The sequence below is a fragment of the Lepus europaeus genome, chromosome 8 (assembly GCF_033115175.1).
Source record: "Lepus europaeus isolate LE1 chromosome 8, mLepTim1.pri, whole genome shotgun sequence".
In the NCBI taxonomy this organism is placed as follows: domain Eukaryota; kingdom Metazoa; phylum Chordata; class Mammalia; order Lagomorpha; family Leporidae; genus Lepus; species Lepus europaeus.
The window spans coordinates 67,321,006-67,458,740 of NC_084834.1; the positions used below are offsets into that span (position 1 = coordinate 67,321,006).

The 137,735-nt window shown below is 40.9% G+C and overlaps 1 protein-coding gene across 1 annotated transcript; it reads right to left on the minus strand.

The window, feature by feature from the left end:
• Positions 1-9,573: 9,573 nt before the first annotated feature.
• On the minus strand, positions 9,574-75,866 carry EGF (epidermal growth factor). The gene is made up of 19 exons (XM_062199742.1): positions 75,399-75,866; positions 74,799-74,921; positions 74,315-74,437; positions 72,021-72,146; positions 70,821-70,957; positions 67,925-68,073; positions 62,146-62,250; positions 59,721-59,944; positions 47,686-47,853; positions 46,792-46,941; positions 43,727-43,849; positions 32,840-32,956; positions 31,728-31,853; positions 28,495-28,617; positions 26,443-26,587; positions 21,767-21,934; positions 18,452-18,569; positions 14,927-15,029; positions 9,574-10,973 (listed from the first exon to the last, which is right to left on the minus strand). The coding sequence occupies exons 1-19, from the start codon at positions 75,514-75,516 to the stop codon at positions 10,768-10,770; spliced, it is 2,652 nt and encodes an 883-aa protein (XP_062055726.1). The 5' UTR covers positions 75,517-75,866; the 3' UTR covers positions 9,574-10,767.
• Positions 75,867-137,735: the final 61,869 nt, after the last annotated feature.

Here is a 137,735-nt window from a genome sequence, read left to right on the forward strand (position 1 = left end):
CCAGTACCAGGCTGTTTTGAATATAACTGTCCTGTAGTATGTCTTGACATCTGATATTGTGATGCCTCCAGCTTTGTTTCTGTTGTATAAGATTATTTTAGCTATTCAGAGTATCCTGTGTTTCCATATGCATTTCAGCATAATTTTTTTTCTATATGAGAAAAATGTTCTTGTTACCATTTTTGACTGGTATTGCATTGAATCTGTAAATTGCTTTCAGAAGAATGGACATTTTGATGATATTGATTCTTCCAATCCATGAACATGGAATATTTTTCCTTTGGTTTTTATTCTTCTATTTCTTTCTTTAGTGTTTCATAATTCTTGTTGTAGCGATCTTTGAGATCCTTTGGTTAAATTTATTGCAAGGTATTTGATTTTTTTTTTGTAGCTGTTGTGAATGGGATTGATCTTAGAAGTTCTTTTTAGCCATGGCATTGTTTGCATATACAAAGGCTGTTGATTTTTGTGTGTTGATTTTATATCCTGCCACTTTACCAAAGTCTTCTATGAGTTCCAACAGTCTATTAGTGGAGTTCTATATATAGAATCACGTCATCTGCAAATAGGAATAGTTTAACTTCCTTCTTTTCTTGCCTAATGGCTCTGGCTAAAACTTCCAGTGCTATACTGAATAGCAATGGTGAGAGTGGGCATCCTTGTCTGGTTCTGGATCTTCTAACTTTTCCCCATTCAATAGGATGCTGGCTGTGGGTTTGTCATAAATTGCCTGGTGTTGAGGAATGTTCCTTCTATATCCAATTTGCTTAGTTTTCATTATGAAGGGATGTTATATTTTATTAAATGCTTTCTCTGCATCTGTTCAGATAATAATATGTTTTTTATTCTTCAATGTGTTAATGTGATGTTTCACATTGATTGATTTGAAAATGTTGAGGCCGGCGCCGTGGCTTAACAGGCTAATCCTCCGCCTTGTGGCACCGGCACAACGGGTTCTATTCCCAATTGGGGTGCCAGATTCTATCCCGGTTGCCCCTCTTCCAGGTCAGCTCTCTGCTATGGCCCGGGAAGGCAGTGGAGGATGGCCCAAGTCCTTGGGCTCTGCGCCTGCATGGGAGACCAGGAGAAGCACCTGGCTCCTGGCTTCGGATCAGTGTGATGCGCCGTCCGCAAATGCGCCAGCCGCAGTGGCCATTGGAGGGTGAACCAACGGCAAAAAGGAAGACCTTTCTCTCTGTCTCTCTCACTATCCACTCTGCCTGTCAAAAAAGAAATAAGAAAGAAAGAAAGAAAGAAAGAAAGAAAGAAAGAAAGAAAGAAAGAAAGAAAGAAAGAAAGGAAGAAAGAAAGAAAGAAAGAAAATGTTGAACCATCCCTGCATAACAGGGATAAATTCCAATTGGTCTGGGTGAATGATCTTTCTGATGTGTTGTTGAATTCGATTGGCTAGAGTTTTGTTGAGGATTTTTCTGCCTATGGTCATCACAGAAATTGGTCAGTAGTTATCTTTCTTTGTTGTATCTCTGCTGTATCTTTTTCAGGAATTAAGATGATGCTGGCTTCATAAAAGGAGTTTGGGAGAATTCCCTCCCCTTCAATGGTTTTGAATAGATTGAGAAGCATTGGAGTTAGTTCTTCTTTAAATGTCTGGTAGAATTCAGCAGTGAAGCCATCTGGTTCTGGACTTTTCCTTGTTGGGTGGGTCAATAAAGATCAATTTGAATAAAGATTCAATTTCTGTGTTGGTTATTGGTCTGTTTAGGTTTTCTGTGTCTTCATGGCTTAACTTAGGTAGATTGTACATGTCAAGGAATCTCCCCATTTCTTCTAGGTTTCCCAATTTTTGGCATACAGTTCTTTCTAGTAATTTCTGATGATTCTTTTTATTTCTGTGGTGTCTGTTGTTACATTTCTTTTTTATCTCTAATTTTATTGATTTGGGTCTTCTCTCTCCTTTTTTGGTTAGTTCAGTCAATGGTGTATCAATTCTGTTTTATTGTTTCAAAAAACCAGCCTTTTATTTTGATAATCTTTTGTACTTTTTATTTCAATTTTGCTTATTTCTTCTCTAATTTCAATTATTTGTTTTCTCCTACTAGTTTTGGATTTGGCTTACTACTGTTTTTCTAGGTCCTTGAGATTCATTTCTAATTTCTTGATGTAGGTGCCAATTGTTATCAACTTTCTTCTTAATACCGCTTTTCCTGTATCCCATAAGTTTTGATATGTTATATGTTATCTTCATTTGTTTCCAAAAATTTTTTTATTTCAATTTTGATTTACTCCATGACCCACTGTTCATTCAGGAGCATGTTGTTCAGTCTCCATGTGTTTGCATATGTTCTAGAGATTCCTGGGTTGTTGACTTCCAGCTTCATTTTGTTGTGGTCAGAGAAGATGCATGGTATGATTTTGGATTGTTTGAATTTGCTGAGACTTGCTTTATGGCTTAGCATGTGATCAATCCTTTCACTGGTGAGAAGAATGTGTATCCTGCAAATGTAGGATAGAAAGTTCTATAGATATCTGTTAGGTCCATTTGGTCTATAGTGTTGATTAACTCTGCTGTGTCCTTGCTGAATTTCTGTCTGGTTGATCTGTTTATTGCTGAAAGTGGGGTACTGAAATCCCCCATTACTATTATATTTTAGCCTATGTCCCCCTATAGACCCATTAACACTTATTTTAAATAGCCAGGTGCCCTGTAATTAGGTGCATATACATTTATAATAGTCATATCTTTCTGTTTAATTGATCCCTTACTCTCTACATAGTGCCCTTCTTTGCCTCTCTTAACAGTTTTTGTGCTGCAGTCTATTTTGTCTGATATTAGGGTGGGTACACCAGCTCTTTTTTGGTTTCTGCCAGCATGGAATATCTTCTTCCATCCTTTCACTTTCAGTCTGCATGTATCTTTGTTAGTGAGATGTGCTTCTTATAGCCAGCAAATAGATGGGTTTTGTTTTTTAATCCATTCAGCCAGTCTGTCTCTTTTAACTGGGGAATTGAGATCATTCCCATCAAGGTGACTATTGATAAGTAATGACTTTGCCCTGCTATTTTTCCATAAATATTTCTATTGTTTACTTTGGATTTCCTCTCTACTTTTACTGGGAGATTTTCTGCCTTCACCTTCTTTCATAGTGATGAGCATGTTTTTGTTTTTCTGTATGTAGCACATTCTTAAGCATTTTTGTAAGGCTGGATGGTTGGTGACAAATTCTTTCAATTTCTATTTGTTATGGAAGGTCTTTATTTTACCTTCATTCATCAATGCATGCTCTGCAGGGTACAGTATTCCAGGTTGACAGCTTGTTTCTCTTAAGACTTGAGCTATGTATCTCCATTCTCTCCTAGCCTGTAGGGTTTCTACTGAGAAGTCAGCTGTGAGCCTAATTAGAGATCCTCTGAAAGAAATCTGGCATTTCTCTTGTGCACATTTTAGAATCCTTTCATCATGAAGAGTTTGACTACAGTGTGTCATGGTGAAGATCTTTTCTGGTGATGTCTGTTAGGAGTCTTATGTGCTTCCTCTACTTGGATGTACCTTTCTTTCTCCAAATTAGAGAAATTTTCTGTAATTATTTCACTAAAAAGGCCTTCTAATCCATTCTCTCTTTCCACACCTTCAGGAACTCCTAAGACCTGTATGTTGGATGGTTTGATAGTATCCCTTACATCTCCAACTCTGTTTTTTAGTTTTCTAATTTTTTTTTTTTTTTGGTCTGACTATAAAATTTCCAGCAATTTGTCTTCTAACGTGGGTATTCTTTCTCCTGCTTCACTGAGTCTGTTGTTAAGGCTTCTCACCCTATTTTTTATTTGTTCTATTTAATTATTCATTTCCAAGATTTCATTTTGATTTCTCTTTAAGATCTCAATTTCATGGGAGAAATTTTCTTTCATGTCCTGTATGGATTTCGTTAGTTCGTGAATTTGCTTCTGATTACTTCTTAGTAATACTATGATCGATTTTTGAATTGTATTTCTGGCATTTCTTCAATCTCTTCATCTTTGCATCTAGAATTGAAGTGCTGTGTTCTTTTTTTTTTTTTTTTTTTAGACAGGCAGAGTGGACAGTGAGAGACAGAGACAGAAAGAAAGGTCTTCCTTTTGCCGTTGGTTCACCCTCCAATGGCTGCCGCGGCCGGTGCACCACGCTGATCCGATGGCAGGAGCCAGGTGCTTCTCCTGGTCTCCCATGGGGTGCAGGGCCCAAGCACTTGGGCCATCCTCCACTGCACTCCCGGGCCACAGCAGAGAGCTGGCCTGGAAGAGGGGCAACCGGGACAGAATCCGGCGCCCCGACCGGGACTAGAACCTGGTGTGCCGGCGCCTCAAGGTGGAGGATTAGCCTAGTGAGCCGCGGCGCCAGCCATGAAGTGCTGTGTTCTTTTGGGCATCATGTTTTCTCTCTTATATGTGTTTCTTGAATTGCTGTGTTTATTATTCAGCATTTGTAGAGATATTTGTTGGTTTCTTTTTTGTTTTGTTTTCTTCCTTGTGATAGTTTTTATCTTTGGCCTATCTATTGTTCATTTCAAATCATTGTTATTTATGACTGCTTTTAAATGTTTGTTATTTTCCTTGGATTTATGATTTTGCTTGTATTTATTCTATTTGGTTTGTAGAATTTTTTTACTCAGTAATTATTCCTCATTTCTAGAATTTTCTCATGTTATTTCTTCAAATATTGCTTTTAAGCCCATTTTCTCTCTTCTTTCCTTGTAGAATTGAACACATACACACACATATTAGATTTCTGTGTTTTCACAATTCATGCTTTTTCTGTATTTTGCATCATTTTTCTCTTTATATTTCTTTATGGATCTTTTCTATTGATCTATTTTCTACTTCAATAAATTCTCTAGTTTTGTGTGATCTGCAATTAAACCCATTCACAAAAAAATATATAAATGAACCCATTTATTAGGTTCTCAATTTGTTATATTTTTAGTGCATTATTTTCAAAGATTCAAATCCACAATAGCATCCTTTTTATTACTTTGTGTATCCTTTAGTATAAAGACCTACAATATTTTAAACCCCACATATGATAAGTTCAATAAATGGATCCCTTGTAGGTCTGCTTATTTAGCTTGCTCTTTTTTCTCTTGGTTTTGGCTAATTGTTCTAGTTTTCTTTTTTTCCTGAATGCCAGATGTTGCTCATAAAAATTTGAGGAAGTAATCAGAGGTTCTGAATTATATTATGTTCCTCTAGAGAGAATTCACTTTTGCCTATACTAAGATTAACGGTGGCATTAGATCACCTAAACCCCATTTTTGAATGAGCTACTTTGGATCTGTGTCTTTTTGTCAGTGCTTTTGTTGTGCATAGATGGTAGCATCTCGCATATCTTTTGTAAAACCTGAATTTGCTATCAGGGTCACTCTTTGTCAGGTCCTAAATTTTGATGCTAGTCTTATAGCTCCAATTTCTCTCCCATGTTACTACAAGCCTACTGTTCACAAACTAACAAGTACTTGAAGAGAGAAAATGACAGCTTTACCTCCTTGCGCTTTCCAATCTTATTTTTAAGATTTAAATTTTTTTAAAGATTTATTTATTATATGAAGGGCAGAGATACAGAGAAAGGGAGATAAATATATAGAGAGAATCTTCTATCCACTGGTTCAATCCGCAAATGGCCACAATGGCTGGGACTGGGCCAGGACAAAGCTAGGAGCCAATAGCTTCTTCCAGGTCTCCCAGGTGAGTGCAGGAGCCCAAGGACTTGGGCCATCTTCCACTGCTTTTTTTTTTTTTTTTCTTTTTTGACAGGCAGAATGGATAGTGAGAGAGAGAGACAGAGAGAAAGGTCTTCCTTTTTGCCATTGGTTCACCCTCCAATGGCCGCTGCGGCCGGCGTACTGCGGTCGGCGCAGAAGCCAGGAGCCAGGTGCTTCTCCTGGTCTCCCATGCGGGTGCAGGGCCCAAGGACCTGGGCCATCCTCCACTGCCTTCTGCCTTCCCGGGCCATAGCAGAGAGCTGGCCTGGAAGAGGGGCAACCGGGATAGAATCCGGCGCCCCAACCGGGACTAGAACCCGGTGTGCCGGCGCCGCAAGGCGGAGGATTAGCCTGTTGAGCCACGGCGCCGGCCCTTCCACTGCTTTTGCAGGCACATTAGCAGAGAGCTGGATCAGAAGTAGAGTAGCTGTAACCACTGCAGGCAGAGACTTAACCTTCTATGCCACAGCATTGGCCTCAATATTTTAGAATTTATTTGAAAGCAGAAGTGACAAAGAAAGAGGGAGAAACAGAGAGAGAGATCAACAGGCAGAGAGGTATCTTCCATCTGCTTTTTCATTCCCCAAAAGGCCACAACATCTAGGGTGGGGCCAGGCTGCAAGCAGAAGCCAGGAATTCCACCTAGGTCTCCCACATAGGTGGGAAAGGTCCAGGTACTTGTACCATCTTCCATTGCCTTTCTGGGTGTATTAGCAGGTAGCTGGATTAGAAGCAGAGCAAGCAGGACTTATACCAGCACTCCAATATGGGATACTGGCATATTGTAAAACCTGACGCACCACACCACCAGTCCCTGCACATCCCATTTTTGTATATCCAAAATCTTGGCTCTTTGAATCCTCATAGCTTTAATAGCCACAAAATGTCTTCAAATGAATTGTTGTTGGTGTTTTATCTCATTTTTCTAATTTTCTCTTTTTTAAAGATTTATTTTTTTATTTGAAAGTCAGAGTTACACAGAGAGAGGAGAGGCAGAGAGAGAGAGGTCTTCCATCCGATCGTTCACTCCCCAGATGGCCGCAATGGCCAGAGCTGCACTGATCCAAAGCCAGGAGCCAGGAACTTCTTCCAGGTCTCCCACGTGGGTGCAGGGGCCCGAGGACTTGGGCCATGCTCTACTGCCTTCCCAGGCCACAACAGAGAGCTGGATTGGAAGAGGAGCAGTGAGGACTAGAACTGGCTTCCATATGGGATGCCGGAGCTTCAGGCCAGTGTGTTAACCTGCTGTGCCACAGTGCTGGCCCCTCATTTTTCTAATTTTCTTAGCAAGAGGTTTCTGATAATTTAGACTTTCAGTTAGACTTTCCATATGGAATTTTAGAATCTGTTAGCAAAGTTTAAAAAAATGAGATTTTAATTAAAATGTCACTGAATATATATATGACATATATATATATATGACAATTTTATAACATTAGAACTTCCAATCTATTAACATGGTCTATCTTCTTTAAGGTCTTCTTTAATGTCTTTCCATTTTTTTTTTTTTACTGTAATGGGCTACCACATGTATTCATGGTATTGCTGATTACTTTACATTTATATTACTATTATTATTTATATACTTATATTTTAATTGCATTCTATAGTTAATATTACTGAGATATATACACTTGTTACTGCTTGCAATTTAACTACAATTTTGTATTTTGTGAACAATTATATCATAAGAAAATAATGAATGTCATTTCCTTTTTAATCCTCACATATTTTAAAAATCTATCCTTAGTGCTTAGTGTGATGTCAGATTATTAAGACTTCTACATTATGTTGAATATAAGTCATGACAATATGGCAGTCTTGTAGGCCTGATCTTAGGGCTAAAGGGAACGCTTTCAACATTTCATTATTATGTACAATGTTTGCTAAAGGTGAACGAAGGTGTTGGCAAATTTCCTTCGTCAAATAAGGAATTTAACTTCTCTTTATATTTTGCTAGTAAGTTTTCTTGTGAATCACTGGATGTTATATCATAAGTAATTTATTATAGACATTAAATCTAACAGAATTACAAGAAGAGTTGGGAAAGTAAGGTCCAGAAAAGGGATTTGGAGGTTCAGAGAAAAGTCACTTATCAGCACACAACAGGATGCATGGAAAGGTTGGCATTGGCAGTGAAACTTACAAAGCCAGGCACTTCCAACTTCCCACATGGGGGCATGAAGTAGAATTGGCAGGGGAGGCTATGAAAGGCAGTTACATCTGTGCCTGCTGATGGGACTGGCATCACTGGTGTGCATCATGTCAACAGTCAGGAAAAACAGATAAAGAACAACCAATGGGCAGTGTGGACAGTTTGCCACCTGATAGCATCTCCCTGAGCAACAATGAGGACAATCTGTATGTCACTGCATCTAACCACCATGACCAACTGGATCACACACACACAAGGATGAGCTTCTGGGAGCTTCAGCCAGCCTCACCGACACAATACAAGGCTCCCAGACATGTAAAGCCTGTTGTTTTCCTCGTTGATAGCATATAGGCCTTAGTTACAGAAACCCTGTCAAGTTGACAACAGGACAGTACTCTGCTTCAGACTTGTCAGCAGCTGAAAAGCTCAGGATGAAACATTAGGGAACCAAAACAAAGCCTAAAATCTTGCCTGTTACTGCTACTTAATTAAGCTGATGGCATTTTCTGTTTCTACCAGCCTCTTTTTATTTGAGGCTATAAGGTGCTTTTTTTTTTTTAATGATTTATTGTATTTATTTGAAAGGCAGAGTTACGGGTCAGGGGGAGGAGGAGGAGAGAAAGAATCTTTCATCCACTGGTTCACTCCCCAAAAGGTTGAAATGGCAAGGGCCAGGAGCTTCTTCTGGGTCTCCCAGGTAGGAGCAGGAGCCCAAGGACTTGGGCCATCTTCAGCTGCTTTCCCAGGCCATTAGCAGGAAGTAGGCAGTGAGGATTCAAACCGGTGCTCATTTAGGACACCGGTATCACAGGAGTCAACTTAACCTGCTACGCCACAATGCCAGCCCCTAGCTATAAGATTTTTAAAGAATTTATTATTTACTGCTGCTATCACATTTTCAATTATCACACAGTAATCATTCACATGAAAACGACACCAGTTGAAAATCAAGGTTAATGGGCAGAGGTGAAATCATATGATTTCAAAAGAATTCAATGTTCAAAGCTTTCATTGGGTGCTAGAAAAGAGGGAAGAATGCTCATTTTTCTATGTAGAAGGTGACATTTAGTCAGAGAATTTCAATCAGGCATCATGCACAAGAGCCCTGAGAGTTGGGAAACATGATCAGTCTGGAAAACATGGAAATCAAATACCTTAGTTGAAAATGTTCTTTGTAAACCTAGACTTTTAAAAAAGGAAAACATTTCTGATAGAGAGGTGAAGTTGCATGAAGGCGAGATGCCTCTTCATGGTGACTTGTCAACAAAAGACTACAAGATGTCTTTTTCCTTCAATCTGACCAGGGAGCTAGTGGGATAGTCTGAGCAAGGACTTAACATGGTGCCACTATCTATGGTGTCCCAGTCATCAAAAAGCTCAAAGGACACAGGGGATTTCTGGTTCAAAGATAATGGTACATTATGAGTTCTTGTGGTCTCATATAATTTACGCGGTGATTTTCAAAATCCTAAGAGAAAGACATGCAAAAACACTAAAATGTAATCTAAACCCTTAGAGTTTTAGTTCACTCACCAGAAATAAAAGACAGGTCTTCTAATCTTCCAGGATATCAACTATCAATTACAGCAAAACAGAATACAGAGAAGTCTAAGTTAGCTGGCCCACTGATTTGACAGCCATGAACCTCAAGTCATCCTCCCCATTGCCATTGCCAAATCTGTAGCGCCATTTCTATAAAGCATTCACTAGATAGCATGTGCTTCAATTCCTTTTTATTCTGTTTTCTTATGTAACCAGAGTCCAAGGAGTTGAGGAAAAGTAAAAGATAAAGGCAAGCAAAGGGACTATTTAACGTATAAACAAGGCAATCCCAAGTCTCAAACAATCCAAAATTATGAAATTGGCAAGTTGTGTTATCTGTAGAAGCAATGCCTTCGCTGCAAGAAAAATACTGAATTAAAACACCAGGTGAAATTTTACTTTGTGAAGTTATAGTTTTCAACTGAAAAAAAAAATTACAATAGCAAGCCTGACAGATTACTTTGGTTTAAGTTTGACACCTCTTTGGATTATAATTGCTTAACCAAGTATACAATAAAATGTTTATGTTTTATGTTGACTTTATCTTAATAATTAAAGAAATTAACTGCAATCCATGATAAAAAATAAATCAGCAATTTGCTTACAATTTCATATTAGGAGACAGGTAAAAATTCCACAGAAACACACCAAAAGAGAATTTACCATTGTCACTGGGGAAAATGCAGGGGGTGGGGGAGCACGGGAATGACTATGAAACACAGTGTTTTCAAAATTAAATCTTTTCAAAGATTATAAAATAGGAAAAAAAAGCCACTTAATTCTGAAGAAATCAGGTTCTAAGTTATCAGATTTTCACTGATTTAATCACAATTCGTTCTGCAAAATTACTAGCATGGACCACATCAATGTGCAGTTAAAGCCTACGAAGTATCTTAACAGTAATTATAATAATCCAACAATTTCATCAAATGGAGTTAAATGTTCTGTCCAGATAAAAAAACGGACTTTATGATTGACCAAACCACTGTGATTTCCTGTTCTAACTCCACATTTCTTCTGAGGCTGCAGGAAGGAAAAAAAAAATCTATCTCTTTTGACTGTTGAAGACAACACAGTTACGAAGCACTAGCATTCCCCATTTTGGCTACTAATGAGTTACCTAGTGGTTCTTCCAGTTACTTTTATTTGAATACCTGCGGTGGGATTGCTTGAAGGAAGAAACAAAAACCTAACTACACATCTGTCTCCAGGTGATCTATTGTAGAGATTAAGGAACCAAAATCTGGAGTTTTCCTCTACCTCTTGAAAGGAATCATGGAGTCCCTAGACATGTTTTGTTCCTTTTGACCTTCCTTTTAATTCCAGTTCTCAGTGATTTGGCTCTATTTGGTGTGGGGAATCTGGGGCCCTTTGCTGCTATGATGGATTAGCAGACAAGAGAAAATGGGGCTTTTCAATTCCCACAGCAAGAGGCTGTGCCCCATAACATGGTAGATGAAAGCTTTGCTCCATTAGCTGGGGGCCAGACCCCTTATCACTTGATGGTGGAGTCGAGTGGTCTTGCTCCATGCCTACTCCATGTATCTGGGGCTCCTTCCTCCATGGAGTCATTTGCAGGGACTCTATACAAAAGAAAAAAGGAAATTGAGCATTCACATCATTCACAGTGACCAGCAAGAGAGATCCTAATAGAGGTGGTTAGAGAACAGGTCTGGAATGAAAGACACAAAAGCAACCCATTTTCAAACTATTCTAAACCCAATTTTTAAAAAAGTCAAATTAGTCTTGACTGGTAGAGATGATTCAAAGAACTACACTATCTGACAAGACTCTTTATCTTTCCCTATGTAACTTCTATCTTCCCACCTGAACCATAGGTGACTTAAGAACAGAACTCTAGGCCGGCGCCGTGGCTTAACAGGCTAATCCTCCACCTTGCGGCGCCGGCACACCGGGTTCTAGTCCCAGTTGGGGCGCCAGATTCTATCCCAGTTGCCCCTCTTCCAGGCCAGCTCTCTGCTATGGCCCAGGAAGGCAGTGGAGAATGGCCCAGGTCCTTGGGCCCTGCACCCGCATGGGAGACCAGGAGAAGCACCTGGCTCCTGGCTTCGGATCAGCGCGATGCGCCGGCCGCAGCAGCCATTGAAGGGTGAACCAACGGCAAAAAGGAAGACCTTTCTCTCTGTCTCTCTCTCTCTCACTATCCACTCTGCCTGTAAAAAAAAAAAAAAAAAAAGAACAGAACTCTAGTTTCAAATGCATTTGTGGGAGCCAGGGTAGTGATACAGTGGGTTACACCATTGTTTGCAGCACCAGTATCCCATATCCGAGTTCTGGTTTGAGTCTTCGCTGTTCCACTTCTGATCCAGTTTTCTGCTAATGCCCCCTGGTAAGGCAGCAGAAGATGGCCCAAGTGCTTGGGCACCTGCCAATCATGTGGGAGACAAGGAAGGCATTCCTGGCCCCTGGATTCAGCATGGCCCAGACCTGGCTATTGTGCCTATTTGGGGAGTGAACCAGCAGATGAAAGATTTCTCCTTCTTCTTCTTTTTTTTATTTTTTATTTTTTTGACAGGCAGAGTTAGACAGTGAGAGAGAGAAACAGAGAGAAAGGTCTTCCTTCCATTGGTTCACCCCCCCAAATTGCTGCCATGGCTGGCACATCGCGCCAATCTGAAGCCAGGAGCCAGGTGCTTCTTCCTGGTCTCCCATGTGGGTGCAGGGCCCAAGCACTTGGGTCATCCTCCACTGCCTTCCCGGGCCACAGCAGAGAGCTGGACTGGAAGAGGAGCAACCAGGACAGAACCAGTGCCCCAACTGGGACTAGAACCTGGTGTGCCAGCACCGCAGGTGGAGGATTAGCCTAGTGAGCCACGGCGCCAGCCAGATTTCTCCTTCTCTCTCTGTCTCTCCCTCTTTGTTGTTCTGCCTTTCAAATAAATGAATGAATAACTCTTTAAACACACCTGCATTTGTGTTCCTGTTCCCTAGCATAATCCTCAGCCCTGAGCATGGTGCTCTCCCCTTTCCTGTACCAGTCGATGGTAGCAGAGCTCAGTTATGATGGTTCTATGGATCTACCACCACTACTTTGTTCTAATGTACTCTCCAAGAGCAAAAAAGCTATTGGCTCAAAACCAAACTTGAACTTTATTTTATTCCGCATTCTACTTCCCCACCCAATCCCTACCTGTACTTTCACCCCAGGCATTTCTAGCATACAGGACTTGATGGGGATGTGATCACTTGTGGGGAGGCAGATATATGAGGGGGCTCCAAAAAGTTCATTATAAATGCTAATTATGAAAAAAACTATACATAGATTTCAAATTATTTTATGCCAAAATAAATTTATCTTTTAATTCCATTTTCCACAACATTTTTGAAGTCTACTCATAAGAATGGCCTACAGAGAGCATCAAATTGTTTACAGTAGAGTGAGAAGGAAGGAAAGAAGGAAAAAAGGAAAGAAGGGAGGGAGAGAGAGAGACAAACATTCTATTCTATTCATGAATACTTGGCCGACTATCATATGTCCTTAGTTATTTTCTGAGTTTAACTATAATCTTACACAGAAACCACTGTGCTATTGATTAACTTGCAAAATTATATGTACCTCTAAAGTGGATTATCTTTTGTGCATTTAGCTGCTCAAGATAAAGTAGTATGTAACTACAAGCTATTCTAGTACTTTTTTCTTTAAAAAAAGATGTATTTATTTGAAAGGCAGAGTTGAAGAGAGAGAGAGAGAGAGAGAGAGAGAGAGATCTTTCATCCACTAGTTCACTCCCCAGATGGTTCAAATGGCTGCAGTGGCTGGGACTGGGCCAGGCTGAAGCCAGAAACCACGAACTCCATCCAGTCTCCCAGTTTGGTTCAGGGGCCCCAGCACTTGGACATCTTTCCCTGCTTTCTCAGGAACATTAGTAGGGAGCCTGATCAGAAGTGAAGCAGCAGCCGGTGCCACAGCTCAATAGGCTAATCCTCCGCCTGCGGCTCCAGCACCCCAGGTTCTAGTCCCGGCTGGGGCGCCGGATTCTATCCCGGTTACCCCTCTTCCAGGCCAGCTCTCTCCTATGGCCCGGGAAGGCAGTGGAGGATGGCCCAAGTGCTTGGGCCCTGCACCCGCATGGGAGACCAGGAGAAGCACCTGGCTCCTGGCTTTGGATCAGCGCTATGTGCCGACTGCAGTGCGCTGGCCGCAGCGGCCATTGAAGGGTGAACCAACGGCAAGGGAATACCTTTCTCTTTGTCTCTCTCTCTCACTGTCCACTCTGCCTGTCAAAAAAAAAATTTTTTTTTAAAAAAGAAGTGAAGCAGCTAGGACTTAAACCAGTGACCATATGGGATACCACCATTACAGGCAGTGGCTTAACCTGTTGCACCAAAACACAGGCCCCTCTGTTGCATTCTAATAGTACTACCATTAACACCACCACCATAGGCAACTTTTCAAAGTGTTGAATGTTTCATTATTCAGGAAAAAGTTATATATTTTTATATATATATATATATATATATAAAGTTATATATTTTATCTTTATTATTTAGGAAACAGTATATAAACATACATACACACACATATATTTAATCCTTAAGTAGACCCTAATATTCAGGCCTCTCTCATACTAGGCAATAAAATTCTATTGAATTCAGTATTTTGGATTGCATGGTAACTTATGTATGAGAGGGGAGTTTAGAATGAATTTTGGAAAACAAGAAGCCCATGTTCTGTCTACAAAGAAATCAGAGGAGGGGTGGTAATAATCACATTGATGAATGATAAATATCAGAAGATAGAAGTGGAGTTGACATTTAATTAGCTCCCATCTTTAGCAGAGGAACTGTTTTTGTTGGCTCAAAGTTTATCTAAATCATACCAAAGGTTTCTGATACAAACCATGTTCAAAAATATCCTCTGGGTTGTGAAATAAAACTATGATATCTGAGAACCAACCCAAGAGGTTTATCATAATCCAACTCTTGGCAAAGGTATTACGTCAAAGGTTATCTAACTCCATTTCTACCTGTAGAAGACCAAGTTCCAGAACAGTCTGAGAATCTAGGCAGATTTTATGGTTTCTCCCTGAGTGGCTTGGCTGGACTTCACAGATAGCTAGGAGTCTGGGTAAGGCCTAGTCTCTGAGAAGACCTGAATAGTCGGAAATGCCAGAACAATTCCCAGAATAACTTAAATTCACAGGCACCCTTCCTGCTAGAACACGGAACATGTTTTCTTAGCGCTATTTACAATTTCACCAGAACCACACTTACAGCTGCCAGTATAGAACCCCTAAGCCCACAGAATGATCTCAAAACCTTATCTAATTCAAAATAAGGAGTCACCCGGTGCTCAAAGCGACACAGAAGACTGCTATAGGCCTGGAGTTTTGAGTCAACATGGTAACCTCATATAAGACATAAACCCACTGCAAATCTATTTTTCTAAAGCTCTATGGCATTCCAATACAGCCCAGCTGCTCCCATAGCTTATACAATTTAACCATTGTTTTTCTAGTTACATAAGACTTCCCACTGGAAAACATTCAGGATCCAGGTAAAGATAACCACTCACCAGGCTTCAGGGAGGAAAAGTGCCCAGCATCTGCTGCCTGGCCATCCTGGCTCACCACAGGCTGACTCCCATTGCTGAGGTCTTGTTCATTTACAACCACAAACTGCAGAAAACAAAAGAGAAAGGAAGGATATTGTTATACTTCACAAATTATCTCAATATATGTTACATAAAAAACTATAGTTTTATCATGTTCATCTTGTGGAAGCTGTTAGACAAAAGGCCCTGTCAAATGTGTCTCTTCAGCTAATAAGAGATTCCATTTTCAGTTAAGAAGTTTACATTATATTCTATTAAAGCAACTAGACACTATCAGTATCTTTACTAAAGAACTGCTTCTAATTCTGGAATCTCAACTTTTGGGTCATGGATCCTGGGGATTCCTGTTGTACTCTAAACAACCCAAGCATTCTAAGCATTGCCCATAAACCAGACATTTTGGGGCCAGTGTTGTGGCATAATGAGTAAAGCCACCTCCTGTGAGGCCAACATCCTATATGGACACTGGTTCAAGTCCCGGCTGCTCTACTTCTAATCCAGCTCCTTGCTAACGTGCCTGGGAAAGCAGCAGAAGATGGTCAAAGAGCTTGGGCCCCTGCATTCACATGGGAGACCCAGAAGAAGCTCCTGACTTCAGATTGGACAAGCTACAGATGTTGCAGCCATTTTGGGAGTGAACCAGCAGATGGAAGTGCTCTTGCTCTCTCTCTCTCTCTGTCTCTCTTTCTCTCCTTCACTCTCTCTCTCTGTGCCTTTCAAATAAATAAAAATAATTTTTTAAACAACCAGACTTTTAAAATAATATTTCATATGCATGTATGCTACAGCTTTAAAAATATATGTATATATTTTAGGTAACAAGACTCATTTCCATGTACCACCAAGTTCTGAATAAGCACTCAGAGGGCGCTGATAGTGCAATCACTATTTTGTAGGCATCCACCAAAAGCTTTCTCGTGGTTGAACAGCTCCAGAACCAGAATTCTGACAGGGAGCCCTAGAAAATAACATTATTTCTCTTCGGTCAACGAAGTGATTATTTTTGTCGTCATTTGTATGTCCAAAATTGATTGGGCACTTGCAAGGCAGGCTGACCACAGTTCACTAGCTCACACTCACCCTAGAGATATTAGGTATAAACATAATCAATGATAAATGTAAAGAAAGGACTCCATGCTCCAGGATAAAGCACACAGCTTGGTGAAGTCCTTCCTTGTCAATCAGTAACCCAGCAACAGGACTGCCCCACAGTTTTGGCTGATCGAGCCAAATTCAGGATTTGATTCAGAAATGAGTTCTGCACAGGAAGGAGCCCACAACTCAGAAACAACACAAGGAAAAGAAAAGAGAAAAAAATCCCTTTGCCTACGATTCTCCTTGAGCAAAGTGTAGGAAGGGATGAGGGGATTAGGAAGGAGGGAGGGAAACGTTTGTAATTGGAAGGTGAATCCCGTGAACATGTTTTCATTTTCTGATTTTCTACATTAATCACCTTTCACATCTCCCCCTCATTATAGGCCTCCCTGCAGTACCACATGGCAAAATCAATGCAAGCCCCATGGCTTAAGGGCACATGGCCGTTATTTCCAGCTCAAGTCAAAATCCAGCCCTCTGCGCTGCAAATTGTCCAGTCATGTTACTGTCTGCCAGAAGAACACAGCTCTCACACTTCTGGGCTGGGGTGGGGAAGGCAGCTGACAGGGCCAGCTTTGTTTCTGCTGCTTCTCTTCCCAGTTTGGGTGCTCAGCTCTGGCCTACTCTTGTTGCTCTCTACTGCAGCGGCTGCTGTGCATGATGGTTAAGATGGCTGGGAGCGTGACGCTCAGCAGCCCAGGGTCTTCCAACAGTTCTGACAAGCTGAGATGAGTTAAATCTGCTAACTAAAGCTTGAATGAAATACCTTGTAGACTAACACGTGCAACCTGGGTAATTTGGACGTCCACAAAGTTAGGAGGCCTCAGAGGAGACAGCACATTCTGTAGCTAAATCCATCTAGAATCACACACTTACAGAATTTACAGAGAAAGAAAGGATCTTAGAAATCATCTGATCCAAAGCCTTTGTCGTACTGAAGAGGCAGCAGAGATATGCAGAGGTTAAAGGATTTGCTGAAGATGAGGTTGGCAATTTTTGAGAGGAAAAGGCTAGAACTCTCACTTCTTATTTTACTTCTATACTCAAATTCAACCAAAAAATTAAGTTAACACCGAATGCCTGTAACAGGTAGGAACATATAATCACTTGTTAGTCAGAAGCACACCAGCAGGAAAGCTATTCTCTGGTAGGGTTCCTACGAGTGGGCGAAGTGATTCCAGAAGGACCCCAAACACTGCCTTTGCCCCTCTTTAACCCCTCTCCAGTAACTCTTTCTTAAGGTTTCAATTCCCCATGGATCTGTCATATATTCAGGTCTCTTCCACAATATATACCACAGACAATACCAATACCACACAATAAATCAATCAAGTTACTTCTCTGATAGAGTTCTGGAAATAGAAATTCCCTTAAGAATTTCGAGAGAACTTAGCTTGTCCCAACTCTGCCCCCTAGTGTTCCATTATCAGTTACTGAAGAGTGAGCTATGAAGCATTTTGACTTTCTCCATCCACTGCACTTTTTTTTTTAAAGGTTCCCAGATAAAATACAGAAAAGCCAGTTAAATCTGAATTTGAATTTAAACTTGAAATTTCATTATAACTATGAATTTAAGAAAGAACTCTGCTTTTTTATTTGCTGAATCTAATAACTATTTTACTATTGAAGTTTAAGGACTGAAAATGTATGTGAGAAAAGTTAACCCTTAATATCCATGGGTTTTGTGTCCATAGATCCAACTATGAACAGTAAATGTAGTTAGGTCTATGAGGGTTATATCTGTATTGAATAAGTATAGACTTCTTTTTCTTATCATTACTCCCTAGAAAACAAGCACAATAATTTTCCTATCATTGACAATGTATGAGGTATTATACATAATCTACAGATGATTTAAAGTATATTGAGGAGGATGGGTATGGATTATATGTAGTGCTATGCCATTTTATGTAAGGTACTTGAGCATTCAAGGACCTTGGTATCAATGAGTTGGAGAGGTCCTGGAACCAGTACCCCTCAGACACCAAGGAAAGATTATATTAAGAAAATCAGAAGCATTATATATTTTTAAGACATTCATCTGCATTGGCTTTTAAGACATTCACCTGAGAATAAGAGTTGGGAAAAACTCTTCATATAACATACAAAAATCTAAGTTTTAGGAAGAAGCTAGGTAACAGGGGAAAAAAAAATCCATAAATTTCTTGCGCCATTAAATTATGGTGCTACTTTCATTTGTCTAATGCACTTAAAGACATGGTTCCCCCATCCTCCCATCTAGGACCTCCCCAGCTGATATGCTGGCCAATACTGTTACCAGCTGGAGGCTATAGTAGATTCCAGTTACTGTTACTCAGTGAAGAATGAGAAAAAATGGACTCAGGTTAATAGCAAGTCAGTTCCTTGGTTCATCTACTTTGGATGCATTACCCAAGGTTGAGGGCAAGAAGATATCCCAGCCTCACCATCAGTAGGCCTGCTGCTGCTCACATTTCTGCTCCACTCTTCATAAGGATTCTTTGGATGTTTCAATAACAGCTTCTGAGTCCTGCAACAAGGCCAAAATTTGAGACAATCTCAAAACACTCTCTTCACTCAGTGATGGTCAGGAACAACTACCTTGTCAGAAACAAGCAATTCTCCATGCAAAGGTAATCAAACACATAACTGAAACTTTCCAGTAGGGTAAGTAGCTGCACTGATCAGAATTGTTAGGCAAGACACTTTAGATAGGGGCCAGCATTGTGGCACGGCAGGTTGAACTCATATTGGAACGCCTGTTCAAGTCCTGGCTGCTCTGCTTCCAATCCAGCTTCCTGCTAATGTACCTGGGAAAGCCCAAATACTTGGGCCCCTGTCACCCGTGTGAGAAACCTGGATGGAGCCACCAGCTCCTGGCTTTACCCTGGCCCAGCCCTGACCACTGCAGCCATCTGGGGAGTGAACCAGCAGATGGAAGATCTCTTTCTATCTTTCCCTCTCTCTGTCTCTCTGCCTTTCAAATACATATATCTTTAAAGAAAACAACATACTGCAGGTTCATTTATAAGCAGTTTTACTATTATGATTGCATTTTGGCAAAGAAAGGGTTCTGTTGAGCTTTCTTTTTGAAGAAATAATGCTAGTCACAGTCAATTTTTGGTATATGGTAGTAAGAACAAGAAGATGTTCCTACTGATACGTGATGCCTATAGTCATCCTTCCGAGGAGAAGGTCTTTGAAATTCAAGACAAAAATCTCACAATTCACCATTCCCTTTCAAACCAGATCTCTGAAAAATTTCAATAGAACACATCAAAATTTTATAATACTTAATGCTATAACTTATGTCTGTATTAATAATTTTATACACACAAACTTAAATGTGTTGCTCTCCTGTGTTTCCACATTACTTGCCAAGCATCTACCTTTCATTTGGCATTCTGAACAATGGGATCAATCACTAATTCTACAATATTCTTTTTTTAATATTCTTTATACAAATATCCAAGATACTGAAAGCCAGGCTAAAAAAAAACCTAATTGTTAATGATAGACCACTAAATTAAATTTTTAAGTTTGTGCATGTGAATACAGTCTCTCAGGAGGCAGCAAAAGAGGGCTTGGAGCACATGACACATTTTGGAAAGATTACAGTTCATAGAAAATCATAGTAATAACAACAGATGACTTTTGTTAAATACTACATGACAGACCTACACTAAACCTTTTACTGAGATGAACTCAACTCATCTCAATACTTTTCTCATCCCTGTTTAATAGCAGAAGAAATTAATGAACACAGAGGATAAGAAACATGTCTGATGGCATTTAGACACTAAGTAGGATTTGAACCTGTGCACTCTGATTCCAGAGCTCATGCTCTTAACCACTACATCAGGATATAGCAGGATTTCAGACAAGTACATCTTGGCTGATATGTTGGCTTTTCCAGAGTACAAGACTGCTGCCACTTGAGTGGTTGTGTAGCACCTGTAAACGTGGTTGCATTTTCATCTGTACATTCCCAGAGAACTGGGGCATACAAAGTTATGTGGGTCATAGGTTCTTCAGCCATAGGATGATGAGACTGAACTAGATAATTCTATAAAGTCTCCTTCAGCCCAGAAATTTTATGACTCTCAGATTTTGTACTATAAGAGTAGATAAAATGTTTTTTGGATCTAGCACTGTGGGGTAGTGGATAAAGCCGCCGCCTGCAGTGTCAACATCCCACATGGGTGCTGCTTTGCGTCCCAGCTGCTCCACTTCGAATGTTGCTCTCTGTTGTGGCCTGGGGAAACAGTGGAAGATGACCCCTGCACCCACGTGAGAGACCAGGAAGAAGTTGCTGGCTCCTGGCTTCGGATCGGCTCAGCTCCAGCTGTTGTGGCCATCTGGGGAGTGAACCAGCGGATGGAAGACCTCTCTCTCTCTCTTTCTCTCTCTGCCTCTCTGTCTCTCTCTAACTCTTTCAAATAAAATAAATAAATCTTTTTTAAAAATGTCTCTTTAATATTGATGATAGTAGAGAACACTATCCTACTTCTTAAGAAAATGGAAAATGGGCCGGCGCCGTGGCTCAACAGGCTAATCCTCTGCCTTGCAGGGCCGGCACAACGGGTTCTAGTCCTGGTTGGGGCGCCGGATTCTATCCCGGTTGCCCCTCTTCCAGGCCAGCTCTCTGCTATGGCCCTGGAAGGCAGTGGAGGATGGCCCAAGTCTTTGGGCCCTGCAGCCGCATGGGAGACCAGGAGAGGCACCTGGCTCCTGGCTTCGGATCGGCTCAATGCGCTGGCCGCAGTGGCCATTGGAGGGTGAACCAACGGCAAAAAGGAAGACCTTTCTCTCTGTCTCTCTCTCTCTCTCTCTCTCTCACTATCCACTCTGCCTGTTTAAAAAAAAATAAAGAAAAGAAAGAAAAGAAAATGGAAAATGGGCAAAATAGTGTGATACCCATACTTTTAACCTAATGTTGAGTTATTTTAAAAAAATTAAACATATAAATGTTATTGTTCTACAACTTTTAACTGATAACTTGAAATGACTGAAAACATAAAATTCAAGGATCAGAAACTTCCTTTTAAGTTGGGAAAAATAATGATTTTCTTTAAAATTTTCTCTAAGATTTTCTTGTCAGAAATTAACAGAAAGTAATCATGAAAAGAATACAGCTACGCTGAGAGGAACAGTATGAAATGCTAAAACAAGAAAGTAGAATGCAACGATGCATTATGTTAACTAACAACCACATTTACTACACAGGTGCACAAAAAGTTTAGAACAAGGGAAATAAAAGCACTAATAAATTAGTGCAAGGATAGCTTAGGTCTTTTTTTAAAAAGCTATTTTTGCACTTTTAAAAAATTTGTATTATTTATTTATTTGAAAAAGAGAGAGAGAGAGAGAGAGAGAGAAACTCCTAGACTAACCTCTGCTTCACTCCCTAAACACCCACAATGGCTGGGGCTTTGCCAGGATCCAGGAATTAAATCCGGGACTCCCACGTGGGTGGCAGAGATCCAATCACTTGAGCCATCACCTGCTGCCTCTCAAGGTCTGCAGAAGCAAGAAGCTGGAATGGGGAGCCACAGCCAGGACTCAAATCCAGGTACTCCAATACGAGATGCGGGCATCTGAACCACTGACCCAAACGCCTGCTCCTATTCATCTTTTTAAATGGAGTAAGGGCACAGAAGTTCATCTCAAGGAGGCAGGTGTTCCCCTAGAGAGGGGTTTAATGTACCAACAGAAAGAAAGGGTCACCTGTAGGAGTGAGCCCCCCACAGGCCCAGGAGGAGCAGCAGGACCAGCACCACCACACAGACGGCCACCACAGTGATGTCCCGCTGCCGTCCACGGCCAGTGTGGCGCAGTTCCCACCACTTCAAGTCTCGATGCTGACAGCGCTCCCCGACGTAGCCAACCACACAGCTGTGACAACACACAAACACAGGTCATCAGACTGCTGGTCAAACACACTTGATATTTTTCAGACTCAGGCATCTCTCAACCTTGGCATTTTCAGACTCAGCTCTACAGAAGTACATGGAAAAGTCCATCAGGGTCAGTTGAAAGCACTGTGAAATACAAGTTCCTGTGGCATGGTCTTACCATTTTGGCCTGTTTGCACTGGGAGGGAAGGGGGACTATTTGCATACTGCCTCTATAAGGCATTACCAGACATTGATTAAAGATCAATTTCTGCTAGACTAAAACTCCTAAGGAGCTGCTACCTTTTAAAACCAACAAAGTGATTCTGCCCTAAGAGCCCAGGGAATTCAGGAAGCAAATGTTTACAGTTAAGAATAGGTCAAGGGGTTGGTGCTGTGGCATAACAGGTAAAGCCACCGCCTGCAGTGCCAGCATCCCATATGGGTGCTGGTTCGAGTCCCAGCTGCTCTACTTCCAACCCAGCTCTCTGTTATAGCCTAGGAAAGCAGTAGAAGATGGCCCAAGTGCTTAGGCCCCTGCACCCATGTGGGAGAACCAGAAGAAGCTCCTGGCTTCTGGCTTTGGATCAGCGCAGGTCTGGCCATTATAGCCATCTGGGGCATGAACAGCGGATAGAAGACCTCCTTTCTCTCTCTCTCTCCCTCCCTCCTTCCCTCCCTCCCTCCCTCCCTCCCTCTCTCTCTCTGCCTGTGCCTCTCTGTAACTCTGCCTTTCAAATAAATAAATAAATCTCTTTTTTTTTGGGGGGGGGGGGGGAACCAGTAGGTCAAAGGAAAGAAAAATCTTGAGAGCAGAGTCTCTCACTCAAAACCAGGCTGTGCAAAAAGATCGTTGTCTCGTCCCTGAACAGGAAGCACAACCCAGCCTGTGAAAGAAGTACTTTTCCCACTTATCACTACTGGCCCAGGCGAAAGAGGTCTCAGTGGTGACACAGGCATTTTGCAGTTTTCTTCAAAGCAGGGAAAACTCTATGGAGGGAAAAGGGGCATTCACGTACAAACACCCAGCTGTCTAATAAATGACATTGTTACTTGAATTGTTAGGGACCAATTTATTGAACCTTTAAAGTCAATGAAACAATGCTGCCATCTACTGGGAATGCTCGTTTCCAAAAACTGCCAGGAAGTTGGTTGACAATTGTGTCCTGTGATTCTTTGCAAACGCACTGACTCTACAAACACCATATTAACACTTTGTGATGCTTGCTTATTAGGAATTCCCTGGCCCTAAAACAGCTATCTATCCATCCAGATCCCCTGCTTATTCCAAAGGGACTTGAAGGAATGAGTACAGAGAATGGATACCAGCTCCTGTGGTAGAAGAAGCAGCATAGAGAAAACACTGCAAAAGCTCCAGAAGGTATGGGTTTAAGTTCCAGTTTCATTAGCTTGTCATGGGAGCTTTTGGAGGAAGCAGGAAAATGAATGAACGTTTGTCATGTACGTTGTGTGTCTGACACCGTGCTAGGGATGTTCACTTCAGTGTCACAGTCCCATTTTACAGATGAGAAAACAGGTTTGAAGAGGTAAGTAAGGTCACACAGCTAATGAATGACAGGTTTCATTCAAATGATTTTTCATAGTCAAAGCCCATGTTCTGCCGGCGCCGCGGCTCACTAGGCTAATCCTCCGCCTTGCGGCGCCGGCACACCGGGTTCTAGTCCCGGTCGGGGCACCGATCCTGTCCCGGTTGCCCCTCTTCCAGGCCAGCTCTCTGCTGTGGCTAGGGAGTACAGTGGAGGATGGCCCAAGTTCTTGGGCCCTGCACCCCATGGGAGACCAGGAGAAGCACCTGGCTCCTGCCATCAGATCAGCGCGGTGCGCCGGCCTCGGCGCGCCTACCGCGGCGGCCATTGGAGGGTGAACCAACGGCAAAGGGAAGACCTTTCTCTCTGTCTCTCTCTCACTGTCCACTCTGCCTGTAAAAAAAAAAAAAAAAAAAAAAAAAAAGCCCATGTTCTTTCTACTGCACTGTGCTGCTTCCGAAAACAGTTTACAGGGCTACTCACCTCTGAAAAGTTATTCTAGAAATGAGCACGCAAGAGATGGCTGGAGCTGAGTGTAGACCATAAGGGACTATCAGGTTGTTCAAGACTTTCCTGGGCATTGTCTTAATTCTAGTTATCTTTGGTTATGGCCACTTCCCATCAATGCCTAGCAACCACTCTTAAACTGCTGGATGTTAATGGACCATACCTCTGATACTCTCAGAAATTTAGAGATCTTGTGGGGTAGGTCAGTCACGTGTCTAAGAGTCCTCAGGAGCCAAGCCAGGCTGCAACAGTACAGCCTCTCTGAGCTTATACTATGGGGGAGAACCTCAAGTTCTTTGGATTGTTAATTAGTTGTTCTGTTAAATCAAACAAAAGACTCCCTGAGCAAATGTGTTTGACTTTCCATAGTCAAGTAAGCTAAATAATGGTAAATAAGACTTGTTAATGTGTTACAGTGCACCATGCATCAAGAACTGAAGGCTAGAGTATAAAGGCATTTCTCAAACTGATACAACCACACAACATAGGTTGGGGGGTCTTGGTCTAAACACCTTCCCAGAGAACTGTTTGACTCAAAGCCAAAGTAGATGGTACAAGGACCTCCTCTGAGCTTGAGAAGTTTGGAGTCACCTGAGATTCTGCACACCAGGAAATCTCCAAGAAACATGTTGGGCATGAAGAATTCCAGGTCCTAATTCCTCCACCTCTGAGGGAAAGTCTGGGGTTCCACGGATTTGAGGGTAATGTCCATTGCCTCCAAGCTGATTAGACCACTCTGTAGAGAATGTGCCTAGGATGTATTTCTTAAAAAAAACCTGGACTCATAAGCACTCCCTAGAGGTTTGTTGTTTGGGAATTAATAAGGCATAAGGTGAGGTCACCGGGGCAGGGGAAGGAAGAACTGAACACTTGATTAAATCACTTGCATTAAATGCACAGTTCAAAAACAAAGTTATGATCCCTATTGTAAACTGATATTATTTTAAATATTGCTTTAGACTAATGGTCCTTGGATTTGAAGGCAACCTCCAGTTTAATTATCACTTTGTAGCAATTTGTGTTTAAAACATTATCAAGTACATATGATATTTTTATCAGGATTTAATGACAGGAAGAAAATCAATGTGGTAAAGAGCTCATCAATCATTAAGGGAATCACTGCTATCAGATCCGCATGAAAAGACTGTGCCAAATACAACAGAGAACCCTGCACTACCCTCTGTTTATTACACTGATTTTTATAATTGAAATTTAAAGTATCAAGGGAGAAAACAATCCATGACCTAATAAACTATAACACCTGTTTTTGAAATTTTATTATTTGTGATAATGAGAAACAATGAACAGATAAAAAACTGGTTCTTAATATTAAAGCTAAAGATAACTATTGTAAGTATTAGATCTATCTTAGATTAGAAAACGACAGCCTGTCAATATGCATGTCAAAGCAGAATTCCACCAGAAGTCAGTCCGTCCTACTAATTCTTCAGGTCATTTCCCTGACTTGTCATATGAACATGGTTCTAATGCAAAGCCACACACTTGGAGAATACAGCTTACTCTAATCATTTAGACTATAATTCTGCTCATTATCACCGATAACATCATAAAATCTGTTCTACTTATAACTTCTATTTGTGAGAGTCAGATTATTCTGTGACTCGTTATTCCAGGCACAAAGAAAATTATCAAGGAGTCAGGACTCTAACCCCCAAAGACCTACTTATTTTTACCCTCAGTTTCTTCATATGGCTTTGAAAATATGAAATTAATTCAGGGAAAAAATCTGATACACATCCAGATATTGTCGGTTCGGGTCTTATTAAGGTTTCCATGGAAAGCTCTTCCAAGTGAGCATAGTGAGAGTACCCCATAATTCCAAACCTTCCACAAATTTCCTTTTCAGGTTGATATTACCCATGGGGAAATGCCTTGGCCCAAAAAGAGCAAAAATGGCAGTTGCAGAATCTGTTAATTGTCACTAAACAGCAAAAATGCAAAGTCAACTATTAGGAAGTGAAGTGAAGAAGTGTGTGTGTGTGTGTGTTTAAAATCCAAGGCAAGAAACCCAGTGTGAATATGTACAACTTTTTGTAAATCTAGACACATACTGTGGATTGTGAATGCTTTCCACATATTTGGCAGGAAATAAATCACAGTTTCAAAGAATTCTCTCACACACCTCCGTTTTACAACCAGAAAGAGAAGTGTAATTCCTAGACTTTACTAGTATTAATGTCAAGGTACTTAAGTAAAATGAAAATAACCACCAATTCTTTATATTTATATTTAAGCATTGGTGGTTGGGTAGGGTAGGGTGTTGTGACACATAGGGAGCATGCAATGTAGCATGCACCTGGGTGTGTGGTACACAAACACACAATTTATGTGTGTGTATATTTTCCTAAGGATAAATCTAATTGTAGAAAAATTTCTTTAATGTAAATTTCACAAGTTTGTTAAAAGTTATGGACTGCAGGACAGTCTGACTTACTTGCAGGCATAGTTGTCTACTGCTTCAATATACATGCACACGCCACCATGGAGGCAGTACCCGTCATGTGATGAGGGGCATCCCGGGTAACTATTTCTGCCTGGAGAGGGCTCATCTTCCTTGAGCTGAGATGGTGGAACAGAATCTAGAAGAATCAAAGACATCACTTTTATGTTTGGAAGTGATCCAGGTCTTTCAGGAACAAGTTTCTGTGAACAACTTGTGATACAGTATTTCTTAGTGACAGCAGAACTATCAGGAGTGACAACAGGTTGTCTTTCCTTAACAGACCTTATGTCACCATGAAACCAGATATAAAGCACACTGGAGGCAAGTAAGAGGATGGCCAATCACCATATAAATCCAGTCAATGATTTCTTTATAAAAGCAAATCTATCACCAATAGATGCATACTAACTCTGTGAAATGACTGCTAGCTTTAAGAAGGTCTCATTGAACCAACCGTTATCTTTGTATGGCTTAATAACTACCCACAAATACACAGCCTACTCCCCTCAATATCCTGAGAGTCTCAAAAATTTCTCTCATACAGTGCCTTCTTCTAAAAACTATTTAACTATCCTGGGAAACCTCAAACACAACACTGTAGCAACTTGGACAGGAGGAAAAGGGAATGGCAAAGTGATAAAGTCTCCTTTATTTGAATGGCTCACTGCTCTTTAAAACATTAGGGTGTATCACTAGGCTAATCCTCCCCCTGCAGTGCCGACACTCTGGGTTCTAGTCCTGGTCGGGGCGCCGTTTCTGTCCTGGTTGTTCCTCTTCCAGTCCAGCTCTCTGCTGTAGCCCGGGAGTGCAGTGGAGGATGGCCCAAGTGCTTGGGCCCTGCACCCACATGGGAGACCAGGAGGAAGCACCTGGTTCCTGGGTTCGGATCGGTGCAGTGCGCCGGCCGTTAGCAGCCATTTGGGGGGTGAACCAACGGAAGGAAGACCTTTCTCTCTGTCTCTCTCTCTCACTGTCTAACTCTGCCTGTCCAAAAAAAAAAAAAAAATTAGGGTGTATAGCTGATGATACAAGTATCAGTTGTTCAGTATCTTCAAGAACAATATTTTTTTTGAGAATAATAACATGTTAAAAAGACAGAGACCAGGTAAGCACAGAACTTTCCTTTCTCTGGGGTGGTGGGATGGAGCCTTGATTTTGGTTCCAGGGTCAAGATGAAACCAGCTTCCTTTCTGGGGTGCTGATGGTGAGAAGTTTTAAGAAGCACAAGGTGGCCAGCACTGCGGCTCAATAGGCTAATCCTCTGCCTGCGGCGCCAGCACACCAGGTTCTAGTCCCCGCCGGGGCGCCGGATTCTGTCCCGGTTGCCCCGCTTCCAGGCCAGCTCTCTGCTATGGCCCGGGAGTGCAGTGGAGGAGTGCCCAAGGCTTGGGCCCTACACCTGCATGGGAGACCAGGAGAAGCACCTGGCTCCTGGCTTCGGATCAGCATGGTGTGCCGGCCACGGCGGCCATTGGAGGGTGAACCAATGGAAAAGGAAGACCTTTTTGTCTGTCTCTCTCTCTCTCACTATCCACTCTGCCTGTCAAAAAATAAAACAAAAATTAAAAAAAAAAATGAAGCACAAGGTGATTTTTATGAACGCTTTAAAACAAAAAGAAGACCGGTGGAGTTCTAAATGAGATCAAGAAGTGCTGACTTTTCAAAGTAGTATTTTAAAATCCTTGAAGGCAACTGAAAATATAAGGAGTCCAGACATACTCATGACCTGCCTAGCCCTATAAAGTTTTTCCCCAGGAATCAACATTACAAACTGGGAGGTTAGTTGCACAGTTAAAGAGAACCATCTGTGTTGCCACCTTTATTGAACTGTGAATAATAAAAAAAGGATTTATTCCAGATACTATTAAATGAATGAAGCCTGGGCCATTTCAAATTCTCAAGCTCAGCATCAATATACTCAGAAAGTTAAGTTTTCCAGGCTGACCAAAAGAAATGATTTCTAGACTAAAACAAACACACTGGGGTACAGAATTTCCCTGATCCAAGCACTTCCCTCTCCATCCAGACCACCCACCCACCTACCAGGGCAAATTAGTCCAGGTTCAGAAACACTGCCAGCACACATGCAAGTGTAGCCTCCCTCCGTGTTTGTGCAGTTGGCATTCTCTCCACAGCTGTGCATCCCCAAGTGGCACTCATCAATATCTGCCAGACAAGTGGGGGGCAGGGGAGGAAACAGAGTTACACAACCAAAATGTACAACATTCCAGAAGGGGTGCATCCTCAGCTTCGGTCATGCTGCATGTTCTTAGGAAGGGGGAGAGGAGGAGAGGGAGAGAGGGAGAGAGGGGGGAGAGGGAGAGAGGGGGAGAGGGACAGAGGGGGAGAGGAGGAGGGAGAGGGAGAGACTGGGCTCCTCAGCTGCATGCCATTCAGATGTGCCAAGCTTCTGATAAAAGGCTGCAAGTCTTTCTTCCGCTTGGAAGGAAAAGAGACTTCCCCAAATCACAGACTGGAAAACTACTTCTAGGCAAACATTTTAGCAGTACAGATACTAACAATTCATACTTCACTTTTGCGAATAGATACCCAGCCATTCACACACATGTTACATTGGACATAACATTTTTGGGGTTTGAACTGCATAATTAAACCAACCTTTCTTTTCTATTTCCACCCACCTTTTCCTTTCTCGGTTACTTCTAGCCTAACAGTTCGTTCTTTCCTTCCTCTCAATTTGACATCGCAACAAAAATAGCCTCATCCCATTCCTGCATCTCCACTCCACACCTAGACATCAGTAGCCAGGTGGTTCTCCCTAGATCACAGTGATGATTACACCATCACAAACTCAGATGCTGCCAGTGGCTCTCTCTGGTCCCTACGGTTGTGCCGTCCCTGTAGCCATCACCAGACGTGAGTATGAACCACCTGAAATACATTAGTCCATACAAAGATGCACTTACGTATCAAGCACATACCAGATTCTGAAGACTTAGAATCACAATTATTAAGAATGTAAAATATCTCAATAATTGTTACACTGATTACATAGTAGATGTCAATATTTGAGAGACATTAGAATAAAAAATTATGAAAATCAATTTCAGCTATTCTTTTTACTTCTTATAACATGGTTACTAGAAAACTTAGGACAGCAGTGACCAGGAAAAATAAAATCCCAATGACTGGCCCTCAGATTCCAGTCTTCAACAAGTCCTAATACAATGGGACTGACATCCTGATAGAAGGAGAAGAAACCCCAGAGCGTCGCTTGCTCTCTCTTTTCTCTCTTGTTCTCTCGCTGGCATGCTTTCTATCACTCTCATTCTCTCTGGACACTACAGAGAAAAAAGTTGTATAAGTTAACAGTGAAAAAGAGGCCATGTACAAGCTAGAAGAGGATACTTCAACAGAAACCAAACCAACTGGAATGTTCTCTGGGTCTTGTAGACTCCAGAACTGTGAGGAAACAAATTTCTGTCGTCCACGTCACTGGGTCTGTGGGACTTCATTATGGCATGTATCGCCTCACCAGCCTGTTTCTGTCCTCTCTGTATGTGACCTACACTTACTGCTCAGCTAAGCTACTGTCGACTGCCCGTGTAAGTAAGACACAGGGTTTGTTTATGCCTGGAGTACACTCTACCCCTTCCCATTTCCACCTAATGAAAATGTATGCATCTCATGGCCCCACAAAATGATACTTCTTCCATGAAATCCTTCCTAACACCTCAGATATTTCTCCCAGTTCTGAACTTTCATTGTGATTTTAACTTCTCTTTCTTCACAACTATATTTTTTGGCAGCAAGGATTGCCTTTCCCATCTTGCATTCCCCACAATTCCTAGCACTGTGTCTGAAAGGGACTAATTAAATATTCATCACAGTGAATCACTATTCTGAACGGCCCACATTAACTCCTTTATCTCAATGAACCATCACCTTGGTAGAGAAATAGATAGCTTTTCCAAAATGCAAAAACAAAGATGTATTCTTGGCCAAGAAATATAACTACTCTGAGTAATAACAACAACAACAACTCTTTTATATAGCAGCTATTGTGTACAGCCCACAGTCCAAAGCATTATATCTGTATATCTACAGGAAGAGAGAGAAAGAAGAGAGGAGAGAGAAAAAGAGAACAAGAATAGTGATGAACCCACTGCTTCACTGGCAGCCCAAGGAACCTGTGCCAACTAGGCAGGCAGGGTCATGATCTTTTGTTGCATGTTTCACACTGGAAGGGGTAGTTTAATAACAGAGAGCCCAGAGGCGAATGAGTTTAAACATCCACAAAAGGATATCTTCTCTCTCTTCAAAGGAAATTAAGAAATCTGTCTAATTATGGATGTGCTTGCTTAATTAGAGTAGTGACATTTTCCTGACTGACAGCCAAACAGGTGCCTATAAGAACACTGCAGATGTCTGGACTATACAACTGATTCAAATCAACTCCATCTAGAAAACTGATGATTTTTACTGATATTTTATCTTTCACCTTAACAATGGGAGAAAGCAATATTATCTGAGTTTGTTATCAGGGCATGTGCATCTCAATGTGAAAACTTTTATGTTTCCAGAAGAAGGAAAAGAAAATACAAAAAGAGAAAGTCTAAAGCTTTGTAAAACTGCAGATAACCCCTTGATAAGGCCATGGATAGCTTCAGGCAGGCCTGCACTTGCAGGGTGATGCTTTGCTGCAAACACCTGGCAAGCTGCAGCCACCAGGTGAACTCCCAATCAACAGGCCAGAGCCAGCCTTGGCCAAGGATGGTGATTATGAAAGAGTTTGTAATCATTCTTTACTTGGACCTAAGTGCCAATGGCTTGAATCTCCCATCTGCTGAACTCATCAGAAACACCTGATGAGCTCTTCCACAGAACCAAGTCACCTTTTTGATCTGCTCATAGCAGTGACTTTCAACAAACCCACATCAGCCCTGCATTCACCACATGTCAGTTGCCAAGCTCAGTGACAAAGAAGTGTGGACTGATTCTCCCATGACGGCTCAAAATATGGAGTACTAATGAGACACTGGTGACACTGGAACCCCAGAGAAAGGGCTGGAAAGGCATGGGGTTGGTTGATCAAGTAGGGCAAGCACTCAGAGCTGAGCAGCCAGAGGGCAAGGGCACAAACCTGACTATTTACCAAGGACTGAAATGTCAGTTTGAACTGGTTGGACAGCTTCTCTTTCAGTCTTGACAGGTGTCACCTCAGTGATATCCTGTCTTCTCTCAGCCCACCACACCCACATGTCATCTGCCCAGGGCTGGCCTCACCCTCCTCCCTTACACACCCAGTCTCTCACCAAGACAGTGAATCCCATCTCCTTGGTAGCCTTCCGAGCAGTGGCAGACATAGCCACCTTCTGTATTGATGCACTTGGAGGAGGCAGGAGGGCAAACTGTGATCCCCATCTCACATTCATCTATATCTGTGGGTAAAAGATGAACTAGTGAGATATTCAGGCAATCTTGGTAGAAACAGAAATGACAGGAAACAATAAGCATAATCTTATATTCAGTTAATCAGCCAATTACTGTTTGCAAAAGTAACGCAAATGTTTGCCTCATGAATGTAAAGTTAATTTCTGATCCATTTTTAGAGTTCTCATCATCTGAACAGCTAAGCAGGTGTAACTAAATCACCTTGCTAGAGTTTCAGACCACAAAGACTGAGACTTTTTCAGTAATTACTAACTTATTATTTCCAGGCTATCAATATAAAACAGAAACCTACTATTCTCAATCTATTTAACTAATACTTAGACCCAAGTTTCTGGGGAAGAAAAAAAGTTGTATTTTTATCAGAATTGGTGAATTCATAAATTTGACCTGAACTCAAATTCATGCTTCTTAATTATAAGTTCTTCCTCTTAATGCAAAAACAGTATAATGTTTACATTTATGTTTAAATACATGTCTCGGCTGGCGCAGTGGCTTAACATGCTAATCCTCCGCCTTGCAGCGCTGGCACACCAGGTTCTAGTCCCGGTTGGAGCCCCGGATTCTATCCCGGTTGCCCCTCTTCCAGGCCAGCCTCTATGGCCCGGGAAAGCAGTAGAGGATGGCCCAAGTGCTTGGGCCCTGCACCCGCATGGGAGACCACGAGAAGCACCTGGCTCCTGGCTTGGATCAGCGCGATGAGCCAGCCACAGCGGCCATTGGAGGGTGAACCAACGGCAAAAAGGAAGACCTTTTTCTCTGTCTCTCTCACTATCCACTCTGCCTGTCAAAAAAAAAATAATAAAAAAAAATACATGTCTCATATTTTCTATGTGTGCATCCATTATTTTTAACATCTAACAACTATCCAAACCTGCTGATTACACAAATCCTCCTGAATATTTTGAGTTGGTATGAGAAAAAAGGTTTCTGGTTTACGATTTTCCAAATCTATGTGCTTGGCCTTTGCTCTTACCAGAACAGAGTTTTCCATCCCCAGAAAATCCTTTCAAACACTGGCACGTGGCGGCCTCTCCCTCAGAGACACACTGAGCATGACCACCACATCCCATAGGAGCACAGTCATCTTGTTCTGCAAACAAGGAGACCTCATGCCATTATTTCCAGAACTAAGAGGAGAAAATGGATTTGAACGTTCTGTATTCTACAGAACATCCCAGAATTTCCCTACTGAAGTTCTGTGGCAGGTTAATCCAGATAGAAACACTTCATTAACCTGTACGTTATGTTTGTATGTAGTACAGGATCCATATACCAGGTGACTATTTACAAACTCACAACAAACTTCAATATTGGAGAATTATTTGGTATCCAACGAGCGCTATCCAAGGAGCCTGGTGTGAACCTGTTTTTTTTTTTTTAACTTTTATTTAATGAATATAAATTTCCAAAGTACAGCTTATGGATTACAATGGCTTCCCCTCCCATAACTTCCCTCCCACCCTCAACCCTCCCCTTTCCCGCTCCCTCTCCCCTTCCATTCACATCAAGATTAATTTTCAATTCTCTTTATATACAGAAGATCAGTTTAGTATATATTAAGTAAAGATTTCAACAGTTTGCATCCACATAGAAACACAAAGTGAAAAATATTGTTTGAGTACTAGTTGTAGCATTAAATCACAATGTACAGATATTAAGGACAGAGATCCTACATGAGGAGTAAGTGCACAGTGACTCCTGTTGTTGACTTAACAATTTGACACTCTTGTTTATGGCATCAATAATTACCCTAGGCTCTTGTCATGAGTTGCCAAGACTATGGAAGCCTTTTGAGTTTACTGACTCTGATCATATTTAGACAAGGTCATAGTCAAAGTGGAAATTCTCTCCTCCCTTCAGAGAAAGGTACCTCCTTCTTTGATGACCTGTTCTTTCCACTGGGATCTCACTTGCAGAGATCTTTCATTTAGGTCATTTTTTTTTTTTTGATAGAGTGTCTTGGCTTTCCATGCCTGAAATACTCTCATGGGCTTTTCAGCTGGAACCGAATGCCATAAGGGCTGATTCTGAGGCCAGAGTGCTGTTTAGGACATCCGCCATTCTATGAGTCTGCTGTGTATCCCGCTTTCCATGTTGCATCGTTCTCTCCCCTTTTTATTCTATCGGTTAGTATTTGCATACACTAGTCTTGTTTATGTGATCCCTTTGACTCTTAGTCCTATCATTATGATCAACTGTGAATAGAAATTGATCACTTGGACTAGTGAGATGGCATTGGTACATGCCACCTTGATGGGATTGAATTGGAATCCCCTGGTATGTTTCTTACTCTACCGTTTGGGGCAAGTCAGCTTGAGCATGTCCCAAATTGTACATCTCTTCCCTCTCTTATTTCCACTCTTATATATAACAGGGATCACTTTTCAGTTAAGTCTCAACACTTAAGAATAACTATGTATTAATTACAGAATTCAATCAATAGTATTAAATAGAACAAACAAAAAAATACTAGGAGGATAAAGTATTAAGTTGTTCATCAATAGTCAGGGCAAGGGCTGATAAAGTCACTGTTTCTCATAGTGTCCATTTCACTTCAACAGGTTTCCTTTTTGGTGCTCGGTTAGTTGTCACCGATCAGAGAGAACATATATTTGTCCCTTTGGGACTGGATTATTTCACTCAGCATAATGTTTTCCAGATTCCTCCATTTTGTTGCAAATGACCAGATTTCATTTTTTTTTTACTGCTGTATAGTATTCTGTAGAGTACATATCCCATAATTTCTTTATCCAGTCTACTGTTGATGGGCATTTAGGTTGATTCCAGGTCTTAGCCATTGTGAATTGAGCTGCAATAAACATTAAGGTGCAGACCGCTTTTTTGTTTGCCAATTTTAATTTCCTTTGGGTAAATTCCAGGGAGTGGGATGGCTGGATGGAATGGTAGGCTTATATTCAGGTTTCTGAGGAATCTTCAGACTGACTTTCCATAGTGGCATTACCAGTTTACATTCCCACCAACAGTAGGTTAGTGTCCCTTTTTTCCCACATCCTCGCCAGCATCTGTTGTTGGTAGATTTTTGTATGTGAGCCATTCTCACCGGGGTGAGGTGAAACCTCATAGTGGTTTTGATTTGCATTTCCCTGACTGCTAGTGATCTTGAACATTTTTTCATGTGCCTGTTGCCCATTTGGATTTCCTCTTTTGAAAAATGTCTATTGAGGTCCTTGGCCCATCTCTTAAGTGAGTTGTTTGTTTTGTTGTTGTGGAGTTTCTTGATCTCTTTGTAGATTCTGGTTATTAATCCTTTATCTGTCGCATAGTTTGCAAATATTTTTTTTCCATTCTGTCGGTTGCCTCTTCACTCACCCGACTGTTTCTTTTGCAGTACAGAAACTTCTCAATTTGATGCAATCCCAATAGTTAATTTTGGCTTTGACTGCCTGCACTTCCAGGAAGTCTTTGCCGGTGCCAATATCTTGCAGGGTTTCTCCAATGTTCTCTAATAATTTGATGGTGTCGGGTTGTAGATTTAGGTCTTTAATTCTCGCCAATAGAATGCAACAACATATCAGAAAAATCATCCACCCAGACCAAGTGCGATTTATCCCTGGTATGCAGGGATGGTTCAGTGTTCACAAATCAGTGTGATACACCACATTAACAAACTGCTGAAGAAAAACCATATGATTATCTCAATAGATGCAAAGAAAGCATTCGATAAAATCCAACACCCTTTCATGATGAAAACTCTAAGCAAATTGGGTATAGAAGGAACATTCCTCAATACAATCAAGCAATTTATGAAAAACCCATGGCCAGTATCCTATTGAATGGGGAAAAGTTGGAAGCATTTCCACTGCGATCTGGGGATGCCCACTCGCACCACTGCTATTCAACATAGTTCTGGAAGTTTTAGCCAGAGCCATCAGGCAAGAAAAAGAAATTAAATGGATACAAATTGGGAATGAAGAAGTCAAACTATCCCTCTTTGCAGATGATATGATTCTTTATTTAAGGGATCCAAAGAACTCTACTAACAGACTATTGGAACTCATAGAAGAGTTTGGCAAAGTAGCAGGATATAAAATCAATGCACAAAAATCAACAGCCTTTGTATACCCAGGCAATGCCACGGCTGAGAAAGAACTACTAAGATCAATCCCATTCACAATAGCTACAAAAACAATCAAATACCTTGGAATAAACTTAACCAAGGACGTTAAAGATCTCTACAATGAGAATTACAAAATCTTAAAGAAAGAAATAGGATACCAAAAAATGGAAAAATCTTCCATGCTCATGGATTGGAAGAATCAATATCATCAAAATGTCTATTCTCCCAAAAGCAATTTATACATTCAATGCAATACCAATCAAGATACCGAAGACATTCTTCTCAGATCTGGAAAAAATGATACTGAAATTCATATGGAGACACAGGAGACCTCGAATAGCTAAAGCAATTTTGTACAACAAAAACAAAGCCGGAGGCATCACAATACCAGATTTCAGGACATACTATGGGGCAGTTGTAATCAAAACAGCATGGTACTGGTACAGAAACAGATGGGTAGACCAATGGAACAGAATAGAAACACCAGAAATCAATCCAAACATCTACAGCCAACTTATATTTGATCAAGGATCTAAAACCAATTCCTGGAGCAAGGGCAGTCTATTCAATAAATGGTGCTGGGAAAACTGGATTTCCACGTGCAGAAGCATGAAGCAAGACCCCTACCTTATACCTTACACAAAAATCCACTCAGCATGGATTAAAGACCTAAATCTACAACCCGACACCATCAAATCATTAGTGAACCTGTTTATAACCTTTTCTAAAACATTTATAGCTTGACCTACAAAATTATTAAGAATAAAAAGACTCAAATTTCAAGAAGCTTTCAACTTATTTAAAAATTCCTAACCATTTGACATATACAAGGAATTGATCTCTTTTTACCTCCCACAAAGATGAATATGTAGTGGGTAGATCTGTTCACCAACATGGCCGAGAGATTCACCCATTAAAAGATTTACTGTCAATTTACTAATAGCATGTTTCAATTGTAATAGAATATAGATAATCAACTATGTATGTTGTTATCAAGATTTATGCAGTGACTTGCAGACCTGCAGGCACTTTTACAAAGTCATGAACCATGTAAGTTAAATGATGTAAATGGATCATTTCATTTCATACTCCATTGAAATGCAAATGCCCCAGGGGATGGAGTTAAATGCTGAGCCATAAACATGAGCAAGTTTTTCTTCCTCTTCTTCTTTTTCTTTCTTTCTTTCTTCTTTTTTTTTTCTTTCAGTTTAACTACTTATGTTTGTAATCATTCTTCAAATGCCACCCCTCTCCTACTTTCTTAGAGTTTGCGGGCTCATACATATCACAGTAGGACATAAACTATCATCTGTCTATTCACTGGAAAGTTTGCTCTTCTGAGTGCAAAAGAGACAAAAGAAACCATCCAAACCTGCCCATAAATTAAAGACAGCTAAATGATATAAGCAGGACTCAGGTGCCATGTGAATGCAGACACTGGATAACTATGTTTGAGAAGATTTCTCTTGTGAGAACATATGCCTTTAATGCTTGCTTGATCATCTCTTGTCATTCACAACTCTTTAGAGTTGGGTAAGTTCAAACTAAATCAATTATTCATTTCATTCAGCATTTATTTGGAAGACTACTTCCCAAATCACAAGGCTACTCAGAGTGTAGGATTGACAGTATCCAATTACTCAAGACATTTTTAAGAACTTGCAGAATTACCTCAAATCAGAATATGATTCTGAATTTACTTGGCAACTTGTAAATCCTCGTCAGCTTTGCACAATGAAATGTACATGGATATGAAATTTTCTGTGGGGGCTTGGCTTTGGCCAAAACTCTGTCTGCCACAAATATCTACACTTATATTTATCTTCTCTGATATATAGGTGACAATCTCAGCTAGGTATACTTCTCGTGGTTATAAAGACTGGAAGAAAATGTGATTTTTTTCTGGGGCTGGTATTGTGGCACATTGGGTTACTTTGTTGCCTGAGATGCTGTCATACCAATGCCCATCCAAGTCCCAGCTGCTCCACTTCCAATCCAGCTCCCTGTAAATTCTCCTAGGAAGCCAAGGAAGATGGTTCAAGTGCTTGGGACCCTGCCACCCACATGGGAGATGAAGTTCCAGGCGCCTGGCTAAGGTCTGGCCCAGCCCTAGTGGTTGTGGCTATTTGGGGACTGAACCAGTGGATGGAAAAATCTCTCTCTCTGCCTTTCAAATACATAAAAATAAACAAATAAACATTTTTAAAGTAAAATTTATTAAAAAGTACTCCTCATGCATAAGGCCTTACTGAGGGCCAAAATACAATGGTGAAGAATGCAGGCAGGGGCTCTGCTATCTTGCCAAGTAACTGCTGAAGTACAGATAGCCTCTGATTTATGATGATTCAACTCAGAATTTTCTAAAGCTATACATATCTAGAAGAAATCACATCCCAATTTTTATTTTTTCCCAGGCTAGCAAAATGAGGTACAACACACTTTTGCAATGTGGGACAGTGGCAGCAGTCATGACTCCCAGTCCGTCCCACATTAAACTACAGTGCACTGTGTTGCTAAGCTATCATGTTCAGCAGGTGAGATGGATTCAATGCATTTTCGAGTTTGGATATTTTCAACTTCAATGGTCTTACAGGACACAGCCTCAATGTAAGTTGGGGAATATCTGTATAAGCATGATAAGTACAATGAAGGAACTGAACTTGATTCTAAGTTGTAATAGGCAACCTCACCTGCTCAAAGGTCGGGCATTTAAACTGAGATCTAAAGAATAAACAAGAATTGGAGTGGGTAAAAGAGCACTGTGTACTGGGAAAACAACATGTATGTGTTGCAGGCAAGGCTAGTATAACTGAAATGGGCATAGAAAGCCCAGGACAGAAGGGCTGGTGAACCCTCTTTGAGGACTATGAAGTATCTAGATTTTATTATAAAATCCTAAGGTGGAGTTTTCCAACATTTTTTTTCTAGCCATAGACACTTAGATGACATGAAATTCCACTCAGCAATATAAATAAGACCCTTTTATGTTAACCAAGTCAGAATAAAACCTTCATAGGCTGGGACAATACAGGTACAGAAAGATGAGATATTTTTCACCAACACAATCAGTTTCATCTGTTTTTCAGCAGGGGGATTATAGCCTCCAAGTATAAATCCAAACACAGCCTATTAAGTGTGGACTCACAAATCTTTGGTCACTTCATCACTCTCCCATTCCCACCATGTGCCTGATGTATTATCTGTCATTTACCTTAGCATTAGAGTCCTTCAAATATTATTCTTTAGTCTATGCCTTTGAACAAACGAAAAAAAAAAAAGAAGAAAAATAAAGAAATGTCTGTGTGTATCAGTATTGCTGCAAATACAGCATTGCAAAACTTTGCTTTATACCTTTGTGAAACCAATGGCTAAGAATGGAACAGAACAGAAACTCCAGAAATAAATCTACATATCTACAACCAACTTATCTTTGACAGAGGAGCTAAAATCAATCCCTGGATCAAGGAGTTTCTTCAACAAATAGTGCTGGAAACCTGGATCACCACATGCAGAAGTATGAAACTAGACCCCTACTTTATACCTTATGTAAAAAATTCACTCAAAATGAATCAAAGATGCAAATCTATGACCCGATACCATCAAAATACTAGAGAACATTAGGGAAACTCTGCAAGACATTGGAAAAAAAACTTCTTGGAAAAGACCCCAGAAGCACAAACAAACAAAACCAAAATTGACAAATGGGATTACATCAAACTGAGAAGTTTCTGCACTCCAAAAGAAAAACTCAGCAAAGTGAAGAGGCAACCAACAAAATGGGAGAAAATATTTTCAAACCATGCAATTGATAAAGGATTAACATCCAGAATCTATAAAGAGCTCAAAAAATTCAACAACAAAACAAACAAACAATCCAGTTAAGATGTGGGCAAGGGCCAGTGCTGTGGCATAGTGGGTAAAGCCACCATGACGTCATCCCATATGGGCACCAGTTTGAGTCCTGGCTGCTCCTCTTCTGATACAGCTCTCTGCTGTAGCCTGGGAAAGCAGTGGAAGATGGCCCAAGTATTTGGGCCTCTGCATCCATGTGGGAGACCCAGAATAAGCTCCTGGCTCCTGGCTGCAAATCAACTCAGTTCCAGACATTTAGGCCACCTAGGGAGTGAACCAGTGGATGAAAGACTTCGTTTTCTCTTTCTGCCTCTGCCTCTCTCTGTAACTCTCTCAAATAAATAAATAAATAAATTTTTTTTTAAAAGAAGAAATAGGCCGGCGCCGCGGCTCACTAGGCTAATCCTCCGCCTTGCGGCACCGGCACACCGGGTTCTAGTCCCGGTCGGGGCACTGATCCTGTCCTGGTTGCCCCTCTTCCAGGCCAGCTCTCTGCTGTGGCCAGGGAGTGCAGTGGAGGATGGCCCAAGTGCTTGGGCCCTGCACCCCATGGGAGACCAGGAGAAGCACCTGGCTCCTGCCATCGGATCAGCGCGGTGCGCCGGCCGCAGCGCGCTACCGCGGCGGCCATTGGAGGGTGAACCAACGGCAAAAGGAGGACCTTTCTCTCTGTCTCTCTCTCTCACTGTCCACTCTGCCTGTCAAAAATAAAAAAAAATAATAAAATAAAAATAAAAAAAAAAAGAAGAAATAGGCAAAGGGATTGGTGCTATGGTGTAGCAGGTTAAGCAGTGTTGGAATCCCATATGGGTGCCAGTTCCAGTCCTGGCTGCTCAACTTCCAACCCAGCTCCCTGCTAATGCACCTGGGAAAGCAGAGGAAGATGGTTCAAGTCCTTGGGCCCTGAACCCACATGGGAGACCTGGAAGAAACTCCTGCCTCCTGGTTTTGGAACAACCCAGCTCCAGCCATTGCAGCCATTTGAGGAGTGGACCAGAAGACAGAAAATCTCTCTCTGCCTCTCTACAATTCTGCCTTTCAAATTAATAAATAAGTCTTTTGTAAAAATGAGCAAAAGACTTGAACAGGCATTTTTTAAGAAAGGAAATTCAAATGGCCAACACACACTTGAGAAAATGCTCAGGATCACTAGACATCAGAGAAATGCAAATCAAAACCACAATGAAGTTTCACCTCACTCCAGTTACAATGGCTCTCATACAAAAATCAACAAACAACAAATGCTGGTGAGACATGGGAAAAAAGGTATCCTAATCCACTTTTGGTGGGAATGTAAACTCGTGCAGCCACTGTGGAATACAATATGGAGATACCTCAGAAATCTAAATACAGACCTACCACATGATCCAGCCATCCCACTCCTGGGAATTTACCAAACCAAAAGAAATCAGCATATGAAAGAGTTCTCTGTACTCCCATGTTCACTGCAGCACAATTCACAATAGTTGAGACATGGAATCAACTCAGAATTCCATCAATTGTTGATTTATAAAGAATTTATGGTGTATATATACACCATGGAGTACTATTTGACTGTAAAAATTAATGAAATCCTATCTTTTGCAACAAGATGGACACAACTGGAAATGATTATACTTAGTAAAATAAGCCAGTCCCAAAAAACACAGATACCATATGTTTTCCCTGATCCAAGGTAACTAATAGAGTACCTAAAATGTAATGTATTAGAATGAAATGAATTTTGAGATTCAATGATTGTTTACAGCCCTTATCTCTTCCATTGAGAAACTGTTTTTTTTTTTCTTCATACTATTTTTTGAACTCTTTTACTTCATGTAGGGTTAATTTACAATCATTAAGTAAACTGAAACTAGATCTTTGTAAAAATTAAGAGTGGGAATGGGAGAGGGAGGGTGGATAGCGTTGGCAGTATCATTATGTACCTGAATTTGTATGTATGAAATACATAAAATTTATATAACTTAAATAAAATTTGAAAAAAGAAAAAAGTTACAGTTTTAATTATCTGTGATTACTTTATTTATTTATTTATTTTTGACAGGCAGAGTTGATAGTGAGAGAGACAGAGAGAAAGGTCTTCCTTTTTGCCGTTGGTTCACCCTCCAATGGCTGCTGCGGACGGCACATCTTGCTGATCCGAAGCCAGGAGCCAGGCGCTTCTCCTGGTCTCCCATGCGGGTGCAGGGCCCAAGCACTTGGGCCATCCTCCACTGCCTTCCCGGGCCATAGCAGAGAGCTGGCCTGGAAGAGGGGCTACCGGGATAGAATCCGGTGCCCCAACTGGGACTAGAACCCGGTGTGCTGGCGCCGCAAGGCGGAGAATTATCCTGTTAAGCCAGGCGCCAGCCATCTGTGATTACTTTAAAATGTACTGTATATGGGTGAAATGGTTACTTTTCCATTCAATTATTATTTATAGCTAGTCTATTCCCAGTAAACTAGGGTCTTTTTGCTTTTGATTTGTTAATTTCTTATTTGGTGAAGTATTAAGCCTTTTTACTGTAATATAAATCTAAAATATGTTATCTCAAAAACTAAAAAAAGAGAAAGAAAGGGAGCAGGAAGAAGGATGAAAGGGAGAGAGAGGAGGAGGGAGGAAGGGAATATAATTATGTCCTTAGAACTGTATCTACAAAGCACATTGAATCTGTTAAAAATTAATTAAAAATTAGGGGCCAGGACTGTGGCATAGTGGGTGAAGTTCCACCTGTGGCACTTTGGTCCCAGTCACTCCACTTTCCATCCAGCTCCCTGCTGATAACCTGAGAAAGCAGTGGCAGACGGCCCAAGTGCTTGGGCCCCTGCATCCTCATGGGGGACCCAGAAGAAGCTCCTAACCGTGGCTTCCATCTGGTCCAGTCCTGGCCATTGAGGCTATGTGAGGAGTGAACAAGCAAATGGAAGACTTCTCTCTACAGACAAAAGCAGGGGTGAAGCACTTGCTTAAATGTTTTTAGTGTGGGGTTTTCAGACTTTTTTAACCATAAATGTTTTGTTCAAACAAAATGTCACTTAGTGATATAACCAAAGAAAATGTTGCAAAGCATTGCTAATTCAAGGGCACTGACCTAGAAGGAAGGAGGGTGGGTACTGCAGAAGCTCCAGGGCTTAGCTAAACCCTAAACTCTCTTTGAAATCTACCGGCCTAGTTAGTGAATATGGACGAGTCTTCAAAATGTTCATGGAAATACATATTATGAAAACACTATGCATGAATAGCAACACTTTTTGAACCAAAATAAACTTATCTTTTAACTCATTTTCCACAAACTTTTTAAAACACCATTGTAGAACATAAGAAAACATAAAAATCTTAGTTTCCCTAAACTTGTTGCATACAGAATGAACTGCTTATCATTTTGGATAGATGTGCAACAGAGAATTCCAACATTTGCTGTTTATGGACTTTCTGCAGCAGTAGAAGAAATCAACCTATATTTGCTTGTCAATTACTATCAGTTCTTCATCTTCACGGCAGTACAGCTTGATGAACCAAATTCCCCAAATACTAGACATGGACAGGGATACATTTAAATCTGCTATGTCCTATTTTCTACCTTTGTTTCCAAGCTACACTGGGATCTTAAAAAAGTTCATGGAAAATCTGAAGTATGAAAAATTGCATGAACTTCAAAATTTTTTACACCAAAATAATCTTTTAATTCCATTTTCCTCAAACTGGTTAAAGTAGTCTTGTATCTCTTCAAAGAACATTCATTCTAAAAACTCTCAAGGTACACAGTTTTTATGTGTAGTCTAATATGGAGGCATCTCCCTCAGGCATCCTGTCCAAAGAGAAGGACTGGATTCTAAGGTTTGGTTTCATTAACTTTGTTTGGGTTTAGCCAACATTAAGCTAGAGAGAGAATACAGAATTTCTCATGTATCAGACAGAAACTGTTGGAACCAAGGCAGTGCTGCTCATACCTGACACCATGATCTCAGTCACTAGCATGTGTTGAGATTCTGTAACATTATCTTCCGATGATCTACTCTTCAACAAGGTGTCCAATGGTGTTACTTGGTTACTTGGATCTGCTTCACCACCTGCTGAAGGTTAATGGATTCAATTAGTTTGGCTTTTCTATTTCAAGGGACGTGTGTTTTAATTCATATTTATGGCTAATTCACTGATTGTGAGTTCAGACTCATTCTGGCATAAGAGGATTCCCGGAAACTGGCAGGGTCTGGGTGATTCAGGAAACCTCACTCTGCTATCCCATATCCTTCTAGTTTCACTCAATGCACCTAAATATTTGGAAGGTAGGGAGCAAGGAGGGGAAGAGGGTAGGGCTCTTTTAGCCTCTATCAAATACCAGAATCCTTATGAACACAGTTGATAATCTCAGGCTGCCTTTATTGACGACCTACTAGAGGGATGATCTCCCCAACCTGTCTTCCATACACACTCCCTGACCTTTAAGTTGCTTTTATGTTTACATTAGCTTCATATTATCTGCATGTTAAAATATGAAATGACACAAAGAAGCCATGATGTAATAGTGGCATGGGATTCCTGTATGCTCCTTCCCACTCACCCAAAAACATGAAGAAATGGATTCTCTAAGGCAGCAGTTCTCTAAACTGTGCTGTGTGGACCCTTGGAGGACCCAATGCACAGAGTTCATTTGGTCAAAACTGTGTATTAATAATTGGGTGGTCTTTGCTTCTTTTCACTGTGTTCGCTTGCATTGATACGGCCAATGCACGAATCAAAGCAATGACACCAAATTCTACACATTTTTTAAATGTTTCACAAGAAGATTGTACTTAAGAAATAAGAGTTATTAATTTGTAAAACTCTCAACCACTGACTGTATAGCTTTGTGATAGTCTGTTTTATAAAAAGGAACAACACACATTATTAGTTTCAATGCATACTGAAGCAATGGTGGCTATCTAGAGGAAAAGCACTTAAGCATTTAAGCAGTTTCTTGGGGGACTAGCCTCTTTTCCCTCCATGTGACATGATTTTTACTTTAAAAAATTGGCAGACAAATTGGGCTATTAAGACTTGGGTATTGGGCAAGCATTTTATCAAAATGAATGAAGTGTGCCTGTCACATCAAGTATTTGTTGTCACTGTCAGAATCCACATTGCCACTGAACTTTAAGAGACTGCCGGCTTTGGTACAGTATCAAAAGAACACTATTCAAAAAGACATTTAAAAGGGGATTTTTTTTTTTTTTGACAGGCAGAGTGGTTAGTGAGAGAGAGAGACAGAGAGAAAGGTCTTCCTTTTTGCCGTTGGTTCACCCTCCAATGGCCGCTGCGGCCGGCGCATTGCGCTGATCCGAAGCCAGGAGCCAGGTGCCTCTCCTGGTCTCCCATGCAGGTGCAGGGCCCAAGGACTTGGGCCATCCTCCACTGCCTTCCCGGGCCATAGCAGAGAGCTGGCCTGGAAGAGGGGCAACCGGGATAGAATCCGGCGCCCCAACCGGGACTAGAACCCGTTGTGCCGGCACCGCAAGGCGGAGGATTAGCCTGTTAAGCCACGGCGCCGGCCCTAAAAGGGGATATTAAATAATATTCCCTTTTACAACCTCACATCAGTGAGAGGCCAGATTTTCTTTACTGATTAAAAAACAACAACAACAACAGATTGAACACAGAAGTGGCTATGAAAGTCCAGCTGTCCTCTATTAAGTCAGACATCCAAACCTTGTGTAAATGCAAAACAACACTGCTCTTCTCACTATAGACCTTTTCATTTCGAAAATATACTTATTTTAGTTTTGTAAAAATGTATTGTTAATAGACAATGGATTTATGGTTGTAATTTCAATATAAATCTTTAAATTTTGTTTTAATTTTTAATATCATGAACATTGACATATAGGCACAGATAAAAACTCTTTGTAGCTCTCAATTTTTAAGAGTTTATAAAGGGATCAAATCTAAGAGTTTTGAAACTGTTGTCCTAAGTAGAGAAAGTAATAGAAAACTTTGAAAATCACCAAAATATCCAATTCTGTTCTATGGATAGATAAATCCATTTATTTGTTATCCATCTATATGTATACTGTGCCTACTAGATAAACACAAATTCTTTAAAAATGTTTTAATAAAAATTAAATTATTATTAACTCATTTTTGGTAGAAACATATCAAGAGGTGAGTCCAAAAATGCCTAAATTCTTTGGCACACACATTGAAGGGAGGCAAATCAGTACTACTGGTTACACATCACACTTGGTTTCCTTTTCATTTCTCTTCCTCAAAATCATATTTAGTTCGTTAAAAAGTGGATGAAAGCCTTCTCGGGTTAAATTTCTCATACTTTTTTTAAATCAAAGACTTTAGTTCTTTTTCTTTTTTTATTTGACAGATAGAGTTAGACAGTGAAAGAGAGAGAGAGAAAGGTCTTCCTTCTGTTGGTTCACCCCCCAAATGGCCACTATGGCCGGAGCTACGTTGATCCGAAACCAGGAGCCAGGTGCTTCCTCATGGTCTCCCATGCAGGTGTAGGGGCCCAAGCACTTGGGCCATCCTCCACTGCCCTCCTGGGCCACAGCAGAGAGCTGGACTGGAAGAGGAACAACCAGGACTAGAACTGGTGCTGATACGGGATACCAGCGCTGCAGGCGGAGGATTAACCGAGTGAGCCACAGCGCCAGCCCCAAGACTTTACTTATATTAATACCTGTCTTGTGGTAGAGGGGTTGTATATGACTACCTCTAAATTTGAGGACATAAAACTTCTAAACAATATGTCTCTAAACATTTTTACAAATTTGAGAAAATGCATGGACCCACTCTACAGCAAATGGGAAAATGTGGGGATTACAACTTAAGACTTTTACAATTAGAGGCCAGTCTCTAAGGAACCCAAAACTTAGAAGGGAAGAATTCAAACATACTCTTAGCTTTCCTAACACAGAAGTTTTTAGTAACACAAAGAATTAGAAATCAGTAGAAGTATAGGGACAGTTGTACAACTGTATTCCTGAGCCACAGTAGGGTACTTTAGCTACATAACTTATCAAGTTACCTGCCCACATTTGAACAGCATTTAGAGACAAGCACTTGTTCCCATCTGGTGATTTTATAAAACCTTCACGACAGGAACACTGAGCAGTTCCAAATCTCCCTTCGCAAATATGTTCACAGCCTCCATTTTGATGTAAGCAGGGATCTGCTCCTAGTAGAGAAAAGAGGCAAATTCACAGATGGATTTGGAAATGAAAAGAATGTTGTTGATGCAAATCACAGTCTACAGCTTTTGGGGAGGAAAACTGACTGAATCTAAATAGAGAGTGTGTCAAGAGCTGTTTCATAAGAGTTCCCATAGTGAGCTCCTGATTCTAAGCTAAGCTCCGAATGCCACTGCCTTATGAGTATTTACTGAGTACAGACAGTCCTCTGGTTCAAGAAGCTCTTTAGTCAGATGCAATTCCTATTTGCTGACTCACCATCTAGCCAGACTGACAAAGGGCAATTCAGAAAGAAGAGCAACTGTAGGCAGTTGGGTGCCTTTTGCATTTGCCTACTCCTGGCTGATACTCACTCCCCAGCACTTTCAGGAGGAGGGCAAAGACCCAAGTGTGTGTGGAGGCTCCCAGGACAGGTATCTAAACTGCCTACTCTCAGTACCTTTAACCCAAGGGTGTTGGAAATGTAGCCAGCATGTAAAATCTGTTCAGGAAAAACAAAAGATATTGAAAGGATAAAGGCCCAAATTACTAAAATTACCAAATTGAGGATAAAGACTAAGTTACCAAACTACCAGACCATCTTAGTTTAAATGAAGTCCAAATCTCAAAAAATGTTAATATCTCTGCAGATTAGTGAGAATTGCAAAATCTCTGCCCCTACTGCCCACCATCAATTAAAATAGTCACAGATTATCTAGCCAAGGAATAACTGCGTTACTTCTCCTGTGTACCTGGTTTTGCCAATGGATGGACCACAACCAGTGATGAGGGCTTCAGCATGCTGCCTCGGAGACGTACCCTGTTTTTGCCAGTCCTCTTGTTCACTCTTATTACCGATGGCATAGCCCAATCTGAGAACCACACATGATCCTCAAAAACAGCTACAGCAAATGGATGACCTGGAAATAATTCAGACCCATTAAGTACACCCTTATCTTGGCGATGAAAATTTACAAAAAGACAGGTTTGAAACTAACACAATTCCAATACTAAAGCAGGACTTTAGCTGCTCAGAGAAGGTACAAGCTATTGGTTTACAATCATGTAAAGGAGAACCCATAGGACAAAGGACCCTCATTTGAGAATGGGGGCCTGGCCATATGAAGTCCTAGTAAAGCCCATTATCATCCAGCCTTTGGAAAGTGAGAGAAGGTAGGTTGACTGATTTAAATGCACCAAGAAGTAGGCAAGGTAGGCATTTACTGTGATCAGCACATCTGTCACTATTTACATATTAAGTCCAGTGAGTTAATTTTATGCTATGCTCTTTGTCCTGGGTTCTTTGTCTTTTGAGTGGTAGTTATATGCAGTAGACCAAATCCACAGGTTAAAAATCTTTCAAATATTTAAAACAAGTAACAGTTTCCCCAAAGTCTCATGTCTACCAATACATTTTCCTGCATTAGTCGCCCCCAACACACACATGTCCTTTCTTCTCTCTCCTCTTACCTACTATTAGTCCACTGACACGTGCTCCTGCTGTCATCCTTCCTGCCTTCTCTATGCCCTTGATCCATCAATAATTACCATTCTACTCTTTCATACCACTAGCTACTATTCCTCGGTCTAATAGTACCCCACCTTTACCTCCTCATCCCTTCTGGCTTCTCCTTATCTCTTTCCTTCCCTTCCTAGTCAATTGATTTTTAATTTGAAAGGAATAGACACACACACACACACACACACACAGAGAGAGAGAGAGAGAGAGAGAGATCTTCCATCTGTAAATTCACTCCCCAAAATGCTTGCAACAGAAGGGCTGTGCCAAGCCAAAGTCAGGAGTCTGAAACCCAATCTGGATCTCCCACATGGGTGGCAGGGACTCAACTACTTGAGCCATCACCTCCCACTTCTCAGGGTGTACATTTTCAGGAAGCTGGGATTGAAGCCGGCGCCATGGCTCAATAGGTTAATCCTCCGCCTTGCGGCGCCGGCACACCAGGTTCTAGTCCCGGTCGGGGCGCTGGATTCTGTCCCGGTTGCCCCTCTTCCAGGCCAGCTCTCTGCTATGGCCCGGGAAGGTGGTGGAGGATGGCCAGGAGAAACACCTGGCTCCTGCCTTCAGATCAGTGCGGTGTGCCGGCCGCAGCGTGCCAGCAGCAGCGGCCATTGGGGGGTGAACCAACGGCAAAAGGAAGACCTTTCTCTCTGACTCTCACTGTCCACTCTGCCTGTCAAAAAAAAAAAAGAAAAGAAAAGAAAAGAAAGTTGAGTAGAGACTGGAATCTAGGAAATGTGATATGGAATGCAGGCATTCCAAGTGGCATCTTAACTGCTCCCCCCAAATACCTGCCACAAAGTCAAGCTTTTAAGAGTCATTTATTATCTACTGCCTGCATTTTCATGGCCTTTATTGACTCCTAAATGGGTTTCATTCTGAGCCTACCTTGACCAAACCCAGGTCAGGTCTTCACACTACTGAAACAGCTCTGATAATATATTCAAGAACTTAATAAGCAGGGAAATGTTTTAATATGCTCTCTCAGTTAGAAACTAAAATTAAAGAGGCCCAAACTTGGAAGTTTGAGTCATGCGCACTCACATTCCTACAGGTCAATATTTTTGCCTATGAGCAAAGGATTTGATGAATTAGAATGAATGTTTCCCTCTACTGGCAGCAAACTCAAATGACTTGTCTTAGTGACATCGAATCTCTACTCATTATTGATCAGAATCATTAAGATTCATTTTATTCTTTAGCTTTTTGTCCCAAATTACAGCGGTCTCCCCCATCTATAGGAATCATCCAAGGTGTTCCACAGACACTTGAAATCATTCGTAATACCAAACCTATATTCATATATACTTTTTTTTTTCCTGTATGAGAGACCTTCAAATAAATTCATGCAGCATACATATTATGAAAAAACTATGCAGGGATTTTAAAAAACTTTTGGAACCAAAATCAACTTATCTTTTAATTCTGTTTCCTACAAACTTTGAAGTATCCTCATACATACATTCGTATAGTAAATTTTTTATATTAGGCACAGTGAAAGATTACAAACAATAATAGAACAATTATAACTACTTGCTATAACAAAAGCTATATAAAATTTATGAATTGCTAATTTCAGTCATCTTTCCATTTAATGTTTTCAGACTACAACTGACCATAGTTAACTAAAATTATGGAAAGTAAAACCTTAGATGAGGGGGCCTTACTGTAAAACCATAAGTACAGCAAGAGGATTTTTCATATATCTATACTTCTTTTCATTGTGGTACCACACAATTTGCCATTTTAACCATTTCTAACTGAACCATTCAGGAGAGTAAGTACTAGTAAGTACATCCATAAACTGTTACACAATTGGTCTCTAGAACTTTACATCTTGTAAGCCTGAAACTCTGAACCCATCAAACAGCTCTGCGTTTCCTTCCCCTCCATCCTCTGGCAATCACCATTGTACTCTGTCTCCATAATGTGACAGCTCCAGACATCTCAAATAGGCAGAATTGTACAGCACTTGTCTCTCTGTGACTGGTTTATTTCACTTAGCATAATGTACCCAAAGTTCATCCACGTTGAGGCACATGTTAGAATTAGCTATGACTCTAACTCATAACAGAGGTTGAACTGTGTTTTTTCCTGCTGCCTGGGGAACTGCCAGTGTGACTACCTGCACAGCACCTAGGTGAAGGTGTTTGAGTGGCATCTGACATGTTGAATGGTTGCTGAGAGTGTGCTGTAAACCCAAATGTGTAATCTGCATGGTTTATCAGAAGTGCTTGTTTATGACTGTGCAGCCAGTTTCATTTCTTTTAAAATCAACTCTGGAGAGTTTTGTTCACAGTTTTCCTCCCATTTAGGCTAAACTTAACCCATACCTTTCCTGGAAATAAGGAGGGCATCTTATCTTCCCAGAAGAGGTTATTGTTCCCCTCTGACTCCCCTTTTCCTTTAAATTCTTACTAAACCTGGTATTTCTATTATTTAAAAAAATTAGCTATAGTGTTTTAACAGATACCCCAAACTAGACATAATCTTCCTTATTTTTTAAATACAAGAAGCACAATCAGTTGCATTTTAAAATTAAGAATGAATTACTTCAACCTTTCCTTTAAAAATCCTGGCAGTAGGTATTTAATCTAGCAGTTAAATGTTTATATCTACATCAGTGTACCGGAGTTTGATTCCGGGCTGTGGCTCCTGATTCCAGCTTACCAACTAATGCAAATTCTGGGAGACAGAAGCAATGGCTCCAGTAATCAGATTCCTGCCACCCACTGGGAAGATGTGGATTGCATTCCCATCTGCCAGATTTGGCCTTGATCTTGCTCAGGCTGTTGCAGATGCTTGGGTAGCAAACTAGTGGTTGGGAGTACACTCTCTTTTCTCCCCTTATCCCAATAAATAAAATAATGAATTGGAGTTGACAGGCTACCAAATAAACACCAGTAGGTGGCACTATAATGATAAGAATGGTTAGATTATTTAATACAAAATTATTTGAAAATGGCCATCAATAGAAAGTCATTAGTCATAGATTAGAGTAATAACAGAAATCATTCACAAAATATCTGATATGCTTTTTTTAAAGAATATAGTGTCTTTATATTCTGGTTAGGAGTTTTCAAATCCCATTCTATCCTTTTATACCAAAGCTATAGGTTTACATTTACAAGTATTTAAGCAATGTATTTTAAAAAATACTGTATGTAGGGGTTGCTGCTGTGGTGCAGTGGGTTAAAGCCCCAGCCTGCAGTGCCAACATCCCATATAGACACCAGTTCAAGTCCTGGCTACACCAATTCCAATCCAGCTCTCTGCCATGGCCTGGGAAAGCAGTAGAAGATGGCCCAAGTCCTTGGGTCCATGCACCCTTGTGGGAGACCTGGAAGAAATTCCTGGCTCCTGGCTTCAGATCAGCTCAACTCTGGACGTTGCAGTCATCTGGGGAGTGAACCAGCAGATGGAAGATCTCTCTCTCTCTCTCCCCTCCCCCCTTTGGCTCTACCTCTCTCTTTAACTCTGCCTTTCAAACAAATAAAATAAATCTTAAAAAATACTGTATATATCCCACCATTATCCATGATTTCATAAAAATCACACAGGCTCCACTGTATCTCTACTTCCTATTTAGAATCAATAAATATTTGTGAAAGAGCATGAGTGGATAAAGTTGAAGATTGTATACAAGTTTATTATTTACTGTAAGCATTTAATTTTTAAAGAATCTTAGAATTCTATAAAATTTTAAATTAATTTATTTTGTTCTATTTAATGTATAATGCAAATATAGACATTTATGACCTCTAAAACTAAAGAGGAGTGAGAATCCTGTGCAGTGGCTAGAACGTCACTAGACTCCCCTCCTCTTATTGGAGTGCCTGGATTCAAGTGCTGGCCCCACTCCTGATTCCAGTTTCCTACCAATTTGTACCCTCAGAGACAGCAAGTGATGGCTCAAGCAGCTGGCTCCCTGCAACCTACATGGGACATCCTGACTGAGTTTCTGGCTTCTGATTTCAGCCTGGCCGAGTTCTGGCTGTTGCAGGTACTTAGGGAGTGAATCAGCAGATAATGTTCTCACTCTCTCTCTTTCTCCGTCTGCCTTTCAGTAAGTAAAAATAAACATTTCTAAACTTTTTAAACCGAGGAAATAAGCAAAATTATATCTTATGCAAATTATTAATTTGTTAGATTATTCCTAAACAAGAGACCATGTTTTTTCATCTTCCCAACCAAATCATGTCTAAATCTCCAAGTCATCTTTAACACCTCCCTGGCTCTCATGTTCTATATCCAGTCTGTTACCAAATCCTCTCAATTTCTCATTCACAAACACTTTTAATAGCCTTCAATTCACTTTTAAATGATAATGTTCTAGGTCACGCTTTCATTAACTCTTTTTTTTTTTTTTTTTTTTGACAGGCAGAGTGGATGGTGAGAGAGAGACAGAGAGAAAGGTCTTCCTTTTTGCCGTTGGTTCACCCTCCAATGGCCACTGCGGCCGGCACATCGTGCTGATCCGAAGCAGGAGCCAGGTGCCTCTCCTGGTCTCCCATGCGGGTGCAGGGCCCAAGCACTTGGGCCATCCTCCATTGCCACGGTGCCGGCCAGGCCTTCATTAACTCTTGCATGGACACCCATGTAGCCTCTTAACTGATTTCCATTCTCCAAATTCCAACCTACCCTTTATCCTGTTTCATAAGTGATTGGTTATCCTAAGATACCATCTGCTGAACAATATTCAATAGCTCCCTAGTAAATTCAGAATAAATTTCAGTCAATATATCCTAGCAGTACCAACATATTAAGACCAATCTCTATCATCTATTTGCCACATGGCCAAATTCAAATGTTCTCTTTGCTGATTTCCTGAGTCAAAATAAATCTCCTACTGCTTATATAACCTCATGGCCATTTGCACTCATCTTTTACTAGTAAGCATAGGCTGTAATGTTTTAAAGTTTATGAAAATGCACAATACTCCATGCAAAATCTCAAAATACCATAGGGAAGAAAATATTATTCTTCATATATAGTATCAATTGATTGATATTCATTAATGCTTAAAAGTGAGTTTACCACTTTTGTGAAATGATATTTTCTTTTTTTTCCCCAAATAAGTCTTTTATTTAATGAGTATAAATTTCACAAGTACAACTTTAGGAATATACTGATTCTTCCCACCATACCTGCCCTCCCACACCTACTCTCACCTCACTTCCTCCTCCCTCTCCCATACCCAGTTCCATTCTCCATTAAAATTCAGTTGCAATTAACTTTATACATGGAAGACCAACTCTATACTAAGTAAAGATTTCAACAACTTGCACACACACATGGACGCACACACACACTGTTTGAAAACAAGTATTACAGTTAATTCTCATAATACAACTCATTGAGGATAGAAGTCCTGCATGGGAAGTAAGTGCCCACTCCTGCTGTTAATTTAACAATTAACACTCTTATGTATGACGTCAGTGATCACCCGAGGCTCTTGATATGAGTTGCCAAGGGTATAGAAGCCTTTTGAATTCACAATCTATCAATATTTAGACAAGGCCATAAGCATAGTGAACGTTCTCTCCTCCCTTCAGAGAAAAGTACATCCTTCTTTGATGGCCACTTCTTCTCACAGAGATCCTTCATACAGGAAATGTTTTTGCTTTCCATGCCTGAAATGCTCTCATGGGCTTTTCAGCCAGACCAGAATGCCTTAAGGGCTGATTCTGAGGTCAGAGAGCTATTTAAAGTGATTGTCATTCTATGAGTCTGCTGTGTGGGCTACTTCCCATGCTGGAACATTCTCTCCTTTTTAATTCTATTATTATTACCAGACACTTGATCTTCTTTATATCATCCCTTTAACACTTAATCCTATCTATATGATCATTTTAACACTTAATATGGTCACTTTAACACTTAAGATGGCATTTTTACCACCTAGCTTAATGGGATTTTGGGTTCCATGGAAAGTTTTTAAACTGTACCCTTAGATGTAAGTCCACAGGAATGTATGCAGAACGATATAGCTTTAAAGCTACAAACCTATGCCTCCCTATCTTATTTCCACTCTTATTTTTTACTGAGTTCTATTTTAAACTGACTTTATCATATAAGATTAACTCTATGTTAAGTGAAGAGTTCAACAAATAGTATGAAGAAGAACACTGTTCCTTGACAGTCAAGACAAGGGCTACTCAAATAATTGCTTCTCAAAGTGTCAATTTCACTTCTACAGATTTCCTTTCAGGTGCTCTATTAGCCATCACAGATCAGGGAGAACATATGGTGTTTGTCCCTTTGGGACTAGCTTATTTCACTAAGTATGATGTTTTTCAGATTCTTTCATTTTGTTGCAAATGACCATATTTCATTTTTTTTAACCACTGTGTAGTATTCCATAGAATACATATGCCATAATTTCTTTATCCAGTCTTCAGTTGACAGGCATTTAGGTTGACTTCATGTCCTAGCTATTGTGAAGTGAGCTGCAATAAACATGGGGTGCAGATAACTCTTTTATTTGCTGATTTCATATCTCTTGGGTAAATTCCCAGCAGTGGGATGGCTGGGGCATATGGTAGGTCTATGTTCAGATTTCTGAAGCAACACCAAAATGTCTTCAATAATGGCTTTAGCAGTTTACATTCCCACCAACAGCGGATTAGGTTACCTTTCCCTGCATCCTCACAAGCATTTGTTGTTTGTTGATTTCTGTATGAAACCCATTCTAACTGTGGTGAGGTAAAACTCATTGTGGTTTTGATTTGCATTTCCCTGACAGCTACTGATACTGAACATTTTTTCATGTGTCTGTTGACCATTTGGATTTCCTCTTTTGAAAAATGTCTGGAGCCAGCACTGTGGCACAGCAGGTAAAACTGCTGCCTGCAGCAATGGCATCCCATATGCATGCAGGTTCAAGTCCCGGCTGCCCCACTTTCAATCCAGCTCTCTGCTATGGCCTAGGAAAGCAGTGAAAATGGCCCAAATCTGTGGCCCCCTGCACCCGCGTGGGAAGACCCAGAGGAAGCTTCTCGATCCTGGCACAGCTCCAGCCGTTGCAGCCAACTGGGGAGTGAACCAGCAGATGGAAAACCTCTCTCTGCCTCTCCATCTCTCTCTGTGCAACTCTGACTTTCAAATTAATAAATAAATCTTTTAAAAAGAAAAGAAAAATGTCTGCTTATTTAAAGTGATTTAAATTTCTAACTGGGTTGTTTGTTTTGTTTTGTGAAGTTTCTTGATTTCTATATATTCTGGTTATTAATCCTTTATCAGTTGCATAGTTTGCAAATAATTTCTGTCATTCTATTGGTTGCCTCTTCACTTTCCTGAGTTTTCTTTTGCAGTACAGAAGTTTCTCAATTTGATGTAATCTTATTTGTTAATTTTGGCTTTGATTGCCTTTGCCTCTGTGAATGTATTGCAGGGTTTCCCAAATGTTCTCTAATTTTTTAAAAAATTTATTTATTTATTTGAAAGTCAGAGTTACAGAGAGGCAGAGGCAGAGGTAAAGAGAGAGAGAGAAGTCTTCCATCCATTAGTTCAACACACAAATGGCCACAACAGCCAGAGCTGCGCTGATCCAAAGTCAGGAGCTGGGAGCTTCCTCCAGGTCACCCACCTGGGTGCAGGGGCCCAAGCACTTAGGCCATCCTGTACTGCCTTCCCAGGCCATAGCAGAGAGCTGGATCAGAAGTATAGCATCCAGGTCTCGAACTGGTGCCCACATGGGATGCCAGCATGCAGGCGGCAGCTTTACCCGCTACACCACAGTGCCGGATCCCCCAATGTTCTTTAATAATTTGATGGCATCAGGTCATAGATTTAGGTCTTTAACCCATTTTGAATGGATTTTTGTGTCAGGTGTAAGATAGGAGTCCTGCTTAATATTTCTGCATGAGGAAATCCAGTTTTCTCAGCACCATTTGTTGAAGAGATTGTCCTTGCTCCAGGGATTGGTTTTGGCTCCTTTGTCAAATATAAATTGGTTGTAGATACTGGGATTGATTTCTGGCATTTCTATTCTGTTCCACTGGTCTGTCCATCTGTTTTGTACCAGTACCAGGCTGTTTTTGTAACTGGCTTGTGGTATGTGTTGAGATCGGATATTGTGATGCCTCAGCTTTGTTTTTGTTGTGTAAGAACACTTTAGCTATTCGAGGTCTCCTGTGTTTCTATATGAATTTCAGCATCATTTTTTCTAGATTTGAGAAGAATGTCTTCGGTATTTTGATTGTTATCATATTGAATATGTAAATTGATTTAGGAAGAATGGGTAGTATGATGATATTGATTCTTCCAATCCATTAACAGGAAGATTTTCCCATTTTTTGGTATCTTCTTCTATTTTTTTTTTTTTTGATGTTTTGTAATTCTCATCATAGAGATCTTTGACATCCTTGGTTAAATTTATTCCAAGATATTTTAATTTTTCTGTAGCTATTGTGAATGAGATTGATCTTAGTTCTTTCTCAGCCATGGCATTATCTGTGCATACAAAAGCTGTTGATTTTGTGTGTTGATTTTATATCCTGCTACATTATCAAACTCTTCTATGAGTTCCAATAGTCTTTGGTAGAGTCTTTTGGATCCCCTATATAATCATATCATCTGAAAATAGGGATAATTTGACTTTCTTTTTCCCAACTTATATATCTCTGATTTCTTTTTCCTGCCTAATGGTTCTGGTTAAAACTTTCAAGGCTATACTGAATAGCAATGGTGAGAGTGGGCATCCCTGTCTGGTTCCGATCTCAGTGGGAATGCTTCCAACTTTTCCCCATTCAATAGGATTCTGGCTGTGAGTCTGTCATAAATTGCCTTGATTGTGTTGAGGAATTTTCCTTCTATATCCAATTTGCTTACAGTTTTCAACATGAAAGGGTGTTCTACTTTATCAAATGCTTTCTCTTCATCTATTAAGATAATCATATGATTTTTATTCTTCAGTTTGTTAATGTGATTGATTTGCAAATGTTAAACCATCCCTGCATACCAGGGATAAATCCCACTTGGTCTGGGTGGATGATCTTTCTAATGTGTTGATGGATTCTATTGGCCAGAATTTTGTTAAGGATTTTGCGTCTATGTTCATCAAGGAAATTGGTCTGTCATTCTCTTTCTCTGTTGCATCTTTCTGAGGTTTAGGAATTAAGGTTATGCTGGCTTCATAGAAAGAATTTTGGAGGATTCCCTCCTTTTCAATTGTTTTGAATGACTTGAGAAAAATTGGAGTTACTTCTTCTGCAAATGTCTGGTAGAATTCAGAAGTGAAGCCATCTGGTCCTGGACTTTTCTTTGTTGGGAGGGTCTTTATTACTGATTCAATTTCCTTCTTGGTAATTGGTCTGTTTATGTTTTCTATATCTTCATGGCTCAATTTAGGTAGGTTGTATGTGTCCAGGAATCTTTCTGTTTCTTCTAGGTTTCCCAGTTTATTGCCATATAGCTCTTTGTAGTAATTTCTGATGATTCTTTTTATTTCTGTGATGTCTGTTACTATATTTCCTTTTTCATCTCTAATTTTATTGATTTGGGTCTTCTCTCTCATTTATTTGGTAAACTGGGCCAATGGTGTGTCAATTTTGTTTATTTTTTCAAAAAACCAGTTCTTCGTTTTGCTGATCTTTTGTATTGATTTTCTTGTTGTTGTTGTTTCAAATTTGTTCATTTCTTCTCTAGTTTTAATTATTTCTTTTCCCTACAAGTCTGGGGTTGGTTTGCTCTTATTTTTCTAGATCCATGAGATGCATTGATAGCTCATTTATTTTGTGCCTTTCCAATTTCTTAATGTAGGCATCAATTGTTATAAACTTTCTGCTTAACACAATTTTGCTGTATCCCATACATTTTGATACATTGTAAAGTCATCTTCCTTTGTTTCCAGAAATTTTTTTTATTTCTATTTTCATTTCTACTATGACCCACTGTTTATTCTGGAGCATGTTGTTCAGTCTCCACGTGTTTGTATATGTTCTAGAGATTTCTGACTTGCTGATTTCCAGCTTCATTCCACTGTGATCCAAGAAGATGCATGGTATGATTTTGATTTTTTTTTAATTGGCTGAGACTTAATTTATGGCCTAGAATGTGGTCAATCCTAGAGAAAGTTCAATGCACTGCTGAGAAGAATATATTCTGCAACTGTAGGAAGAAAAGTTCTGTAGCTATCTGTAAGGTCCATTTAGTCTATAGTGTCGATTAATTCTGTTGTTTCCTTGCTGATTTTCTATCTAGTTGATCTGTCCATTGCTGAAAGTGGAGTATTTAAATCCCCCATTACTATTGTATTTGAATCTATGTCTCCCTGGAGATCCTTTAACATTTCTTTTAAATAGCCTAGTGCCCTTTAATTAGTGCATATACGTTTATAACAGTCACATCTTCCTATTGAATGGATCCCTTGATCATTACATAGTGCCCTTCTTTATCTCTTTTAACAGTTTTTGTGTTAAAGTTTATTTTGTCTGATATTAGGATGGCTACATCAGCTCCTTTTTGGTTTCTGTTACATAGGATATCTTTTTCCATCCTTTCACTTTCACTCTGCTTGCATCTTTGTTGGTGAGATATGTTTCTTGTAGGCAGCAAATAGATGGATTTTGTTTTTTAATCCATTCTGCTCTCCATAAGCTTGTTACAGGATGTCATTGCTGAGTGATGGGGGAGAGAGAAAACATAACCCCTCTTTGTTTTTTCTCCTCTAGTTTGGCAGGGACACTATTCCCCATGGGACCCCAAGCTAGATTCCCTCGAGGCTCTTCCTGCAGCTTTTTTGCCAGTGGCTTGGGCTGCTTCAATCTGGTCTCACCTCATACCCCAAAGCTGCTGTGGAGGCTCCTGGCTGTTATGGTTCTCAGTTGTAAGTGTCCTCACCCACCATGAAGTTCTGCCTTGTCCCTCCAATTTGCATAGTGTTTCCCCTGCTGTTTTCTCCCTAACTCTTCCCTGAGACTACACTCTTTCTAAATTATATTCTCCTACACTAGAGCAGCAAGCTCTCTCCCTACTCTTCCATCTTAATCCAATCCTGAAATGACATTTTCTAAAACATAACAAAAGGTAATAACTAATTAAGTTCTTATTCCTAAAGAAATTTAGAAAATGTTAATATTTTCATTCTGATTTTGGGAACTATTGGAAAAGAGAAATGATTTCCTGGAGAAGGCTGTCTTTCTCACTATATTTTAAGGATGTGTGTGTGTGCATGTTGTGTGTATGTATATATATGTAAATGTATTTTGAATTTAACATTCATGAACATTCAGCAAGATGAAGAAATCACCCACTCCAAAGCCTCACCTACATCGTTCTGGGCAAGCCTTTGGCGTTTTGAACCATCCAGATTGGCCATTTCAATCGTCGACTTCTGGGCATCACACCAATACAATTTGTCAGTCAAGTAGTCAATCGTGATTCCACTGGGCCCAATCAGATCAGAGCTGGCTATGATCAGTCGTTCAGAGCCTTGAAGGGAAGAACTTTCAATTCGTGGACTGATCCCCAAATCAGTCCAGAATAATCTCCTTTAATCAAGGAAGCATACAACAAATAAACTCTGCATGAAAAATTCTTCCATTCTTTCAGCAATGAAAGTATTAAGGTAAATCACTTCAGAATCTACCAAAATAGGACAGCAAGGAATATAGAAGGAAAAAAAATATATAGCACTATTTGTTGGACAAATAATTTTGAAAAACAAAATAATTAACTCTTGTTTATGTAAAGTATCTTGGATAAAAAATGCTGAAATAAGACTCAGACCATTAGATCAAAGGAATTACTACTAGTACTAATTGAAAGTGTGCTTGAGTGAATATTATTAAATTAGCATTGTATGCTACAAATTGCAAAGAAATCCTGCAGCCTATTCTTGTTACACATATGTAAAACCAATTGTACATGAAAAGCCACAAAATAAAGGGATAATATTTGTTTGTCATCTAGTTCTATATAGTGTATTAACTCAATTTTAATTTGAAATTGCATAAATCAGGTGCTGAGCACAGTTTTTGGAAGTCAGTATGGCTTATTATCTTTCTGTTAGCTTGTTTAGAGATTGTTACATTCTCAGCATTTTATCATGGCTCACTCCAAATCAATTATTAATTAACTACCAATATATTATCTCTCATAGGTCATCACGAAATTTCCATCATAAATAAAATAAGGTTGGGTTTTATCCTTGCTTTTTAACAAATTAGGGAGTGATCTTTTATTCTCTTGAATTCCAACCTTTAAATGAAAATTTGTCAATAATTTCATAATTTTTTTTTAATATTTTTTTTTTGACAGGCAGAGTGGACAGTGAGAGAGAGAGACAGAGAGAAAGGTCTTCCTTTTGCCGTTGGTTCACCCTCCAATGGCCGCCGCGGTAGGCGCACCGCGCTGATCCGATGGCAGGAGCCAGGTGCCTATCCTGGTCTCCCATGGGGTGCAGGGCCCAAGCACTTGGGCCATCCTCCACTGCACTCCCTGGCCACAGCAGAGAGCTGGCCTGGAAGAGGGGCAGCCGGGACAGAACCGGCGCCCCGACCGGGACTAGAACCCGGTGTGCCGGCGCCGCAAGGCGGAGGATTAGCCTAGTGAGCCGCGGCGCCGGCCAATAATTTCATAATTAACAGCATCATCTTTTAATCTTTCATAATCCCTGTTTCTTCTTACCTAAATCTAGGAATGGTCTATCATTTGAGATCATCTTATAATTTTTCTCAATGTAATTCATAAGTAATAAAATCCAAATATGTTTTACTACAATGGTTTATATAATAATGTAGATTTTATTTTATTCTTAAAAAATTATTTTTTTATGAATTTGAAAGGTAGAGCAACAAAGAAAGAAGGAAAAACAAAAAGAGAGAGAGAGATGTTCTATCCACTGGTTCTCTCCCTAGATGGCCACAATAGCCAGAGCTGAGCCAGGCTAAAGCCAAGAGCCAGGAACTCCAACAAAGTCTCCCACTGGGTTTGCAGGGGCCCAAACGCTTTGGCCATCCTCTGCTGCCTTCTTAGGTGCAGTAGCAGGAAGCTGGATTGGAATTGGAGCAACTGAGACTCAAATGGGTATTCTGGTATGGGATGATAAGGCTGTAAGTGGTATCTTAACCCACTGTGCCACAAGGCTGGCCTCCTAGTTTTTTGTTTTTGTTTTTGTTTTTGTTTTTTTAAAGAAAGTAGATAATTGGCTTAAGTCTAAGTAGTGAATGAATTAAGTCTACATCTTTTCATAAAGGAATTGAATTCATTTAAAATAGAACGGTATTTCTTAAAAATTATTATTCAACAATAGAAGTCAAAAGATATTAGAAGGTGGCTTGTATGTGGTGTAGCAGGTAAAGCTGCCACCTGCAATGCCAGCATCCCATATGGGCGCAGGTTTGAATCTCAGCTGCTCCACCTCCAATCCAGCAGCCTGGGCCTGGGGAAGCAGTGGAAAATGGCCACGTAGGAGACCTGGAAGAAGCTCCTGGCTTCTGGCTTCAGACTGGCCTGCCTCCAGCTATTGTGGCCATTAGCAGAGTGAACCAGTGGGTGGAAGAACCGTCTGTCTCTGTCTCTCCCTCTCTCTCTCCGTAACTCTTTCAAAAATAAATAAATACATAAGTCTTTAAAAAAAGGATATTAAAAGGATGAGAAATGCAGGCTGGCCCTATTTGACCACTCGTTTATCAAACATGAGCAGACACATGATCCTTATACAAGGTGTCTCGTCTTCATAACTACCTACTTGGCCACTGGATGAACAGCAATTCCTCGTGGTTGGGAAATGTTCTTCTTTATGATTATTTCACGATGCTTTCCACTTAGATTACTCCCTTCAATGACAGATTTCCTAAAATATATGCAATATAAAGGGTTTTGTTATAACAACCTTACTTTTCAGTCAAAAATATTCCTTTTCCCTGCTCCTGACAATGCGAAGATAGGCACTCTAAGCTACTACCCATTTCTCTTTTGTTTTCTCTCTGTCAAACTCCACCTCCCACCCCACACACACACTAGTTAGCTCCAACAAGCCCACAAATTCTATTTTCTTAAAAGCTTTTAATTAGCATCTGAATATTCATCCCAAGCAATTAAAAAACACAGTGACAGAATAAGGTAAAAAGGGACTGTGTCAGATGCCTGGTAGGGACAGAGCCAGAGTATGAATACCACTATCTCTTTCTCCTCACAAACTCCAATCTCCCAGTGGAATAAGAGAGGCCAGAGGCAAAAGAGGCATCAACCTCTTGGGTCACAGATCCTGGGAGGGAGGGAGACAAACCAGCCCAGGACAGTACAGGAGATTTATGTTGGCTTTCATTTGCTCCATACGATTGTGAGACAAATGTGAGCACTGAAACATTATTTGCTGCTTATTACATTAAAAATAATAATAACCCAGGGGGAGCATTTAGCCTGGTGGTTAGGAAGCCAATTAAGACAGCCACGTCCCAAATCAAAGTGTCTGTGCTTTATGCCTGGCTCTCTCAACCCCAGCTTCCTGCTAGTGTAAATCCTGGGGGTCAGCAAGAAATAGATCAAGTGGTTGGGTCCCTGCCACCCACATGGCAGACCTGGACTGAGTTCCAATCTCCCAGCCTTGGCTTAGCCTAGCTCCAGCTATTGTGCCACATGGGGAGTACAGCAAAGAATGGGAGAGCTTTCTTGCTTTCTCGCTTCCTCTTTCTCTCTCTCTCTCTCTCACTCACTCACTCTCACTCTGCCTTTCAAACAAATACATTTTGTTTTTAAGAGCTAGTAAGGGCTTCTGAAGAGTTCCCCAGAGCATGCAGGAAGGCAGGCAGAGGGGACACAGGACGAAGAAGAGCCTCCTACACCCATCTCCATGTGCTTCCTGCTTGCCCTGTATCTTTTACAAACTAGAAAACGCAACCGCATCGATTTCATTCAACAAACACCATAAGAGCCTAACCACCTTGCATATTTGAGGCTATCCTTAGCTTCAGCACAAGGAACAAGGCTTGACGTGCATTCTTCCTCAGAGGCTAGACTCAGAGGAGGCAGGGGGCAAACAGGCTCAGGGCCTATGCTGGGTCATGACTGACAACTCAGGGCAAGATACACCTAGAAACCATTTATACCCCAATGCCACGTTTCAGGTAATTTTGCCTCCAGATGAAGTGGTCATAGCAAGAACTCTTCTTCATTGAAGATATTTTTGAACCCAATGTGTCAAATTCTGTCCTCACTTGGACACTTTTCCCTTGGTGGGATGGAAGGAATTCTGAAGCCACTTGCTTGTGACCAGAGGAGATGAAACTGTCAGTTCCAATCTCAGTGTGACATCATCTCTAAATTCTCAAGCAGGGGTTAGATGATGCAAAAGAGTATGACATAAACACCTGACTGGAGCTGTCTCCAAACAAGATTGCTGGAAGTTAGCTTTTCAGGCTCCCCCAAGGTGCTCACATAGTAACACATTCCTACTGGATTCAGCCAGAAAGCAAACCTCAAACTTCAGTGTTGGTAATGAGAAGCCAAGACCAGCAAGGACATCGGGTTCACACAAGTTCAGGCATTACCCTTAATCTAGAGTGCAATGTCCTTCTCTTTATACCCATCATCCAAGGGTCCCTGTGGCAAAGGGATCCTCTTAGAGCAAGGATGGGGAATGTCCGTGGGTCACATAAGGCCTGTGAAACCATTTGGTCTGGCCTTGCCAAGGCAACCATAGGCAGAACTCCAAATTTAACAAATCTATCCCAAGTTAATTTTTAAGTTGATACTTATGTATGGCCCTCAGCAGAAAAAAGGTTGCCCACTCCTGCCTTAAAGGAACATGCACCCTACTCTGAGGAAAAGTGTTGTCCAACAAGAATCCCAGAAGAATGACTTTTAACTCATCAGAGTTTTTGTAACCTCAAAAGATTACACGGGACCAGCCCTGTGGCACAGCAGGTTAACTCCCTGCCCTGAAGCGTCGGTTCAAGACCTGGCTGCTCCTCTTCCAATCCAGCTCTCTGCTATGGCCTGGGAAAACAGTAGAAGATGGCCCAAGTCCATGGGCCCCTGCACCCACATAGGAGACCCAGAAGAAGCTCCTGGCTCCTGGATTCGGATAGGTGCAGCTCCAGTCGTTGCAGCCAACTGAGGAGTGAACTATTGGATGGAAGACCTCTCTCTCTCTCTCTCTCTCTCTCTCTCTCTGCCTCTCCTCTCTCTGTGTAACTCTGACTTTCAAATAAATAAATAAATCTTTTAAAAAAAGATTACATGAACAGATGTCTTAATTTTTAGCCTCTTCATTCTTTGTCACTAGCAATTAACTTTAGGACTCAGGATTCCTTCATACTAAATAATAGTGTTGCCAGTGGAATTGTCAATGAACTTTCTTCCTACCATTTGAGTCAACCATTTGAGTCTGTCTTTTCCTCAACCACTACAGAGTGCGACCGCCCTACTTGGGATCTTTTAATTGCATAAGTTACCAGGTAATTTAATACCACGACATTGGAATCTCAGTTTTTTAAATCCAGTTTCTAGCTAATATCAAGGTTTTCAAACTACAAATCTCTCAATTCCAGACAATTTAAAGGTTCTCTTCTAGCAGCTGCCTTCAGAGGGAAGAAGCCTTAAAAGGGGCTCATTGCCAAAGTGAACAAACTAGGGAATCTGAGGTCTGATTCTCCAAGCCAGGCCTGTCCCATCTCCCGAAGGAACTGCCCCCATGGTAGGAACTGTGGTGCTATTATTCAAGGACTATTACAACTAGAGGGGTCTTGGGAATATGGGAAAATATGAGAAGACCCACCATCCATAGAGGGCCTAAGAACAGTTGGCATCTGTCATCTTGCTCCAAGCTTATTCTAAGAACAGCCATATACAAGCTCTGTTACTATGCATAGGTGACACTTAAAATGTCCTTTTAAGTAGGTTCAACACAGAGGAGGCCATTATGATTTTCATAGTTATTACAACTGAATTTAGTTTTAATCTGTTACATGATTCTGCATTGAGCATATTTTACATCAGCTCTAGTAAGAAAGGCAGTAAATCTTCTTGATTTTTATGAGGGTAAGCTTTGGAAATGAACACCTTTGAGTTCCAACTGTAACTACTTATTGATGGTTGGCTTTTGGAAAGTTATTTTACTATTTGATTACCAATTTTCTTAATATCTTAATTGGAGATATGAAAATTTGCCTTTGTGGATTTTGAGAGAGAGAAAACTCTCATCCACTGGTTCACTCCCCAAATACCTATAATACCCCCCCCTCATTTCTGGTGTCAAAGCCAGGAGCCAGGAACTCAGCTATTTGAGTCATCACTGCTGCCTTCCAGGGCCCACTTCAGCAGGAAGCTAGAATCAGGAGCTGGATCTGGGGCTCAAACCTAGAAACTCTGATGTGGGACACGGGATCCTATCTGGGTCTTAACTGCCAGGCCAAACACCTGCCTCACCCTTTGAGGATTTAATGCTATTATGGATATATAGTTCCTTCGTTGGTGCATTGTAGTTACTCAATTAATAAATACCCAAATAATAAGGGAATGAAGGTATGGCTAAACTAATAAATAAATGAATGAATGAGTGAAAGGAAATATGCTAGCCCTGGAGAGAGAAGGGCCATTGATAATTGCATACCACATCATACATCTGGCTCACTTTAAAAAATCCATTTGTTAGCCATTATTACTCCAGACCAAAAGAGATTTTCTTGTACACAAAATGCCTATCCCCAGTCATGCAAACCATTTCCTGGGACTCTGTGTTGGAACAGCTGATTTCACAGAGGTAAAGCCTTAGTTATTTCTCCCTTTTACTTCAGTGTGGTTGCATAGGTACCAGATGTGCAGATTGGCCACCTTACAGCTTTTAGTTACTCTCAGAAAATATGCTGTAGCACACAGCATCTCTAGTATTATCCTGTCAGGGACTCTAAAGTTAGTGGCTTCTCTCACAAAAGCAAGAGTGAGTTCTCATTAGCACAGAGAAGGGACACAGCTGCTTCCTTCCTTCTCCTCCCTCATCCTGTTTGTGGGCTCACATTTAAGTCCAACATTCCTCCTGGTGCCCAGAGCACACAACAACCACAACTTCACTCTGCTCTGTTCCCCACCAAAGCAAGGGTATTGATCTGGCATCTCATGAACTTTCCTTCCAACTCCAGCAGGAAGCTCTCACTCCCTCCTTCACACTTGCCTACCAGGGAGACCGCATGTGGATTGTGGCCCAAGACTGGTCACTGGCGTGTTGTGTGACTTTGAATAACTCACTTAGACTTCTGATCCTTATAGTCCTCACCTTGTAAAATAAGAAGTTGAGCTGGCTGATCCCTGAAGCCTCTCCATTCCCTTTGCAAGTATGCATCTTTTAGTTGGCTATTATTTATATGTGGTCTTATGACATTTCTTGTATTCTATTTAGACCAATCATTCAGCTGTATTAGTTTTCTTTGGCTGGGGAAATATGCCTTATTCCCCCAGATAAGGGCCAACAGAAAATATGGCGCCTATCTCATTCTCATGCTCCTTCCATGAAGTCTAGAAGACAACCTTTTCTGTAGCAGATGTGCAATGATTTCTAATCATAATCAGACAGATCTTGGGTTTCTCTACTAACAACAGGCTGAACTACAAAAACACATGTTACTTTATTGGCCCTAGATATCCTGCCACAGATACACATCCAATTTCTTAAAAGTTTTACTTGGTTATTTTTATTTATTTGAAGAAAGACATCCACTGATTCTTTCCCCAAATGTCCATAACAGCTAGGGCCAGGCCAAAGTCAGGTGTCCAGAACTCAATCCAAGTCTCCCACATGGGTGGCAGAGACTCAACTACTTGAGCCAACACCTGCTGCCTCCCACGTTGCAAATTAACAGGACACTGGAATCAGAAGTGGAACCAGAACTCAAACCCAGACACTTGGAGCCAGCGCTGTGGCATAGTAGGTAAAGCTGCTGCTAAAGCACCAGCACAGGGGTACTATATGGGTGCCAGTTTGTCCCGGCTGCTCCACTTCCAATCCAGCTTCCTGTTAATGCGCCTGGCAGAGCAGTGGAAGATGGCCCAAATGCTTGGACTCCTGCACTCATGCCAAAGACCCAGATGAAGCTCCTGGCTCCTAGCTACGGTCTGGCCTAGCCCTGGCCATTGTGGCCATTTGGGAGTGAAGCAGCAAATGAAAGACACGTCCACCTCTCTCTCTTTCTCTCTCTCTCTCAAATAAACAAATAAATCTTAAAAAAAAAAAAAAGACATTCCAGTAAGGAATACCCCAAGTGGCATTTTGATCACAAATACCAAATGCCTGTTCTCCTGCATTTTAAAAACATTTTTACAGATCTAATTTTGATAAAAAGGGAGACTATCTTGTTTGGTGGTGAGGAGGGAGTAGAATAAGTATGGTCATCATTGAGGGCTTTTTTTCCTCCAATCCCAGCCATCTACCCAACAATGTATTTCTATGGGCAAAGTGGAGAATGAGGTCAGCGATATTACCTATCCCATCACTCCTATCACTCATAATTTACAAACCAAAGCAGGAAACCTACCCTCTGTCTGTCCAGTAGAATCGACGGCCAATCCAGTCCACAGCAAGTCCTTCTGGCAAGTCTACTCCACCTTCAATTAGCCTTTCTCGTTGGGAACCATCCATATTAGCTCTCTCTATCCACTTCAGGGCTGTATGGGCAAAGTATATCTAAAAAAAGAGAATATAGGCATTTCTTATTTATATGGGGGAAGAAATATGGAATGGATCCAAAAGTTAGTAAGTCTTCAGGTGATACAGAGTAATTGTTAAGAGCTTGACCTTGGAGATAGACACACCTGCAGCAAAACTCCAACTTTGCTGCTTCTCAGATATGTAGAACCTTTAGCAAGTTACTCAGAGTCTTGAAATCTTATTTTTTAATTGATAAGGATATCAAGTGCATGAGGATATTTAATATATGTACATAATTACTTAGCCCTCTGCCTGGCAAATATTTTCTTTGTTACTGTTAGTTTATTGATCTTTGATCATTAGTCAATGACATGTCCATTGTACCTGAACCCTAGTGACTTCTAAGCATGGGGGGGAGCAACAATTTGCAATTTAACAAGGGTTAAAAGCTGGACTTTTATCTTCTGCTCAAGTCACAGCATTCCACTGCAAATCAGGAGATACCAATTCCTCTTCCAGTTTTGCCGTTTATTAGCTTGATTGCCAAGGTCAAGTCATTTAACCTCAATTTTCTAAATAGTAAAAATAAGAAAGTTAGACTAGATATTGATAAAGTCCCTTTATATAATTTCATTTCTGCTCATCCAGATTTTCCAACAGGGCATCCTTTGTAAATGCGAAGTTTCTTTCAGTGTAGTGTACAGACTCTCAAACAGGTACAAATTTCACAAAATGTTCAAAAAATTTAATGACAGCATCTGTGGAATTATAACTATGAGTATACAAGAGTACTTCAAATATTTTGTGGGAAATGAAATTAAAAGAAAAGTTTATTTTAGTGCAATTTTTTTTTTAAATCCACACAAAAAGGGGCCAGCGCTGGGGCATAGTGAGTTAAAGCCCTGGCCTGTAAATATGGGCACTTGTTCGAGTCCCAGCTGCTCTACTTTCGATCCAGCTCTCTGCTATGGCCTGGGAAAGCAGCAGAAGATGGCCCAAATACTTGGGCCCCTGCACCCACATGGGAGACCCGGAGGAAGCTCCTGGTTCCTGGCTTCGGATCGGTGCAGCTCCAGCCACTATGGCCATCTGGGGAGTGAATCAGTGGATGGAAGACCTCTCTCTCTTTCTCTGCCACTCTGTAACTCTGCTTTTCAAATAAACACAATAAATCTTAAAAAAAAGAAATCCACACATACAAAAGTACTTCAAAAAAGTTCATGAAAATGCCTATTATGAAAAAAATTAGTCAGGGATTTAAAAATTTTTAAAAACCAAAATCGATTTATCTTTTGATTCAATTTTTCCATGAACTTTTTGAAGTACCCTTATATATGTTCAGAAACCCATAATCACTGATGGAGGTTTCCTAAAAAGATAACTCCTTATGGGTTACTCTTCTTTCTAGATAAACTAGAAAGGTTGTATTTCATAAATAGAAATATTAATACTTCTCATATTAACAGACACTACCTTAAGGCCATGCTTCTCAGGTACTAGAGTGCATGGAATCAACTGACAGTCTTGTTAAACAGCAAATTCTGATTTGGTGGTCAAGAGCAGGGCCTAAGACTTTGTACTTGTAATAAGCTCCAGGTGATATTGTTGCTGCTGGTTCAAAGACCACAGTTTGAGTAGCAAGAAAATGAGAAGACTGATCAGAGAGATGCAAAGGAGCTACCTGATATAAAGTTCATTCTAGATCTCCTTATTTATCTTGTTGTAAAAATGCTGACTGTATGGCGTGGGGGTACTAATTTGATAATAAATGAATCTTGAACTCATCTTTTCCAATTTTTATTAATGTAATCAATTGTTCTTTGGAGCAATATAAATTCAGTTCAGGTAGAAGAAAAAAACTGTTTCCTAGTATTTAAGTACAAAACTTCTATTTGCACAAATAGTTAGATTTGGCTATCAATCCATACCTATTATAGCTAGAATCAATTTGCTTCACTCTGTCCCTTTTAGCCATTTACCGGATTGCTTCAAATCAGGAAGAAACAAAAACACAAAGTATAAAATCCTAGGAATTCAAGCACCATCTGGAAATAGCTAAATAGTTATGGAGCAGGATCAACAACATGTAAATTTATAATTTTGGGTGATTAATCTCCAAAAGACCCTGTGATGTCAATTCAAGCACATTCTAACCTAGCACAAATACAACTAAGCAACTAAAGACCAAATGGCCAGCTGATTGGGTTGATAATACAGAAATTCTTAGTTACACCAAACGTTTCATGTAAATTATATACATATGTTATGAGTTAGGCTACCATTCCCATATGAGCCATAAAACTTAAGTTTCCTGATTTTAATGGTAAAGAGGTCACTGAATCCCCCCCTCCCCTCCCACCAACAATATACCTTAAATGTAAATTATTAACCCCTACTAGGATTACTATGTCCCAACCTTCTACTCCTCCAACTACTAAAAATAATCAAAATAATCATAAATCTATTTATGGAGCTCCTTCTATGTGCACAGAACTATGCTAGACTTGTCTATTATATCTTCAGCACCAAAGAAGGAAACTAAACTGAAGATCCTGAAGGATCATTCCCAGTAAAGTGACTAAACCACAGCCAGAACTAGGGTAGGGTACAATAGCCAGAAAGCACCCAAAATATCTCAAGGTATATTTTTAATTGCTCCATACCTGACTGTCCTGAGTGTAGCTGAGGATTTTCATGTAGCCCAGGTCATTTGTTGGGATAAAATCCTCTACTTGGTCCTTAAAGTGAGCATATTCACATCTGTTCAAGCAACAGAACCATACCTTATTTTCCACAGGGTCATGATCTAAGGCAAAAACCATTCCCATCTGCTGGATGAGCAGGGTTTCATAATCTGTTCCATCAAAATGCATGTGTCGAATATCTTGAGAATTGGCAAACAGCAAAAATGGTGGTGGTCCTGTTGATCAAATTTCAAATATGGTTGCATTTAAAACATGCCTTAGAACCCTAGAGGCACTTTTGATTCTTAACTTTCATGGTACCTACTTCTTTAATTTGGGCAGTACTTGTTTTTGTAATTTCCCACAATGTGGTGTAGGTATAGACAGGCAAGACGCTCTCTTCCCGTCATTGCCAAAATTTCATCATAAGGTTCTTGCCTCTCTTGCTGTCTGCTTTTAAGACGCAAATTACTTATAGAAAGCATTAAAAACTAACACCAGGGCTAAATAATGCAAGTCTTAGGGCTGTAATTTCCTTCATTCACACACGGAACAACACATTAAAATTAGCAGATTATGCACATTGATACTGAATAACTAACCTTCCCTGTCCTGGGTATTTCTGAAAAGAAGGTGTGATTATCTGAGTTAATACTAAGACCCTTGATCATTTTCAGGACACAATCTGATGCAATGTGAATTAAGACCTTGAGAAATTAACACTATTAGGTCCGACTAAAGTGAGCTGTTTAGAAGCATCCTTGTGATGGCCTAGATTAAAGTATAATGAACCTGCAGGAGAAATAAGATTAATCTAGGATACCCAGGGCTGCTGAGAGACATAAGAAATGTAATATCAGAAGATAGAAAGATAGCTGAGGCATACAACTTCATATTAAATACTGACACACTAAGGACAGAATCTGTCAAAGTATTATGATTATTATATTCACTAGAGAGATGAAAATCAATCAACAAGCATTTATTAAATACTTTCCAAATATGAAGTGCTTTAAGGCTATTCTAGGCAGACTTTCTCATCTGCTGCAAATATCATACCTGCAAATCTCTGCAGGATGCTAATTAATTTAGAAATGTTCTTCAGAACTACAGTTATCATTTATATTGTTATTATTTATTCATATTTATAGTATGATTTGTTTTCCATTTCAAATAATTAAAAATTAGACTTTCAACCCAGAAGACAAAAGAAATTCAACTTTCCATCTTTCTAAATGAAATGTTGTTTTCATGTCATCTTTTTGTAGGGCCATACTTTCAGATGGCCTCAGCACTGACCTGCAGCTGCACAGCTTTTCCGATCCGGTTGTAGGTCATACCCAGGCAGACAACCACATTCCCAGGATACCGGACTGAGAGGAACGCAGAGCTGGCTACACCCACCATTATCAGGTGATGAACAGCCTACAAAGCACAATCACTTGGTAAGGCTGCTATGTCATTCAAAATAGAACAATTTTTAATCAAAATATCTAGATGGTCAAACTATATGTTGATTTTTAGAACCATGTCCATGGTCATTTGTACTGCTACAATCAGGTGTATTTTTCAGAGGTCAGGAGCAAATATCATAGTATCCTCCTTTCATATAGTCCAACATATTGGTTGTTATCTTTTCTAATTCAGTGGCCCTTGTCCTCTTGTTCTACCACTAAGTCCAACAACAAGTACCCCAGCAGCTGGCTGAAATAAAAAATACATTTTTTAAAGATTTATTTATTTATTTGAAAGGCAGAGCTAATGAGAGGCAGAGAGAGAGAAAGACAGAGGTCTTCCATCACTTGTTCACTTCCCAGTTGGCCGCAATGACCAGAGCTGCGTCAATCCAAAGCCAGGAGCCAGGAGCTTCTTCCAGGTCTCCCACGTGGTTTCAGGGGCCCTAGGACTTGGACCATCTTCTACTGCTTTCCAGGCCATAGCAGAAAGCTGGATAGGAAGTGGAGCAGCCGGGACTCAAACCCGCATCCATATGGGATGCCAGCACTGCAGGCAGTGGTTTTACCCACTACACCACAGAACCAGCCCCAAAAAATACATTTTGAAGAGTTTGGCATCTGGTATAACTCTTCCTTGTGAGAAATTTTTCACCCACCACATTTTTGGACTCTTCAATTCTTTTGCTTTCTTCATTAAAAAAAAAAAAAATCAAAAGACATTAAGATGTCTGCCTCCCACATCAGAGTACCTGCATTCGATTGCCAGTTCTGATTCATGACTTCAGCTTCCTACCAATGCAGACCCTGGGAGGCAGTGGTGATGACTCAACTTAATGGATTCCTGTCACTCACAGGGGGAGAACTGGATTGTATTCCCAGGTCCCAGCTCCAATTCCTAGCAAGCCCTAGCTAACCACTGTGGGCATCCGAAGAGTGAGCCAATGAATGGAAGCCTCTATTAGCCTCTCTCTCCCCCCAAAAAATTTTTAAATCAAAAAGTCATATGGATGTTACTTCCAGGTTTCTATATACGGAAGACTCTATGGACATAAAAATATACAAGTATTTATTAGATATAAGGATTAAGCTAGGCACTCTGCCTCTGTCATCTTGTTTAAGTATCAGTACCTCTACTGATGAGGAAACAAGACTAAGAGAGAATAAATAGTCCAAAATCACACTGCTACTATCTGGTAAAGCTACTACAAGGTCATTTAATTTTTTTTTAAAGATTTTATTTATTTATTTGAGAAGTAGAGTTACAGATAGAGAAAGAGACAGAGAGAAAGGTCTTCCATCCACTGGTTCACTCCCCAAATGTCTCCAGTGGTCAGAACTGAGCCAATCCGAAGCCAGGAGCCAGGAACTTCCTTCAGGACTCCTACATGGGTATAGGGGCCCAAGCACTTGGGCCATCCTCTACTGCTTTTCTAGGTCATAGCAGACAGTTGGACCAGAAGAGAAGCAACTGAGACACCAATAGGCGCCCATATGAGATGCCAGCACCACAGGTGGAGGTTTAGCCTACTGTGCCACACCAGTCCCAAGGCCATTTAACTTCTAAGTTCTTGCTCATAACTACTGCACTATGCTGTCAAAAAAAAAAAAAAAGAATGAAAAAATTATTACAATAATTTAAATCTATATATTAATAATCCTTTACATAAACATCTTTCAGTGTGAGATATTAGGAAGCTGGGACCGTGGCATAGCAGGTAAAGCCACCACCTGCTGCACCAGCATCCTATATGGGTGCTGGTTCAAGCCCTGACTGCTCCTCTTCTAATCCAGCTCTCTGCTAATGGCCTGGGAAAGCAGTGGAAGATGGCCCAAGTGCTTGCATCCCTGCACCCATGTGGGAAACCAGAAGAAGCTGCTAGCTCCTGGGTTTGGATCAGCTCAGCTCCAGGCATTGGGGCCATTTAGGGAGTGAAATGGGATGGAAGACCTTTCTCTTTCTCTTTCTCTCTCTCTCTCTCTCTCTCTCTCTGTAACTCTCCCTCTCAGATAAATAAATAAAACCTTGAAAAAATGTGTGATACTGGAAAATCTATTCTCTTTTGGCAATAAGATCAAATTTCAGGTGTCACTTAGAAAATTCACATTTTCAAACAAGCAAAAGTTAAATAAACTCACCACTACATGTTTTTCCATCTGTCGCAAGCACGGAGCCTTCAGGACAGAAACAAAGAGGACCATCTGATGTCAGAACACAGCCATGGCTGCACTCAGATGCATTACTTGGACAGGAAACTAATTCTAGTTTTTATAAAGAACAAAGCAAAATTAGTGTTCCTGAAAACAGACTGGATATTAAATAATGGAGTGGAGAATTCGTTAGATACAAAAACACATCACTATTATTTTCTACACACTCATCTTTTGGAGATATCAAATAAAATAAAAGGCAACACGGATAGACACAGGAAAGGGCATATATTTGTTTTCCAATCCTTTTCAATTTAATCAGACTATTCCAGTCATCCTTATTTTTAAAAACAAAGCAATAGAAAATTCCAAGATAATTCTGATACACACTGCTGACTGATGAGCACCAACCCAGATCATTATGGAAACATTATGGACAATAATGCAATAAATACTAGTTGCTGTGACTTACGATGACACCGTTTCCCATCAGGAAGCAGAACAAATCCTACTGGGCATGTGCAATAATAGGATCCAGGGGTGTTTTCACATCCAAGAGAACAGCCGTGATTCCAAAGGGAACATTCATTTACATCTGCACAGTAACAGCAGCAAAACAGATGCATAAAAAAAAAAAGACTGTTATCATTAATGTCAGTGCAGAGTGAGGGCACCTCATACTTCTCTATGCTATAACTGACCATTGAAATGCTGGGTGTTTGTACTTGCAGTAAAAAGGGAAAGAAGTCAGCTTAGTAATGATGGAAGTCTTTTCTGTCATGGTATGTACTTTCAAATAGATTTTCATACTAAAATGACCCTGGGAAAAAAAAGCAGTATTATTTCCCTTGGAAGGACACAACATTCTATTTAAGTTAGGGACAGCTCAGAGTTCTCTGCCAATTTAGGACATTTCCTGCTGGCAGGAGGGAGCTTTCCCTTACATGTGGGACGACTCTCCAGGAACCTTGCTCTGGGAAGCCCTGGCCTTTGCGCCTATTTGAGCCACGGCTTTTGCCCCTGGTCCCAGGTAAGCAGAGGACTATAATTAACAGGCATATGCTAGATTCACCTGTGATATCAGCCCCCAGTCCATTCCACAAAAGGTGTACTGCAGCCACTGTATTCTTTCCATCTGTCAATCGCTTCACCTTCCAGGTGGAAGAACACAGTATTTTTCCCAGATACATTAAATCAGGCCTCAACTAGGAAGAGCCCTAAATAAGCAGCCTGGTTCAGTTTTCCCAGGGTTCCTGTCAGATCTTTCTGGAAGATGTGAAAGTTATCCACATTCCTGGAATCTTCGGATACGCTGGCTCCACTCCCCTACAAATATCAACATATACTGAAATTCGCACACGGACACACCGGGGTGCACAGAGTCCTCTCAGAGAACCCCCATCTTCAGCCTGGGCATTTTATCTTCCAACACAAGATAGAAAGATCGGAAAGTATTACAAGGACTTTAATTGAAGATAGTTAAATAAATAAATAGCCCTTCTGGGAAACAATAAGGGAGCGGGGGCCGGACTTTCCCAGGGAGGCTCGCTAAGGCCCCGGAAATCAAGACGCCGCCCTGACACCCCGTCCGCCTCCCGCCGGCCGAGCGCGCCTTACCTTCGCAAGACTTCCGGTCTCGGCTTAACGTGTAGCCCTCCGCACATGCGCACGGACGGAAGTTGGGGCCGGCTCCACACTCGCCGCGCCTGCACTTTTCTTTCCTCAGTTTGCAAAGGTTGTGCTCTGAAAGAGAGATTGGTGGATTGGGAGCGGAGCTGTGTTTTGACAGGCGGCAATGCTTGATCTCTTCCTGGATAAGTGGAATCTCCCACAGCGGGGCCGCTGCTCTCACCTCAGACAGCATCTGAAGCCCATAGAGTCTCTAATTACATCGCTCCCAGGCAGCTCTCAGCTTGGGGCGTTCTAATTAGCTGGAGCTGTCATTCCCTAGGCTGCGAATACTAAGCACAATTTATTCATTTTTTTATCCAGATTTATTGATTTTTTTAAAAAGGCACTGAAAATGAAATTTTAAAAAGCTTCCAACCTAAAAACATCTTAATATTTGTAATCCAGATCTATATGATACTGTTTTTACAGTCATTTTTTTAAAGAATATCTTCTAGGCTAATATATATACCATTGCCATATGCCTTACTCCCATTTCTGAGTTTATTGCCTGTGTTACAACATCTCCCAGGGTAAATATAAAACTAGATCAGTGAGGTGGCTTATTGGATTGAATTGGCAACTAGACTGAACAACAAATGGCCAACTTGGTGCCTTTGGTTTTCAGAGCCGGCATCAACAGCTAATCTCCTTTTTGGAAATGTTGTGATTTTCCTTTCTTTTTTTCCAAGTTTTAACAATGACAAGACCTTTGTAAAATGCTAAAGAGATACAGAGGTCAGTTTGAGTGTGAGGGCAGATGCCCATGACTTGGGGAAGATAAAGGCCAGAGAGATCTTGCAAGAGGTAAAGACCAGGGAAGGAGACTGGGGTATGCGCCCTGGAGTCAGCCACAGTAAGATCAATTAGAGACTGTGTATAATGAGAGCCGAGGACCTGAGAAACGTTCTGAAAATAGCTACAGTGCCATATGACACAAGAATCAAAGCCACAGGCCGGCGCTGTGGTGCAGTGGGTAAAGCCACTGTCTGTAGTGCGATGCCAGCATACCATATGTGGGCAGGTTTGAGACCAAGCTGCTCCACTTCTGATCCAGCTCCCTATTGTGGCCTGGGAAAGCAGTAGAAGATGGCCCAGCAACCATGTGGGAGACCCAGAAGAATCTCCAGGCTCCTGGCTTCAGATCATCCCGGCTCCAGCCATTGCAGCCATTTGGGGAGTGAACCAGTAGGTGCAAGATCTCTCTTTCTCTCTGTCTCTCTCTCTGCCTCTGTCTCTCTGTAACTCTGCCTTTCAAATAAATAAAGAAATGTTAAAAAAAAAAAAAAAAAAAGAACCAAAGCAGCAAGTGTCTGAGCAGAGCAGTCTGAGGGCCTGAGACAGTTCTGCATGTACGTTTGTATTTCTAATCTCTGTTTGTCTACTTACAAATATGTCTCCTCCATCAGACTTGACTCATTTCCTTCTGTTTCAAGCTACCGCCAAAGATAAAATTTCAACAATGATCTAGTGTGTTTTAATTTGGGATTCAAGAATCAGAACAGGCTCAAGAATCTGCATTTTTATGGAATCTGGAGTGGTTCTGATTCTGGGAGCTTTCACGTCACACTTTGAGACACACTGACTGAATGAATGTATTAATGAAATATTCAAACTTCATCTTAGCTATGGTAACTACTTTTAGGTAACCTGTGTTATTTCCTAAGTTTTTTGAATGTACTTTTTCAAATCTCTTGACATAATTAAGTATGAAGTAAATCTTGCCAACTCTCAATACCATAGCAACATTACCTACCAAAGCAACTAAAATCACATTAAATAGTCTCTTGGGTATTGACTCCAAAATCTGGCTGCTTGTTTATAGTTTTTATGCCAATTGTGCACGTGTAGTCACTTTATTTTTTCATGTTTCTACATGCTTCACTTAAATTATCCCAGTTTGGGGACAGGTATTGTGACACAGTGGATTAAACCACCATTTGCAAAGCCTGCATCTCGTACCACAGTGCCTGGTTCAAGTCCCAATACCGCACTTCTGGTGCAGCTTCCTGCTAATGTGCCTGGGAGGCAGCAGATTATGGCCCTAGGACTTGGATTCCAGCCACCTATGTGGGTAATCCAGATGGAGTTCCTGGCTCCTGGTTTCAGCCTGACCAGTCTCCAGTGTTATGAGCATTTAGGGAGTGAATTAGTGGAGGGAAGTTTCTCTCTCTCTCTCTGTTTCTCATCTCTCCCCCACCCCTACACACACCCAGCACTCTGCTTTTCAAATAAATTAAGTAAGTTTAAAAAGTCATTACTAAAATTTTTTAGACTACCAAAATTTTAATTAAGGCAAAATAAAAATAAAATGACCCATTTTTTTTAAAAAAATGGATGAGTAAAATTAGAAGCTTGTGAATTTATTGTAGACAAAATGCACCCACTTCAAATTCCTTTTTTTAAAAAAATGGAAAGATGATTACTGATTATTACTCAAAAAAACTGATTTCTGCTTTGGTTCTACCTTCTACAACAAATCACATTATCTCTTTGACTTTAGTTTCCTAGTCTGTGAAATAAAACTGTAGAAGTAGATAGTCTCTGAAATAGCTCCTTTAAAAAAATTCTATGGCTTTAAACAGAATTAAATATTTTTGGTAAATTTTTCTAATTTTATACTGCTAAAGATTTTAAACCTTAGTTACTGCTTATAATAAAGTACTGAAGAACCAAACTGACAAAAGAAGAAAGCAGTTGGTGTCTAGGTATACCAAGTGCTGCGTTCTCATTCTAGAACCAGTATTATTTTTTTCTGGTCCCTTTCTGCTACCTCTCATCTGGAGTTCCTTGTGTTCCCATCATCATCATTATTGTCACCATCACAATTACATACATACATCTTTTTTCCACTATTGATAAGTCTCTGAAGCTAAGGCATGTACGCTGTTCACATTTGGAGTCCCAATAGCATCTAGAATGATGTCTTTCACAAAGCAAGTGTGTAGCAAGCATCTGCAATACATGCATAAAAACCTGTGCTCATGTCACCTGCACCCTAACTCATTTGCTGAGTTTTCTCTTAAATTTGTGGAAGGCTTTAGAGATAGCATTCCAACAGAGTGTCAGGCTATGACAGTCTAGTACTCTTCCCACTACACTGGCTGCTGAGGGCTTCAGTGAAATGTTAATGATATGCATCGCTCTTCACTCACAGACATAGGGAAGCAAGTAATTGCTAGTCTTCCTTGCATGGCTGTGCTGCTGATGTGACCTGAATTCAGACACTAACCAGTTTAAAAGGTCGTTTTAGGAAGGGATCAACCAGGAGATTGAGGGTTATGTTTTTGTTTAATCTTCTTAACCTTCTGATGTTCTTTAGCTTCAAAATAGGCCAAAGCTAGCATTCAGAATGCTGCTGCTGACCTCAGATAACACCCGTCTCAGCTCAGCAGGGGGGCTTAATTACCCGTGAGATCAATTAAAGCTCCTAATCATGGAGTTTAATGTCCACTGCCAGCTTCACCTCCAATCACTTGCCTGTCGAACACATGAGCACTGGTAAGCTTCAACAGAGCCAAGGAAATCTATGGATTTTACTCTGGCCCAGTTCTGAAACAGCACACATGGCATTTTCTACTTAGCTTTTTTCCCACTGATCACATTGTTTGTTTCTACCTCTAATTCTGTGCAAGACCCACAGCATCAACAAAGCCTTTCCAATCTCTCCCATTCACTTGAATCATCTTTGTAATTAAATATTTGGCATCTCCAACATTTGAATAACACTTTATAAGGTGTCTACATTGTCAATTTAATTTCCGTAATAAGTCCCTGTGCTGTTATTTAAAAAAAAAAAAGTATTATCTTTCCTTTTACAGAGTAGAAAATAGTGGCTTGTCAAGGTAATTGGGGAGAACTGGTACTCAGCACCAAACCCTCTGATTGCAGACCCTACCTCTTCACCATTATGTGTGTGTATGTGTGTGTGTATTCACTTGTGTGTGTGGATATATAAACATATATATGGAAAAAGTATTATGAAAAAACTACACAGATTTCAGAATTTTCACAGCAAACCAAACATCTTTTAATTTCATTTTCCATCAACTTTTTGAAGTATCCTCATATAAATAAATATATATATACACTATATATACACACATATAAGTATATTTACATATATGTGTAAAATAATAGCTGTGAGTTTTATGAAATATCTATAAAAACCCAGCTGCATTTTAGCTCCATTTGCTTATTGTCTTCCTTATTAGTGAATTCTTATTAATGAAGGCCTTAACTTTCTTTAAAAAAAACCTCCCATACTATACAGATAGTTTATTCTTCTCTGTTCATAGACACACAAGGAAGAATATATAAGAATGTCAACACTTAGAACTGTAATTTTAAAAATGGCTCTAAGGAACAATAATCAGTAACTTCTAAAACCATTCTAGAAAAAACTGGTGGGAAACTTGACAGAGGATGGACAACTCTGGCAGCCCCTGAACTGCTAATTAACCTTGAACATCACAAAAAGGATGACCAGCCCTTGTGTGCTGCCCAGTGTGGTACAATAGGAAGTCTACAGCACCGCTGCAGTACGCACAGAAAGCGTTCCTACAAGACAACCTGTGATCAGGCTTGTAGACCTAAACTATCAGTTTACAGGAATTACAGACAGCAGAGAAACATGTTCGTGGTAAACAATACCATGGTGATACAATCTGCAAGATCCAGAAGTGGAAAAGTCTGTAGGACAAACAGCTTGTTCCTGAACAAACAAATGGTAAGAAAAACCTTCAGACAGAATAGAAAAGAAACAGACTCCACAGCCAGGCTTGCAGAAACTAGCAATAGGTGAGAGTTACCAGCAAGAAAGAAAACACTAAAGAAGAGGAAGAGGAGGAGGAGGTGTGGGAGGAACAGGAAGGAAAAGGAGGAGAGGAAGAGGAAGAAGGAGAGGAGGAGGAGGAGAAGAAATAACCCCAAGAATGTAAAGGGCATTTCAAATAGCTGCCACTTGGTATTAGTGTAAACCTGTATTATAAGCCCCACTTTGCCAAACCAGTCCTATGCTTGTCCCAATGGCAGGTAGCCTTATAAATGTGACTCGAGTCACTAAACAAATGTCAATAACTATAAATAATATTAGGGAAAAATAGCAACCCATAGCTTACAAAGATTTCTATGATGATACAGAGCTTCACATGCTTTAACTGGCAATGAATTATAAAAAAGAAAAATACTCATCTCTTAAGGATGATTCTTTTCCAGAGGTTTCCAAATAACCAAGGTTTTATAGTAAGCATGCCAGCAACAAAATAATCAGAATGAACCAAAGTCCCACCTGGGCAGTTTGAAATATACCACTCACATCCAGAAGCCAGTACATTTCCAGGCAATTACCCTTCATGAACTCACAGAATTAAAGAAATTCAGCGGTATTTATGTGCGTGAAATGAAGGAAGGTATTTTACATAGCATTGATGATAGATACTCTTTACTTTCCAAAGAATATACTTTTGAAACTCTCTTGCAAGCTTCAAACTGGAATCTATACTAAAAAATACAGGAGAAAGAAAGAATATGTAGACCTTTTACAAAATAATATCTGGGAACAGTAAACGGACTGCAAAATGCCCAGAAGTTGGGCTTGAAATGATGTTATTAACAGTAGTGTGTGAAGAAGTTCCTAAATTGATGTTGAGATTCTTGTAACAGCATGGGTGTCAGGGCAGCCAGGAGAGGTGGTTGAAAGTTTAGTCATGCCAAGGAAACTGTGAGAGCAATTCTGGGTCTGTTTCCAGATAGCCAGAGAAAAGAAGAGTGGGAAGGGAGACAAGAGATTTTTCTGAGTTTCTGAAATTGAAAAGGGAGAGAAATAATGCTTTGGCCCCATGATCTGTGAAAACTGAAGTATGTGAACCACCAAGAGGTCATGGATAGACAAAGATATGCCAAATTACAGGTTTTCCCCAAACTAGGCGAGTTCAAGAAATGAAATGATGGATCATAGTGGGAAAAATATAGTTGGGAGGCAGCATGGTATCAGTTTGCCTGGATTCAAACCCCAATTCCACCTTCAGCAGCTACTGTGACATCTCTCAACTCAATTTTTGGCTATATAAAATGCTACTAATAAACAGAGCTAGGGCTGTTTTGAAAATTAAATGAGATGATGTAGGGAAAAACTCAAAGCAGATAACTCCATACCGAATAATTATGGCTTTTTCTATCAGTCAGGAGGCCACACGACCTTAGAATCTATCTTTAAAATTGTTTCTTATGGAATTATTTAGGAGAGAGTGGCAAAGGATCCTTTCTTCTTATTTTCAACTCCGGTTTATGAAAGTTCTCTAGGCATTGGGGATACAATGAAGAGCTATATTCCCTGTCCTCCTAGGACTAAGAGATTTAGGAGGACAGACAATTTCACCAAAGCATGGTAAGGGCTATGTGATTGGGGCTGTTCTCTGAGAACATATTTTCTGAGAACAGAGCTGGAACAGTTAACGCAGGCTCACAGTGGAACTGGTGCAGTAGCACTGGGCTGTTTCCCAGAGGCTGAGGAGAGTCAGTCAGTGAGAAAAAGGAGGAAGTCTTCCTGTGCATGCTGGCAGGTGATTACAGCAGACACTGTGAAATAGAGATGGGGATGATGCTGAGAGAGGAGCACAGGGTCTTGTGGGTGAGATGAAGGGACCACGCTTTAAGAATTGCCAATTAAAAGTGGTCAATGGGTTTTCACCAAGGAATAACATGATTGGGTTCTGATTTGTTAAGGGTTATGTTTCCTGCAGCATAGACAAAGAGGCAGGGAGAGCCATCAGGAGGCTCCTGGGGAGCTGCAAGGAGGAGCATAGATTGTTAGATTGTAGTGGGGTAGAATCATTAGGACTTGGAGATTGATTTCATGGGATGGAGGTGAGAAAGTGAGAGGACAGCCCTGTGAATTAGGTTGCCTACTCCATCTGTCTTGGGAGACAGAGTGAGCAATGTGTCATTCACTGAGTAGCCCAGCACGAAGCTCCTCTAGAATCAGTCAATCTGAATGGTGGAGTCAAGGACTTGCTTAAACCAACAAAGCAGTTTCTCTTGGGAGACTTTGTAGCTTTGTTTATGTAAGTCCCGTCCTTGCCTTGGTGGGTCAGACGGTATTCCCTTGGGCTGCTTCATTTAGTATAACATGACTAAACCCCAGTGTTTTACATCAATTTTATCTGCAGTAGATCTTTGCAGCCAGACACTCATTAAGCCTCAGAATCTGTTCTTTTTAATTCCTAGAACTCTTTTTTGAGTCCTCTTACCCAAAAAAGACACCTAGGCTAGAAATATTAGATTCAAGAGTTATGTGAGTTATTGCATAGGAAATAAACTAGGAAAATTCTATGTGTGGTAGTCATCCTAATGAGTAATAATACACATAAACATTCCAATGGTTCTGAGAGATCCCACTTGATAAACAACCAACCAGATGAGCTTGGTTGAATCTGGCTATTCTAGATCACTTTAAAGGATTTTCCCCAAAAAATAACATCATCAATTTCCACATAATTAAAATTTTGTAGAATGTGCTTCAAAAAATAATATCCACCAGGTTACATGATCCTTCTGTTATCTCATCAAAGTAGCTTCACTACTAAATGCCTTGTAAACCAAAGTGCCACTGTCCACCTCACCAGAGAGGCTGCAATTGCAGGCATAATGTCCATGAGGAACCAACCAGCTTCTAGACATGTGGCTTTAAATGTGAAAACCTGATGAAAGTGATACACCATCTTCCCATGGGAATAATTTCATATTTTTATTTACACATAAAATCAAGAGATTTATAGTCTCTAAATCTCAAAGAATTCTTGATCTCTAAAGCACTAAAACAATTTAGCCAAATTAATGATGGCCAAAGTAACAGTGCTCTTGAAATCAAAAGCCCTTTGCACGTGGTGTGTATGGGAAGCCCATCCTGGGGGTACGAAAAGCCAATCTCCAAGACCAGTTGTCTGTTAGATTCCAGGTTGGTCTATGGCTCTGCAGATGGCAGTGACTTTCTGAACCCTATTACATACCACGTTGTTTGATGCTGCTGTTTAATGAAGCATCAAAGATTTTCTCCTTCTGAAATTCAGGCTCTCAATTATCTGATTTGAATTCCATATCAAAGAGCTTGAGTAATAGTGAAGGAATCTGAAGAAAGAATGTGTTTGTGGTAGAAAGAACACTAAACCAAGAGATTGATGGTCAGGAATTTGTTTCCAAAATTCATTCTTAATTAGCTATGTAATCCTACAAAAGTTACTCTGTTTCTTTGGATTTCTCAACTACAAAATGAGTATAATTATTCCTTCTCTTCTTGTCTCACAATGTTGCTCTGTTGAATCCATAAGAAAATGTCAGTGAAAATACTTTGGAAATGATGAGCTTACCTATAAATGTGAGAGATGGTGATCATGATGGAAGACCCAGCTATAACTATTGTGGATGAGACTCAGGGATTTAGTCACATGTCTTTGGCACTGTGATTCATCACCACTCAGAAAGTGAGTTGTATTTGCAGACAGCTTGAATCAACATTTCCTACAGGGAGGATGTCATAATGGGGGGAGGACAGGCTGTCTGTGGTCCACTGGGAGCCTTGGACCTCCTGCAGTTTTGCAGCACACTGATAACTATGGACTCTAAGATGGCCTTCATTTAAAGAAACTCATGGACCATTAATGGACAAAAACATGAATCAGTGTGTAGGGTGGCATTCAAATCCTAGCAACGTGGGAGAGCATCAAGTACCAAGTTTTTTAAGACAATAGCCTATCATCATTGCACATTCAAGATTTGAGTTTGAATAACCTCATCAAGACTTAGATCCTCTTCAAAAGCTTCAAGTGTCATCTACATTAAACATCTCCATTAAACCCTCTCACAAAAGTCAAAGCTTAAAGGGAATGAAACCCATGAATAACTTCCACTTTATACCCCTTTCTCTGATTTCTCTTCAATTTCCTTAACCATTAAGATCTCCCCTTTTACTTATGTTCCATTACACTAGAGTCAAAACAGCTCTGTTTTCTAAAAACATATATGTTCTATGGCCATCAGTGTCCATGGTAGAGAAGCATAAGCTTGGCAGAAGTTTCAAGTTAAATCTTTTGTTGTATCCTCTATAAAGTTGAACCAATCATGAGAGACAAAAGGAGGAAATGATAAAAAGACTTTAGGTTAGATTATACTCTAAGAAACTATATGGTTTAGAGAAAGGGGCCCTCAACCTAAATATTTATGATCCTTGTGCTACTCTGCCTTCTACAACATATTCAATAACTGGGAAAGTTACTTAACCTCACTGAACCTCAACTTCATTATTTGTAGAGTGAATCAGACAATATTCTCCCTGCCTACCTCACAGGGTTGTTTGGGGATCAAATGGGATCAAATTTTATATCAAATGTGTAACAGACATAAGGCCCTATTATGCAGTTGCATGTCATGACCCAGTCCAGCCTGAGTACACAGTATCAAGGCTATGTGAAGTTTTCCTCTCTCTGAGTAAGGAAAAATATTGTGGGCTAATTCTAAGAAGGAAGAAGACTGTAAATTACTGCTGATAATTCTCTAGACCAGTTATGGATTATGACATATTAATGATTTGTAAAATTTATTTACTTAATTGTGACTAACTCTTTTAAAATGCAAGAACAAGAGCGGAACACTTTACAATGCATTCCACTTGGTAAGAGTAAATATTGTTTTAGTTACACATGTGAATATGTGTGTGTACTTGGTCATTAAATAAAATGCATTTTTTCCTATGGAAAAAAAATGTCCTACAGAGGTACCTGACATTCATGGCCTTTATGTGTGGACTGTATTTACCACTTGATTTATAGTGTTGCCGTCAGGTTGATGCTACATAATGTAGTGGCACAACTCATAGTTAAATTGCTTCCCACAACTCTTTGTAAATTCAAGTAAATCAATTAGAGTAACTTATTGGGGCCAACATTGTGGCTCACTTGGCCAATCCTCCGCCTGCAGCGCTGGCATCCCATATGGGCACCAGGTTCTAGTCCCAGTTGCTCCTCTTCCAGTCCAGTTCTCTGCTGTGGCCCGGGAAGGCAGTGGAGGATGGCCCAAGTGCTTGGGACCCTGAGCCCGCATGGGAGACTAGGAGGAAACACCTGGCTCCTGGCTTTAGATGGGCACAGCACTAGCTGTAGTGGCCATTTTGGGAGTGAACCAACGGAAGGAAGATCTTTCTCTCTGTCTCTCTCTTGCTCACTGTCTATAACACTACCTGTCACATTAAAAAAAAAAAAGAGAGAGTAATATTGCATCAGTTGCTTCATCTCTGGGAATTTTTTTTATTCTTTGCAGTTCCTGTTTCCTTGCATGGAAAGCAATGTCATTACAAAAGTTAAATTGCAGCTTCTAGCTAGGTTTTTAAAGAAATTAGAGGAAAAGCATCATCATTGTTAGTTTCCTTCCTAAGGATACAAAAAAAGAACTTGGATTCCCCCTTAACTCCAGCTTCCCTTGCACAACCTCAGGCCTGTCCTCCTATTCTGTCTCTACAGCTCCTTTCAGGAGCTGTGTCCAGGGCAAGTGTGAACATATTTATACATTAGTTATGGCAGGGACCTCTCATCTATAATGTTTTCCACACTATCAGCAAACCCAAATGACATCCAACAGGAAGGATGTAGAGGAAACAAACAATTCCATCTCTGTTTCTGTACTTCAGAGGGTCATTTGGGAACAAAATTAAATATATTTTGAAACCTTCTTGAAATAAAGTTCTTCCATAAAGGTGATATGTTGGTGTAGCATAATTTATGTTGCATCTAAGCCATATTGAGCAACCTAACCATTGTAAAACTATCTAAAAGCCTAACACATTTTTCAAAATCCAAATAATTATATGCTAAAGAATTAAAACAGGTAAAGCTGCTGCTTGAAATGCTGTCATCCCATATGGGTGCTGGTTCATGTCCTGGCTGCTCCACTTCCGATCCAGCTCCCTACTAGTGGCCTGGGAATAGCAGCAGAAGACAGCCCAAGTCTCCTGGCTTTGGTCTGGCCCAGCCTTACTCTTGTAGTCATTCCAGGAGTGAACCAGCAGATGGAAGATCTCTCTCTCTCTCTCTTTCAAATAAATAAATAAATAAATCTTAAAAAAAAAACATTTAGAATTATACCTGAAAGTAGAAATTAGGAACTGTAACTAGCTTTAGTTATTCTACTAGCATTTGTTACTTAAAATGTATTTATTTATAAATAGCCAGTATATATAGATATATATATATATATACATATATATATTAAAAAAAGATATTATTCCCATCTGCACAGCATTTGTATTCAAGTGGGAAAGAGAATCAAAACTGGATGTAAACTGATATGTAATTATACCTTCTGATGAGTTTAATGAAGGATGCATGAGAGAAGAGTAGGAGGTGAAAGGGTCTACTTTGGCTGATCAGGGGAGGGCGATCTGAGGACATAGCACTTAAGCTTGGAGCTCAAGAGAAGTCTAGGCCAAGGGATGCGTGTCTGAAAAAGGATAAATGCAGGAAGGAGCTTAACATGTAAGAAGACTTTGGTTACATCCTAAGCAGGAAAGTGAGTGGATGAGATTCATTGTTTAATGGTAATAGAGGCAAAAAAAAGATCAGCTAGTGGCTACTGTAATAGACAAGAAATACTAGCTGTTTGAAACAGGTTGGTGGAAGTAGAGGAGGGAAGTGGACAGTGGAGAGATGCATTTAGGAGGTAGAATAGGGAAGATTTGGTGGAAGATTGGAAATTGGGGGTGAGACAATGGGAGAAATCAGAGATGACATTATGCCGCCTCAAAATAAGGAATGTTGAATTGTAGATAATTAAGAGGCAGTGTGGGACAACAAAAACTATAGCTTTACAAAGATAAAATGCATCCTCTTTCCCCTCTGCCAGGGAGAATAAATGTTAACCACTGGAGACAATTCTAGACTCTTACGGCCTAGAGATCATTCTGGAACAATCTACATTAACGAACTTTACTGACTAGCCTAGAGTTGCTGTTTATTTGTCCTTCCCCAAGTTGCCACCAGCAGACTCCAAATCCTTTTTCTTTGTCTTGTCACGTCTCCATAAATGCACTGTTCTTTGTTGAACATACTCTACAAGCCGGAATTCAAAGCTACTTCTTTGAGAGCTGTTCATTCCCTGGGTATCTGCCATGTATATATGAAATACACATTAATAAATTTCTATTGGCTTCTCACTTGTTAATCAATCTTCTGTTATCAGGTTCCAACTGAGAATTTATGAAGGCTGAAGAAAAAAAATTATTTTTTTTATTCTACATCCCCTGTCTGACTTGGGCAAGCAGAGGGTGAGGACCATGCACCAGGCCCCAGGTGAGGTCAAAGGTGACTCACCAGACTCCCAGGCATCGTCCACTGCCTTGGGCTGTAAGAGTGGATGCACTACTTTAAGTGTACCAGGTGGTACAAATGACGTGTTGAGGTGAATTCTAACCATATCCTTCCCAGTGTGTTTGTTTGCTATCCAAATTGTCCTCTTTTTCCATGTTGAATAGAAGATGCGGTCACCAAAAAGGGACATTGCAAATAAATTGTGCCTAAAAAGCAACCAGAAAAAAAAATAAAATAGCAAAATATTTGTCCCTTGGCTTATTAAATTTTCACTCCACTTCAATTTATTGGCTGAATTTAATCACCTACCTTTGCAATTATTTCTCATTTAGGTTTAGAAAATTATATTAACTTTAACATTTCATTAGTGTCATCATTACCTGAACTAACTGGATGTCATTCTAGCTCCAGCCCCATTGTCTCATCTTTCTGCTAGCTGCCATCACAGAAGTGTGATGAACATGGGGAAGAAAATTGTAACAGGGTAAAAATGGATTCTGGCTTCATCAATTTCACACTTCTGTCTCTTGCCACACAAGTTAGACAGACCATTGCTACTATGATAGCAAATCATATGAGAAACATGGGTGCATAAAAAAATATGACATTAATTCCAAAAAGAATAATTATGACTAACATGTGAGAACTTATTGTATGGCAAATTCTGTTATTTTCTGCATTTATTTAGTATTCAAAATAATCCCAAGAAATTATTATCCCCACATTAACAAAACCTGAATATAAGAAAAGTTATGGACACTATGCAAAGTCACTTGTCTAACAAATAATAAATCTGGGAATTGAAATCCAGTCTTCTGGACTCCAAAATCTACATGTCAAACCATTATACCAGGTCAGCTAACAAAAGTCAAGTTAATTCATCACACTAACTTCAAATGATGGCTGTTTTATCTGACACCAAAAGCAAAACTTACTGTGCTTGATGTTTGCCACAGTGGACAGAACCCCCATCATAATCACAAGAGCAAATATGAGCACTCCTTCCATCTGTGTTGTGCCCAATCCAAAAGAGTCGCTTATCAAACACATCCAAGGATGCAGCTGCTATTCCTTCTGGTATCTCTAACAGAGTCTTCACTTTCACACCATTGAGATCGGCTCTGTGAAGGCTGCCGGCCACCTCTGAAGACCAAAATATAAACCTAAAGACAAGCACATGACATGGACCAATAACTGAGGGCATGATCAGTCACCAAAACAGCCAGCTCACTCAGTGTTCAGCAGCTCCTAGCTTCTGCAGAAGATGCGTTTGACTATTTTGAATGAAAATTCAGTTCAACAAGTATGTATTACTCTTTTGTGGAAATTCCACATGACTTCAAGTTAGACGAGGTATGTTTCTACAGCAGAGAGCTATGGTAGTTAGCAACGTTTGTAGAGGGAGCCTGCTTTGGTTGAAATCCAGGCAACTTCCCAGTTGAAACTGCCGTTTGGGCACTAGAAAAGAGGGCAGTGGACTCAATGAGAAGGTCCCCTGAGTTCAAAATGTTATGACTCTACAAATTTGTCATTAAATTTTGAAATATATTTCCATGTCTGAAAACAGAATTTACCTTTCTACTGGATCAACTGCTATATGTGCAGGATATTTTAAGGTGCTTAAAAGGACGTAGGAATTGTTTCCTTTCATATCTGTTACTGTAATGATTCCTTCCTGTTGATTTAACCAAATAATTTCTTCATTTATCCAATTTATTGCCATTCCAGAAACATTTTTCTCTATATTGCACACTCTCTGTAAAATCAGATTTTAGAATTGTTGTTAGTATTTCCCATTCACAGTAAAATAGTTTATATTGTTATGTATAAAAAGTCTACTATTTTAAGTAATCATCATTTCTACATAGCCCCAAATTATTTAAATTATAAGATAGTCACAGATGCTGTGCCTTTGTTTTGCTGCAGCAAAATTAATTGCCTTCATATGAATACTACTGGGCCTAGTACTTCTATCAGAGCTGGAAATTATATACTACTGAAATTAGGCAATCAACTATAAAATATTGATAACTTCAACTATGGTATCAGTGGAATTTCAATGCTACATGTAAGATAGTTTATTCAACTCCCTTTGCTGATAGTATTTTCTAGATCCTTCCCTGGAGTCAAGGTCAGGCTTTTCCAAATCAGTGATATGAAGTCAATGAATCTCTTTTTGGAGCCCATATTTTTCTTCTGGATCCTCCTCCTCCATCAGGTTCCTCCCCTCTACTATCCCTGGTCTCTCATCCTGTAAGCATTTCAGAGCTTATCTTTACTCTCTTTGGGCTGTGTTCCCCACTCTCTCATGATAGAAACAACCAAACAAAATCTCTCTTATTTCCTAACTCCAACCATGGGCAGGCAAACCAGTCTTCTTGGGACACAGAGGGTGCAGGGTAGACAGGAGCCCTGATTTGTACTATTGGTGATTTCCATGGTGGAAATAGTCCCACCTTCTGGAGTTCCAGCTACCCACATGACATCATGGAACTTGGGAGCTGGACAGAGATTGCACAGTCTCATGAGCCCATTCTATGCCTACATTGCACAAAGTAATCTAGCCAAACCATTTTACAAATTGCTAATGTATCTATTAGCTCTTCCAGGAAAATTAAATTTTAACGGTTATCCTTTATAAGCAACATTTTATCCCAAAGTGAGACAGGGAAGTAGAGGAATCAGTTGAGTCACCTGGGGGTAGCTCCCATTATCTCAAGGCCTACAGGATATAGGTTTGGTTGTTCTTGCCCTGAAGACAAACAGATCCCATTCCTGGACCAGATTTGTAACAGTGTAGAGGGTTAAGGCTGATCTGGATTCTCCTCTATCTCATTATATGCTCACTGTCATAGATTAACTTGCCAAATAACACACCTACAGCCACCATGACAGGAAGCACCAGACCATTTAAGGAGGGAAAAGCAGCAGTAGCTAGATTCTGGGAAATCTTTTTCTGCTTCCCAGAAAAGCCATGAATATTCCTCCCTTTATTAGAATGTATCACCGTTTTCATTAAACAACCCATATGATGCTAAACACAGTTCAGAGACGGGCTGCTTCTCTTGGAGTGAGGTCACATTCTGACTGTAGTGTATGTACTTTCACTCTCTCAAAAAAACGCTTGCTGTTTGCAGTTTACTGCTCTCTGACTCACCATGACTCCTTTCTTGTGGTGAAGTCAAGGCACCCTCACTGTTGGGCACCAAAGGGAAGAAACAATGGTGGGATTTTAGACATTAGGACAATGCTTTCATAGGACTGAATGCAAGTTCACAACGGGCTGACATTTTTTCTCTTTCTGTGTCAGATTTTTAGACTCAAAATTTTGAACCGTGTACCAGATGGCTGGAGAATAATGAGTAGCCACCCTTGTTAAAAGTGAGATTAGCAAGTATTAGAGATGTGATGAGATGGCTTAGCACCTAATTGGAGATTTTACGAATAATTGGAAGGAAAAAGGTTTGGTTTTGGGAGGAAAAAACAATGAGCACTTTGTGTTGGGAATAAATGCTTAAGATTTCTCATGTCACATGCTCTTTAATCTATCTCCAGTGAATTGAGAGAACACCCCTGGGTTTCATGTAAAGGTTCTACCAGTTAAAAAGAAAGATAAAGGACCCTTTGTATGTGCTTAAAATGAAATACTTTATATCTGTCACCTGCTTTTTTTCCAGAGTGCAAACACCTTGAGAACAAAAAGAAAAACATTTTTTCTTCCTAAATATTAAGTGTTGAAACACCTGACAGACATGTTCTAAGGATAAACAGGGCTTCTCGGCCTCAGCTGACATCTCACACCAGCTCATTCTTCATCAGGGGCTGCCCCAAGGTTTGCAGGATGGTTGGCAGCATGCCCAGCCTCCATGCGCTAGAGGCCAGCCACATGTCCACCCCTCAACCACATCCAGGTATGACAGCCAAAACTGTTTTCAGGAACTACCAGATGTAGCCTGGAAGGAAACTCGTTTCCAGCTGAAAACCACTGGGACAGAAAATAATCATGCTAATTATCTGTTTTAACTATAAAATGACGGTCTGGCTTAATAAACCTAGTAATATTCAAAATTCTACTCATAGCCTTATTTTCTCCTTTGGGGGGTTTCTAAATATCAGTTGGGGAGCTTATTTAACAATATGGTACTATAAATGCAGATTAATGAAAAATCTGCATTTGCCAGACACACATTTAAGCCATAATACAATCTTCATTTATCTGTATGGTAAGACTGCAGTAGATCCTGTAAGCCTGTACAAAAATTCCTCAGTTACTGTGGGTAATGGGACCTTACCTCTTGCCTTGAGCCATTCAGAAAAACTCTTTGTAAAAATTGCCTTTCCAAATCCACCCAATAGATTCTTTCCTCTTTGTAATGGAAATCCATGATCACTGAGACACCAGCATCCACTACCAATTGTTCATGATTTGTTCCTTCTGGGTCAATCCTAAAGATGCTATTTCCATGCGAGAAAATTAAGAAAGGTGCAGGACCTGAGTAGGGAACAAAAAATCAAGCTGTATATTTTCAATGATACATTATCTGCTTTAGAGAAAATATTTCCCTAAGACAACCAACAACATAATTAATTTTTAATTCCTGATTTTGTATTTTAAATAAAAATTCTTGTAGGTAAAATAAGATGTTCACAATTAATTTTGTAAAGCATCTTCTACACAAGCTGATTATTAGAAATGAGCACTGCCAACTTGTGAAAAATGAACTATTTGAAGAGAAAGGCATTTTTTGCTCTCATCTATAAAATGCCTCTTAATGTTCAAAAAGAAACCACCTTTTGTGCTCTATTGAGATAAGGGGCTGCCTGAATGTAGGTTTCAGTTGAGTAAATTGGAAATGAAATTGCAGATATCATCATTTTGAAGATGGTCCTTGCTTTCCTCTAACCTTACCTTATGACCACAGCCTTCAGGGTGATGACATAAAAGATGGTGAAAATGAGAGCTCTCAAGAGAAAAAAGGAGAGATGTGAATGCTTCTCTGTGAAAGTTCTGGAATATTTTGACTTGGTTAGGATTTCCACATAAAATACAAGATGCCCAGTTAATTTTAAACCACATATCCAGGTAGAGCATCTGTAATCCAAAAATCCAAAATGCAAAGTGTTCCAAAAGCAATGCACATATAGTAGTTGATCCAGTAGATGTCTTCATCATGCACACGTAGAATATTCCACACCCGACCCCAGATGATGGGTCACAGTCAAAACTTAGGCATGCTATGGGGTGGATGTGTGGCCTAGCTATTAAGACAACTACATATGGAATACCTGGGTTCAATTTCAGCTGTGGTTCCCAACTCTAGCTTCCTGCCAATATCCTGGGAGGCAATAGATAGCTCAGATAGTTGGATTCCTGCTACCTACATGAGAAACCTGGATTCAGTTCCTGACTCCTGGGTGTAGTTGTGAGCATTTGGGAAATGATTCAGCAGCTGGGAAGCCTCTCTCTCACTCTCTCTCTCCCCTTTTGGCGCACGCTCTCTCTCTCTGCCTCTCAAATAAAACAATTGTTTTAAAAAGAGAAAATGTGGGCCGGCGCCGTGGCTTAACAGGCTAATCCTTCTCCTTGCGGCGCCAGCACACCGGGTTCTAGTCCCGGTTGGGGCACCGGATTCTATCCTGGTGGCCCCTCTTCCAGGCCAGCTCTCTGCTATGGCCCGGGAAGGCAGTGGAGGATGGCCCAAGTGCTTGGGCCCTGCACCCGCATGGGAGACCAGGAGAAGCACCTGGCTCCTGGCTTCGGATCAGCGCGATGCGCCGGCCGCAGCGGCCACTGGAGGGTGAACCAACGGCAAAAAGGAAGACCTTTCTCTCTGTCTCTCTCTCTCACTATCCACTCTGCCTGTCAAAAAAAAAAGAGAGAGAGAGAAAATGTGTACAAAAACTTCGCATAACATTACCTTCAAGTTATGTGTATAAGGTGCATATGAAACATAAATTATTTTCATGTTTATACTTGGGTTCCAGCCCCAATATATCTCACCAAACATATGCAAATATTCCAGGATGCAACATATTCTGATCTCAGGCATTTTGAAGAATGAATACTCAAATCTATTTTTGCATGGGACATACAATAAAATGTTATTATCTATTGACTTGAAATCCAAATTTAACTGGTGGTAGACCTCACTGGATGACTTGGTTCTTGCAGGGCCTTCTTCTGCAGCCTAACCCTGGACCAGGAGTTCTATGTTGCTCAAGGGGATGGTGAAGAGGCTGGCATTGTGGCGTAGTGGGTAAAGCCGCTGCCTGCAGTGCTAGCATCCCATATGGGTGCTGGTTGAAGTCCCAGCTGCTCCACTTTCAGTCCAGCTCTCTGCTATGGCCTGGGTAGGCAGTAGAAGATGGCCTAGGTCCTTGGGCCCCTGCACCCATGTGGGAAGACCTGGAAAAAGCTCCTGACTCCTGGCTTCAGATTGACACAGCTCCGGCCATTGCGGTCAATTGGGGAGTGAACCAGCGGATGGGAAGACCTCTCTCTCTCTCTCTCTCTCTCTCTCTCTCTCTCTGCCTCTCCTTCTCTCTTTATGTAACTCTGACTTTCAAATAAACAAATAAATCTTTAAAAAAAAGGAGGGGATATGGTTGAAGTATCCACTCTGACTCCCTAGTAATCAACATCTGCTTAGGGTACTGATTCCTTCTATGGGGGGAGTCTCAGCACCAATTACTGAGTGACTCCATGCTGAACTTCACTTAGATGCTCTGAAGTGACTGAGCCCCATCACCTGAACCAAGGATGAGGAGGCTAAAGCCACTGGAGAAGGAAGGGGACTGGAGGGGACTCAGGCTTGGTAAAACAGTCATTAGTCTGTACTACACCTGAAATGACAGATTAAGTTCATGGTTTTTCAGACTTATCGAGGACTCTATAAACACCATTGTGCAGTACAATCTGGGGGTGTGTGCAGAGTGCACATGTTTGTACAGCTTAAGCTTTCCCACGTCAAAACCTACTGCATTTATTTTGGGTGTAGTTCAGTAAGAGGGAAGAAACTAGAAAATCAAACATCATTTCTAAGGGACACAAACCCAAAGACAGCAAACAGTTCAGAGCAAATCAATTGGAACCTCTGACTTCTCAACTTGGGCATTAGTAGGAGATTTTCAGGCATTAGAAAGTAGTCCAGAATGTTTGGAGACTTTTATTAGTGACTACAAAGAATGGAGTCTCCGTGGAACTGAAGGTCAGTTACAAACAGCAGGTCTGGACTGATGGGGTAAGCGGTGTAGACACATAACATTTCCCTACCTGCAACTCCTCATCCCCATGAGTCTATGAGAGGAGCCTGAATAGGTACGTGAGAGGAGAAACTGTCTTTGTATGCCTCAGGAGCAAGGGCTCATGGGAGCTGGGGAACACACATATGTTAGAGCCAGCTTGACAAGGTACTCTTGGGCCAACACTGCCACCTGCTCTCACCACTACCACAGATTTCTCGTCCTAAATCTGTAGACAGACCATACACTCACAGAACAAAGAAGGGTAAAAAGGGATTTTCTGGACCTTCAAGATTCCATGACACCAAGAGAAAAGAGTATGGCCCCGTAGGATGATGGGGCCCTGTAGGAAAGCCTCACGCTGCTGGATCTTGGCCTTGAGGACCACTCCCCTGGGGACTGGCTTCCATAACAGCTTGGATTGTACAAAGTGCAGCAAGTTTCATTTCATTCTGAAAGATCACCTCGTCTCCTTTTTTCAGTCATGAGACTTAAAAAGGCACAAATGCTGTTCTCTCGGCTTATTCATTAATGTCAAAATTCAGGGCAGGTAAAAGAGAGAGGTCAGGTGACTGAGAAACTGCACGCAGAGAGAAAGGTCAGTGGATTTGAATCTGAGTCTGAGTTCTGGAAAGAACACTCTGAGGCACCATTTTGCTTCCTGAAAAATGCAAATGATAAGTTGCCTCCTTAGACCTTGAGTAGTGGTAGAAATGTGTTATCCAGAGCAGAAAACAGCCCTTAGCCCACCACCAAAAGCATTCACCTTCAAGCTGAAGAGGTTTATTTCCAGCTCCTGAGTTGGGAATGGAGACTAGAAGGGTCTGCAAAGTTAACAGAACTTCCCAGAGTCAGGTGTTTCAATGCTCCAAGAAGGTGGGTGGAGAATGTCATCAGAATAATAATAGCAAATTTATTATCTGGTATCTCTGGGGCAGCACATGGAATGCATTATTTTATTTAATTGGATAACATTAGGAAGTAAATTATTCTTTCCATTTTACAGAAGAAACTGCAGTTTAGAACTGTGCATGTGCCTCAAGCTACAAGGCCAATAAACAAGCTAGGTCTTCTTCAGCACAGATTCCAGCTTTTAAAAACCAAGCTGAGCTGCTTATCCCACAGAATGCAAAAGTATATTGTAGTGCTGTGGCGTAGCTGATAAAGCCATTGCCTACAGTCGGGGCATCCCATATGGGCACTGGTTTGAGTCCTGGCTGCTCCACTTCCAATTCAGCTCTCTGCTATGGCCTGGGAAAACAGTGGAAGATGGTCTAAATCCTTGAGCCCTTACACCTGCATGGGAGACCTAGAAGAAGCTCCTGCCTCCTGGCTTAGGATTGGCCCAGCTCCAGACATTGCAGCCATTTGAGGAGTGAACCAGTGGATAGAAGATCTCTCTCTCTCTCTCTCTCTCTCTCTCTCTTTCTCCCCCCTCCCTCTCTCTGCCTCTGCCTCCCTGTAATTCTGCCTCTTTGTAACTCTGCCTTTCAAATAAATAAATAAGTCTTAAAAAAAAAAGTAAAGAAAGTGAAAATTAAAAAAAAAGAAGTATATTGTATTCCAGTTGTGTCAAGGCAGCCACTCCAGGAAATACTGTTCTAGGGAAGTTTACCATTGGGCTGGTTCTCCACACCCATGTTCCAGGAACTCAATATCAAGTAGGTCCATTTAAATAAACTGAGAGCCCAGTTATCCTTCCTAGTGAGTAGTATTAGCGCTCTGGAAGAAAATGCTGAGCCATAGGCAAGAAGTAAGTAGGCAGGGGCTGGTTCTGTGGTGTGGAAGGGTAAGCCTCTACCTGCAGTGCTGGCATCCCATATGACCACCAATTCAAGTCCTGGCTGCTCCACTTCTAATCCTGCTCAGTGCTTGTGTGCCAGGGAAAGCAGTGGAGGATGGTCCAAGTGCTTGGACCCTGTACCCGCATGGAGGACCTGGAGGAGCTCCTGGCTCCTGGCTTTGGATTGGCCTAGCTCCATTCATTACAACCATTTAGGGAGTGGACCAGCAGATGGAAGATGTCTCTCTCTCTCTCTCTCTCCCTCTCTCTCTCCCTCTCTCTTTCTCTGTCTGTCTCTCTCTCTCTCTCTCTCTCTCTGTGTGTGTGTATGTGTGCATCTGCCTTTCAGATGAACAGATAAATCTTAAGAAAAAGGAGTAAATAGGCAATAGGGACAATTGTATCCCAGCAGTCATAGTTTTTGCAGTTATTGGTGCTCTTTCTCATTCTTCCTTAAAATCAGTTCTAATTCTTTTTTTTTAATTTATTAAACTTTTATTTAATGAATATAAATTTCCAAATTCTAACATTAGAAACTGCAGTGAAACAATACTTCAATTTTATTCCCCCGCTCCAGGGTGACTCACATAATAACTCAACACTAAACTGCTTTATAGAATTTGGAAATTCCTTAAAAGTTTTAGGAATTCCCTGAAAGAAGTACATCCAAAAACTGACATGGATATTCTGAAAAAGCTTTCCAATCCAGTCATGTCTAGCTATTGAGGCTAGTTACTAAATCTTTAATTTTTTGGTTTATAACAAGTTTAAAACTATTTCAGTAAATGATCTTAAAACACAATTAGAAAGAAAGAAATCTAAAGTAATTTGCATAAGGAGGTGGATTCTCTGAAACGGCCTGAGGAGACTCAGAAGAGACTTAGGTGTGGGTCAGCACATCCCAGGAGACAGTGGGCCCTGTCAACCTAATGTCCATTGTTGATGACTGGATAAAGAAAGTGTGGTATGATAGAATATTATTCAGCCCTAAAAAAGAATGAAATCCCAACATCTGCAACAAAATGGCTGCAACTGGAGATTATTATGCTAAGTGAAATAAGTCAAAAAGAAAAAATATCACATTTCATTTTGTTTGTGGCAATTAATAGAGAGAGAATAAAAATTGTGTGGATTTCAGGTCATTTGGTATATAGTTATAAAGGTTGTTTCATTGAATCATATTACTTCACTTGTTCCAAAAAAGAAATGGGAGGTGGGAATAGAGAGGACTCTTGGGATGCTAGTAATGCTTTGTTCTTAATTTGGGTATCGTTTAGGAGTCTGATCCGGTGACAAAAAAGTCATTATTAATCTGTTCACTTATGTGCAATTCTTGGTATGTATATTGTATTTTAATGAAATTTTTTTAAAGGGAGAGAAACCAAAAGACTTCAAAGAAAAAAAAAAAAAGAACAGGAATGAAAAGTGCTTTGTTTTCATTGTGTCAAGTGCTGGACCAGGATGCAAGCAGGCCTTTGTTTGCAAGACTTCTCCTAACGTCTATGCTTCATGCCTCATGACGCAGGTTCTTCCACAACATAAGAGAAACGGTGGTGGCCAGTGTGGTGGTAGAGGATGGGAAAGAGTGTGCATGAGGAAAATGAGACACAGAATGGATCAATAATTCAGTGGATGGATCAGAAGGGACCCTTAGCCTCATCACCATCCCCACCCCAAAGAATCTTGTAGATAAAGGAGGGGGACACCTACTTTGGAGGGGATCAGTCATTGACTTTCTCTATGCTGAGCACAAGCAAATGATTCTCACCCTCCAACTTATAAATTGAATGTCAAATTTTTAGACAACCCCAAGTAACCCCAAAACGTAAGTTGATTAAAGTAATTAATTTACCATTCCTTTACACGCTTTTAATAACTTTAAAAAACTTAGAGAAGAATGAGTGCTTGGCACAAGGGTTAAGATACCGCATCTTGTATCAGAGTGCCAGGGTTAGAGGCCCAGCTTTTCCACTGACGATTCTAGCTTTCTGCCAACTAAACATCCTGGGAAGCAGAAGGTGATGGCTTAAGTACTTGGATCCCTGACACCCATGTGCAAGACTTGGATTGAATTCCAGGCCCCTGACTTCAGTCTATCCCATTCATGGCTGTTGCAGGTGTTTGGGGAGCAACCCAGTGGATGGAAGATCTCTCTCTAAATCTCTCTCTCTCTTTCTGCCTTTCAAAAATAAAGTTGATGATTCAAGGTTTAAAAATAAATGAATTATAAAAATAAAAGAGAAATTGGTTCTTCAATGGGAGGGGAGATATGCAAAAAATTTTAAAAATCACTTACTTTCAAGTAGCTCATTTTTTCTATTGTTACCAGTAAAAACGTTAATAACCAGAATTCATTGACAGTGCATGGAGGCTGTGTAATGTTGGTGTAATGGCAAGACCAATGGCAGAGCTGCAGTTCCTTAAGGGTACTCACTCAAATCAACTTGATTTTTTTCTTAATAAACAACTCTTCTGGTTACAGAAGTACAAGTTATTTATGTTGAAAGAATTTTGAGTAAAATTTTTAATGTCATAAACTCTGGGTTTCTCAACATGACAGTTCTCCATGTATTAAAAAAATCAAGGATTATAAGAAAAACCAAGCCACATTTAGAAAATTATATTACCTAAAGCACCAATAAAGATAATTGCAACAATAAAAGTATTAATAGGGGTTCAGTCTTGCTGAATGCTTATTACATTATAGGCTCTGTTTTGTGCACTTTATATATATGAACTTAGTTGTTCAAAACCCAAAGTACAGGTTAGAATCACCAAAAGAGCAATAAAAAAAGAGAGAGACCTGGGTTCCACCCCAGAAAAGAGTACACTCTAGACTGACAGGGGTACTAATCTCCACATTGCTTATTCCGATGCACAGTGTGCATTGGAAAGGAATCTATTAGCCCAATACTGAGAACAACTCTAGGAGGGTGTAGTCATTTTACAATAAGAAAAATCAGCCACACAGTCACAAGCAGCAGGACTGAGATCTGAACTCCGGCAGATAGTCTGTCTACAAAATTTGTTATCTTAACCACTAAATTCTACCACCCCCCAAACATCAAAAACCATTGGCTATTTGAGGAATGGTTTCATTCTGGTACAAAGAGGCTCCTTCAGCAATTTTTCTGTAGTTAAATTTTTAAACACCTTTGCATAACTCTGGCTGCACAAACAAGATTCTGATCTAAGAAGTACTCTGGTTTCCACATGACTGGGAAGCTGACCAAGCCTTAGCTGGTGCTGAAATCAGTGATTTCACTGTTCAGTGCTAAAGTGATCTACCCAGTTGGCAACCTTCAAGCCACCCCAGGATCCCTCATGCAGCCAGCTCTCTGAGGCTCAACTTCTTCCTCCACCCTATATTTACCAAGAAAGTTCATATAAATAATGCAAGGACAGACGTGAAAGCAGGAACAGTTCCTCTTACAGCTGATATTTGTCCTCAAGGGCAAATAGGCTTCCAAGTTCAGAACCCACTTGCCAGAAGTTTTCTTTACTGATCTCTTCATCTGTAGCTCAAATAGAAGCTAACAGAATACTCATTCAATTTCTTTAAAGGGGGTGGGGGAGGAGAATGGAAACAAAACCTTTCTGTGTTGCTATTATTTGATCTATCTGGCTAGCAGTCACTTGAGTATACCAAAATCTTGTCAGACCACAAAGCAGTGTTCTTGCGGTTCAGACTGGTTGCAGAAGTGGTCTGTCTCAACACCAAGGGCAAGATATAAGACAGGTAGAATTTCAATGGGGGAAAGACAGATGATGGCACTATACTTATTTAGAGAGGAGAAACACCATTCTCTGAAATGCCAGGAGTAACAGGATGTGACCCAGGCCATTATCAGCTAATAAGAGACATGGAGGATGAAGAAGGGGATTTAAGCCAGCGACCTGCCACAAACAAGGGAGTAAGGAGGCGAGGAGTTAGAAAGTGGGCATCCAAGCACTCCATAGGCTCTGTGTCTCAGGGGATGATTGATCAAAGAGGTTTAGCCAAGACCTTAGCCCAAGAGAACATTTACTCCACCTATTCTGCTAGTCACTGTGTAAGGTACCTCTCACGGATTATTTCAGATGATCCCCACAACAGTCCTGACAGTAAGGTATTATTTCCCAATGATATTCTTTTTTTTTTCAATATTTATTTATTACTTATTTGAAAGTCAGAGTTACACAGAGAGACAGAGAGAGAGACATCTTCCAACTGCTGGTCCACACCCCAAGACCCCAGATGACAGCAGCATTCCTCCAGGCCTCCCACATGGGTGGCAGGGGCCCAAGCACTTGGGCCATTCTCTGATGCTTTTCCCAGGTGCATTAGCAGCGAGAGCTGGATTGGAAGAAGAGCAGCCAGGACAAGAATCACTGGTGCCCATATGGGATGCTGACAGCACAGGTGGCACTTGACTCTCTAGGTCACAATGCCAGTCCATCCCAGCGATATTCTAAAGTCACTCAACTATTAAGTTGGCATCATGGATTTGAAATGATGTTGGTTTGCTTCTAAAACCGGAGTCCCCTCCACTCTGTGACACAATTCCTTTCTACCCTGGCTTCATGTTTATTCAGTACAACTCTTCTCTGCAAAGGCATTTCTGACCCACCAGCAGGGTGGCAAGAAATACAAGGCATAGGATTGCTGGCTAGCAGGAATCAGACCCTAGAGTTAGACAATTTCAGTTCTGCCATTTCTTCCCTTCCCTGGGCTCTGCTTCAAAAATCAGGTTCTTCTTCCCTCGCCACTGGCTGCCTCATTGGTTCCTACCCTACCCCTCACGAACTAGGCAGTTGGCAATGTCTGACTTAGGTGATTTGCCAACTACTCTAGGGAAATTGTCCCACCCCAGACAGGTTCCAGTCCACTTGATGTAACTGTGTGGAAGTTTTTACATCTGTCTCCTACAGCTGAGTGAGAGGTTCATAGAGTCCTTTTTGTCTTTTGTTGTTCATCTCCAGGACTCTGTGATTAGCAGGTCAGGGGAAAGACCCCAATCATTCATCAAGAGACTGTTGAAATCTTTACTTAATATGTACTAACTTGATTTTCTGTATATAAAGATAATTGAAAATGACTCTTGATGTGAATGGAATGGTAGAGGGAGTGGGAGATGCAAGGGTTGCAGGTGGGAGGGAAGTTATGGGGGGGGGGGGAGCTGCTGTAATCCAAAAGCTGTACTTTGGAAATTTATAGTTATTAAATAAAAGTTAAAGAAAAAGAATTCACTGAATACATATGACAAAAGCTGGAATGTTCACTAGGTGCTGGGGACGTAAAGATAATTAGCATGCAGTCTGCCCTTCAAATACCCTGGGATTCTGTGCACCTGTTACAAAAAGTTCTGCCTAGTTTGTCACCAGGCAGTTTGTCAGTCCTGAGACTGGGAGAGAGAGCACCTGATTTCCTCATTGGTAACTTCCTTAATGGAGAGCCAGGTCAGCAGCCCAGCTCCTGCAGCTGGGCTCAGCTCAGCTCTCTTTACTCTTAGTATCTTTTTTTTTTCTTTTTTTTATTTCCCCTCTTTTTACTCTTAGTATCTTGCTAGCTTCTAGAGGTTTCTCTCCCAGACACTGTTCTGTGTATCCTTTAATCTACCTCTTTTTGGAAGTCAGACTTCATCTCAGAAGGACAAGATGACTAGACAGAAATGTCAGGGAAGCTCAGGAGATGGAAATAGCTTCTTGTCTGGAAAGCAGTTTGGAGACCCTCCCAGGATGAAAGAAATGAATCAACAATGAAAGAGAATCTTTTTTTAGGTAAGATACTTGGACAAGATTATAATCCGTAGTCATTAAAATGTTCACTTCCTCTGGGTTAAAAATTCATTTACTGTGAGAGGGGTTGATTCGTCCGTTGCTGTTTCTTAGCTGTTCTCAAAGTTACAGGGCACCTGTTACTAAAAAGCCGGAGCTGTGTCCGAGCTGTGTCAGGGCGCCAGCAAGAGCCAAAGAGGCTAGGGGTTAATTTCCACAATGACAGAATCACCTTCGTTCACAATTCCCTCCCCATTCCCCACTGATTTTCAGCACCCTCTGAGCTCTTACACACAGTTATCAGAAGGAAGGATTTCTTCCCCCTCAGAGCTTAAGTAGAAAGTTTTCAAAATCCAAAAATCCCTGCGTCTCTTCAGTTTCCAATACAAAACTGATCACCAAATGTTAGTGACTCTTCACGCCAGAATAAACACCGGGCTTTCTGTGTAAAGCTGCGTCCAGCTAATTTGAGATGAAGTCTCTTTACTCACACACTAGGAAGTACAGCCTGAGAGCCATGAACTTGTATAGTTGGTAGCAGATGAGCTCTCAACAGCCAGTAAGGAAATAAAGCAGGCATCAGGAAATACAAAGTAAGCAAATATACACCCCCAAAGATGACCCGGGAGGAAAAAGGCCCAGAATACAGAAGTAATGAGCAGGTCTCAGGGCAGTTTAGGAGCGGGGGAGGGGGAGCATGAGGCTCTGCTTGTTGGATGACTTACCCAGGCATGGAGAGTGCCCATGTCCCTCGGGGCGGCCTTCAGGACAGCTCCCGGGCTGCAGCGCTTCGAGACTCACACAGCTGAATTTAAAAACTACTGGCAACAGAATAAGTAAGAGCAGCATAATCTCAGCGAGGTGGAGCTTTCAATAGAAAAGAACCTGAGTGCAGGAGAGCCGGAGCACAGTGGGTCAGTGTGACCCCAGCGGTGTCCCCGCAGGTGGGCCCTCAGCCTGGGGCATTTTTCACTCTGCTGTTTCCTTGCTGTCTTCCTCCAGCTCAAGGCGGCCTGAAGGGACGCTCCAGGGACGCTTGCTTTCTTTATCTATCTGCGTTGCTCTTAGGAGCGAAGAAGCAACATCTAACACCCGTCTGACAAATCTCACCCAGTTGAAGAGCCACACTCTGGAGGCCTTGGGCAGCCTTGACTGTGACAGGCAGGACGAGGCAAAGGCTTAGAGAGAAAGAATTGACGGAAAGTTCCAACCACGACCCCTGGGTGAGGCTGAAGACAGAAATATGTAGATGGGATTCCTCCCAAGCCAGTTCTTTTTTAAAAGAGTGGATGACTCCCCTTTCTCTTTTAAGGTTCCGTGGCTCCGCCCCCTCTCCTTTGGTGACACTTAAGTGAGCCTGGCTTTGAAATGTGGGCAACTCTGTGCTGCAGGAAATCAGGGCCAGCTGCCAGAGATAACTGGCTACTACTCACCATAAATATTCAGGGCAGACCAGAGGAGGAGCGATTACGGGGTTGTGCAGGAACTAATGGCGCCTCGGAGAGACCTGCTGAATATTGGTTATGGTTGATTATCTTGAATAGAGACCAAACTAAGCCAATGCAGTATAAATCAATGGCAAGCAATACTTAAGGTAGTTCAGATTTATTATAACTGATCATTCACATGAGCAATACTAAAGATAATTCACTCTCAGCTCATTATAGGCAAAATGAACAAAATGTCAACACCAGCACGCATTCCTGGAGCTTACTTTCTCTCTCCTCTCTCTGTCTCCTGGATATTTTATAGCGGAATCTGCAATTATTCTTTCCAAATCAAAGGGAAATCTCTGGAGCCAAATGCAGAGATACAGCATGCACTGACACCTTTTCTTTCAGCATGAGCAGAATAAAACAGCATGCGGGGCCAGGAGTGCAGGGAAAGGAGTGGATGTTATCAGAGAGCGCACTGGAAAAACTCACCCCGTAGTGCAAAAGCTGGGAAGCACTGGAAACCCAGCACAGGGCCAGGCTCTTCCTTTGCATGTACTATGGGCTCTTTTCAGATCTCAGTGGTAGGAAACAAAACTTGACCCATCCTTTAGCTGCCACTTCAACACTTTGTACCTGAAGCGACAGCAATTACTCCTTCAGGAGAGTGCCCAGGGCCCAGACATAGCTAGCTTAGGCAAACCATCTCTCTATGCCAGATCTGACGAACAAGGGCGATTTCTGCCAAATTACTCCATCCTGGGAAACAGGTGTTCCTTTAAGTTGCCCCAAGGGAGTGTTCCAAATGGGAATCAAAACGGGCGATAAAGCAAGGATCACAAAAACAACAGTCACAGTAGTGAACACCTGTGATGGAGGACAGAGCATCCCAAGCATTTTATTTGCATCCACTTGTGTCCAGAACATTCCTCGGAGACTCGGACACTTCTCCAAACAGTTAAGGCTAGGACTTCTCCAATCTCAGCCAGCCTCTGCCAGCAGTTCTAACCCCTTATAGGAGAAACAGACCTTGGGGTGGGGAGAGCACCCAGAAGTCATGTGGGTTTATATGGAATATTCCACGGCTTTCTGGACTCACTCAGACTCAGGATTTAGAATGAACATCCTAAAAATCACCTGTACTGACTGTTCAAGTTCCCTTGTTAATAAGCTTCCCCTTCAGCAAACACATTGTCTCTGTCACAGACAACAGCAGCAGAAGTAGCTTAGAGGACAGTCACACTGTGTTTGTGGAAAGGAGTAGAGAGAATAATATGAGCACAAATATGAAATAGTCTACGTAACTACATTCTACTTGGATTTGGAATCTCTTACATTATTTTTGATTGTAGAAATATTCATTTTCAGAGCAGGCATTTGGCCTAGTGGTTAAGACCCTGCTTGGGCTGCCCACATCCCATTTCTGAATGATTGGACTTAAGTCCTGGCTTTGCTCCTGATTCCAGTTCCTGCTCACGTGTGCTCTGAGAGACAGCAGATAATGGCTCAAGTAGTCGAGTCCCTGCTACTCACATGAGAGAACAGAGCTGGGTTTCCGGCTCCTGGTTTCAGCCCCAGATCAGCCCCAGCTGTTGTGAGTGTTTGGGGGAGTAAATCAGTAAGTGGAAGTACTTGCTCTCGCTTGCTCACTCGCTCACTCTCTCTCTCTCCCTGCCTTTCAAAAAAATAAATAAATAAAAATTAAGAAAGTTGTTCTAGCTACATGTCACTTGGGCTAGTGTTGCTATTAAGGTTGTATATAAACCTCTTAGGAGATAATGGAGTCCATAGGGGTACAGTGGATGCCAGCACTGATGACTGATGATGAATATCAATCCCAGCTACTCCACAACCTGACACTGTCCATTCAGCAAAATCAAAGAACAGAGTTGTCCAATTAGAAAGGGATATTTAGTAAGTCCACATTCTTGCTTCTAGGTAAGATTCGACATTTCCAGGGCAAATGAATATGCTCTTTATTTTAAAGTTAACCAGGAGTCCATTGCATCTGTTTGGGTTAAGGCCACCAAGTATGTTTAATTTCTGCGATGGAGTCCAAAGGTACTAATATGTCAATGAATCATGCAGCTATATGTGATGTGAATGGAGGTCAAGGAATAGAAGCCATAATCTATAGCTTCAACAGCTTGCTGAGGCTGGTGAACAACAACAGGTTATGTGACTATAAGCCAATAAATGGCCAGTCGCCAAATGTTCTGTAGGTGTCAGGATAAGAGGGAGCTGCAAAGAACTCCGTGGACTGAAACACACATTGATGCTATGTGGAAATATTAGGAAGCCTCAGATGGGCATGGAAAAGGAGAAAAGTTCTGCTGATGAGAGAATGTGAAATAGGAATGGACACAGAAAACAACTGCTTGTTTATTAGATCCTTAGCTGCTACGGGGACAAAGCTGGAAGGGCAGAAATCCTACAGGTAAGACTAGTAAGAGTTAGACACGGATAGCAAGGAGAAAACTCTGAATGCTTTTAAGTGTGAGAAGATAGCAGTGCCTAAGAGAAAGGAGGCTGCTGAGAGACACATCAATGTGTTAGTCATTATTCTTTTCCAGTAAAATGGCCTCATCAAAACACAAGCTCCCTACTTCTCTGGAGTTTACATATGTGCTGTACTCCTATACTTAGTACTCATCATCTCTCCCACACCATTAACAGATTGTTCCCTCGGTGGCAGGCAATAGGAGGCAGATGGGTTACCCACATCATCTCAAATCCTCAACGTCGCCTTGCAAGCTGGACGTTATCACCCCCATTGCACAAACAAGGACACTGAAGATTAGAAAATCTGAGTAACTTGTCCAAGAGCACACATAGTTTATGGAGGATAGGAACTCTGAAGTCATCTCTTCTCCTTAGGCAGAGTCTCTGACTGGAATGAATAGATAGGGGCATCATCAAAATGAAGAACAAAATTCATTCTACACAATGGATGTGATTGCGGGAACAAGCAGCCATGAGGCAGTATGTTTTGATTATTTGTAGTAAACATCCCCCTGAAGAAGCAGTACAAAAGCTATTTCATGGACCAGCCCTACCAACAAGTTCAGTATATCAGGGAAACTCCAAGAATTGAAACAATTTTCTCCTTTTCAGAAAGAAAGTGGTTGATGTGCATCTATTATTCTGTGTGATTTATGTATGGCAAAACTAAAATGGTATTAAAGGAAAGGAATTGGAAGAGGCATAAGCACAGGTGTTAACCATAAAATGCAAAATACCATTTTAAAAATATGAATAACATATATAAATTTTTATTTTAAAATGGGTAATTATACTCTTTAATATTTACCTGAACAAATTGAAAACTTAGATCCGCATAAAAAGACCTGCCAGCAGCGTTTATAGCAGCTTTATTCATAATTGCAAAAACTTGGACACAACCAAGATGTTCTTCAATGATGAACGGATAAACAAACTGTAGTACATCCATTCAATGAGATGTCATGAAATTGATTTCCCAGTACATGAATTGTGAAAAAGACATCTTTAAAAATATTCTAAGATTTAATCTGAACCTTAGCTTTCTACAGGAGGAAACTGATTTCAGTTTATAAACAGCACACTCAGCGCCCCCCAACCCTTTCCTAACGGCCCGCGCCCCTTCTCGATGTCTCCTTTAGCGGTTCTAACTACAGCCTTGATAGGCTGTACAGGAACAGGCACAGAACTGCGTTAACGCACCAGCGCTCAGAGCCACCGTTCCCGAAGGCAGCAGGCCAATGTAAAGAGGGGGTGCAGAGCTGCTTGCTAAGGCGAGGGCCATGGCGAGTGCGCCGCGCCTCACCTCCGCGTACTCCGTCTCTGAGAATAATAAATGAAATAATAAAAGAAAAGACATGGAGGAACCATAAACGCATATTGCTCAGTGAAAGAACCTAATTCCAAAAGCTACACACTATATAAATCCAATCATGTCATGTTCTGGAAAAGGCAAAACTATGGGAGCAGTAAAAAGATGGTGTCCACAATTGATAGAGGAGAAGATGAATGTATAATTGGAGCTCAAGGGATTTTTAGGGCCGTGAGACTACTCCGTGTGTAATGATGAACATGCGTCCATATGCATTTATCAAAACTCATAAATGTACAGGACAACAGGGAATCCTAAAGTCAACTATGACTTTAGTTAATGATATGACATCAATATTGTCTCAGCAGCGGCAACAAATGCAACTAATGCAAGATATTAACAATGAGGAGAACTGCAGGTGGGGTGGGTAAAGGGGTACACAAAAATTCTGTGTGCTCTCTGTTCAGTTTTCTGTCAATGTAAAAACTTTTAAAAGGTAAGTTTTTTCAAATGAGAGTCATTAGACAAGTAAAATGACACAGATTAAATAATGCCATGTCCCTACCTAATGACATCACGTATTTAAAAATCCTTACACAAGCAGAATCCAGCCATTATTTCACTTAACAAGTAAGTCCACCCCAACCATTGAGGAAATTTCCATATATGAAGAGGAACAAACAAGCCTCCCCAAAAAGGAAAGGTATAATAGCCCATGGTACATAATCATAATCCTAGGCAGAAGTACCACAGCTTAAATCTAAAGAATAAAGTGTTCACGTTGAATTGCATTGCATTTGTTTACATAATCTCAAGCTGCCCCCTTTATCATTCTCCCAGGTACTTTGACTTCTAAAAATGAAAAGGTTTAGGGATATAACTTGAGCATTTATTTTATTTTTTTAAATATGTATTTATTTATTTGAATGGCAGAGTTATAGAGAAAGAGAGAGGCAGAGGCAGGGAAAAAGAGAGAGAGAGTGGAAGAGAAAGAGAGAGAGAGAGAGAGAATCTATCTGCTGGTTCAGTCCCCAAATGGCCACAATGACCGGAACTGGGCCCATCTGAAGAGGAGACAGGAGCTTCTCCTGGGTCTCCCACATGGGTGCAGGGGCCCGAGCACCTGGGCCATCTTCTACTGCTTTCCCAGGCCATAGTAGAGAGCTGGATCGGAAGTGGAGCAGCTGGGACTTGAACCAGCACCCATATGGGATGCTGGCACTGCAGGTGGTAGCTTTACCTGCTACACCACAGTGCCAGCCCATAACTTGAGCTTTTCTATCATTCACAATACAATTTCCCCACTGACTTTCCATTTTGTTCCATCTATGTGAATTACATTAACATGATGTATAAAGCATTTGAAGTCCCAACAAGTGTACTAGAGGTATCATGAACTGCATATAATTAAATACCACTTGTTGGAATCAAATGAAAATGAAAACTATTGCTTGTAGCTCTTTTTTGCTCTTATATTTATAAAACTGTGAATCACTACATTTTTTCCCTTCCTCTATTTCCAAAGGCAGAAATTACTTTGGTGAAAATAATCATGGTTTGCTACTCAAGACTGGAAAGAAGCAGAAAATAGGGGGTAGAGAGAAAATACTTGAATGATGTATTTTTAAAATTCCAAATTCTAAACTAGAGAAACAAAATTAATTAAATGAAGTTGTTTTCAATTGAGGTATATCCACTCTTAAATTTTTATTCAAGTGGAGTTTACACAAAGTGAACAGATCTTAAATCTTATATGTATGATCTGATGAGTTCTGGCAAATATTATCTACACACTTAACCAAAATAAAGAACATTTCCTTTATCATTAAAATTTCCCTTGTACTCCTTTTAGTGAACTCCACCCATAGGCAACCATTGTTCTTATTTCTGTCATCAAAGGTTTAATTTTGTCTATTCTTGACCTTTATATTACTAAAATTACACGGTATATTTGATTTTATGATTAGCCTTTTTTGTTTAACATAATGTTTTTCTGACTTACCTAGATTATGTGTATCAGTGCTTCATTTTTGTTTCGTTTTTGTTAGGTAATATCTTGTATGAATATAACACAATTTGTTTATCCATTCTGTGTTGTTGAACCTTTGGACTGATTCCAGGTTTGGCTCAATGAATGTTTTCATTTTCTTTTAGTTAATACCTAATTTCTGGTTCAGAGGGTAGGTGTATGTTTAACTTCATAACAAACAGCCAAACATTTCTTCAAAGTGGCTGTTCCATTTTATACTCTGACCAGCAATGTATATGAGTTCCAGTCATTCCAAATCTTCATTCACATTTAGTCTTTTGTATGAATGATATAATATCATGTTGCAATTTTAATTTGTCTTTCCTTGATGACTACAGTATTGACCACATTTTCATGTTTATTATTATATATCATATTTTGTGAGACATTTATTCAAATCTTTGGCTTATTTTTCATTTGACTTTTTATTATTGATTAATAGAAGCTTGCTATATTTCTGGATTCAAATCCTTTCTCTGATCTTATGTATTGCAAATATTTTCTCCCAGTTTATATTTATCAACTTTTTTCATAGTATCTCTTGATGAGCAGAAGGTTTTAATTTTGATAAAGCCTGATTTATTAATGTTTTTATTTTGTGGTAGCATTTTTTTGTGTGTTCTCTCTCGTAAGTCATTACCTACTCCGTGATCTCAAAGAGAGTCTCCTATTTTTTTCTAGGCACTGTTAGAGTTTTAGCTTTTATGGTAGTGATTAATGCTTGTATATTATATGAAGCTGAAGTTTATTATTTTCTCTATATAGATACCCAGTTGTTTTAGCATGACTTATAAAGTGGGTTTTCTTTCCTCTTGAATTGCTTTAATACTTAGTGAAAAATTATTTAACTCTGTCTGTGGGGTCTGTTTCTAGAACTTTATGCTTTGGTTGTTTTTCTGTCCTTGTGCCAAAAGCACATTATCTTGATTACTGTTACTTTATAATGTCTTAAAATATGTTAGGGAACAGCTTCCAATTTTCTTTTTCTTCTTCAGGGTTTTTTCTTTGGATAGTTGTTATTCTTTGCATTTCTATATAAATTTTAGAATTAGCTTGGAAATTTCTACCACAGGAAAAAAAGTTCTGTTGTGATTTTAATTGTGATTTTTTTTTTTTTTACAGGCAGAGCTAGACAGTGAGAGAGACAGAAAGGTCTTCCTTTTTCCGTTGGTTCACCCCCCCCCCCCAATAGCACACTGCGGCCGGCGCACCGCGCTGATCCGAAGCCAGGGGCTAGGTGCTTCTCCTGGTCTCCCATGGGGTGCAGGGCCCAAGGACTTGGGCCATCCTCCACTGCACTCCTGGGCCACAGCAGAGGGCTGGACTGGAAGAGGAGCAACCGGGACAGAATCCGGTGCCCCTACCAGGACTAGAACCTGGTTTGCCGGCGCCACAGGCGGAGGATTAGCCTATTGAGCTGCGGCACTGGCCATTAATTTTGATTTTCAACGTCACTAAATATGTAGCCCAATTTGGAAAGAACTGACATTCTAACTTCGTTAAGCCTCCCAGTCTATGAACATAGTACATTCCTCCACTTATTTAGACCTTCTTGAACTTCTTCATCAATGTCTTAGGATGCTCAGTGTTGAGCTTTACATACCTTTTATTAAAATTATTTTATATTTTTTATAAATGGAATATTTCTAGCAATTTTATTTTCCAATGTTCTGCTGGCCCTTTATGTCAATAAAATTAAATTTTCATGTGGGATTTGTCTTTTCCTGCCTTGCCAAATCTGTCATTATGTCTGGAGTTTGTTTAGTGAGTGCAAGATCTGATATTTCCCCTACAGCACCATAGGCAGGATAAGACATAAAAGGATGAAAAGTCTCATTCATTGTTTTCAAAGGTCAGCCACCATTGTTTGCCATCATTCAGGGTCCATCACCAGGAAGACTGAGGCAGGAAAACTTCTATCTGCCCTTTTGGAAAGTAAGCATTGACCTCGTCCAAAGTCTCACCCGTGTTAGATGATTGAAATGGCACAAAAGCCCAGATCTCCCTCTCGAGCATCTGCCCAAGCCCCACTCTGTAGGACTCCTCTTCCTTCGCTGAGGATGCCAAGAGGAGCGCTCATCTCCCACGCATGCGCCGGAGACCAGGCCACCAGCAGGAAGCATGGGTTTCTCATCCTTTCTTTCAGCGTCTGCCAACTCCAGTGTGTCCCCCACACCTAAAATCCCACCTGCACGATTGCTCTGGCTGCTGGTGAAACCCATAATCTACACTGCCCGAGAAATGAAGCGGTCTTCTTCAGTGATCCGTGAAGATGTGCCTGGAGATGGTAAGAAAAAGAGACAGCTGTTAAATAACTGGGTACCCTGATCTTCAAGGAAATTTATGTCAGTACGTAAAACAGGGAAATCGAACAAAAATACATGAAAACAGCCTCAAGAATGAATCAGAGTGAATGTCTTGCTTGTGGAATAACCAATAAGTGGTGTTATTCCAAATTCTACACAAAGACTTCAAGTATATTTCAGAGAGAAGGCAGGAAGGGATTTAACTACTTTTGCTGCAACTAGAAGACATCCGGGGACAATTTTTAAAACACCGGATCTCAGGTCCTGAGATTGCTCACGTAATTTAAATCTGTGTCTTGGAAAGGATCCATCTTCTTTTAGGCCACCTGTGGCTCCAGTTTCCCTGGCTGCATTCAGGTAATCATTGTAGCCCTTTCATGAAATATATCTGCTAAACCAACAATAACAAAATAATACAACCCTGGCATTGTGCAGATGAAACCTCTTGTGTACAGTGTTTTTAAAACTATATATCAGATTCTGACTGCTTTATTTATTAAGAGGAAAATTTCATTGCTTCTAGGATTGCTTCTGGGAATAAGTTTTAATCTTCTTCATTCCTAAACTCCTCCAATGCAGGATATTATTAAATAAAATGGGAGCCATAACACACACACACACACACACGTACACACACAGAGAGAGAGAGAAAGAGAGAGAGAGAGAGATAAAACTACAGCCCCAGCCCTTCTCATGCACTCTGTGGTAAAAGGAAGCAACAGGATGATCATACGGCCGGCGCCGCAGCTCACTAGGCTAATCCTCTGCCTGTGGCGCCACACTCCAGGTTCTAGTCCCGGTTGGAGCACCGGTTCTTTCCCGGTTGCTCCTCTTCCAGTCCAGCTCTCTGCTGTGGCCCGGGAAGGCAGTGGAGGATGGCCCAAGTGCTTGGGCCCTGCACCCACATGGGAGACCAGGAGGAAGCACCTGGCTCCTGGCTTCAGATCAGCACAGCGCACTGGCCATAGTGGCCATTTGTGGGGGTGAACCAATGGAAGGAAGACCTTTCTCTCTGTCTCTCTCTCACTGTCTAACTCTGCCTGTCCAAAAAAAAAAAAAAAAAAAAAAGGATGATCAGATGATCATACCTGAGGGTCGGACCGTGGTTTATCCAAAAGGTCGCATTGAGAAGAGGAAATATACTTTAAAATCCTGACCAAAGTGAACAGGCCTGGCACATTCCCAGCATGACAAACTGGCATAATTCCTAGATTATATTCTTATTCTATTAAGAAGTGACATACTTTGTTTCTCACCAGTCAAGTAGTTCATTTAATATAACATATATCTTGATCTTGTATCAAAAGAAGTTTGACCTTTAAAAGCTAACTTGCAATTGGTATTACCCTTTCAGTAAGTAATTTGGCAACCCATTCAGAGTCATAAAAATACTCACAGGCAGTGACCCTGTAATCTCACTCCTGACAATTTCTCCCTGAAGGAATAATCTCTCCACTAAAAGAAGAAGTTGTAATCATACAAAAATACATTGTATTATTATTAATGGTAGCAAAAATTAGAAACAGTTTTCATTTACAGTTACAGAAATGCTTAAAAATTGTTAGAAGAATATGATATGGGCCTTAAAATGGCAGCATTCACCACAGTATTAATAGAAAAAATATGAAATGTTATCTACCCTATGATTACAGTATTTTTTATTTTATAAAAAGAAAAAGTCCCCCAAGATAGAAATAGTTCATTTAAATAGGTAATCAGACTGTGGGTTTTCTTCTTTTTAACTTTACTTTTGTTGCATAAAGTTATAATTTTAGATTTTTAAAAAAAGATTTATTTCAGTTTACTTGAAAAGTAGAATTACACACGTACAGAGAGAGAGAGGGCACTTTCATCTGCAAGTTTACTCCTCAAATGGCCGCAATGATGGGTCTGGGCCAGTCTGAAGCCAGGAGCTAAGAGTTCCATCTGGGTCTCCCACATGGGTGCAGAGGTCCAGGAACTTGGGCCATCCTCTGCTGCTTTCCCAGGTGCACTCACAGGGAGTTGTATCAGAAGTGGAGCAGCAAGGGCTTGCACTTCTGCCCATATGGGATGCCAGCATTGCAGGTGGTGGCTTAACCTGTTACACCACACACTGGCCCCTAGATTTGTTTCTTAAAATCAAATCTGAGATGCAGAGACAAAGGGAGCTCTCATCTACTAGTTTACTTCCCAAATGCCCATAACACCCAGGGATGTGCCGGGGCTGAAGCCAGGAGCCAAGAACCCAATCCAGGTCTCCCATGTGAGTGGCAGGGACCCAAACTATTTGAGTCATCACTGCTGACTCCCAGGGTATGCATAAGCAGGAAGCTGGAATCAGGAGCCAGGCCAGGAAACCAACTCAAGCACTCCAGTATGGTACATAGGCATGCTAGCATAGCAGGTGTCTCTACCGTACTCACCCCTAAAGTTGTAATCTTAAAGGAGACTTACCAAACTAGCCATTCATCCTCAGGTGAAGAGCATTGTGATTAGTTTTTGTCTAACCTAAAAGCCATGCCCTCAAGCCTGCTGTCCACGATAGCACTCTTCTTCCTTCTATTGTCTGATTCAGTAATTCTCAGTTTTTTCAGAACCAGTTCTCCCCAACACCCCAAAATGACATCAACAGTTAATATTCTCTCCACCCACATATTGTTCAAATTAGCATAATTATTAATGGCATTATAAATAAGAAGAAAGAAAACCTAAGTGTTTCTATCAATATATAAGTGTCTGGATATGATTATATTAAGTGATACCTATTGAAGCTGTCAAAAACTTATCCACACAGGTGAATCATGAATGCAAAAGCTACCAAAACAGACAGATTAAATTAGTACCTCAAATACCATGAGTGGTATTATTATCAGTAGCTAGGTCTTCCAAAGTGGTAAACAATTCTTGGGACAGTTCTAAACAAGTCAAAGCATAATCTTCAATTTATACCTTGCCATAGACTTAAAAGATGTGTTGTATGTAAAATCATGAAAAAAATACTTTGTGTTTATCTGTAAAGAGTTAGGCTCTAGGCAAGTGATTGTTAAGCAGGATAGTACATTAAGACTACCTGGGAGACCTTAAATCTCCTGGTGCCCAGGTCCCACCTCTGACAGTAAATTCTGAGCCTCCAGAGGAAGCCCAGGTACCTGAATCTTTGCATCACCTGAAGCTTGTAAGAAACACAGCCTCTCAGACCTCCTGAATTAGAACCTGCAGTATACAAAGATCCCCAAGTGATTCATTACACCTATCAAAGTTTGAGAAACACAGGCATAGGCTCAGATGATTACTTAAAAAGAGAGAGAGTATCCCACCAACTTCATCAGCTTGGCTTGTCCAGCAGAACACACTCAATGGCTGTCTGAGTTTTGAAAAGTTCTTTTTGGTATAGGACTTTCTAGGGGTTGGCTCTGTGGCTCAGTGGGTTGGAGCTGTGGCCTACAGTGCTGGCACCCCATATGGGCATCAGTTTGAGTCCCAGTTGCTCCACTTCCAATCCAGATCCCTGCTAATGTGCTTGGGAAAGCATCAGAAGATGGCCCAATTCCTTGGGCCCCTGTACCCTTGTGGGAGACTTGGAAGAAGCTCCTGGCTGCTGACTTTGGCCTGGCCCAGCCCTGGTCATTGCAGCCATCTGTGGAGTGAACCAGCAGATGAAAGATCTCAGTCTCTCTCTCCTTCGCTGTGTATAACTCTGCCTCTCAAATAAATAAACAAGTCTTTAAAAAATTTTTTTCTGATACCCTGACACATCTCGCATCTCTGTCTCCCTCCCAATAAATGCTAGTGTCTTAGTTCATTTTCTGTTGCTGTAACTGAATATCACAGACTGGGTAATTTCTAAGGTAAAGAGATCTATTTCTTACAGTTCTGGAAGCCAGGAAGCCCAGGGGCATGGCACCAGCATGTGCTGAGGGCCTTCCTGCTGCACCATGACATGGCAGAGGGCACCATGGGAGGACAGCACAAGCTTGCTCTCTTCCTCTCCTCACAAAGCCAACACAGCCATCTGGGAGCCCCACCTTCATGACCTCATCTCAACACTAATTCTCTCCCGAAGGCTCACCTCTAAGTACCATTAACATACGAATTTGAGGACTACATTTCCAACACACAAACTTCAGCAGCCACTTAAACCGCAAATCATTTTGACATGTGAAAGCACCCCAAAACTTCCTATGGGCTTGAAGTATTAGCCTAGGAAGAATTAACCTTATTTTTTGAAAAGTTACATTTACTCTTTTTTTTTAAGCAGATTTTTTTTTTTATTTGACAGATGGAGTTAGTGAGAGAGAGAGACAGAGAGAAAGGTCTTCCTTCCGTTGGTTCACCCCCCAAATGGCCGCTATGGCCGGAGCTACGCCAATCCGAAGCCAGGAGCCAGGTGCTTCCTCCTGGTCTCCCATGTGGGTGCAGGGCCCAAGCACTTGGGCCATCCTCCACTGCCTTCCTGGGCCACAGCAGAGAGCTGGACTGGAAGAGGGGCAATGGGGACTAGAACCCGGTGCCCATATGGGATGCCAGCGCCACAGGCAAAGGATTAACCAAGTGAGCCATAGCACGGTCCCCTACATTTACTCTTGTTACCTTTACTCCCAAAGTGCCTACCTCTCTCTTACTAGTTAAACTATCACTTCAGAACTCCTCAGTTGCAATTCATGACCATTTCATACCCTCATTGAAGGTCTTAGAGAATATTCATCATTTCATCCTTTATACATTCAAGGACTCACTGAAAGCATGTGACAAATGTTTTTTGTTATGGAGTTAATGCTACTCTACACACACACACACACACACATGCAAAGCACTGTTCCAGATAAAAAGACGGGTAAGACCCAGGTCTTTAGTGTCTGCACCTAGGAGGAAAAATACATGCACTGCATGCTGCAATACCATGAGTTAAAAAAACATAATAAAAATGCACAGTACTGTAAATATCTCTATGGAAGAAAAGGAAGGGAGGCTGGCACCGCAGCTCACTTGGCTAATCCTCCGCCTGTGGTGCCGGCACCCCAGGTTCTAGTCCCAGTCGGGGCGCCAGATTCTGTCCCGGTTGCTCCTCTTCCAGTCCAGCTCTCTGCTGTGGCCCAGGAAGGCAGTGGAGGATGGCCCAAGTACTTGGGCCCTGCACCTGCATGGGAGACCAGGAGAAGCACCTGGCTCCTGGCTTCGGATCAGTGCGGTGCACCGGCCGCAGCGGCCATTGAGGGGTGAACCAACAGAAAAGGAAAACCTTTCTCTCTGTCTCTCTCTCACTGTCCACTCTGCCTGTTCAAAAAAAAAAAAGAAGAAGAAGAAGAAGAAGGGAGTGTAAAAGTACATTTCTAATGAGCAACATGTGATAACACAAGATAAATGTGTTCACGAAGTTTGAGAATTTTCCTTGTGTAGAAAATAAATTTCAAGTAAACAAATATGACTACTGCAAATGTTTTCATACTAATTTGCTTAACAAAACTTCTTTATAAATACTGCAACATCAAAAAAAATCACTCTTGTCAAAGAAAAGGGTTTTAATTATGGAACCCAGACTAATAAAATTTGCTTTATTCTAGCGTTAGAGCTCTGGTGATTATACAGCTATCCCATCCTGACACACCTGATTGCATATAGAGCTCTGATAAATAATTCATTTGCAAGCATCAAGAACTTGGATATTGATCAACAAACTAGTAGAGAAAATTTTAGGGAAGACTTCTTGAAGCGTTTTCCTGTCCTCCAACAAAGCCACATCTAAACTACTAAAAATTCCAACCAGGGTTCAACAATTCATCTGTAAGGATGCTATAACCAACCTAGTCCTGATAGTTTATGTCAAAAACATTGAGTCAAAAACATATACTCTGTTTAAACCTTGAAATATCAATTAAGATAAAATGATTCTCCAAAGGATACATGATCTAAAATTTCAAATCTCTGTATTTTCCCATTGTCAACAAATTAATTATTATCCAACACATTACATATTTCCAACACATTACATATTTGCAGCACAGGAAGAGAAACACTAGTAAAGTAGATGTTTACCTGACATGATAATTGAAATGAAGCATGTGTTGAATACATATGCTTAATCAACACTGTTTTACTTGTTATTTTCCACCTTTCTTCAATAGTTTCTTATTTTTTGTGTATGTGTTCATTATTTTTAGAAAAATTTTAAATGTTTCCTTATTTGATGTCTTCTTTAAAGGAAGAGTGACAAAGAGAGAGATAAAGAGATTTTCCATTCTCTGATTCACTCCCCAAATTCCTTTAATAGCCAAGATCCAGGAACTCCATCCAGGTCTCCCCTTTAGGTTGCAGGGGCCCAAGCACTTGAGCCATCATTTACTGCTTCCCAGGCATATTAGCAAAAAGCTGGACCAAAAGCAGAGTAGCCAGGACTCCAACTGGCACTCTGGTAAGGACAGCAGGCACCCCAAGTGACAGCTTAAACTGCTATGTTTAAGCTGGCCCTGTACAGATTCATGAAGGCATTTCCCTTAAAACCCTTTTTTTTAAGATTTATTTATTTATTTGACAGAGTTAGAGAGAGAAAGAGAGAGAGAGAGATCTTCTATTTGCTGGTTCACTCCCCAAATGGCCCCAGGTCTCCCAAGCAGGTGCAGGGGCCCAAGCACTTGGGGCATCCTCTACTGCTTTCCCAGGCCATAGCAGAGAGCTGGACTGGAAGAGGAGCAGCCAGGATTCAAAACGGTGCCCATATGGGATGTCGGCACTGCAGGCCATGGCTTTACCTGCTACGCTATGGTGCCAGCCCTTAAGACTCCTTCTGAGAGTATGTGGAGTTAGACCACCATCGTCTCTCTTCAGGATGAGACTTTCTACACTTGTCACAAGCTCATTTATTTTACAGCATTCCATATTTCTCATTTCCTCAAATAAGTGTCAAAGAAACATGCAAGGTGATTGTGAATGTTTCAGAGTAGAATGTTTCATGTGCAGGAAGCATTACACAAACAGTATCTTCTCCATATCTGACTCTTCACTGAGGGACTTGGTCTCATTGAGTTCCCATTCGTTGAGGACAACATACATGCTGAGTCCTCAGAGGGTGGTCACATCTGGGTTAAACTAGCAAAAGAATTGAAAGTCAAAAGCAGGGCTTGCAGCTGTACATGGAAGATTTTTGCTCATGGAGAAAAATATAATTTTTTTTAAATTAAACTTTTATTTAATGAATATAAATTTCCAAAGTACAGCTTATGGGTTACAATGGCTTCCCCCTCCCAAAACTTCCCTCCCACCCGCAACCCTCCCCTTTCCCACTCCCTCTCCCCTTCCAATCACATCATGATTCATTTTCAATTCTCTTTATATACAGAAGATCAGTTTAGTATATATTAGGTAATGATTTCAACAGTTTGCCGCCATATAGCAACACATAGTGAAAAAAAAAATACTGTTGGAGTACTAGTTATAGCATTAAATAAGAGTGTACAGCACATTAAAGACAGGGATCCTACATAATATTTTTTTTAAAAAAATTAATTTTCTATGCCATTTCCAATTTAACACCAGGGTTTTTTTTTTTTCATTTCCAATTATCTTTATATACAGAAGATCGATTCAGTATATAATTAGTAAAGATCACATCAGTTTGTACCCACGCAGAGACACAAAGTGTAAAAATACTGTTTCAGTACTAGTTATAGCATCACTGCACATTAGATAACACATGAAAAATATAATTTTTTATCTGCCACATTTACCAAAAATACCAAACCATAGAATTAAAAGTTAGAAATACTTTTTGACATATCACTGATCATTCATACTCATATATGAAAGGTACAGAAACTTCTGGATTCAAAAAGCACTTAAAATAGCTGTGACACTGATCAGAAGGGATTGGTGTAGTTGGAACCATTCTAACAATATTACAGGAATCAGGTTCTGATTCCCGAGCCAGAGAGCTCCTTAACTCTGAGGAAAACATCAACTACATCATTAACTCATGATCACATAACTAAGAAAGCTTGTGCTAGGAATAGATCCTGGATGTTACAAATTTCCCATTTCCTTTTTTGGGGTTCCTAAAATATATAACTGCTTGATGACCAGCTAAGCTTTATTTAAAGTCATTTATCTCAGAGAAAACTCCTCCAAAGTGCTCCTACCAGATTCCCAAATCACAAGACCAATCATACATCTTGTTAATCCAGACAGTACCTGGAATGCAACAAGCAATCTACTGATTCGTCAAGTGAATAAATGAATGGCAGCTGGTGAAAAGTAATAAGCAGAAGAAAACATCTTGCAGTGTGTGTGTGTGTGTGTGTTTACGCACTAATAAAAAGACTCAAAAACCAACCCACAGATAGTTTGCAAAAACCCAGTAACAACCAAATCTTCCATGAAACTATGGTTACATAAGCTGCTTTCCCTTGTGGGAATTATCCAAAAATCACAGCATCAGCTAAGGGTAAAACCCCACCTGATCATTTGGAAACGCCTAAGGAATCCCCAAGAGGGGAGAGAAATGCATCGCTTCTACCCTAGAAGGGAATGAGGCCACTAGGAAAGAGAAGCAAGAAGCACTGTGACCCCATACAACCTCCCAGCTGCCCAGGGAGCAAAGCCAATGTGTGGATCTCAACCTCAAATGTCACGATGAGGGAGAATCCAGAGGGTGGCATGTGAGTCCCAGAGCCAGAAACACACCCTGTTTTCAAGCACAGCTGTCCATGTTCTTCTTGGGTGGGAGGGACCAGGAGGAGGCCAAGTGAGAGCAAAGTCACAGGACTTTGGCTAAGGTCGTGGGAGTGAATTTGGTAGCTGGACTCGCACAAAAGCTGAACAAACCGATCTTGGCTAGAACTAATCCATTTTAAACTGGAACTTCTTTTGACAGCTCCTTATTCTCACTTTTTCCAGCATGCCACAGGGCTTGGGGCAATTCACACTTATTGACCCTGTACTTAACATTCAGCTGGAAGTTACTGATTATAAAGTAATCAAAACAGGAGAGAACATCAAGCTCACCTAAAACCAATAATGGGCTTTATTTAGTTTCCTGTCAACATTCTGTTTATCCTGAAATGAACAAAGAAAAATTTTCAACACTTTGCAGTCTATTTCACATGATTTTTTTATGCTCCTAAATACCCAATTAATTGCATTCCTGAGACATTTCTGGGGCATAGAAAGAATGGTATTCACAGCTTTTCCCAGTCACATTTCCTACCTGGTGCCAAGAATGTCCAGTTGATGCTCCAGGGAATTCGTCTCACCTGATATCCCCTTGAATTGCATGCATGTGTTTTATGCTGATTATGTTGAGCCAAGTTCCGTTGGGCACTTAGTCCAGCAACTTTTGAGCCAATTTTGTTCTCCTAAATAACACATGGCTTTAAGTAATGCACCTGCATGAAAATGAGTAAACCAGTGTGCCAATAGTGATTTTTTAATACCCACAAGTGGTATTTTTTACATTGCTTTATCAAAAAAGGAAATTGAAAAAATGACCACATCTAGGCTAAAATTTTCTCTTTCAAAACTTTCACAAAAGTTCTCCATTATGCATCTGCAAAAAAAAAAAAATCATAATAGAGGGGGCAAGCGTTTGGCATATCAGCTAAAATGTCATTGGTTGGGACACCCACATCCCATTTTGGAGTGATTGGCTTCATGTCCTGACTCCAGTCCTAATTTCAGCTTCCTACTAATGTACACCCTGGGAAGCAGTAGATTATAGCTCAATAAGTTGGGTTCCTGCCACGCACATGGTAGACCTGGATTCTGGCTTCTGCCTGGCTCAATCCTTGGCTGTTATGGGCATTTGGGGAGTGAACCAAGAGATGGGACCTACTCTAAGTGTTGATTAATAGAATTTTTAAAAATCATGGTAGAAAGTAATACTCCTAAGTTAAAACAACAAATCCATCTTCATAGGAAACTGTTCTGAAAACTGATTAGATACATCAGCTCTGGGGCAGGCCCTGTGGTGCAGCGGGTTAACGCCCTGGCCTGAAGTGCCGGCATCCCAGTTCTAGTCCCGGCTGCTCCTCTTCTGATCCAGCTCTCTGTTGTGGCCTAGGATAACAGTAGAAGACGGCCCAAGTCCTTGGGGCCCTGCACCCACGTGGGAGACCCAGAAGAAGCTCCTGGCTCCTGGCTCCTGGCTTCGTATTGGCACAGCTCTGGCCTTTGCGGCCATCTGGGGAGTGAACCAACGGATGGAAGATCTCTCTCTGTCTCTACCCCTTTCTGTAACTCTGACTTTCAAATAAATAAAATAAATCTTTTAAAAAAATGAATCTTTAAAAGTTCCCTTAAATCCATTGCCTAGATTAAATTGCACCTAGAAGAATGTGTAGATTTTGTCAACTCAACACCAAAATCCTACAGATTTCCTTAGAGCAATTGATATGGGCCAGGGATGGGAAACCTTTAGAACTGACTTTAGAGGAATGTGATTTGAATCATGGTTGAGGTTTTTGCAAATAATATCAGGCATCATTAGGAAACTGGAAGGCAGTGGTTCTCAGTCTTAGCCATGCACATCACCTGGGAAACTTTAAAATCTTGGACCAATGAAATCAGAACCTATGGGTCTAGCATCAGCATTTTAAAAAAGCAGGCAGTTCCAAAGTAACATTCCAGGTTGAGAACTCTGCTCTAAGGGGGGAAAACAGTATGCCTGAATCCTCCAATAATTTCTATGATGTTTCAGTGAGACAGCCAAAACATCTGTCATCCATTTTTCCTGTATGGTGCAGATTACCTATGCAAATAGTATACCCTCTGTATCATTCTGTGCTCTACATCTCATAAATAAACTGGTAAATGATTAATATCCAAAAAAAAAAAAAAGACCTAAATGAAAGATCTCTGTGAGTGAGATCCCAGTGGAAAGAACAGGGCCATCAAAGAAGGAGGTACCTTTCTCTGAAGGGAGGAGAGAACTTCCACTTTGACTATGACCCTATCGGAATAAGATCAAAGTCAGCGAACTCTAAAGGCTTCCATAGCCCTGGCAACTCATGACTAGAGCCTAGGGAGATTACTGACGCCATGAACAGGAGTGTCAAATTGTTAAGTCAGCAACAGTAGTCACTGTGTACTTACATCCCATGTGGGAACTGTCCTTAATGTGTTGTCTAATGTGCAGTGATGCTATAACTAGTACTGAAACAGTATTTTTACACTTTGTGTTTCTGCGTGGGTACAAACTGATGAGATCTTTACTAATTATATACTGAATCGATCTTCTGTATATAAAGATAATTGGAAATGAAAAAAAAAAAACCCTGGTGTTAAATTGGAAATGGCATAGAAAATCAATTAATTTTTTAAAAAATATTATGTAGGATCTCTGTCTTTAATGTGCTATACACTCTTATTTAATGCTATAACTAGTACTCCAACAGTATTGTTTTTTCACTTTGTGTTGCTATATGGGAGCAAACTGTTGAAATCGTTACCTAATATATACTAAACTGATCTTTTGTATATAAAGAGAATTGAAAATGAATCATTATGATTGGAAGGGGAGAGGGAGCGGGAAAGGGGAGGGTTGTGGGTGGGAGGGAAGTTTTGGGAGGGGGAAGCCATTGTAACCCATAAGCTGTACTTTGGAAATTTATATTCATTAAATAAAAGTTTAATTAAAAAAAAAAGATGAGCACTTTGTAGCGTGTCTCAGGAAGAGACAAGGAATCATAAGTCTTGGAACCCTGCCCTGACCACGAGAGAACAACGTAACGTACTACTGCCACTTTCCATTTGGAGGGAGAGTGAATTCCCCAAGTATCTGTTCTGCCCCAAGTCAGAAGGAAATCTTTTTTTTTTATTAAACTTTTATTTAATGAATATAAATTTCCAAAGTACAGCTTATGGGTTACAATGGCTTCCCCCCTCCCATAACTTCCCTCCCACCCGCAACCCTCCCCTTTCCCGCTCCCTCTCCCCTTCCATTCATGTAAAGATTCATTTTCAATTCTCTTTGTATACAGAAGATCAGTTTAGTATATATTAGGTAAAGATTTCAACATTTTGCCCACATAGCAACATCAAGTGAAAAAACTACCATTGGATTACTAATTATAGCATTAAATAGCAATGTACAGCACATTAAAGACAGAGATCCTACATAATTTTTTTTCAAATTAATTAATTTTCTATGCCATTTCCAATTTAACACCAGGGTTTTTTTTTTTTTTTTCATTTCCAATTCTCTTTATATACAGAAGATCACTTCAGTATATAATTAGTAAAGACCTCATCAGTTTGTGCCCACACAGAAACGCAAAGTATAAAAATACTGTTTCAGTACTAGTTATAGCATCACTTCGCTTTAGATGACACATTAGGGACAGATCCCACATGGGGTGTAAGTACACAGTGACTCCTGTTGCTGATTTAACAATTTGACACTCCTGTTCATGGCGTCAGTAATCTCCCTAGGCTCTAGTCATGAGTTGCCAGGGCTATGGAAGCCTTTAGAGTTCGCTGACTTTGATCTTATTCCGATAGGGTCATAGTCAAAGTGGAAGTTCTCTCCTCCCTTCGGAGAAGGGTACCTCCAGAAGGAAATCTTAATGTCCAAGCTTCAGCCAGTTCTCTGTGTCACTAGGATGGTGCTCTGTGACTCCTCTCCATTTTGGTTTGTAAAACGCCAGATGAGTCCTTTGGCTGTTCTGAGATCTCCTTGATGTATCTTGATGGGTGAGGGTTGCATCAAATAAAACTAGATTTCCCTACTCACAAAAATAAATAAATAAATAAATAAATAAATAAATAAATAAATAGATGGTGTGTAAAACAGACACCTTAAAACCCCATTGGAGTCTAATCTTTCAGGTGAGAGCAATTTGGAAATATGTAGCACAAGTGTTGAATACACTGCAACTCAACAATCCTGTTTCTGGGGGATTTATCTTGAGAAAACAATTGAACATACTGGTAAAGATACATAAATTAGGATTTCATCAGAGCATTCTTTTACAGCATCAAAAATATAGTAACAACTTCATTATTCATCAATAACACCTTGTTATATTAATGTAGTTCATGCTTCTTAGAGAAAATTGAGCAGTTGTTACAAAGGATAAGGTTAACTTTTTTCTATTGATACTAGATGATGCCCTAAATATATTACTAGTTTTTAAGTTGGTCTCAGAACAGCATGTATAATTTCATCTCACTTAATGTAAAAGTTTATATTTAAATGTAACAGTCTTGGGCCGGCGCTGTGGCATAGGGGGTAAAGTCACCACCTGCAGTGCAGGCATCCATATGGACACCAGTTCAAGTCCCGGCTGCTCCACTTCCGATCAAGCTCTCTGCTGTGGTCTGGGAAAGCAGTAGAGATGGCCAAAGGGCTTGGACCCCTGCACCCACGTGGGAGATCCAGAGGAAGCTCCTGGCCCAGCTCCAGCCATTGTGGCCATTTGGGGTTTGAACCAGCCAGTTTAAGACCTCTCTCTCTCTCTGCCTCTGCCTCCCTGTAATTCTGCCTTTCAAATAAATAAATAAATCTTTTTTTAAAAAAAATAAACTAAATGTTGTTACTTAAAGGTAAATACAAACTAAAAAGTTGTTATCTTTATGGGATCAGATAGAACAAGTAAGACCTTTTATTTTGGACAACTATGTATTTCTATTACTAATACTATTACTGTGTATTTCTGAGTTGTTTGAAAAAAGTTTTATATATTGCTTTTATAATCATCAAACACAATAAAACTGTTTCCACTTGGGAAAATCAAAGTAAAACAAATACATTTCCCTTTCATGTCTAGCCCACATGCCTCTTCTTGCACACTCTCAAGAATACTTGAGGGGGGCTGGCACTGTGGCATAGTAGGCTAAGCCTCTACCTGCAGTACCCATATGGCACATGTTCATGTCCCAGCTGCTCCACTTCCAATCCAGCTCTCTGCTGTGGCCTGATAAAGCAGTGGAAGATGGTCCAAGTCATTGGGCCTTGCACTCGTGTGGGAGACCCAGAAGAAGCTCCTGGCTCCTGGCTCTGGATGGACCCAGCTCTAGCCATTGCAGCCATTTGAGGAGTGAACCGGTGGATGGAAGACCTTTCTCTCTGTCTTTCCCTCTCTCTGTCTGTAACTCTAAATCTCAAATAAATAAATAAATTTTTAAAAAAGAATACTTGAATATCTTGAAAAGGATCAGACACTGCCACCAGCTTCACCCAAAAATCAATGCCGGAGCCTGATAGAGACTGAAAAATTCTATGAGATTAAACTAAACAAAGTATTTTTGAGCTCCTCTTGTATGTTTCTTTTCAGTGTTCAGTGTGGTCGAGTCATTGAAAAGTGATTATTATTAATATTTGCATTACAATAAACGAGGTGTTTGTGATTAGCTTAGAAGGGAGCCCAGCATTATTTTTTTCTGTTTTTATCCTCCAGTAACTACAAAGTGTCTCCCCAGGGAACAAGTGAATGAGTGAATGAACAAACAAAGGAAAGCAATGTGCACTGATTTATAAGGCGGCCTAATTCTCTTGGTGGGGAAATCACTGATCTGTTTGAATCTTATTATCATTTTTTTCTGCCACCAGGTAAAACATAATAATTTGTTTCAGACTACTTAAATACACTAGTGAACATCTGGGCCATAAAGCTTATGCTCTCCAAATAAGTTTCCTTGGCTCTTGTGATAACACAGATGTCACAGCTCTATGTTGGTTTGGCGATTGCCAGAATGGCTTCCTTTTGAGAGTTTGGTTTCCAAAACATGACAGCAGTTAATACTGTTGTGGTCATACATCAAGAAGTTTATTTGAACTCCAAGAGAGAATGGGGCGAGTGCAGTTTATCAAGGAGCAGATGCCTTACCTGCCCATGACATATGCGTACTTAAGAGCTGAGACACACCCCTGAGCAACGCTTTGAAAATAAAAACCAGAGGTGCCCAACTTTGCAAATGTGCAAATTGCTAGAGTGAAATGAGATTCTGCTAAGAGTAAATGGAGATCAGAATTGGCAGGGGTGTTTGGGAAGGCGCGGCGGGGGGGGGGGGGTGGTAGAGGGAGTCCCAAGTAAAGAGAATTCCATGAATGTTGAGTTCATAAGTATTTTGCAGAGCTAAAGCAATTACTCCATTTGCCCAGAAGAAAGAATCAGCGGCTCTTTTTGGACATTGACTACTAAATGGTATGGATCATGTTTAAACAAATGCCAAAAATGCCTGCCTGCAGGAATCACATTCTAATAATATATGTATATCACTTAAGTCTATTTAAAGACGCACCTTAACTGCGTGACTGCCACCCATCCCCCAAGTTTTTCAGTTTTTACTACTTCTCCATCAATATTAGTCTTTCTTTAACAAGCTAAAGCACCTGATCACATGTTCACCGAAGTGCCAGTTTTTCTTCCAGTACACGTTGAACATGTACAAAATGATTGTAAACAGAAGTTCTGCCAACCTGAGCAAAAATAGTTTCATAACTTTTTTATCTATAACCCAGAGAAAGGGCTTTAGTGGAGTTTTCTTGTCCTACCTTCATTTTTTTTTTTTTAATATTTATTTATTAACTTGAGAGTCAGAGTTACAGATAGAGAGAGGGAGAGACAAGAGAGGTCTTCCATCCGTTGAAGCCAAGAGCCAGGAGCTTCTTCCAGGTCTCCCACTTGGGTGCAGGAACCCAAACACTTGGGCCATCTTCCACTGCTTCCCCAGGCCATTAGCAGGGAGAAGGAAGGGAAGAGGAGCAGTCAACTCTCGAATCGGTGCCCTTAAGTGATGCTAGCAACGCAGGCGGAGGCTTAACCTACTATGCCACAGCGCCAGACCCCCTGCCTTCATTGTAATCTTTGATTTACAGTCTTGCATATTTTTACTGCTTATGCTTTGAAATAACTTCAAATTCACAGAAAGTTGTAAGTGAACTCTAAAATATCCTTTATCCAGACTCACCAGTTGTAATGATTTTGCCACATTTGCATTATCCATCTTTTTTTTTTTTTTTTTTTTTTTTTTTGACAGGTAGAATACAGACAGTGAGAGAGAGAGACAGAGAGAAAGGTCTTTCATCTGCTGGTTCACACCCCAAATGGCCGCCACGGCTGGAGCTATGCCGATCCGAAGCCAGGAGCCAGGAGTCTCTTCCTGGTCTCCCATGCGGGTGTAGGGGCCCAAGGACTTGGGCCATCCTCCACTGACTTCCCAGGCCACAGCAGAGAGCTGGACTGGAAGAGGAGCAACTGGGACTAGAACCCGGCACCCACATGGGATGCCAGCACCGCAGGCGGAGGATTAACCTAGTCCGGCCCCTGCATTATCCATCTCTTGCTCTCTTGAAATACATAGTGGGGAATAGTGTGCACGTGTCATCATACATCATGCCCTCTACTCCCTAATATCATGTGCATGTCTCCTAAGAACACGAAGAGTGACTTTATTCTCTTAAAAATTTCAGTGCAATTTTTAAATTCAAGAAAGTTGGCCGGTGCCGTGGCTCAACAGGCTAATCCTCCGCCTTGCGGCGCCAGCACACCGGGTTCTAGTCCCTGTAGGGGCGCAGGATTCTATCCCAGTTGCCCCTCTTCCAGGCCAGCTCTCTGCTATGGCCCGGGAAGGCAGTGGAGGCGCCGGCCACAGTGGCCATTGGAGGGTGAACCAACGGCAAAAAGGAAGACCTTTCTCTCTGTCTCTCTCTCTCACTATCCACTCTGCCTGTCAAAAAAAAATTAATTAATTAATAAAAAAATTCAAGAAAGTTAATATTGATATAATATTTTACCAAGTCAATTGCCCTTATCACATTTTTTCAATTATCTTAATAATTTTATAAGCATGTACTTTATATTCTATACCTTTTCCCTCCAGTCTACGGTAACATACAACATTTCGTTGTAAGTAGGCTTTAACCTCTTTTAATCTGGAACATTTCTTCACTCTTTTTATTTAATGACAGATATTTTTAAAGAATAAACATTGGGGCCAGTACAGTGGCATAGCAGATAAAGCTGTGGCCTGCAGTGCTGGCATCCCATACGGGCCCCAGTTCGTGTCCCGGCTGTTCCACTTCCAATCCAGCTCTCTGCATAGCCTGGGAAAGCAATAGAAGATGACCCAAGTCCTCGGGTCCCTGCACCCATGTGGGAGACCCAAAAGAAGCTCCTGGCTTTAGATAAGTCCAGCTGTGGCTGTTGTGGCCATCTGCCAAGTGAACCAGTGAATGGAAGAATTCTCCCTCTCTCTCTCTCTCTCTCTCTCTTGCTGTCTCTCTCTGTATAACTATGTCTTTCAAATAAATAAATAAATCTTGAAAAAAAGATCTTACACTATTTGAAGCTGCTAACAAGTTAACTGCATACAATTCTGCAATTTCACTCCCCATTCCCACATATGTTCTATGTCAAAATTTACATTTTTTGTAATTTGTATCTCTTATTTTTGCCATAGTTGCTTTTAAAAGTTCTGGGTTTTTTGTTTGTTTGTTTTTTGTTTTTTTTTTTCTTTACAGGCAGAGTGGACAGTGAGAGAGAGAGAGACAAAGAGAAAGGTCTTCCTTTTCCGTTGGTTCACCCTTCAATGGCTGCTGCGGCTGGCGCACCACACTGATCCAAAGCCAGGAGCCAGGTGCTTCCTCCTGGTCTCCCATGCGGGTGCAGGGCCCAAGCACTTGGGCCATCCTCCACTGCAATCCCAGGCCACAGCAGAGAGCTGGACTGGAAGAGGGGCAACCGGGACAGAACCCGGCGCCCCAACTGGGACTAGAACCTGGTGTGCCGGCGCCACAGGCAGAGGATTAGCTTATTGAGCCATGGTGCTGATCAAAGTTCTGTTTTTTAACTCTCATATTAGAGGTAAAATTACTTTTCCCAACATTACAGTCATAGATTATGTTAAACATGACTCTTAACTTGTGCCACTGAGTTTTATGTTTTCATGTGTTCTGTACTATTAATCAGCAGCCTTTCATTTTAGCTTAATAAATTCCTTTTAGCAGTTCTTGTATGGCAAAGCCTATGGTGATGAACTCCATTAGTTTTGTTCGTTTTAGAAATTTTTTCTCTCTCCCATGTCTTTAGAAGAACTTCTCCCAGTAAAATATGCTTGGTTGGCAGTTTTTCCTTCAGTAGTTTTAGACTTATCATATCTTTTTCTCCTGGCCTGTGGGGTTTCTGCTGAGAAATCTGCTAGTAGCAGTAGTAGAACCATAGTAGCACATTTCTTATCTCTTGTTTCTCTCAGTTTTTCTTTTCCTTTGATTGTTGATAGTCTGGTTGTTATGTGTCCTAACAAACACCTTTTGAGAGTGAGATTAATTAGTAATGCCTGCATTTCTGGTACCTGGATATGGCATCATTCTTCAGATTTGAGAAGGTTTTGGCTATTATTTCTTTAAATATGCTTTCTGGCCACATTTCTCCTTTTTTTTTTTTTTTTTTTTTGTAATTCCTATTGTATGAATGTTAATTCTCCTAATAGTGTCCCATAATTTCAGTAGACTTTCTTCATTCTATTTTTTCCTCTTCTCATTGGATAATTGTTTTAAAGATTTACTTTATTTATTTGAAAGACAGAGTTACAGAGAGAGGTAGAGACAGAGAGGGAGGTCTTCCCTCCGTTGGTTCACTTCCCAGATGGCCACAAAAGCCGGAGCTGCGCCGATCTGAAGCCAGGTGCCAGGAGCTTCCTCCAGGTCCCCCATGCGGGTGCAGGGGCCCAAGGACTTGGGCCATCCTCCACCACTTTCACAGCCCACAGCAGAGAGCTGGATTGGAAGAGGAGTATCCGGGAGTAGAACTGGCGCCCACATGGGATGCTGGCACTTCAGGCCAAGGCTTCAACCCACTGCACCACAGCACCGGCCCCTCATTGGATAATTTCAAATGTTCTGTCTTTGATCTCACTGATTCTTTTTTTTCTGCTTGATGGAGCCTACTGTTGAAGCTTCCTATTGGTTCATTTAGTATATTCTTCACCTCTAGGACTTCTATCTGGTTTGTCAAACTTCTTATTTGTTCACGTATTTTTTTCCAAATTTTCATTTTCTATTTGTATACTCTTACAGTTCATTGAACTCCTTGAAGGGAGATTATTTTGAGTTATTTGTAATTCATTTTAAAGATTTCTATTTGCTTGAAGTTAATTATTAGAGCTTTATTGGTGTTCTCTGGAGGTATAACGAGTCCCTCATTCTTCATAAACCTTGTGTCCTTGCTTTGGGGCATTTACGTTTGAGGAGATAGCCATCTCTGAATTTCACAGATGTTCTTAGGCAGAGACAGACCTTCGCTATTTAGTGGATCCTGTGACTCTGGGTGGGCCAATTGGTAATAACCACAGGTACGCAGAGCTTACTGGTGACTTCTCTGATTGGCTAGTCTGCTGCCTCTCATCTTAGATCAGGTGGGTTCCATTATCCAGTGAGACCACTGGCTGGGCTCTGCTTTCAGGTGGAGCTGCTGATTGGACACCATGACATATATGTTGTGACCCTGGCTGAGTCACAGGGTATATTCCTTGGCTGGGTGATACTGCTATTGAGCTTCAGCTGTTAAGCAGGGTTACATGCTAGCTTTGATGTTAAGCAGAACTGCTGTTCAAGATGGGTGAGGCCGGCTATGTTCTGCAAAATATGTGATTGAGTCCTGCCTCCCTGACTGGGCAGAAACTGGCAGTGGTCTCTAGGTGCGGTCCAAGCCACTCTTTGGTTTTCTGTGTCAGGCTGCTCTAGTTCCTCTACACTTCAGAAATGCACTGCTGGGTCTCCTGGCCTGGGCAGGACCTTGGAGCATGCTCTAAGGCCAGGCATGGGGATTAGCCATCTAGGTAATCAACCCAGATTGGAACTTCCCACCATATGTCTGTGACAAATCAGCTTGGCTTTGCAGATAGGTTATGGCTTTGGCTGGTAGCTCTGATCAGGTGCCACTGGTGGCAGAAAAGCAAAGCTACCACCAGTGATCTATGTATGCATTGGTCACTATGTGCTCCACTTTCTCTTTTTGTTTCTACTTAACTACAGAAAGTTGAACCCTGTCTATACCCCAGCGTTTCCTTCAAGGCAAGGCTACAGTGGACTTCCTGGGAAGTATCCTGGAATGCTAGGGAACCTGGATGTCTGCCTCTGGTCTCCCTTCCCATTCGTGTTAGTCCATTTTCTATTGCTAGTAATACAATAGCACATACTGTGCGTGTTTTTTTTAAGAGGTTTATATTGGCTCAGAGTTCTGCAGGTCCATGTTCAAGGGGCCACATCTGGTGACAGGCTTCATGTTGGCAGAGTCCATGGTGGTGCAGGACATCACCGGGCAAGGGACAGGGAGCATATGTATGGGATTGTGTCTTCTGGTCTCTCTCTTCCTACAGAGCTACCAGTCTTCAACCGCAGGAGCTCTACTGTGATGACCTTATCTGATCCCAATGACTCCCCTCTGAGTTTCCACCTTCTGAACATCACACAGTGGTGATCAAACTTCAATATGAGTTTCAGAAGGGAAAAACAATACTCAAACCAAAGCACCATTGTAGAAACCATGGGCCCCAGGGAAATACTATCTGTGTAGCACTGTGCCAACCTGGGGGACAGGAAGAGGCAATGAAGTAAAACACTGTTCCTTCTACCCCTCCAATGTAGTTTTTATTTAGTTCTGTAATACATGCTAGTTCTGTATGCCCAAGTCTGGAAGTTTTCACAATGCTGTTTTGTGTGTAGATAGTTGCTAGTTAGAATTTCTGTTTGGAGGAAGAGTAAAACCTGGGACTTCTATTCCACCATCTTTCTTTTGTCGCTCTTCTCTTCTTATTCTTTTTGATTAAAAAAACTTACAATTTCTTCAGGTCCCTTAGAAAAAGACCCTTGGGCCAGCACCACAGCTCACTAGGCTAATCCTCCACCTGTGGCACCGGCACACCAGGTTCTAGTCCCGGTCGGGGCACCGGATTCTGTCCTGGTGGCCCCTCTTCCAGGCCAGCTCTCTGCTGTGGCCCGGGAAGGCAGTGGAGGATGGTCCAGGTGCTTGGGCCCTGCACCCGGGTGGGAGACCAGGAGGAAGCACCTGGCTCCTGGCTTCGGATCGGCGCAGCACTGGCTGTGGCGGCCCTTTGGGGGGATGAACCAACAGAAGGAAGACCTTTCTCTATGTCTCACTCTCTCTCACTAATTCTGTCTGTCAAAAAAAAAAAAAAAAAGATCCTTAATGCATTAGAGACTTTACATTATGAAATATTTATAATAAATATTTATGATAGATTTGTTGTGTTTCTACATTCATCCTTTGCTATTTTTCCTTCATTATAACTTGCATGAATGTCATTTGAAATTACCAGGTAATCATTCAACATTCCTGAGCTACCCACATTTTCTTGGAATTATTTTATGATTATTCAGTTAGAAGTTTGAGAGTCTTTTTTAAAGTTTCTCTCATTGGTCATGATCTGTTTCTAAGATTCAGTCCATAGGTCAAAATTCTTTTCTCCTTTGAAATTTTTGCAAAAGTTTCCCTTTCCTAACTCCAATCAGGGTTCCCTTTTCTGTCATAAGGACATGGAACTTTCAACATTTTTTTGTGTCTCACCACATCCCTGCAAACTCAAATACATTTTTCCTGCAAGTAAAATATTGTAGTCATTTTGAATTACCAAATATGTTGGCTTATATCAATTAGACTTGCTTTCCCAATGCTTCTAGTGACATTGTTAAACAAGCTATTTATTAATCATGTGGCAGTTCATGTCGCATGCTTTAATAGTAATCTTTCTCCCATTCAAGAAAGCATACTTGCAAGAACATAAGAGCAGGGATATCATTGGGATAATTGTGACTACACTCAAATATTTTTTTCTAAAGATTTATTTCATCCACCTGAAAGACAGAGTTACAGAGAGAGGCAGAGACAGAGAGAGGTCTTCCATCCACTGGTTCACTCCCCAGATGGCCGTAATGGCTGGAGCTGCGCCGATCCAAAGCCAGGAGCAGGAGCATCTTCTGTGGGTCTCCCACATGGGTGCAGGGGCCCAAGGACTTGGGCCATCTTTCATGGCTATCCCAGGCCATAGCAGAGAGCTGGATCGGAAGAGGAGCAGCCGGGACTAGAACTGATGTCCATATGGAATGCAGGCGCTCAGGCCAGGGCTTCAAACCACTGCGCCACAGCACCAGCCCCTACACTCAAATATATTGCAATTTAAGATTGTCACTATTAGTGATATATTGCCTGCAACATACCTGTAGGCCAAAACTAAGCTGAGGGACAATAAAAGTGCTTTCCCATGAGCATCTGTCCTCCTCCACACCACCAGCTGGATTGTCCTCATTGGTCAAAATTCAGTCCAGGCTTCACTTGCTTTTAATTGTGAGGGTAGTTAGTAATTTCTCTGATCAATGGTCCAAGTCTCCTGTCTTCACAAAAAAAAATCTGTGTTTATACAATTTGGACAACCTTTTCTATCTACCATTTGACTTGGTAGTCTGTGGCAGTCTCCTACAGTCATGATATTTTGAATATGGTAGCATTCAAGCAGTGTGTTTATAAAAGCCTTTTAAATACATGACAATGAAACTGCATGATGTCTGTAACATAGTAAGAAAAATAAAGTTTTATAACCTTTTAATTTAAATTAAGTTGGTCTAACATAAATTGAAGCTGAGCATAAAATTGTCTGCAAATGATATATTTAAGTTATCTCAACACTAAATACTAAATGAAGAACTGTTAGATCACTGGACAATGCACTCAGCAATGAAAGCACCAAAAATAAATATGCAGGAAAAGAAAGGAAAGAAAAGGAAGGGAAAGAAATTATATTCATAGAAGAAGGGTAAATTGGGAAGTTTTAAGCATGCCATCCATCTACACTGATCTTCTAATATGCAAAGAATATCTAAACTAAAACTCTTTCTTTTTAACTAAGATAGGACCATTGAGATTAAAGAATTTTTATTCTCCATCTACTTGCATTATAAGTTTTACAATTTATTCCATAAAAGCAAATACCATAATTTTTAAGATATATTTATTTATTTGAAAGGCAGAGTTACAAAGAGGTAGAGGCAGAGAGAGGGAGAGAGAGAGAGAGAGAGAGAGATCTTCCATCCACTGGTTCACTCCCCAGATGGCTGCAATGGCCAGAGCTGCACTGATCTGAAGCCAGGAATCAGGAGCTTCCTCCAGGTCTCCCACAGGCGTGTAGGGACACAAGGTCTTGGGTCATCTTCTACTGCTTTCCCAGCTTCTCTTTTCCAGAGAGCTGGATTGGAAGTGGAGCAGCCAGGACTCAAACTGACCCCCATAATGGGATGCCGTCATTGTAGGCGGTGGCTTTACCCACTACGCCATAGCACCAGCTCCCAAATATTGTATTTTTTAAGAACCTGCTCCTTAGAATATTTCAGGACTCCTTAAGAAATATAATCTATACTCCAAATCTTCAATGTGAAGAAAATATAGTCTTTAGTAAGATGGCTGCCACAACCACCTGTGCTGAGCACTTGTGGTGTGAAAGAGGGACAGGGGAGTGGAGACCCAGAACATTAGCAGAATTCACAGTTGTACCAGGGTACAGGGGAGGCAATCCAAGGAGGCAGTAGGCAAATCTGTAGATACACAGGGAGAAAAAACCTCACAATTTGGTGGAGATTGAACTGCATTGGCAGAGAGGGCATAGTAAGTCCAGGATCCAGTTAAGTGATTAGGAAAAATAGTAAGATTGGGGCTTAGCTGTGGATCTGGGACAGCCTCGCCAATGGCAAGGGAAGAGCAGTTGACAGTAACCAGAGCTTAGTTGTAAAGAAGTAGAAAAGTGTGGCCAGTGCCGCAGCTCACTAGGCTAATCCTCCGCCTGTGGCGCCGGCACACCGGGTTCTGTCCCGGTTGCTCCTATTCTAGGCCAGCTCTCTGCTGTGGCCCGGGAGTGCAGTGGAGGATGGCCCAACTGCTTGGGCCCTGCACCCCATGGGAGACCAGGAGAAGCACCAGGCTCCTGCCTTCGGATCAGTGCGGAGCGCTGGCCGCAGCAGCCTTTGTGGGGTGAACCAACGGAAAAAGAAAAGGAAGACCTTTCTCTCTCTCTCTCTCTTACTGTCCACTCTGTCGGTCTAAAAAAATTTTTTTTAAAAAGAAGTAGAAAAGTGGTTTGTGAAAACATGCTCAGCAAGTCAGAAGTTTGGCCACCTCTGGGTATCTGAAATGATATTGTGGAATGGATTGGAATGTCAGACCGCCTGGAGCAGGGAAAGACAGTGGGCAACCTGGGGCTTGGAAACGTGGTCACAGGGAAACGGGTGTCCGTGGCAATCGTGGTCTCAGAGCTATTTCTTGTAGAGCAGTGGCAGACTGGAGTAGGGCAGGAGGACCAAGAGGGCTCAGGAGTGAGCAGCAAGGTCTGTAGACACTGTGTGTGCTGGAGGTGCTGTCATGCATGCAAAAGCTTGGTCTTGGGAGTGGCCCAATCATGTCAAAGTCACAACTCTTTTCCAATGCCTGTCAAGTGCAACCGAGGCTCCAAGTGTTTCTAAGAGGTTCAGGCCTTGGACACTTGGTGGAGGCGACCTAAGAGACTGCTGGATAAATAATACCCCACCAGGGGCCTTGCCAGACAGGGACATGCTCAGTGTTGGTGGGACAGTCTGTGCATTTCTTTTGTCATAAAAATATGCCCAGGACAGACAGTCAAGGGCGAAGGTGTCTTCCAGCAGATGAAAAAGTCAATATTCATTGGAACTGTATCCATGGAATCCATAAAGGCTGTTCTCTTTACATCAATAAAAAAAAATTAAATAAAATGTAATGTAATCAGAAATTTTAGGGAAATAAAGGTCGGTGTTCTATCTAAGAGGGCATGAAGAAGTCACCACAGACATGACAGAGCAGGGGACGTCATAACCCTGAGAAAATGTGCACAGGCAACAACCAGTCCCAAAGTGAGTCTGGGAAGTGAAGGCACAGAGCTCCTTGTGCATGAGGCAGCTTCTCCCAGACTGGGTAGACTTGAGCTGGGGCCAAGAACAGGTGAATGTTACAAAACCCTTAGCCTCTTCGGAGGTTTCCCTGGTGCCACCGTCCCAAGGCAGTGAGAGCTGTGCAAATCCGCTGGAGCATGCCTAAAACTC

Excerpts from the sequence above, each read along its gene's own strand:
- EGF (XM_062199742.1), bottom strand. The coding sequence starts at position 75,516 with ATGTATCTGGGAAAAATACTGTGTTCTTCCACCTGGAAGGTGAAGCGA. Across the intron at positions 62,251-67,924 it reads TTCTACTGGACAGACAGAGG|GAAATCTGTCATTGAAGGGA; the intron begins GTAGGTTTCCTG and ends CATATATTTTAG. Across the intron at positions 59,945-62,145 it reads GCTGTTCATCCAGTGGCCAA|GAGATTATTCTGGACTGATT; the intron begins GTAGGTAGTTAT and ends CCTTGATTAAAG.